We start from the raw sequence: 128,616 nt of genomic DNA on the forward strand, positions 1-128,616 counted from the left end.
CTGTCAAGAAGGACGATTTGAACTTGGGGGCTTTACTTTATAGTCCCCAGGGGCTTCCCGCCTTTCGGGGCGGACCCCGTACCTGGTTTCAAGTGATTGGACTTTGTTCCAATCGCTTGGTTCGATTTCTCCAATCCTGGAGCTGTTCCCTGATCGTTGGGCGGTCTTTAAGTGTCCGTTAACCTCTTTTGTGTTGGCTCCTGCTGGTGCCAGGAGTCTGGCTTGGCCTTGTTTACCTTAAATGTTTCGATTGTTCCCGGGGATCGCTCATTACTATGTAGATGGCTGCTACACTACTATGCAGATGGCTGCTTGTATCGATGCTGTCTGGGCTTTTGCAGAGTCTAATACACAGTAAACTTGCACCTGCTAGTTTTTGCCTGTGTTGGCTGAATTTCCCTTCAGCCTTTGCTGTTCTCCATTTTAAGTCGTGAAGTGGCCAACCCAGGTGGCTACACCACCTTAAATAGCATCCACCCTAGGTTGGCTCGCTGACCCAACTCATTCACCAGGGACACTTCACTTTTCCCTACATTTAGCTTATATCCCAAGAAAGCTCCCAACTTCCCCAACAAGCCCATGAACCTCTCCATGCTCTCTAGTGGGTCTGACACATACAATAGTAGGTCGTCCGCTTATAGCGACACCCAATGCTCCTTTCGTCCCCTCGTAAATCCTTGCCACTCTGTCGACCCTTTAAGAGCCTTTGCCAGAGGCTCTATTGCTAGCACAAACAACAGAGGTGACAGCGGGCACCGGAGCCTTCCCCGACTTCATACCCCTTATTCTGACCAATACCTCCCACAACCCCAAGGGCTTCTCTAGCGCCTGCCTCTTCTTCCAACTGTGGAAACTCCAGTTTGCCTAAAAAACACCCCATGTCCCCCTCTTCACCAACCAGGTCCGCCCTGTACAGCTCCTTATAATAATCCCTAAATGACTCATTTATCTTCCCCGGCTCTGACACTACCTCCCCTGCCCAAGTCCATATCTTCAATATTTCCATGGATGTGGCCTACCTCCATAGCTAATGCGTTAACATTCGATTTGCCTTCTCCCCATATTCGTACTGAACCCCTCTTGCCCTACACAGCTGCCCTCCGCCTTCCCCGTTGTCAACCTATCAAATTGCCCGTGCAACGTTTTCCTCTCGCCAATCCCAGCGTAGTGGGCACCCACGAGGGCTCCCTATCTACCTCAACTATCTCGTTCATTAACCGTTCATATTCCTCTCTCCTTTCCCTACCCACATGTGCCTTGAACGGGATAATCTCCCCTCGGAATTAACACTTTTAGTGTTTCCCAAAATGTGGCCGCTGACACCTCCCCATTTTGGTTCAATTCTACATAATCTTTAATCACAGCCCACACTTTATCATAAAACTTTCTACCTGCCAACAACCCCAAATCGAGCCTCCACTCCGGCCTCTGCTCCCGTCCAATCAAAGCCAAATCTCAGCCAGTGGGGCGCATTTTCCGAGATTACTATCCCCGCGTACTCTGCCCCCTTCACCCCAACCAGTACCTCCGTGCTCACCACAAAAATGTCGATTCTTGAATACACCCTATAAACATGTGAGAAAAAGGGAATACTCCCTTCCCCCTAAGTTCTTGAAACGCCACGGGTGCACCATACCCATCTTTTCCATAAATCCGCCCAGCTGCTTTGCCATTCGTATTCTACCCATTGACCTGGGGCTCAATCTATCTGCCCACGGCTCTAGGACACAAGTAAAATCTCCTCTCATAATCAACTGGTGCATGACCAAGCCCGGATTTGCTGCCAGCAACCCCCTCATAAAACCTACATCATCCCAATTTGGTGCATACCAGTCACCAATACCACTGCGTCCCCTCCAATACCCCACTCACCATCACATAACTCCCATCTGGGCCCCTCACTTCCTTCACACTCACAAATCCTGTTTTCTTGCTCATCAAAATGGTCAAGCCCCGTGACTTTAAATCAATCCCCGAGTGGAAAACCTGGCCCATCATCCCTTTTTGGCTTAACCTGGTCCTTCACGTGGAGGTGCGTCTCCTGCAGAAAGGCCACCTCTGCTTTTAAACTCCTGAGGTGCGCAAAGACCTGAGATCTTTTCACCGGTTCATTGAGCCCTCGCACGTTCCATGTTATCAGCCTTACTGGGGACTTGCTCCTCCATTTCCCTCTACCATCCGCCAACTCTACCCCTGTTAATTTTACCCCGTAACTGGCCCATCCAAGATGGCCTGTTTCTCTGCCCCTTACCATGTTCCTTCTCCAACCTCACCGCGTCGCATCTCCCCCTCCCCCGCCCACACACACAGCCACCTCTCTCGGCCTTCTCCCCCACATCACTAACATTCACCAGCATTACCTGCCAGCGTGGCAGCCCCTGCCCAAAGGCTCGTCCTGCTGACCCCACACCCCACCATCACCCTCACCTCTCTGTTCTGTGAAGAAGGCTCCCCACGGACTGCACCCTCCCCACCACAGGTCACCTCCCCCAAAGACAAGCAAAAAGAAAGAACATAGCCACAGGCAGCGGTGGTTGGGGGGAGTTCAGCCTTCTTGTTACAAACTTTTCACCCCTACTACCCTTTGTCGACACAAGAGAAAAAATAAGAAAAACCCTCCACATCGGAGGAAAAGAAAAAAGCCCCCAGCCCCCCACTCTGTCCGTATTCTCCATCACTCCAAAGTGCCAGTACCTCCGGCTCCCAAAATTGTTCGGTTCTCCCCCAGTTTATACTCTTTGATAAAGCTATTGGCCACTTCTGGGGTCTCAAAATAGTATTCCCAGCCTTGATACGTCACCCATAGCTTTGCCCAGTAGAGCACCCCAAACCTGATCTGCCGTTGATATAGCGCCGCCTTGGTCCTGTTGAATCCCATGCGCCGTTTTGTCAGTTCAGTCCAATGTCCAGGTACATTCGACCTTATTCCCCTCCCATTCTCAGTACCCGCTTCTCCCTGGCCCACTGCAGGATCTTCTCTTTCTCCACGAACTTGTGGAGTCTCACAATCACCGCCCGCAGCAGTTCCCCAGCTCTTGGCTTCTTCCTTAGAGACCTGTGCGCTCTGTCCACCTCAGGGGTCTTGTCCAGCACCCCCTCCGCCACCAGCACCACTAGCATCCTCGAAACCTACCTCGTGACACTCGCACCTTCCACTCCTTCAGGCAGGCCAACTATTTGTAGATTCTGCCTGTTTTCCTGCTCCTCCACCTTGATCTCAACGTCTTGCGAAGGTCTCCTAAGAGCTCCACCTCTGCCTCCAGTGCTACCACTCTATCGCTGTGTTCCGAGGTCATCCTACCAATCTCTCGGATCTGCGACCCCTGTACCTCCAAACATATTTCCACCCTCTCCATTCCCCCGTGGCTGCGTGAGTCTCACCCCCACAACCCAAAAGATGTGCAGGGTAGATGGATTGGCCATGCTAAATTGCCCCTATCTGGAAAAAAAATTAGATACTCTAAATTTATAGAAACAAAACTGTTGCATTTGGGGCTTTGCTACATGCACTGACCTCCACTATCTTTCCACTAGTTGCTGCGCCACAGGTCTCTTCCAACCTTTTGGCCAGATCCTTCACCTTCTTCTGCCGGGTTCGGTAACCAGCAGACATGCCACCCCTGGAAACGTCTCCTCCGACCTTCAGTTTCACTTTTTCGTTGTAATTACACCCGATTTCGGGTAAAAAAAAGCTCTTTTCTATGCCTTCCAGCAGGATCTGCCCTGTGTGCGACCACTCTCATGGTCACCACCAAACGTCAACCTGATTAATAGTTCATAAACTTACTCCATCTTAACTCAAGAAAGCCTTGGTTAACTATTATGTCTGGACAAGATATCCAAGGGAAATGGAACCTTGTTAGATTAAACCTTTGCTGCTACCAGCAGAGGGTGGGTTGAATAAAGACACTGAGCCAGTCATCTCTTCTCAGCCAGGGGTCTCCTGGCTGAGGCGTCTCACCCGGATCAACAACTTTTGGGGAACTTCTGCTGGGGCTGGTCTTAACATTGCCCCAACCTTTCATCATTTTAAAGACCTCTTTTGGACATTCCTCAGCTGCCTTTTTTTAAGAGAAAGGAGACTCAACTGGTTCACCCACTCCTGCATTTCTGGTATCATCATTGTAAATCCTTTGTTATCTCTCCATATCTGTTTTATAATTATATATCACACAGTGTGGTTTAACCCAGGTTCAGTACAAATTTAATATATTTATTCAGCCCCTTTTCAAGTCTGCCAGACATCTCCAATCACTTTGCTGCCAATTAAGCACTTTTGAAGTGTAGTGACTGTTATAAAGCAGGAAATACAGCAGCCAACTTGTGCGCAGCAAGCTCCCACAAAAGGCAATGTGATTGTCATAACCCGCAGGGAATGGGCTGGGAATAATTGTCTTCCCCATGTCCCTTGGGGAGCACAAACTCCTCGTTAAGAGGGTGGGGGAAACTCAATCTATGCCGTATATAAGGTCGGCCAGTTCGACACCGATCTGTTAAGACCCAGTTGGGACATACCGGGAGATGTGTATAAACCTACGTTTCTTTGCTGCAAGTAGGTGTGGACTCTCCGTGACATCTTAAAAGTGGTAACCACCATTTTTATGAAGTACTGAATGAATAAAGGATAAATATTTTAAAGACAGAATGCTGTACAGGCCAAATCACTGAGTGTCTTTAAGACAGAGAGAGATAGGTTCTTGATTAATAAGGGGATCGGAGGTTATGGGGAGAAGGCGGAAGAATGGGGATGAGTAAAATATCAGGCATGATTGAATGGCAGAGTAGATTCGATGGGCCGAATGGCCTCCTTCTGCACTGTAAATTCTATGATTCTATGAGTCTTGAACCACAGATTCAAATAAGATTCATTGGGTCTTGAACCACAGATTCAAAAGGGGAATAGAAAGAGCAACCAAACCACAACTGACACTTCATTTGCTTCTATCTTTCCTTCTCAATTCTATTTCGGCTTAAGTTGAAGTATCTGAAAGTTGTGTGGCGCAGGGATTCGGTGGGGGCAAAAAAAAAACATAGTTAACCACAAGAGGCAAATGAGTGGCCAAGGGGGCTGGTTTAGTGGGCTAAATAGCTGGCTTTTAAAGCAGACCAAAACTGGCCAGCAGTGCGGGTTCAATTCCCGTACCAGTCTCCCCGAACAGACAGTGGAATGTGGTGACTGGAGGCTTTTCACAATAACTTCATTTGAAGCCTACTTGTGACAATGAGCGATTTTCATTTTATTTTCAAACTCTTATTTCTTTGTCAGTCTAATAAATGAATGGGGGTCGGGTGAGGGGGCGTGGCTGTGTTGTTGAACTCGGGTTGCGATTGGCGGTTGCTGTCATTGTGGCGTCATGAGGGGGGCTCCCCCGGTGCGCGCGCTTGACGCGAGCAACAAATTGGCAACAACTGAAAGTAGCAATTTCAGGCAGAAGGTGTTAATCTTCTCTGGCAAGGTATCTCCCTCTCCCCCTTTTCTGATAAGCATTCCTCAAATAACTTTTTTAAAAAATTCTCCCATGGCGAGGAGTGAGCTGGATATATTCCCTCCTAAGCGGCAGGACAAGCTGGACTTCTTCCTCAAGAGACACTTGGAGGAGAGCGTCTTTAACAAGATCCGTATGTACGAGGCATGCATCGTGGTGTCGGAAAGGAAGCAGAAAAAAGCCTTTGAGTATGTTATTCTGACGGACGAGTGCATCTACCTGACACAGAATCCACCCAAGACCATCCACGAGGCGGTGCATCTCAATGATGTTGTTGCAATTGAGCTGGTGAGCCTGTCACTTTTGTCTCTTTACTAAGGCGGCCGCTCCCACCCAGCCACCCTCTAGTTGCGATTTCCAAACTTTATTTTGCTGCAGTTTTCCTCTCTCGTTGGAGGGAGGGAGAGGGGTGGGGATTTGTAATTGTCAGTAAATCACAGGACTTTCCGCTTACTGAATACATTGCAGATGAATGTGGCCCCTGAGGCTGCATTTTAGATTGTACTCTGGCAATGGTGTACATATAACATCAGAGCTTCCGTGATCAATTTGCTCCCTCCCTAAGTTATACTGCCTCTCTTGCCTTGCGCAGACAAAGCCATTCTGCAGACACATAAAAGTTAATAGCCTTTCGTGAGAGATTGAAATACAGAGGAGGAATTAGCATTAATCTTTAAAGGTTTTATTAAAAAAATAGACGTTAAAGCAGCCGTAAATCATGCAACCAAATTTCCTTACATAGACGATTACAACCAATTACAAATGATTACACGTGTCAGAGAAGTCGCATGTTAATGTATTTAACACGATAGCAAAACGTTGCGTATGCTGAGAATCTGAAATTTAAAAAAAACAAAATGCTGGAAAAAGGCAGCATCTGTGGAGAGAGACCGAGTTAACAAAAGGTCATCGACTTGAAACACTTAATTTCTGTTTACCTTCTGTTTCACTTCACAGATGTTGCCTGACCTGCAGAGAACTGCGTATTTCTAGCCCTTTATGTTTTTATTTTATATGTGAATATCTTTCAACGCTACATCGAATCTTACAGTAGGGGAGGCCATTCGGGCCGTTGTGTGCGTGCTGGCAAAATCTCGATCCAACGGTGAAGCCCATTGTTCCCCCTACTCAGCTTGAACTAAACCCACAGCTACAAAAATGAATCCTTTCAAATATGAATTTTGTTAAGTTGTTCTGTAAAACTTAATTGCGTTTTTTTATCCTGTCTGATGAGGTCGGGAAAGACTTAAACTGTATTTTTATTTTTCTCTGTGTACTCAATCTGCATGGTCAACATCTGCGTGTTTACTGTTAATAAACCAGGACAAGGTTCTGGGAGGCAGAAAATGTATTCGGGTTGAGATTCCGAATAAGTTCTGATTCAAAACAAAAACAGAATGAATGGAGTAAAATTAGATTTATTTATCAAGGCCATTTGTTGATAGTAAGATTATTTAAAAATCAACATGTTCAATAATTGCTTCATAGTAGGCTTCAGTTTACCTGGATTAGGAATTTTAAAAATAACATTCATTCACATGATGCATCACTGGTTAGGCCAGGCTTTCTTGCCCATCCCTAATTGCCCTTTAGAAGGTGATTGTGACCTGCCTATTTAAATTTCTGCAGCGGTTTGATACAACTGAGAGGCTTTCTTGGCCACTTCAGAGGACGTTAATTGTCAACCACATTGCTATGGGTCTGGAGTCACATGTAGGCCAGAACGGGTAAGGATGGCAGATTTCCTTCCCTGAAGAAAGGTAGCACAGTCGTTAGCACTGTTGCTACAGAGCACCAGGGACCCGGGTTCGATTCCCGGCTTGGGCACTGTATGCGGAATCTGCACGTTCCCCCCCGTGTCTGCGTGGATTACTTCCGGGTGCTCTGGTTTCCTCCCACAAGTCCCAAAAGGTGATTTGGACATTCTGAATTCTCCCTCAGTGTATTCGAACAGGCGCCGGAGTGTGGCAACTCAGAGATTTTCACAGTAACTTCATTGCAGTGTTAACGTAAGCCTACTTGTGACACTCATAAAGATTATTATTATTAGTGAACCAGATGGGTTTTTACAGCCATTGACAATGGTTTCATGGTCACCATTACTGAGACTCGCGTTTAATTCCAAATGTTTATTAATAGAATTTTAATTCTGTCAGCTGCCATGGTGGGATTTGAACCCGTGCCCCCAGAGCATTATCCTGGGCCTCTGTCCAGTGACATTACATCAGGGTAATGGAAATCGGAAACCTGCTTTGAAGAGTGCTGCATCAATTGAAATTTTCTTTTTAAAAAATAAATTGAGTACCCAATTACTTTTTTCCAATTAAGGGGCAATATAGCATGGCCACTCCACCTAGCCTGCACATCTTTGGGTTGTGGGGGCTGATGCACAATCAATGACCACTAAAACGACATTGTAGTCCAACTGAAGGCTTTAGTAAGCTAGATGTTTCCCCCAGCAGCTCAGGTACAGAATGAGGGCTGCTGGGACGGCACGGGTTCTTATACCCCGCCTATCAGGGCGGAGCTATTATACATTCTAGCCAATAGTAAGCATACAGGTTCTACCAATGGTACTTTAGCCTCTCAGGTACCGTAATACCTATAATACCACATTCACCCCCTGTTTAAAAACAAGTCCGGCGGGGGTGGTGGCCAGCAACTACAAAACGTAACAACATGGTATAATTAATTAGTAAGACCTCCGTACAGTGTTCAGTAACTATTTACAAGTCTGGTAGCTATGTACATTTGGTGTTTTATATTTACAGATTACTGTTAAAATGAAGCAATCAGTCGATCGGGGCCCCGGTCGTCCTCTGTGATCGTCGGAGCCTCGGTGGTGACCCAGTGGAGGCTCCGGCGTCTGTTACTCCGGGAGCGTGGCTTTGATCTCCATGGCAGCTTCGTCACCCCTAGACGGCGCTGGTGGGGAAAACGGCTGACCTGGGGAGGGAGCGCCTGCGGGGGGGCCTAGCAGGGCGGCGGAAGGACCGATCCTCCTGTAAGGTGCTGCGGTGGAGGGGAGGGTGGGACTGGTGGCTGGAATGTGCGTGGGGTTCTGGTGGGCGCCAGGTCCCGTAGGGAGACCGTTTCTTGTCAGCCGTTGGGTTACGCCACGTAGGCGTACTGGGGGTTAGCATGGAGCAGATGGACCCTCTCGACCAACGGGTCTGACTTGTGCGCCCGCACGTGTTTTCGGAGCAGGATTGGTCCGGGTGCTGCCAGCCAGGTCGGGTGCAAGGTCCCAGAGGAGGACTTCCTAGGGAAGACAAGGAGACGTTCGTGAGGTGTCTGGTTGGTGGTTGTACAAAGTAGTGACCGGATGGAGTGGAGGGCATCCGGGAGGACTTCTTGCCAGCGGGAGACTGGGAGGTTCTTGGACCGTAGGGCCAGTAGAACGGTCTTCCAGACCGTTCCGTTCTCTCTCTCTACCTGTCCGTTACCCTGGGGGGTTGTGACTGGTCGTCCTGCTTGAGGCGATGCCCTTGCTGAGCAGGAATTGACGCAGTTCGTCTCTCATAGAGGAGGCCCACTATCGCTGTGTATGTAAGCAGGGAACCCGAACAGTGCAACGATGCTATGGAAGGCCTTGATGACGGTGGTTGCGGTCATGTTGGGGCAGGGGATGGCGAATGGGAATCGGGAGTACTTGTCCATCACGTTCAGGAAGTACGTGTTGCAGTCGGTGGAGGGGAGGGGGCCTTTCAAGTCCATGCTGAGGCGTTCAAAGGGACGGGAAGCCTTTATCAGGTGCGCTCTCTCTGGCTGGTAGAAGTGCGGTTTGCACTCCGCGCAGATTTGGCAGTCCCTGGTGGCTGTCCTGACCTCCTCGATGGAGTAGGGCAGGTTGCGGGTCTTGACGAAATGGAAAAAGCGAGTGACCCCCGGGTGGCAGAGGTCTTCGTGGGGGGCTCGGAGACGGTCCACTTGTGCGGTGGCACATGTGCCGCGGGACAGGGCGTCAGGAGGCTCATTTAGCTTCCCAGGACAATAGAAGATCTTGTAGTTGTAGGTGGAGAGTTCGATCCTCCACCGCAAGATCTTGTTGTTTTTTATCTTGCCCCGCTGTGCATTATCGAACATGAAAGCCACCGACCGTTGGTCCGTGAGGAGAGTGAATCTCCTGCCTGCCAGGTAATGCCTCCAATGTCACACAGCTTCTACTATGGCCTGGGCCTCCTTTTCGACTGAAGAGTGGCGGATTTCAGAAGCATGGAGGGTACGGGAGAAGAAGGCCACGGGTCTGCCCGCTTGGTTGAGGGTTGCCGCCAGAGCTACGTCGGACGCATCGCTCTCCACCTGGAAAGGAAGGGACTCGTCGATGGCGTGCATTGTGGCCTTTGCAATGTCTGCTTTGATGCAGCTGAAGGCCTGGCGGGCCTCTATCGACAGGGGAAAAACTGTGGATTGGATCAGAGGACAGGCCTTGTCCGCATAGTTGGGGAGCCACTGGGTGTAGTAGCTAAAAAACCCTAGGCAGCGTTTTAGGGCCTTAGAGCAGTGAGGGAGGGGGAACTCCATGAGGGGGTGCATGCGTTCAAGGTCGGGGCCTATAACTCCATTTCGCACTACGTAGCCGAGAATGGCTAGATGGTCGGAGCTAAACACACATTTATCCTTGTTGTATGTAAGGTTAAGGATTTTAGCGGTCTGGAGAAATTTTCGGAGGTTGGTCGTGGTCCTGCTGGTCGTGGCCACAGATGGTGACATTATCGAGATACGGGAATGTTGCCCGTAAATCGTACCATTCGGTCCATCTCGTGCTGGAAGACCGAGACCCCGTTAGCGACACCAAAGGGAACCCTTAAGAAGTGATAGAGCCGCCCGTCTGCCTCGAAGGCAGTGTATTTGCGGTCACTAGTGCAGATGGGGAGCTGGTGGTAGGCGGACTTGAGATCCACCGTGGAGAAGACCTTATAATGCACGATCCTGTTTACCAGGTCGGATATGCGGGGGAGAGGGTACGTGTCCAGCTGCGTAAACCTGTTGATGGTCTGACTGTAGTTGATGACCATCCTATGCTTCTCCCCGGTCTTTACCACCACTACTTGAGCTCTCCAGGGGCTGTTACTGGTTTCAATGACCCCTTCCCTCAGTAGCCTTTGGACCTCTGACCTAATAAAGATCCGGTCCTGGGCACTGTAGCGTCTGCTCCTGGTGGCGACGGGTTTGCAATCCGGGGTGAGGTTCGCAAACAGGGAAGGTGGGTTGACCTTATGGGTCGCGAGGCCGCAGACAGTAAGGGGGGGTATAGGGCCGCTGAATTGGAAGGTCAGACTTTGAAGGTTACACTGGAAGTCTAAACCCAGGAGTGTAGCCGCGCAGAGGTGGGGAAGGACATAGAGATGGAAATTTTTGAACTCCCTTCCCTGGACTGTGAGGTTTGCTACACAAAAACCCCTTTATGTCCACTGAGTGGGAACCGGAGGCCAGTGAGATTTTTTGATTAACAGGGTGGATGAGGAGGGAACAGCGCCTTACCGTGTCAGGGTGTATGACGCTTCCGTGCTCCCAGAGTCAATTAAGCAAGACGTCTCGTGCCCGTTGATGAAAACAGCCGTCGTAGCGGTTGAGAGTATTCGAGGTCGAGACTGATCCAGACTCACCGAGGCCAATCACAGTAGTTGGGAATTCTGTTCAGGCAGTGTGTGGTCGGCCGAGCTGGGGTCCTGGGCGTTCATCCAAGATGGCGTCTCCCATTGGTCGCACATGGCCGGGGGTGCACAAAATGGCGTCGCCCATCCCTCAAGTGTGGCGTCCGTGGAAGAAGATGGCGGCGCCCGGGGTCCGCACGTGGCCCTGGGATATGGAGGTGGCGGCGACCGCTGGCCACACTGGGCCCGTGGAGGAGTTTGTGGTGGCGGTCCGGATTCGCCGCTGGAGGCCACGGCCACCGCTCGGGCCTGACATACCCCCACAAAATGGCCCTTTTTGCCGCAACCCCTGCAGGTGGATGCGCGGGCCGGGCAGCGCTGGTGGGGGTGCTTGGCCTGCCCGCAAAAGCAGCAGCGGGGCCCCTCGGTGTTGCCAGGCCGCCTTGCAGCGCAGGCCTGTGGAGAACGGGGGAAGTCTCTGGGTCGGCCGCTGCGGGGTTCCACGCTGCCCAGAGGGCTGCCGCACGGTCGGGAACGTAGGCGCGGGCGTTCCTGGAGGCCACGTCCAGGGAGCCTGCAAGGGCCCGTGCCTCCATAAGACCCAGGGTGTCCTTCTCTATCAGGCGCTGGCGGATTTGTGATGAAAGCATACCTGCCACGAAAGTGTCCTGGACTAAGTGTTCCATGTGTTCACTCGCCGAAACTTGCGGGCAGCTGCAGCTTCTGCCCAGCACCAGGAGTGCGCGGTATAATTCCTCCAACGATTCCCCAGGGGTTTGCCGTCTTGTTGCAAGCAGATGCCAGGCGTATACCTGGTTTACCGGGCGAATATAGTGTTCTTTTAGCAGCTCGATTGCTGCATCGAAGTCTTCCGCTTCCTCGATGAGGGTGTAGATCTCCGGCTCACCCTTGAGTGCAGGACGTGCAGTTTCTGCTCTCCCGTGGGTGCGTTTTCTGCCGTCTCGCGATACCCTTTAAATCACGCCAGCCAGTGCTTAATGATTGCCGCTGAGTTCGCCGCGTGGGGGCTAACTTGCAGACACTCCGCTTGATTCGGAGCTCCATCTTTCTTCTTAAAAATCTAGCTTATTAAATTGATGCACGATCAATGACCACTAAAAGGAGGTAGTAGTCCAACTGAAGGCTTTAATAAGCTAGATGTTTCCCCCAGCAGCTCGGGTGCAGAATGAGGGCTGTTGGGACGGCACGGGTTCTTATACCCCGCCTATCAAGGCGGAGCTAATATACACTCTAGCCAATAGCAAGCATACAGGTTCTACCAATGGTACTTTAGCCTCTCGGGTACCGTAATACCTATAATACCACAGGGGCGAAACCCACGCAAACACGGGGAGAATGTGCAAACTCCACATGGACAGTGACCCAGAGCTGGGATCGAACCTGGGACCTCGGCACCGTGAGGCTGCAGGGCTAATCCACTGCGCCACCGTGCTGCCCTTCAATTGAAATTTTCAAGACCGAAAGATGTAGCAAAGGTTTTTAAAAATAAATTCTGGTTGAAATGTGTATCAATGCTTGTAACTGAAATTAATCTGTTTGTTTTACAAAATGCCTAATTTTGAATTTGGCTATAAGCATGGTCATTCCAAAGCTCTTGCAGTTTATGGTGGACAATGAGAGGGATTGCTTCTTATTCATTTCAGCTCATTCATTTATTTAATTTATAAAAAAAAAAAATTGAGTACCCAATTCATTTTTTCCAAATTAAGGGGCAATTCACCTACCCTGCACATCTTTGGGTTGTGGGGGCAGAACCCAGGCAAACAAGGGGAGAATGTGCAAACTCCACATAGACAGTGACCCAGAGCCCTGATCGAACCTGGGACTTTGGCGCCTTGAGGCAGCAGTGCTAACCACCGCACCACCATACTGCCTGAGCTCATTCATTTATGTTTCATCAGTTGAATTAAGAAAGGAAAAAAAATTTTTGATTTTTGTCAACAAGTCCTTGAGGGGTTGCATTGATCGAGGCCCTCATGGTTATGAAAGAGTTTTATAGGGCAGAGAATTTCCCAAAGTTTCCCCTTGAAAGGGAAATCAGAACTGAGGGTTATGAATATGAGATGGTCACTAATAAATCCAACAGGGAAATTAAGAGAAACTTTTTTAACCAGTGAATGATTTTGTGGAGCTTTCTACCACAAGGAGTAGGGGAGGTGACCAGCAAAGATGCATTTATGGGGAAGCTAGATAAACACATGAGATAGAAGGTTAATTAAGGAATAGATTTTGAACCGAGAGTCACTCTCTTTCTCTTCCAAGTAGAACAATGGGATCTTTTACCTCTTTGAGAGGACAAACGGGTGACTCAGTTTAACGCCTCATCGGCAATGTGACATCTCTGACAGTGACAGGAACCAGGAGTTCTGTTTCTTGATGTCTGTGTGCCCTGCATAAGGTGTCTTCATACCAGAGCTTCTACCAACCTTGTGATGATTAGCATTCTTGCAAATTGGGCACCCAGAGATAGAATAAAACTACCTCTGGCAGCCTGCGGAGTTTTTGCAGCATCTTTGTTGTTTCAATACCCGCCATATTTTGCTTATTTTCGTTTTCATAGGATCTATACAATGCAGAAGGAGGTCATTCGGCCCATCAAGTCTGCACCGGCCCTCCAAAAGAGCACTCTGCCCAGGACCAATCCCCCGTCCACTCCCCCATATCCCCGTAACCTAACCTGCTCACCCCTAGACACTATGGGGCAATTTAGCATGGCCCATCCACCTAACCTACACATCTTTGGACTTTAATTCTAGGTTGTTTGTTTAAGTGATACCTTTAGCCATATCAATAGCGTACAAGGTGACAAATATCTGTACACTGAATCAACACAGGAATTGCAGGTCCATTAAAGGACATATTGTTTTTGACAGTCGAACCTTGCTATTGTAATACTATTGTGTAAACCTTAGTGAAAGAATTGTGGAAAACAAGTGTGTTTTTTATGAATTGAGGAACTCTGAAGGTTGTTTTAATAATCGAGAGCCCTTTCACTGACTTGTCCATTTTGAATAATTGATATTTGCGATCTGCATGTTTACAATTACTGTGAGTGGCAATAAAATTTTAATGCAGATCTTGAAGGTCCCAAGAAACTTAAATTACAACATTGACACTCAGAAGGAAACGTGTGAGGGTAAAAGGATAGTGGCCGAGGTTTTCTGTCCCATCGGCGGGTTTTCTGGCTGCGGAGGCAGCTCAAGGGGCTGTTCAGCACAGGGCTAAATTGCTGGCTTTGAAAGCAGACCAAGGCAGGCCAGCAGCACGGTTCGATTCCCGTAACAGCCTCCCCGAACAGGCGCTGGAATGTGGCGACTAGGGGCTTTTCACAGTAACTTAATTTGAAGCCTACTTGTGACAATAAGCATTTCATTTCATTTCATCATTGGTCGCCAGCAGGATCATTTGGCCCCATCGCCGTAAATGGCCATTTTTTGTAGCGTTGTTCACCGGTTGTTCCGCCGGGGTACCTGGCGCGGGGACTGGAAGATCCTGCTGGTGGGATTGGGCGGAAAATTCTGCCCTGTGTTTATTTTGAATCTTTCACAACCTCCATGATATCTCCGAGAGCTTCACAGCCAGTGAAGTACGTTTTTTGTTTGAAGTGTCGGAAGTTTAATGAATAGGATGGGAATAGAGGGATACGGACCCCGGAAGTGTAGAAGATTTTATTTTGGCAAGCAGCATGGTCGGCGCAGGCTTGGCGGGCCGAAGGGCCTGTTCCTGTGCTGTACTTTTCTTTGTTCTTTGTGTGGTCACTGTTGAATTCAGGAAATGCAGTATTCAGTTTGTGCACAGCAAGCTCTCACAACAAGCAATGTGATAGTGACCAGATAATCTGCTTTTATTGATGTTGATTGAGGGATAAATATTGGCCAGGACACTGAGGAGAAGTGTCCGGCCCTTCTTCAGAATAGTGCCATGGGATCTTTTACTCCCATTCGAGAGGGCAGACAGGGTCTCCGTTTAACTCAGTACTATACTGGAGTGTTAGCCTAGATTCTTCTGTTCAATCTTGTACTGCATGGGACTTGAACCCGCGACTTTCAGCTCTGAATCAAGAATGCTACACACCTGTACCAGAAGCCAGAATACAAACATGAGTAGGGCTGGAGCTGAGGGCGGGGTCATAAAGATACCATTGCTCTTGTTTGCACTTAATTTCAATAGTGTGTGAAAACCACAGCGAGATGACCTGTTGCTAAGTGTCTATGAAAGCCTCTGTGTTTATGTACAGAAAAGCGATTCTTAAATGCACTTCCAAAGTGAAATAACCGGCAAATGGCCAGCAGTCCCCAGCCTGGTCATGTATTTTAATTGTCATTTGCCGAACACAAATGCTTCCTTTTGTTAATCTAGAGCAGTCGAAATGAAGAACTGATTGTGCAGGGAGCTGTTTCTGGGCAGGCTTTCTATTTCAATCTTAATTTATTCCCACTTGCACATAATTACTTCTTTCTGTTTGGTATCATGATCTGTGATATGTTAATCAGCAGAAGAAAAGCTGGATTACTCAGTAATGTAAATGCAGTTTATATCCATTTTGTCACAATTCACCTTTTCCAGATATTTTAAGCCTTTGTCATATTTCTAACATTTCAAAGAATAAAAGATGTTGGTAACGTTAAATGTTACTTTGGATGATTTTGGCTTTATAATTGCCGTGGCAGACAAGCACTCAAACTGCTCAGTTTCTCCTTTAGAAGATCCAAGATTTGTTACAGTGCAGAAGAGGCCATTCGGCCCATCGTGTCTGCACCGGCTCTCCAATGAACAGTTTCCTCAGCGCCATTCTCCCGCCTTCTCATTCAACATCACCTCTGCACTCTTGTACTCTATATGCTCCTCTTAATAAAGCCAAGGATACTGTCTGCTTTGTTTCTTGAAAAATTTTGAATACCCAATTAATTTTTTCCAATTATGGGGCAATTTAGCGTGGCCAATTCACCTACCCTGCACATCGTTTGGGTTGTGGGGGCGAAACCCACGCAAACACGGGGAGAATGTGCAAACTCCACACGGACAATGACCCAGAATCGAACCTGGGACCTCGGCGCCATGAGGCAGCAGGGCTAACTGGTAAACCACGTTATTGTCTTATATTCACTGTGCTGTATTGTACATGCCTGGGCTTGTCCAGACTGGCTCCGCCTGTGGCTCCTCCCCTCAGGCTTCTGTATAAAAGTGGCAAGTCTCCGCCTCCGGACCCAGTTCGGGTCCAGAGGCAGGAGGCTTGCTGTTTAGTGTATTAAAGCCTCAGTTACATTTATCACTTGTCGTCTATTATTGATGGTGTATCAATTTAATCGACTAAACTTCTAAAGATGGACTCTTCACTCACGATGATCTCCTCACTCAAGCCTGATCGCTTGCAACTGGACCCACAAGCAGCTGGCGCTACAGAGACTTTTGAACACTGGCTAAGCTGCTTCGAGGCCTACCTCGCAGCTTTCAACAAAGACTTCACAGACCTCCAGAAGAAGCAGGTCCTCCACGCACGGGTGAGCCCAAGAGTCTTTAACCTCATCAGGGTCGCCCCCTCGTACGCGAAGGCAATAATACTGCTGAAGGGACATTATGTGAAATCTGTTAACCAGGTATATGCTAGGCACCTCCTCGCCACGAGATGCCAACGCCCTGGGGAATCACTCGTGGAATTCCTGTGTGCCTTGCACATCCTCTGCCGGAACTGTGACTGCCGGGCGATATCGGCTACCCAGCACGCGGAGCTGCTGATCAGGGACGCCTACGTCGCGGGCATGCACTCGAACTATATCCGCCAACGATTATTAAAAGGGGGACACTCGGCCTCTCAGAGACAGTACAACTCTCCAACTCACTGGCGGTGACCTCCCAGAACATGGGGGCCTACACCTCTGACCGCAGCGGCACCCTTGTGGGCCTTGTGGGCGCAGCCATCGCCTACCTGGGTGCGACGCAAGCCTGCGCCGCGCAGCGGCCCGCCAACGCCGGAGGCCCGAAGTGCCACTTCTGTGGCCAGAGTAATCACCCCCGACAACGCTGCCCGGCACGGAACGCGACCTGTAACGGCTGTGGGAAGAAGGGACACTTCGCGAAAGCCTGCCAGGCCCGAAACCCCCCCTAAATCTTCTAGGCCCAGCAGCGCTGCCTGCTGCCTGTCGGGGCCACCCCCAGCTGCCGCGCCACCCGCCATGTGCAACCCGTGGGCGCCGCCATCTTTAATTTCGGCTGACACGTGCGACATACGGTGGCCGCCATCTTGGACGTCATCTTACACCTCACCCGCCACGTGCGACCCACGGGGGCCGCCATCTTGGATGCCATCTTACACCCCACCCGCCAAGTGCGACCCACGGACGCCATCTTGCACCTCACCCGCCACGGGCGACTCATGGGGGCCGCCATATTGGGACTACTCCGCGGCCTCCCGGGAGCCCAGCTCTACGTCCTTTCCCATCTCTGCGCTGCTCTATTACTGGGGCTCGCCATCCAATGCCATCTCCAGAGCCTTACCCTAAAGTTAAACGGACCCCTGCCCTCCCTCACCGTCTGTAGCCTCTCGACCCTTAAGGCCGCCCCACCCTCCCTCTTCGCGAACCTCACCCCGGACTGTAAGCCCGTCGCTACCAGAAGCAGACACTACAGTGCCAGGACAGGGCCTTCATCAGGTCAAGAGGTCCAGCGACTCCTACGAGAGGGGATCATTGAGGCTAGCAACAGCCCCTGGAGAGCCCAAGTGGTGGTCGTCAAGACTGGGGAGAAGCGCCGGATGGTCATCGATTATAGCCAGACCATCAACTGGTACACACAGCTCAATGCATACCACCTCCCCCCACATATCTGACATGGTCAATCAGATTGCGCAGTATCAAGTCTTCTCTACAGTCGACTTGAAGTCTGCATACCACCAGCTCCCTATCCGCCCGGAGGGCCGCCGATACACTGCCTTCGAGGCAGATGGCCCCTCTTATCACTTCCTCCGGGCTCCCTTCGGCATCACCAACGGGGTCTCGGTCTTCCAAAGGGAAATGGACCGAATGGTTGACAAGTACGGGCTGCGAGCCACATTCCCGTACCTAGACAACGCCACCATCTGCGGCCGTGACCAGCAGGACCATGACGAGAACCTCTGGCGCTTCCTCCACACCGCGAAACTCCTGAACCTAACTTATAATAGAGAGAAATGCGTCTTTCGCACAACCTGGCCATCTTCGGCTACGTCGTGGAACACGGAGTCCTAGGGCCCGAACCCGAACACATGCGCCACCTCCTGGAACTCCCCCTCCCCCACTGCCCCAAGGCCCTGAAGAGATGCCTGGGGTCTTCTCTTACTATGCCCAGTGGGTCCCCAAATACACGGACAAGGCCCGCCCACTGATCAAGTCCACCACGTTTCCCCTGACGACTGAGGCCCGACTGGCCTTTGATCGCATCAAGGCAGATATTGCCAAAGCCGTGATGCACGCTGTGGATGGGTCCATCCCTTTCCAAGTGGAGAGCGATGCGTCGGACTTTGCTCTGGCCGCTACACTCAACCAGACGGTCAGGCCAGTTCGTCTCCCGTACCCTCCATGCCTCCGAAATTCGACACTTGTCCGTCGAAAAGGAGGCCCAAGCCATAGTAGAAGCTGTGAGACATTGGAGGCATTACCTGGCCGGCAGGCGATTCAGTCTCCTCACTGACCAACGGTCGGTTGCCTTCATGTTCAATAACACACATAGGGGCAAGATTAAGAATGACAAGATTCTGAGTTGGAGGATCGAGCTCTCCACCTACAGCTATGATATCTTGTATCGACCCGAGAAGCTCAATGAGCTCCCAGATGCCCTATCCCACGGTACATGTGCCAGCGCCACAGGTAGACCGACTCCATACCCTCCACAACAACCTTTGTCACCCGGGGGTCACCCGCTTTTTCCACTTTATCAAGGATCGTAACCTGCCCTACTCCATCGAGGAGGTCAGGTCCGTGACCAGGGACTGCCAGGTCTACACGGAGTGCAAACCACACTTCTATCGGCCAGACAGAGCACATCTGGTAAAGGCCTCCCGCCCTTTTGTGCGCCTCAGCATAAGGGCCCCTCCCCTCCACTGCCCGTAACGTGTACTTCCTCACCATTGTTGACGAATACTCCAGATTCCCCTTCGCCATCCCCTGCTCTGACATGACCTCTGCCTCCGTTACCAAGGCCCTGCACAGCCTTTTCACCCTGTTCGGGTTCCCTGCCTACATCCACAGTGATCGGGGCTCCTCCTTTATTAAAAACAAAAAAAAATTTTATTCAGATTTTCACAAAATATCAACAACAAAATACAGAAATACCCCCCCCCCCCCCCCCTTCTGCTGCTGCCACCGTTCTGCCAGGAAGTCTAGGAACGGCTGCCGCCGCCTGAAGAACCCTTGCACCGAACCCCTTAAGGCAAATTTCACCCTCTCTAATTTAATGAACCCCGCCATATCGTTGATCCAGGATTCCACGCTTGGGGGCCTCGCATCCTTCCACTGAAGAAGAATCCTTCGCCGGGCTACCAGGGACTCAAAGGCCAGAATTCCGGCCTCTTTCGCCTCCTGCACTCCCGGCTCCTCTGCCACCCCAAATATTGCGGGCCCCCAGCCCGGCCTGACTTTGGAACCTACCACCCTCGACACCGTCCTCGCTACACCCTTCCAAAAGTCCTCCCAACGCTGGGCACGTCCAGAACATGTGGGTGTGGTTTGCTGGGCTCCCTGAGCACCTAACACCTCGCACCCAAAGAACCGGCTTATCCTTGCCCCGGTCATGTGAGCTCTATGCAGCACCTTAAATTGTATGAGGCTGAGCCTCGCGCAGGAGGAGGAAGAGATCACTCTCCCCAGGGCATCCACCCACGTCCCCTCGTCAATCTCCTCACCCAACTCCACCTCCCACTTACCCTTTAGCTCCTCCATTGAGGCCTCCTCCTCCTCCTGCATCACCTGATACATTGCCGAGATCGTCCCCTCTCCAACCCACACCCCCGACAGCACCCTGTCCTGGACCCTGCGTGGCGGCAACAGTGGGAACTCCACCACCTGCCGCCGAACAAACGCCCTTACCTGCATATATCTGAAGGTGTTCCCCGGGGGGAGCCCAAACTTCTCCTCCAGTTTATCCAGGCTCGCGAACCTCCCGTCCACAAACAGGCCCTGTGCCAGCTCAAGAACCCTCCGTCCATCCTCCCCGGGAGAAACCGGTTGTTCCCCCGAATCGGGGACCAAACCGAGGCCTCCATCTCCCTCCTGCGCCGACTCTGCTGCCCCCAAAATTTGAGGGTAGCTGCCACCACCGGGCTCGTGGTGTACCTCGTTGGAGGAAGCCGCAGCGGTGCCGTCACAAGCACCTCCAGGCTCATGCCCACACAGGACGCCTCTTCCATGCCGTCTCATCCCCCTCCATCACCTTACGCACCATTGCCACGTTGGCGGCCCAATAATACCCACAGAGGTTAGGCAGCGCCAACCCCCCCCTTTCCCTGCACCGCTCCAGGAACACCCTTCTCACCCTCGGGGTCTTCTGCGCCCACACAAACCCCATAACACTCCTGTTAACCCGCCTGAAGAAGGCCCTAGGGATCAGGATGGTGAGGCACTGGAACAGGAACAAAAACCTCGGGAGCACCGTCATTTTAACTGACTGCACCCTACCCGTCAGGGAGAGTGGCAGCACGTCCCACCTCTTAAACCCCTCCTCCATCTGCTCCACCAGCCTTGTGAAGTTAAGCTTATGTAGGGCCCACCAGCTCCTAGCCACCTGGACCCCCAGATACCTGAAACTCCTCTCTGCCCTTTTTCGCGGGAGCTCACCAATCCCCCTTGCCTGCTCCCCTGGGTGCACTACGAACAACACACTCTTCCTCATATTAAGCTTGTACCTGGAGAAATCTCCAGGCTCCCTAAGGATCCTCATCACCTCCGGCATTCCCCCCACCGGGTCCGCCACATATAGCAGCAAATCACCCGCATTGAGCGACACCCGATGCTCCTCCCCACCCCGCACCAGCCCCCTCCAGTTCCTCGACTCACTCAACGCCATGGCCAGGGGTTCAATCGCCAGCGCAAAGAGCAGGGGGGACAGGGGACACCCCTGCCTCGTCCCCCGGTGTAGCCGGAAATGCTCTGACCTCCTTCTGTTCATGGTCACACTCGCCACCGGGGCCTCGTATAGCAGCCTCACCCACCTGATGAATCCCTCCCCAAACCCAAACCTTTTCAACCTCCCACAGGTACCCCCATTCCACCCTATCAAAGGCCTTCTCCGCATCCATCGCCGCCACTATCTCCGCCTCCACTTCCATCGCCTGCATCATTATAACATTCAAGATATTATACATTAGTATTCAACTGCCTCCCTTTCACGAACCCCGTCTGATCCTCGTGTATGACCTGCGGCACACAGTCCTCTATCCTCATGGCCAAAATCTTTGCCAGCAACTTTGCATCTACATTTAGGAGTGAGATCGGCCTATATGACCCACACTGTAGGGGATCCTTGTCCCGCTTCAGGATCAGGGAAATCGGCGCTCTAGACATCGTCGGGGGCAGAGCCCCCTCTTCCCTTGCCTCGTTAAAGGTCCTTACCAACAGCGGGCCCAGCAGGTCCGAATACTTCTTGTAAAATTCAACTGGGAACCCATCCGGCCCCGATGCCTTCCCCGCCTGCATGTTCCCTATCCCTTTGACCAACTCCTCCAACCCAACTGGCGCCCCCAACCCCGCCACCTGCCCCTGCTCCACCCTCGGAAACCTCAGCCGGTCCAGGAAGAGACCCATCCCTCCCTCCTCCAGTGGGGGCTCCGGCCGATACAGTTCCTCGTAGAAGTCCCTGAAGACCCCATTGATACCCATCGCACCGTGCTCCCTCCTCCATCCCTAACTCCCCCGATCTCCCTAGCTGCCTCCCGCTTCCGAAGCTGGTGCGCCAGCATACGGCTCGCCTTTTCTCCGTATTCATATACCGCCCCTTGCGCCTTCCTCCACTGCGCCTCCGCCTTCCTGTTGGTCAACAAATCGAACTCAGCCTGGAGGCTACGCCACTGCCTAAGCAATCCCTCCTCCGGGGCCTCCGCGTACCTCCTGTCCACCCGCACCATCTCCCCACCAACCTCTCCCTTTCTCTCCTCTTCCCCCCTCTCCTTGTGTGCCCTAATGGAGATCAGCTCTCCTCTGACCACCATCTTCAGCGCCTCCCAGACCACCCTACTTACACCTCCCCATTGTCATCAGCCTCCAGGTACCTCTCTATGCACCCCCGAACCCATCCGCCCACCTCCTCGTCCCCCTGCAACCCCACCTCTAGGCGCCACAGCGGACGCTGGTCCCTCTCCTCCCCAAACTTGAGGTCCACCCAGTGCGGAGCATGACCAGAAATGGCTATCGCCGAGTACTCCGTATCCTTTACCCTTGGAATCAGCGCACTGCTCATGACAAAAGAGTCTATCCGGGAGTAGGCCTTGTGGACATGGGAGAAGAATGAAAATCCCCCGGCCTCGCAAACCTCCATGGGTCCACCCCTCCCATCTGGTCCATGAACCCCCTCAGTACCTTGGCCGCCGCCGGCCTCCTGCCCGTCCTAGACCTGGAGCGATCCAGTGCCGGGTCCAGCACCGTGTTGAAATCCCCCCCCATTATCAGGCCCCCTGTCTCCAGGTCCGGGATCCGGCCCAGCATACGCCACATGAACCCCGCATCGTGCCAATTCGGGGCATATACATTGACCAACACCACCTGCTCCCCCTGCAGCTTGCCACTTACCATCACATACCTACCGCCATTGTCTGCCACAATGCTCGACGCCTTGAACGACACTCTTCCCCACCAAGATCGCCACCCCCCGATTTTTTTGCATCCAAACCCGAATGAAACACCTGCCCTACCCACCCCTTTCTCAACCTTACCTGATCCGCCACCCTCAGGTGCGTCTCCTGAAGCATGGCCACATCCGCCTTCAGCCCCTTCAGGTGCGCGAACACGCGGGCCCGCTTGAGCGGCCCATTCAGTCCCCTTACATTCCAGGTTATCAGCCGGATCAGGAGGCTACTCACCCCCCTCCCCCGCCGGCTAACCATAGCCCTTCCTAGGCCAGCCACACTCCCGCGCCCCCCGCACGACCCATTCCCCACAGCGGCAGACCCCTGCCCCGACCTCCTCTACCAACTCCAGCTCCCCCTTGGCCATTCCAGCAGCAACCCGCCCCCCCCCCCCTCCCCCAGCTAGGTCCCCCCCTAGCTGAATTGCTCCCCCTGACTCCTGACCCCGGCCACTCCCGCCGCTCCATCGACCCCCCCCCCCTGTCCACCAGCAGGCTCTCGTCCATTCCACTCCCAGCGAGGGAGAAAAGCCCGCGCTTCCCAGCTCCGGCCCCGCCCCTTCAACCCTAAGCGCGGGAAAACAGCCCGTGCTTTCCAATCGCCCGGCCCCGCCTCCTCTGGCGCAGCTCCCCCTCCAGGCCCGTTCCACCACCCCCAACCCAGGCCTCTTTGACCAAATCAAAACAATGCTCAATCAACCCCTGAAAAACAAAGAATCCCCCCAAAACACAACACAACAATCCCAAACCATCCCTCCACCGCAACCCCTCGTTCCCGACCCTTAGTCCGAGTCCAGTTTTTCGGCCTGACCAAAGGCCCACGCCTCCTCCGGGGACTCGAAATAATGGTGTCGGTCCTTATAGGTGACCCACAGACCCGCCGGCTGCAGCATACCAAACTTCACCCCCTTCCTGTGCAGCACTGCCTTTGCCCGGTTGTAACCGGCCCTCTTCTTCGCCACCTCCGCGCTCCAATCCTGGTAGATCCGGACCTCCGCGTTCTCCCACCTGCTGCTCCGCTCCTTCTTGGCCCACCTTAACACACATTCTCGATCAGCAAACCGGTGGAACCGCATCAGCACCGCCCGCGGCGGCTCGCTGGGCTTGGGCCTCCTCGCCAGCACTCGGTGGGCCTCCTCGCCAGCACTCGGTGGGCCTCCTCACCAGCACTCGGTGGGCCTCCTCGCCAGCACTCGGTGGGCCCCCTCCAGCTCCAAGGGCCCCTGAAAGGACCCCGCTCCCATCAGCGAATTGAGCATGGTGACCACGTAGGCCCCCACGTCCGATCCCTCCAGCCCCTCTGGCAGACCCAGGATCCGCAGGTTCTTCCGCCTCGACCGGTTCTCCATCTCCTCGAACCGCGCCTGCCATTTCTTGTGGAGCGCCTTGTGTGCCTCCACATTCACCGCCTGGCCCAGGATCTTGTCCTCGTTCTCCGAGACCTTCTGCCGGACCTCCCGGATCGCCGCCCCTTGGGCCGTCTGGGTCTCCAGCAGCTTATCGATTGAAGCCTTCATTGGCTCCAGCAGCTCTGCTTTCAATTCCTTAAAACAGCGCTAGAGAAGCTCCTGCTGCTCTTGCGCCCACTGCCTTCATGCTGCCTGGTCTCCGCCCGCCGCCATCTTGGTCCTCCTCCCTCGCACCTTTCTTTGCTTCAATGCCACTTTTCAAATCGCCCCACTCCTGGTCCAATCCATACACTATCGGGGGAATGTTGCTGTCCCCTTTCCACACCGGGAAACGTTGATCAAGCGCCGTTACGGGCCCTAAAAAGAGCCCAAAAGCCCATTTTTAGCAGGGGCTGCCGAACGTGCGACTTAGCTCCGCATAGCAGCAACCGGAAGTCGGCTCCTCCTTTAAGAGCGACGAGTTGTGTCAGTTCCTGCTCAGCAAAGGCACAGTACTGTGGCTGCCATTCCCCCCCCTCTCAACGCAATTGGCCCCCCCTGGGATTTTCTGGTCACCCCCGCCCCTTGGGGATGACATGACCCCCTACCCCCCCACCCCCCTCACCACCAGAGACCCACTGAATAAAGAGATGCCATAGAGAGCCCCTAAATAAAGACACCCCCCAGAAGAGAGACCCCTATCTGGAAGCCCCCTTGTCTGGAACCTAGAGAGCAATCTGAACGTGACGATGAAAAAAATCACTGCTTTAAAATTCACCTGGGCATTGCACCTGTTGGCTCAGGAAAAGGAAACCCCATCTGTCAGTTCTTGGAAAGAGAAAACCAGGAAAGAGTAAGGCAGTCAACTGAGTTTAAACATCCTCAGATCTTTGATCTGCAAGCTATTCATTCACTTCTCTTCAATATTGATTTTACTAGGCTGTGATTGACAGCTTCCACACAGTCAGCTGTCAGCATTGTTCCATTAAGGGTGGCATGTGGCGCAGTGGTTAGCACTGGAACTGCGGCGCTGAGGACCCGGGTTCAAATCCTGGCCCTGGGTCACTGTCCATGTGGAGTTTGCATATTCTCCCCATATCTGTGTGGGTTTCACCCCCACAACCCAAAGACGTGCAGGTTAGGTGGATTGGCCACGCTAAATTGCCCCTTAATTGGCAAAAGAAATAATTGGGTACTCTAAAAAAATTTTTTTTTAAAAAGCATTGTTGCATTCATCTCCCTTCAAGGTTGAATAACTTTGAAATGGTCAGCTTTGAAACTAACCATAATTTTTATAAACAGCCACTGGACCACTTCAAACAGAGATAAGTGCTTTCTGTTAGTTTTATAGCTGCTGAAAGAAAGGATGTGCATGTTTCTGAAAGCAGAGAAGATTTTAAATACGCAGAAGGTTTTTGAAAACATGCTTTGACGTCAACGTGCGGCAGATAATCTGACTTCATTTGTTTTATAATCTTTTTACTGGTTAAGAAGCCATGCTCCAAACTAGTTCCCATTCGAGATTAAAGGAGAACTTGCCGGGGAAAAAAAAATCACTCGGCAGGTCTGGCGGCATCTATGAAGAGGGAAGCAGAGTTGACATTTCAGCTCAATGGCCTTCTTGTGTCAGAACTGGAAAAGTTGTTAGATGTAAGAGAAGCAAGTACAGAGGAAGGAATGGGATGGTATGGGAGGGAATGGTGGGATGGGGAGGGGGTATGTGGTGTGGGGGGGGTGGGGGGTGGAAAGAAGTGGGCAGAAGACTGCCGTTACTAACTTTTTCAGGCTCTGAGGAAAGACCAGGAAAATGGATTCTCGTTCTGTCTCCAGCATTTCTCTCATTCCTGATTTCCAATGCTTTTATTTTTGGCCCAATTCCCAGTTTTTTCTTGGACTGATGCTGAGTTTAAAGTATCAAGTCTCAAGTGCTGAAAAACAAACCATTGCTTGATTTTTCTAAAGGTGTTTATTTTGCAATAATAATTCACAGCTCACAGTCTGATCTGGGAGATGATAATTTTACCAGAAAGCCACACTTAACTATTTGATGATAATGCCTTTCAGTCTAAGCACCTTGTTTTGAAATCTCTGTTCGATATACCACAAATGCTAACTTCGCGCTTTCTTACTTTATTTACAATTTAGCAAAATTTCAGTACTTTAATTGATGATAAGCTTTATAATTTAGACAAGCCATAATGCAATTGCAGCATTCTTTAATGTACATGTCTGCCAGCTAGTATGAATGAGCTCATTATTCTTGTGTGTGACTGATTTACATAGGGTGAGCAGGAACGAGAGGGTAACATTTCAGAGATAGCACCTCTGGGACAGTCTCGAGAGGACAGTGTGGTTCACACACCCAAATCGTGGCTCTCTCACTTTTGCGGTCATTTAAAATTCGGAATGAGCTTGTTCGCTCCATGTCTAATTATCCAATCTGTCCTCTTGACTGGACAAAACTCTTGCTACCTCTTGAGTTGAACTGAGGCTGCGTCATGTAGAACATTCCAGAAATTGTACTTTCCTAATGCTAATGCCTGACTACAAACAAGAAGAATTCAAATACTTTGCCACTGTAGGCAGAGTTTATTTTTTTGGAAATAGTTGGTAAATATGTTCAGGCAAGGTACCTCATGCCATACAGAAAGGGAGCATCTTTGAACATGCCAGATTCTGAAATGCATGTGTTTTATCCCATAGCTCACTGTTTGGCTCCTAATATTAACTTGGAATAAACGAGGAGGGTTATATGTTAGTGGGAGGGAAACCAGAAATTGTGTATTTTTAAGGAGCCACAGCTCTGATTAAGAAGGCTGTTGCCATAACAACTGCAACAGAAGGTTATGGATTGAAGCCCCATTCCAGAGAGTTGCTCATGATATCCGGTCTGACAGCCCACTGCTGCCAGGTGGAGGTGTCTTCTTTTGGATGGTCCCTCAATCTGACCTCTCGGTATAAAATCCCATTGCACTATTTTGAAGAAGAGTGGGGAAGTTCTCCTTGTGTCCTGGCCAATATTTCTTCCTCAATCCACATCCACAATACAATTAATCAGAGAATCCCTACGGTGCAGAAGGAGGGATCAAGTCTGCCATCTCGGCCCATCAAGTCTGCACCGACTCGCTGAAAGAGTACCATACCTAAGCTCACTCTGCCTTATCCCCATAACCTCACCTGCTCATTACAGCATTGCTGTTTATGGGAGCTTGCTGTGCACTAACTGGCTGCTGTGTTTCCTATATTCGTTGGCAGTGAGGTATTTTGGGACATCATGAGGATGTGAAAGGTGCCACATAAATGCAAGTTTTTATTTTGAGAATTCTGACAAAGGAAACATCTGCAATTTTAATCTGTTTTTCTCTGCAGGTGCTGAACGTTTGCAGAACTTTACATATTACATGGAAGTTATAGCACAGAAACAGGCCCAACTGGTATATGTGTTAGTGCTCCACATGTAGGGTAGCATGGTGGGGGCAGCACGGTAGCATAGCACAATTGCTTCACAGCTCCAGGGTCCCAGGTTCGATTCCGGCTTGGGTCACTGTCTGTGCGGAGTCTGCACGTTCTCCCCGTGTGTGCGTGGGTTTCCTCCGGGTGCTCCGGTTTCCTCCCACAGTCCAAAGATGTGCAGGTTAGGTGGATTGGTCATGCTAAAATTGCCCTTAATGTCCAAAATTGCCTTTAGCGTTGGGTCGGGTTGCTGTGTTGTGGGGATAGGGTGGAGGTGTGGGATTGGGTAGGGTGCTCTTTCAAAGAGCCGGTGCAGACTCGATGGGCCGAATGGCCTCCTTCAGCACTGTAAATTCTATGATCTGAATTCTATGATCTATGTTTTCTAATACATCTCACCCTATCTACATATTCTTCTGTTCCTCCCTCCCTCATGCTCATATTTAATAGGCCAGTTCCTTTTTATATAGTTTTTTATTCATTGCATGTGGCAGTCTCTGTCTGGGCCAGCATTTATTGCCCATCCCTAATTGCCCTTCAACTGAGTGGCTTGCAAGGCCATTTCAGAGGGCATTAAAGAGTCAACCAATTTGCAGGTGAGGACATTCGTAAACCAGATGGGTATTTACAACAATTGGCAATTGAGCCACGATTGGGTGTTTTATTCCAGATTATTTTAAAATTCAAAGTTCACTAGCTGCCTTGTTGGGATTCGAATCCATGTCCCCAGAGGATTATCCTGGGTCTCTGGATTATTAGTCCCTTGACGGCACCACTAGGCCACCGCCTCTCTTTGGAAAATTGTTGAAGATGCATTATTGCTTTACTAAAGAATTAAAAATAACATTGCTGCCTACGAACAGTAAAGTAGATCAGCATAATTGATTTTCTCACTTTTGTAACCTTTATTCTCAGGTGGACGATTATCCGGATTTTCTGAGCGGACAAGATCGTGAATCAGCACAGCACGTCCGCATTGTTTATATTTCAGGGACCGAGAAGAAACATCACAAAATCCAAGTTAGCCGCAATAAATATTTACCGGCCCTCATTAGCGGCAGAAGGAAATTTGACGTCCTTAGCCAGGAGGAAGGTAAATGTAATAGTCACTCACAGGTAACTGGATATTCACATGATTTGAAGAGCCATTAAACCTACTGGGCGGGATTTACTGACTGTTCACTCTGATGGATATTCCGGTCCCACACTGGCGAATGGGATTCCCGGCGACGAGGGTGCAGTCAACGGGAAATCACATTGACAACGGCGGGATCAGTACATTCCGCTGGCGGGTGGCCTCCGCTGCTGAAAATCAGGTGGCGGGTTGGTCGGTAAACCCCATCCTCTGTGTCTGGCAGAAGTGAGCACGATGGACCCTGCAGGACCCAACAGTACTGATCTCAGGAAAATTTAATTGTTAAAATTACATTTTCAAAGTGTACTTTTAAAATTGACATGATTTCATGCCTGCCTTTGTGTCTGCCTGTCTCTGCTTCAGTGAGGAAGCTGCCAGTGACATCAGGCTGTAGGGTCAAAATTCCGTATTGTGTGGGGAAATCCCTGCTCCCAGGTTTCCCTCAAGCGACCGGGAAACCCCCTTCCCTCGCTCCTGGTCGGTTAGAAAGTTAAAATCCCCGCCCCCATATCTAGACAATTTTGAGGTGCCACGGGCATTGAATCCTCCATCTTGTGTGACACTGCGCCATGTCCCATTCGTGCCCTGAAGACCTCTGGGAATAACTGCTTTCCCAGGAATTTTTTTTAAAAGCCTCGGGCACCCTGAGGCACAAGTTCATCTCTTCCTGGGAATTTTACTCCAGTTAAGACAATGGGTGGAATTTTCCAGCCCTTCCCGCTGGTGGGATCTTCCAGTCTCACAGATGGTGGCCCCACTGCGGCAGGTTCCCCGGTGGCAGAGGGCGCAGACGATGAAAAACCCGGTGGACATCGGCGGGACCAGAAAAATCCCAGCGTGGCCAATGGCGGGCTGCTTCTGCTGGGGGGAGGGTGTGTGTGTGGGTGTGTGTGTGTGGGGGGGGGGGGAAATAGTATCCCAGGAGCCTATCCGCCTGTGACAATTTACTTCAATCCAGCTATTTGAAAGCAAGCACTGAAGCATGAATTTCCAACTAGAGTATTTGCCAACTTGCATGTAGTCTTGTTAAATTCCGTGATATATTCCTCCGTAGGTCTGACCAAGCCTCCATACGCATTTAATAAATAATCATTCTCTTCAAATTTTATCCATGAACAGAATATCCAAACTTTCCTCAGTGTCCAACTGACAAATCTCTCGCTCCAACAATACAATGCACCTAATTCTCCTTTTGATAGGACAAGACAGTGACAAAGCCATACCGTGCTTTTCCTTCAGTAAGACATAACCGGTGTCCACCTTTTGACTTTCTGTTTTTCCGTTGGTCATGACATCAGTGGGAAATCATACCCTGTCACGTTACAGTTAGTTTCAGCCATCGTCCTCAAAAAGTAACTCTGGGCGGCAAGTGACGCAGTGGATAGCACTGGGACTGCGGCGCTGAGGACCCGGGTGCGAACCCTGGCCCTGGGTCACTGTCCGTGTGGAGTTTGCTCATTCTCCCCATGTCTGCGTGGGTTTCGCCCCCCACAACACAATGATATGCAGGTTAGGTGGATTGGCCACACTAAATCTCCCTTTAGTTGGGAAAAAATATACAATTGGGTACTCGAAATTTATTTTTTAAAAAGTAACTCATCACAATCTTCTGGTGTGAGTATTTCTTTCAAGTTTCCAATTTTCACCTTGAGGCAACCATCTTCTGCTACCATGTGAAATGGATCCAAGCCAGGCGGTGAAGTGTGGAACAATTTGCAGACGTTTTCCTATTATAGTAGGTTTATTCACAGGATGCAGCATTAGAGATCTCTCGCCTACGAACTACTAATCCGAAGTCTCAGCTGACTCCTTGTGGTATTATAGGTATAGATCGTGCATCACTCCTCTTATATGCGCTCTCAGGCCTGAGTCAAACAATGCCCATCACCGTAGTAACATAATCTTTTTTTTTCAAATTTAGAGTATCCAATTCATTTTTTCCAATTAAGGGGCAATTTAGCGTGGCCAATCCACCTTGCTTGCACATTTTTGGGTTGTAGGGACGAAACCCACGCAAACACGGGGAGAATGTGCAAACTCCACAAGGACAGTGACCCAGAGCCGGGATCGAATCTGGGACCTCGGCGCCGTGAGGCCGCAGTGCTGACCCACTGTGCCACCGTGCTGCCCTACCGTAGCAACATAATCAACCGCTATCACTTTGCCCGAACACAACCCCATCCATTTTTGGGGGGGGCTTAAAATGGTCCCCATTGTGTCCATGCTTCATCTTTGAAAAAGCAATCCCGTTAGTCTCACTCCCCTGCTCTTTACCCCGAGGTCTAGCAGAAAACTGAATGCCAGGATTTGATCAATTTTACCTTGGTGTACGGGCGGCATGAGACGCAGTGAATAGCACTGGGACTGTGGCGCTGAGGACCTGGGTTCGAATCCCGGCCCTGGGTCACTGTCCGTGTGGAGTTTGCAGATTCTCCCCATGTCTGCGTGGGTTTCACCCCCACAACCCAAAGATGTGCAGGTTAGGTAGATTGGCCACGCTAAATTGCCCCTTAATTGGGAAAAAAGAAATAATTGGGTACAATAACATTTTTTAAAAAACATTTTTTTTTCCTCTGTGTAAAATAAAACACAGTTTTACACAATTTAAAGCTTTGCACTGTACTTAGAATAAATAAATACCGGCTTTGTATATTTGGTCATAACAACATAGTGAAATGTGCGGGCATAAAAACACAAGTGTGTTGATCTTTAATAATCTCTTGCCACCATTAAACCAATAAAACACTGCACTTTATTGCCTACTTTCTCCTTGTCAGTGGTTTTACTTTGAAAGAAGATGGATTATTAGAGGGGATTTTCAAGAGCCTTGTGCCGGAATTGATAGTAAAGCAAGAATACTTAAAAAATACTCCACCGTTCCGATGTAAAATGGAAGGCACGTTTCCACATTCTCTCTTCACTGATTCCTTCTGATAAAAATGCCGAGTATGTCAAGAGCGCCCACAGTGGGAATTTGATTCACTACTGTCCAAGTGCATTTATCCATGGTCGATTATGATGCTTGAAGAGTGGATAGATCAGGTTTGCTGGAATGAAGGGCAACACGGTGGCACAGTGGTTAGCACTACTGCCTCACGCCGCCAAGGTCCCAGGTTCAATCCCGGCTCTGGGTCACTGTCCGTGTTGAGTTTGCACATTCTCCCCGTGTTAGCGTGTGTTTCACCCCACATTCCAAAGATGTGCAGGGTAGATGGATTGGCCGCGCTAAATTGCCCCTTAATTGGAAAAATGAATTGGGTACTCAAAATTTAAAAAAAAAAAAGGTTTGCTGGAATGTGCACTGACTGAAGGGTGTGTTTGTATGGGGGATATTGGAATCAGATGCTGTCGTGTAGGGTGCTCTGCTACACAGACGAACCAACACGGTTGCAGATGGTACAACTCCGTTTTATTACTGTCAATAACAATATCTGTAAACTTGTTACTGTGGTTCGTTCATTACCCTTTAACCTGTGGACCCAGCCCTAACACTATCTTAGAGAGGCACTCAGCACATGGTGAATGTCTGAGTGGCTTGCTGTGAACTCTGTGCCCTGAGCTGTCTCCTACTGGAATGAGCGGGAACTGTGGTGTTCCCCGTTTTATAGTGCGTGTGCCCTTGCTTGTGAGTGGCTGTGATGTTGCGTGTGATTGGTCCGTTGATCTGTCCATCAGTGTGTATGTGTGTTTGCACCATGATGTTTATCTGAATATCATGACATCCCCCCTTTTTTTACAAAAATATGTGCCTATGTGTTAATAAATATAGATGTGTACTGAGTGCAGCTGAATGTGTGTGTTCAGTATCTACAACATGTACATGAGGCTAAAATATATACATAGGAAGGTTTCAGGTGCAACATAGCAACAAGGTTGTACCATAAACAAAACAAGTGTAAACATCAAGCATCAAAACAAACTCCTGTAACGACAAAACGAGAAACCTATTAACATTGTGGCATAAAACTTTAGTGAGTCCAATGTTCAAACAGGCTCATAAGTCCAGCCTAGTAGGTGGGCGACGAATTATGGTTGACTGCCTCAAGGGTGGGTCAGGATCCACCGGCTGAGGAATGGGCCTGGCCACAGAGGAATGGGCAGAGTGGCAGGAAGCTCCACGAAGCCGACCTCAGGAACAACAGGAGGGCGTGGCACCGGTGTATGATCACGTAGCGAGCGCGGAAGCAGGCGAAGAGCCCGGCGATTGCGCCGGCGAATGGAGCCATCAGGCATGCGAACCAGGAACGAGCGGGGAGCCACGCGTCGGAGAACTTCGGCAGTTGCCGACCAGCCACCCTCTGGTAGGTGGATGCGGAAGTTATCTCCAGGCACCAAGGCAGGAAGATCTGTTGCCCAAGTGTCATGTGCCACCTTCTGCTGAGCACGCTGCTGTTGCATCCTTTGCAGTACTGGAGCATAGTCGGGTGTAGGAACAAGAATGGATAGGACAGTGGTCCTGAGGGCGCGACCCATCAACAGCTGGGCTGGTGAGAGGCCAGTGGCTAGTGGGGCCAAGTGATACGCCAGCAGGGCTAAACAGAAGTCAGATCTGGCATCAGCAGCCTTGCAGAGGAGCCGCTTGATGATATGAACGCCCTTTTCCGCCTTGCCATTGGACTGGGGATGCAGAGGGCTGGACGTCACGTGTGTGAAGCCATACGAAGCAGCAAAAGAAGACCATTCTTGGCTTGCAAAACAGGGCCCACTATCCGACATGACAGTAAGCGGAATGCCGTGGCGAGCGAAGGTCTCGTTGCATGCCCTGATGACAGCGGACAATGTCAAATCGTGCAGGCGTATGACCTCTTAATTTGAAAAGTAATCTATAATGATGACGTAGTCCCTGCCGAGCACATGAAAGAGGTCCACACCCACCTTCGCCCAGGGAGACGTTACCAACTCATGGGGCTGAAGCGTCGCAGGGGGTTGCGCCGGCTGAAACCTTTGGCAGGTGGGGCAGTTGAGCACCATGTTGGCAATGTCGTCGTTGATGCCCGGCCAGTATACAGCTTCTCGGGCCCTCCGCCTGCACTTCTCAACCCCGAGATGGCCTTCGTGTAGTTGTTCGAGGACCAGCTTGTGCATGCTGTGTGGAATCACAATCCGGTCCAACTTTAGGAGGACACCGTCAATGACGGCCAAGTCGTCCCGGACATTGTAGAATTGTGGGCACTGTCCTTTGAGCCACCCTCCCTTCATGTGGCACATCACACGTTGTAGGAGGGGATCAGCCGCAGTCTCCCGGCGAATACGGGCCAGACTTGAATCATCAGCTGGCAGATTGGCCGATGTGAAGGCCACATGCGCTTCGACCTGACAGACGAACCCCTCCGAATCGGGCGGTGTGCTCACTGCTCTGGATAGGGCATCCGCAATGATGAGGTCCTTTCCCGGGGTGTAGACCAGTTGGAAGTCGTACCTCCGGAGCTTGAGCAGAATGCGCTGGAGGCGAGGGGTCATCGCATTCAGGTCCTTTTGTATGATGCAGACCAGGTTTCCACGGTGAACTGAGGGAGACCATACACGTAGTCGTGGAACTTACCTGTGCTGGTTAACAAACTCAGGCACTCCTTCTCGATCTGCGCGTAGCGCTTTTCTGTGGGGGTCATGGCCCACGAGGCATAGGCGACCGGGGCCCATGATGAGGTGTCATCACGTTGCAGGAGTACCGCCCCAATGCAGGACTGGCTGGCATCAGTCGAGATCTTCGTATCCCGAGAGGTGCCGAAGAACGCCAATACCGGGGCTGTGGTGAGATTAATTTTGAGCTCCTCCCATTCCTTCTGATGTGTGGGCAGCCACTGGAACTCCGTGGTCTTCTTCACTAGGTGGCGAAGAGCCGTTGTGTGGGAGGCAAGGTTGGGAATGAACTTCCCCAGGAAGCTGACCATCCCGAGAAAGCGTAGCACTGCTTTCTTGTCTGCCGGCTGCGGCATGGCTGTAATGGTGCTCACCTTGTCTGCATCCGGATGCACTCCTGACCGGGATATGTGGTCCCCCAGAAACTTTAGCTCAGTTTGGCCAAAAGAACACTTGGCTCGGTTGAGGCGCAGGCCGTGTTCTTGTATCCGAGCAAAGACGCGCTGGAGACGACTGATGTGCTCCTGTGGCGTGGTGGACCAGATGATGACGTCGTCCACATAGACGCGCACCCCTTCGATGCCCTCCATCATCTGTTTCATGATTCTGTGAAATAACTCGGATGCCGAGATGATGCCAAACGGCATTCTGTTATAGCAGAACCTGCCGAAAGGAGTGTTGAAGGTGCACAGCTTCCTGCTGGACTGATCCAGTTGAATCTGCCAAAAACCCTTCGAGGCATCAACCTTTGTAAAAATTTTAGCCCGGGCCATTTAGCTCGTGATCTCTTCCCGTTTGGGTATGGGGTAGTGTTCCCTCATGATGTTGTTGTTCAGGTCTTTCGGGTCGATGCAGATCCGGAGTTCGCCAGAGGGTTTTTTAGCGCACACCATGGAGCTGACCCATGGCGTGGGCTCCTTGACCCGGGAAAGCACTCCTTGGTCCTGGAGATCCTGCAGCAGCTGCTTGAGGCGGTCTTTGAGTGGTGCTGGGACTCTACGAGGTGCGTGAATGACCGGGGTGGCGTCCGGTTTGAGCCATATTCTTTAAGTGTAGGGCAGTGTGCCCATGTCCTCGAATGCCTCCTGGTTGTGGGCTAGGAGCGAGTGGAGCTGTGCCCTAAATTCTGCATCCGGGAAGTCTGACGTGCCTTCTGGAGACAGACCGTGTACCCCCTGAATGAGGTGGAGAACCTTGCATGCCTGTGCGCCTAGCAGGGAGTCCTTTGATGATCCAATTATCTCAAAGGACAGTGTGGCCGTGTATGTGTTGTGTGTCACCTGGAGCTGGCAGGATCCCATGGCCGGGATAACGTTTCCGTTGTAGTCGACCATCTTACAACGGGATGGCCGAATCGGTGGTCTGACCTTCAAGGCGTAGAAGGCTGACCATGCAATGAGATTGGCGGAGGCACCAGTGTCCAAACGGAATGTGATTGGTGATCGGTTGACCGTTAGGGTGGCACACCATTCATCACCCGGATTGACACTGTTCACTGGCATCGGCTGGTGGGTCCTGCTTGGGCACATCCGGTTCCTGTCAATGACCGCAATGCGGAAGGCTTCCCGTTCGTCTGTATCACCGGTCTGTATATCGTCAGGGTATGACTCGGTGTATGGAGGCTGAATAGTCTGCACGTCCCGCGAGGCAGGCGGAATTGGGAAGCGTTGGCAGGTTGAGCTGCTCGACAGCAGGCAGCGTAGTGGCCCATCTTACCACAGCAGAGGCATTGTCGGTTCTTTGCTGGACATTGCCGCTTTAAATGTGCAGATCCACAGTTGCCGCACGTCGTGACGCCATGGCGTTCGTTGCGCCATCGCGCAGGCGCAGTTCGGTCCTACGTAGAGCGCGCCTGCGCATCACGTCCCTCTGCGTCGACGTCTCTTTTGGCGCGTACAAGTGCGGGAGGCCGCGGAAAGCGCGCAAAATGGCCGCCCTCGTCCGGGCCGCGGGCCGGGAGGAATTCGATCGCCTGAACCCGCACGGCCTCGTAGGACTCCTGCCTTGCCGATTCGGCCGCGTAGGACCCCTGCCGTGCCGATTCGGCCGCCTGGAATTGGGAGTAGCGGCGGGTCGCGTTTTCATGGAGGACGCAGGCTTCGATGGCGGTGGCTAGGGTGAGGCTTTTAATTTTGAGGAGCTGTTGGCGTAGGGTGCCCGAGGTGACCCCAAAAATTATCTGGTCCCGAATCATGGAATCGGAGGTGGCCTCGTAACCGCAGGACTGCGCGAGGATACGGAGGTGTGTTAGGAAAGATTGAAAAGGCTCATCCTTACCCTGCAGGCGCTGCTGGAAGAGGTACCTCTCGAAACTCTCATTTACCTTGATGCTGAAGTGTTGCTCGAGTTTAAAGAGGACCGTCTTGTACTTCGTCTTGTCCTCACCTTCTGAGAACACCAGGGAGTTGTAGATGTGGATGGCGTGTTGCCCTGCCGTGGAGAGGAGGAGGGCGATTTTCCTGGTGTCCGAAGCATTCTCCCTTTCTGTGGCTTCTAGGAAAAACTGGAGGCGCTGTTTAAACAGCTTCCAATTGACGCCGAGGTTTCCAGCGATTTGGAGCGGCTGCGGCGGGCTGATTGATGGTGTCCATGGCGCAGGATGGCGGATTCCTGAAGATGTGTAGGTAGGTCTCACAGTTGCTGGGTTCCAATCCTGGTACTGTGTCGTGTTGGGTGCTCTGCTACACAGACGAACCAACACGGTTGCAGATGGTACAACTCTGTTTTATTACTATCAATAACAACACCTGTAAACTTGTTACTGTGGTTCGTTCATTACCCTTTAACCTGTGGACCCAGCCCTAACACTATCTTGGAGAGGCACTCAGCACATGGTGAATGTCTGAGTGGCTTGCTGTAAGCTCTGTGCCCTGAGCTGTCTCCTGCTGGAATGAGCGGGAACTGTGGTGTTCCCCGTTTTATAGTGCGTGTGCCCTTGCTTGTGATTGGCTGTGATGTTGCGTATGTGTTGATTGGTCCGTTGATCTGTCCATCAGTGTGTATGTGTGTTTGCACCATGATGTTTATCTGAATATCATGACAGATACTACTGGGGGCCCATTTGAATTTTCACACAAGGAACATCCTCCAGCATTGCAACACCCAACGATTTCCACGCTCCTTCAATTCTGGCCTCGTGAATGTCCCCAATCTTTCATCACTCCACCATGCGTTCTGCTGTCTAGGCCCCAAGCTCTGGCATTCCCTCCCTAAAACTCTCCTCCTTTTAAGGTGTGTTATAATTCATTGAATAAAGGAAGAATCTGGAGCCAGTGTTTCCTTAACATGGGTTTACTCACAAAATCCAGAGAGCGCACATTAATTTTTTTCTTTCCCACCACAAAGGTGGAAACTGGTTCCTGAATATACTTAAGAATAATGCCCTGGCGTTCCTCCAGTTAGTAACAGTTGTTCTCCCTTACAGCTAGAGCATGCACCTCATTACAAATTAACATGGTAGTCCCCAAAAACCTCACCCAATCTAATATTTCTTTGTCTCAGTCAGTGCCAAATTTTAACCACATGAAAGGCACTTTATAAGTGCAAGTTGACGTTGAGGGTACTCTGGGCGACACCCAATTGATGAAAGACCCATAGCAAACAGTAAGTTCAGATTTATTGCACAGTTTTATTCCGTTTATTTTGATTTCATTATGAAACAATAATTGGGTTCAAGGCATACAGCTTTGCAATTTTTGGCTGTCTCTTGCATTTTTATCCAGATCTCATAGTGCCCTTATGTGGGTTAATCCAACAACCCAAACCTTCTGTAAGAATACCACATTTCTAATCATTTCTAACAGATGGGAATTTAGACTGAATTGGTTTCAATCGTGTTCTTGAAAAGCCCATCTTATCCCCTAAGGCGAGCCAATCACAATTTCTGCAGTTTTGAAATTGTTCTAGTTTGTGTCTCGAGCTATTGGCTAGCGAGGCTATAAGAAGCTATGTAGCATCATATTATAGCTATGAGTGAGAGTTAATTGTGAAAATCAAGAACTTGCTGTTTGGCCTGATCCACCATGTACTTTGCCCTGACAGTGTGTCACTGACAGACTCAGCGTGGCTTACATGCAATGCTGTGAAGTTGATGTACTTACCCAATAGAAAACTATTAAAACATGCCAGAAAATGTTGGGGCTTGGCCATTCAAATGTGAATGAATTTTTAATGGTGTAATAAGTCTTTCTTACTACGGAACAACATTTTTAGTACTGAACATTTTATAATTGTGGAGTCTCATTCCTACAGATTTTTGTTTTTGTTGGCGATTTCACAGTTTAAAAAAACCTTTTCCTTTCACCTCTTTCTCTCCTTGTCTTTATTGCTTTCTTTATACGATTTGCACTGAATTCAATATTTCAGTTGGCACTCCCTGGTTTAGACTCTGCATACATTAGTAAAGATTCTTCAGTTCCATTGGTTAATGGGAGACACCATTATTTGCTGTGTCCCAGGTCCCCTGCAGCGAGTGGTGGGCTGTTTTGTATTCCTCATCAATAGAAGCTGGCCTAGAATTTATACTCAGAGCTCTGGCATATCAGTGTTCTTAATTTTACAAGTGAACCATTAGTGACTATACAACATAGAACAGTACAGCACAGTACAGGCCCTTTGGTCCACGATGTTGTGCCGACCATTTATCCTAATCTAAGATCAATCTAACCTAAACCCCTTCAATTTACTACTGTCCATGTGCCTGTCCAAGAGTCACTTAGATGTCCCTAATGACTCTGACTCCACCACCTCAGCTGGCAATGCATTCCACGCACGCACCACTCTTGTAATGAACCTACCCATGACATCTCCCCTATACCTTCCTCCAATCACCTTAAAATTATGTCTCCTCGTGACAGCCATTTCTGCCCTGTGGAAAAGTCTCTGGCTATCCACTCTATCCATGCCTCTCATCACCTTGTACACCTCTATCAAGTCACCTCTCTTCCTTCGCTCCAGTGAGAAAAGCCCTAGCTCCCTCAACCTTTCTTCATAAGACATGCCCTCCAGTCCAGGCAGCATCCTGGTAAATCTCCTCTGCACCCTCTCCAAAGCATTCACAAAGTTCCTATAATGAGGCGACCAGAACTGGACACACTATTCCAAGTGTGGTCTAACCAGGGTTTTATAAAGCTGCAGCAAAACCTCGCGGCTCTTAAACTCAATCTCCCTGTTAATGAAAGCCAACACACCATACACCTTCTTAACAACCCTATCAACCTGGGAGGCAACTTTGAGGGATCTATGTACATGAACCCCAAGATACCTCTGTTCCTCCACACTTCCAAGAATCCTGCCTTTAAACCTGTATTTAGCATTCAAATTCAACCTTCCAAATGAATCACTTCACATTTATCTAGGTTGAACTCCATCTGCCACTTCTCAGCACAGCTCTGCATCCTGTCAATGTCCTGTTGTAACCTGCAATAGCCGTCAACACTATCTACAACTCCACCAACCTTCGTGTCATCGGCAAACTTACTAACCCACCCTTCCACTTCCTCATCCAAGTCATTTGTAAAAAAACACAAAGAGTAGAGGTCCCAGAACAGATCCCTGCGGGACACCACTGGTCACCGACCTCCAGGCAGAATACTTTCCATCCACTACCATTTGCTGTCTTCTTTCGGCCAGCCAATTCTGTATCCAGACAGCAAATTTCCCTGAATCTCATGCCCCCTAACTTTCTGAATGAGCCTACCATGGGGAACCTTATCAAATGCCTTACTGAAATCCATATACACCACATCTACTGCCCGACTTTCATCAATGTGTCTCGTCACATCTTCAAAGAATTCAATGAGGCTTGTGTGGCATGACCTGCCCCTCACAAAGCCATGCTGACTATCTTTAATGAAACTAGAGGGCCGCACAATGGCGCAGTGGTTAGCACAACTGCCTCACGGCGCCGAGGTCCCAGGTACAATCCCGGCTCTGGGTCACTGTCCGTGTGGAATTTGCACATTCTCCCCATGTCTGCGTGGGTGTTCTCCGGGTGCTCCGGTTTCCTCCCACAGTCCAAAGACGTGCAGGTTAGGTGGATTGGCCATGCTAAATTGCCCTTAGTGTCTAAAGGGGTTGGGTGGGGTTGCTGGGTTACGGGTATGGGGCGGAGTTCTGGGCTTAAAATGGGGGTGCTCTTTCCAAGGGCGGGTGCAGGCTCGATGGGCTGAATGGCCTCCTTCTGCACTGTAAATTCTATGTAATGTTTGTGTGGGTTTCGCCCCCACAACCCAAAGATGCGCAAGGTAGGTGAATTGGCCACGCTAAATTGGCCCTTAATTGGAAAAAATGAAATGGGTACTCTAAATTTCTTTTAAAACAAAAATATATATATTTATATGTTTTTCTAAATAATCATAAGTCCTATCTCACAGACTTTTGCTCACCAGACTCAAGACTGACTGGCCTGTAATTCCCAGGGATTTCCCTATTCCCTTTCTTGAACAGGGGAACAACATTCGCCTCCCTCCAATCATCCCTGGGGCTGTTTAGCACAGGGCTAAATCGGTGGCTTTGAAAGCAGACCAAGGCAGGTCAGCAGCACGGTTCAATTCCCGTAACAGCCTCCCCGAACAGGCGCCAGAATGTGGCGACTAGGGGCTTTTCACAGTAATTTGAAGCCTACTTGTGACAATAAGCTCATTTCATTTCATCAGGTACTACTCCATGGTGAATGGATACCATTCAATCTTAAGAGCACCCTTAAGTTTCTTAGCTTGCCTTTGATTTGAATTGGTTACTTGATAAATGTTTATGCAACGCTGATGAAACATTATAATTTCTTTTTAAAAAAACATGGATTATCATAGAATTTACAGTGCAGAAGGAGGCCATTCGGCCCATCGAGTCTGCACCAGCTCTTGGAAAGAGCACCCTACCAAGGTCAGCACCTCCACCCTATCCCCACAACCCAGTAACCCCGCCCAACACCAAGGGCAATTTTGGACACTAAGGGCAATTTATCATGGCCAATCCACCTAACCTGCACATCTTTGGACTGTGGGAGGAAACCGGAGCACCCGGAGGAAACCCACGCACACACGGGGAGGATGTGCAGACTCCGCACAGGCGGTGACCCAAGCCGGAATCGAACCTGGGACCCTGGAGCTGTGAAGCAATTGTGCTATCCACAATGCTACCGTGCTGCCCATGAAATTGAGATGGTTTGGATTTATGTCTTGTTAGGATGTGTTTCCTTTCTAGCTGTGGACCTCCATCCATTCTTGAGAGGATGGTTCGTTCCAGTCAGATTGAGAAGGACCTTTGTCCCAGAGAGGAAATAAGACAAAGAAAAGGTCTTCTCTGGGATCCGATGACAACTCGCGATGTGGCCTTGCTGCACTCACAGTTGCCCTACAGATGCTGGATGTGGGTTCTCGGCCTAGGAGGGCATGGCCTCCATTGGCTTCTGGGTTGCAGGTTTCCAGTCTAGGGTGGGTCTAAAGGAGGTGAATTGGGGGACAGAAATCCACCCACCCACCCAACCAACCAACATATGAAATTGTATCTGAACCTGCTTCCACAGGATGGGAGATGAGAAACATATGTAGGGTTGGAGTCGCCAGTTTCTAAGCCCCGTGTTTCTCGGCAACGCGCCACTTGCTGCCGTTGGAATTCTCTATCCCCGCCACTTGTCAATGGGATTTCCCATTGAAGCCACCACAAGTCATTGCGAAATCCATTGGGGGGGAGGGGGGATGCTGCTACCGGAAGGACCAGGTACTGTTTTATTCGAGTATTAAAATTAATTTTGCAAATGCTTCTTTCTCTAAGAATCAAAGATTTTTTTTTTTGATCTTTAGTTGTGGTTAGCAGCAACATTCAAGAGGGGATTAGAACATCAGATATACCGAACACAAAGCAATACAGAGCACTAAATGAATTCTCTCTCAGGTAGGAATTATTGCAATACCAAATCCTTTATAATGTGGATTAAGGAACTAATTACAGAATTAAAGATGTAGATTGTTTGAATAATATACCCTGCGGATGCCTTTACATTCAGTACATTATTCGGATCTGGAGTGGCTTTGGAATAGCCAGGCTGCCCTTAAGAATAAATAACAGAAATCGGAGCAGATGGTCCTTTGCATCTCCTCTGCTATCCAATAGAGTCCTGACTAATTTTCAGCCTCAACCTCCGTCTTCCTGCACGAACACTATATCCTTTAATTCCTTTAGTTTCCAAAAATCTTTCGACATCTGTCTGAGCATTCCCATCTCTCGGAACAGAGAATTGCAAACATTCACAACCGCCTCTTAAGAAATTTCTCCTGATCTCAGGCCGCTTACCCTGAGACCATGACAACTCTGACAGCATGACCATTCTGAGACCTTGACCACTCTGACACCGTGACCACCCTGAGACCATGACCACTCTGACACCGTGACCACTCTGACACCGTGACCACTCTGACACCGTGACCACTCTGACACCGTGACCACTCTGACACCGTGACCACTCTGACACCGTGACCACTCTGACACCGTGACCACTCTGACACCGTGACCACTCTGACACCGTGACCACCCTGAGACCGTGACCACCCCTGAGACCGTGACCACCCCTGAGACCGTGACCACCCCTGAGACCGTGACCACCCTTGAGACCGTGACCACCCCTGAGACCGTGACCACCCCTGAGACCGTGACCACCCCTGAGACCGTGACCACCCCTGAGACCGTGACCACCCCTGAGACCGTGACCACCCCTGAGACCGTGACCACCCCTGAGACCGTGACCACCCCTGAGACCGTGACCACCCCTGAGACCGTGACCACCCCTGAGACCGTGACCACCCCTGAGACCGTGACCACCCCTGAGACCGTGACCACCCCTGAGACCGTGACCACCCCTGAGACCGTGACCACCCCTGAGACCGTGACCACCCCTGAGACCGTGACCACCCCTGAGACCGTGACCACCCCTGAGACCGTGACCACCCCTGAGACCGTGACCACCCCTGAGACCGTGACCACCCCTGAGACCGTGACCACCCCTGAGACCGTGACCACCCCTGAGACCGTGTCCACCCCTGAGACCGTGTCCACCCCTGAGACCGTGTCCACCCCTGAGACCGTGTCCACCCCTGAGACCGTGTCCACCCCTGAGACCGTGTCCACCCCAGAGACCGTGTCCACCCCAGAGACCGTGTCCACCCCAGAGACCGTGTCCACCCCAGAGACCGTGTCCACCCCAGAGACCGTGTCCACCCCAGAGACCGTGTCCACCCCAGAGACCGTGTCCACCCCAGAGACCGTGTCCACCCCAGAGACCGTGTCCACCCCAGAGACCGTGTCCACCCCAGAGACCGTGTCCACCCCAGAGACCGTGTCCACCCCAGAGACCGTGTCCACCCCAGAGACCGTGTCCACCCCAGAGACCGTGTCCACCCCAGAGACCGTGTCCACCCCAGAGACCGTGTCCACCCCAGAGACCGTGTCCACCCCAGAGACCGTGTCCACCCCAGAGACCGTGTCCACCCCAGAGACCGTGTCCACCCCAGAGACCGTGTCCACCCCAGAGACCGTGTCCACCCCTGAGACCGTGTCCACCCCTGAGACCGTGTCCACCCCTGAGACCGTGTCCACCCCTGAGACCGTGTCCACCCCTGAGACCGTGACCACCCCTGAGACCGTGTCCACCCCTGAGACCGTGTCCACCCCTGAGACCGTGTCCACCCCTGAGACCGTGTCCACCCCTGAGACCGTGTCCACCCCTGAGACCGTGTCCACCCCTGAGACCGTGTCCACCCCTGAGACCGTGTCCACCCCTGAGACCGTGTCCACCCCTGAGACCGTGTCCACCCCTGAGACCGTGTCCACCCCTGAGACCGTGTCCACCCCTGAGACCGTGTCCACCCCTGAGACCGTGTCCACCCCTGAGACCGTGTCCACCCCTGAGACCGTGACCACCCCTGAGACCGTGACCACCCCTGAGACCGTGACCACGCCTGAGACCGTGACCACGCCTGAGACCGTGACCACGCCTGAGACCGTGACCACCCCTGAGACCGTGACCACCCCTGAGACCGTGACCACCCCTGAGACCGTGACCACCCCTGAGACCGTGACCACCCCTGAGACCGTGACCACCCCTGAGACCGTGACCACCCCTGAGACCGTCACCACCCCTGAGACCGTGTCCACCCCTGAGACCGTGTCCACCCCTGAGACCGTGTCCACCCCTGAGACCGTGTCCACCCCTGAGACCGTGTCCACCCCTGAGACCGTGTCCACCCCTGAGACCGTGTCCACCCCTGAGACCGTGTCCACCCCTGAGACCGTGACCACCCCTGAGACCGTGACCACCCCTGAGACCGTGACCACCCCTGAGACCGTGACCACCCCTGAGACCGTGACCACCCCTGAGACCGTGACCACCCCTGAGACCGTGACCACCCCTGAGACCGTCACCACCCCTGAGACCGTCACCACCCTGACACCGTCACCACTCTGACACCATGACCGTTCTTGCCATGCTGCTTTCTAGATATCAGTCAGCATCTTACATTTGATTTTCTGCAGGTCAGCTCTTTAACGTTTCCTGTAGTAACAAGGGGCATTCTTTTAAAAAAAAATTAAATGCCCAATTCTTTTTTTCTTCCAATTAAGGAGCAATTTAGCGTGGCCTGTTCACCTATCCTGCACATCTTTGGGTTATTTGGGGGGGTGGGGGTGTAAGACACATGCAGACGCAGGGAGAATGTGCAAACCCCACACGGGCAATGACCCTGGGCCGGGATTGAACCCGGGTCCTTGGCACCATGAGGCAGCAGGGCTAACCACTGCGCCACCGTGCTGCCCGATAAGTTGCATTCATGAATGGGAGTTTGTCTATTTATTTGAGTGTCAGTAGATTGCAGGATCACCCATTACAGTCTAGGTTAAGCTCGGACGTTCCTCTTCCTACCCTAGGAAGGTGGGGAATGGGGGATTTCTGTAACTCTAAGCTGAATTCTGAGAATATGTTTTACAATGTGATTGACAGTCTGGGGCCATGGGTTACAGCTCAATTTATTTACTACTTCATCAACTCTTTTAAAAAAAAAAAAAAAATTTAGAGTACCCTATTTTTTTTTTCCAATTAAGGGGCAATTTAGCGTGGACAATTCACCTAACCTGCGCATCTTTGGGTTGTGGGGGGTGAAATCCACGCAGACACAGGGAGAATGTGCAAACTCCACATGGATAGTGACCCAGGGCCAGGATTTGAACCCGGGTCCTCAGCGCCGCAGTCCCAGTGCTAACCACTGCGCCATATGCCACCCCTCATCAACTCTTCTTTAAATAAAACTAAAACGAGATAGCCAGGTAGAAGTAGCTGTTTTCTTTGCACAACATGATCCTGGGCTCATTGGGGGGAATCTCCTGCACATTATAGTGTCTGCAACATGGAAACAGCCCATTCACTCTAACCAGTGTTTATTCCCCACGCGAGCCTTCTCCCACCAGTTTTCATTTTGCCCTGTTGATCCATCCTTCCTCTGTTCCTCTCTCCCTCATGCACGTGTATAGTTGCTCCTCAAATGCATCTATGCCATTCCCGTCAGCTGCTCCTTGTGGTAGTGAGGTCCCACATTATAAACAAGTTCTGGGTAAAGCACTTACCCCTGAATTCCCTGTTGGATGTATTAGTGAGTATCTTGTATTTGTGGTCAGATGCTTTTCTACATCTAACCTATCAAACGTTTCCAGAATCTTAAAGATTATTATCAGGTCACCTCATCGCCTTCTCTTTTCAACCTTTCCCGATGAGTATAAACTCTTAGTTCTGGTTTGATCCTAGTAAATCTCATTTTGCACTGTCGCCAGCGCCTTTTTACAATTGAGTTTCTGCACACTTGTTTCGCAGAGCAGAGTGAAAGACACATGAGGTGAGATTTTCCGCAGTTCACTCCTGCGGGACCTTCCGATCCTTCCAACGACAGGTTTCCCGGCAGCGTGGGGTGGATCCATTGTGAAATCCCATTGACAGGGGCGGGACCAGAAGACCCCGCCCCCGACCAACAACGGGCCACTTCCTGCCACTGAGAAACACACCGCGGGGAGGCCAGAGAATCTTGTCCATAGATTTAGAGGGAGCCGCCTGCCTTATGTAGAGTCACAGGCCCATACTCCCCACCCAAACCTGACCTGATTACACTTTAATCTGAAGAACATATTGAAATATCTTGATGCGGCAAACCCTAGTTGAAACCTGAAGTACCTAATGTGCTAATCTGAAACATAAATGCTGTTATTTCTGGGAATAATAAGGCTACTAAAACATGTTGGAATTAAAGTAGAAGCTCTCTCTCTCTCTCTCTCTGGCTCTCTCTCTCTATTTCTCTCTCTCCAATTCTTTTCAAGCCAGAACATTTGTACATTTCAAAGGAAGTGAGTTCAACATTGTCACAATATATTTGATCAAAGCATCTTTGGTTTTGCCTTTTAAACCCGTTTTAAATAAATGCAAATTACTATTGTTGCAAGTTCACGTTTCAGTTCAAAATGAGATTTGTCAATGAATAAGTTTGCACACCTATTGCTGATGATCCTCTGAAGATGTTGTGATGGAAACTCTTATCTCTAACAGGCAGCACTGTCAGATGGCGACTGTTACTATAGCAGGGATATCATGGCTCTTACCCTTTGGCACCTTCTACCCTGAGACGCATGAATTATATCTCAACCCGTAATGTCAAGCTCTACATGCTGAGGCGATGTTATTCTTTCTCCTTGTCACTATGGAAACCAGGCTTAGTCTCTCTGGAAGCCCCATTGATCCTGAAAGAAAGAAAGAATCCTTAATGTGATAACGCACACATAAGCACAAATCACTGCGATTCCTAAATATCTGTAGTTGATGAAGCTTCTGGTTGCTATGCAGCGCACAGTTTAAAATGCAGAATCCTCGGGAGGTCTTTTATTTTATTAATTTTACAAAAAACTGGATAGATGGTGCTTCAAATTTTTGTCATTTAATATTTACAATATGTGCAGAACCACGAGCAATGCCGTAGTTTTTTTTTACAAAATGCTGAATGTTCAAGTAAGTAATGGTGCAGATATTTTCATGCTGGATGGTTTGCTTGGCAGTTTTTCGATAAGCATGATGTACCTACCATTGAAAGGACAAGGCTGGATCAGTGTTTCTGAGAGCTGTAACTTTCTTCTGTAGCTTCACTCTGAATACTGATTGCTCTTTTATGTTCACATTTGTTGAGGCAGAGGAGGGGCCTACATGGTGGAACAAGACAGGAAACGGGTGCAGGAGCTTAGTTTAGCACTTTGTGCATATCCCGGCCCTGGCTCACTGTCCGTGTGGAGTTTACACATTCTCCTTGTGTATGCGTGGATGTCACCCCCACAACCCAAAGATGTGCAGGTTAGGTGGATTGGCCACGCTAAATTGGCCCTTAATTGGAAAACTGGGTTATGGGAACGGGATGGGGGCGTGGACCTGGATGGCTCTTTCGGAGGGTCGGTGCAGACTCGGAATGCCGAACGGCATCCTTCTGCACTGTAGGGATTCTATGATTAAAAGATGACCTCAGCAGCAGCCCAGGTCCACCAGGTGGAGGGAATCCTCTCTACAGGGCAGCCTGTGTATGCAGCTGAGACCGCAAAGTGGGCCTGGAATGCTGGACCCCACAATCTGCGGCCTAGAACCCAACACCCTGGGGGAGACCATTGTGCCCAATGGAAAATTCCAGTATCCTCAATTGACTACCTTGGTGCTTCTGGGCAGGCACATACTGTGGCTGCCAATCTTACCTCCGGCAAATTTATCCAGATACAGTAAATTGGCACGCCAGCAGTGTGAATTTTCACGTAAACCCGCCTCTGGACTCACTCCCTATGGGGGTGCAGAACCTTCCCTGTAATGGGGAAAAAAAGATTTTCTCTTCGCAATAGTGAGAAACCATTAGTAGGATACAAATACAATACAAAAGCTCAAGTTTACAAGGTTATCAAAAAAAAAAATAATCCTGTCAGTCTCACCACCCAAAGACGATTTAACTCTGGTACAGCATCAAACTCAGAGTAACAAGAGAAAGAAAGTGTGCAGTGAATATTACAATTGTTGTGACCAATAATCAAGTTTCAATTACTCTTCCTCGACCAGTTCACAGTCGCTTCCATGTTGTATGCAATGGATAACAAGCTTGCATTTAATGCCTCTGACCTTTTTGTAGAATTAGCTTCTGTGCTCAGTAGCTTGGCTGGTTTCACATGACTTTATATCGCTGTTAGAAGAGCCAATTTAATCTGAAAAGTGGCCATGTGCCTGTATAGTAATCCAGAATGAGAGTACTTGGGTTTCTTTGGATGCCGTAATACCAATCATTGACTTACCTTTCAGATACTGAGGGGAGGAAAGTATTTGTCAGCTTAATTTGGATTCGGGTTACTGGCTACTATGATCTCTGTTTCCCTAATTTAAAAAGGTCTTTCTAAAACTAATTAGCGAAAACCTTACCTTGCTTCTTTGCTGTTTTACACGTAAATTCCTTTTTGAATGGGGCGGCATGGTGGCACAGTGGTTAGCACTGCTGCCTCACGGCTCTGCGTACCCGGGTTTGATCCTGACCTTTGGCCATTGTCCGTGTGGAGTTTGCACATTCTCCCCTGTTTGTATGGGTTTCACCCCCACAACCCAAAGATGTACAGAGTAGGTGGATTGGCCACACTAAATTGCCCTTAGTTTGAAAAAAATAATTGGGTACTCAAAATTTTTTTTAAAAATCGGGCAACACGGTGGCGTAGTGGCTAGCACTGCTGCCTCACAGCGCTGGGGACCTGGTTTCGATCCTGGCTCCGGGTCACTGTCCATGTGGAGTTTGCACATTCTCCCATGTTTGCCTGGGTCTCATCCCCACAACCCAAAGATGTGTAGCGTAGGTGGATTGGCCACGCTAAATTGCCCCTCAATTGGAAAAGAAAAGAATTGGGTACTCTAAATTTTAAAAATAATAGATCAAGGTGGAATATCCTTAAGTTTCGAGATAGGCCATCCAGAAAGCACTGCTTCGCTTGCTCAATAATTAAAATCCTTTCCCAAAAAGTTGTTGGGCTCAATCGAAAATGTCAAAATTGAGAATGTTAGATTTCTGTTAGCTGAAGGTATTAATGGACATGGAACAAAAGCAAATAAAGGGAGTTAAGGTACAGATCAGCCATGAGTGACATATAGGCTCAAGAGGCTGAATGGCCTTCTCCTGTTTCCTGTGCTTCTTCCTGTTCAAATTCATCTTTGTGTTTTCTCCATTCAGGGAACTTGCAGCAGAGTCGGGGGAGCCACATTCCACACTGGAGCAATCCGCTACCATCCCTACCTCCGCCTTGAAGAATTTGAAACTGTCTGATCAGCTTAATGCGGAGTGTTCTCTATCTACACCTCCAAACGCCCGACCACTGCCAGTCCCTCCGAAAGAAACTACAACAACTATACCTGCACTGAGAACATCCTCTTATAGCTCAGTATCAATGGAACAATTGGCACCCAGTCCTTACATCTGGCACAGAAACAGTAAGGAACACCGATCTGATTCAAGCAATGCCGCCCCAGAATCAGACAAGAGGATAACAGGACAATTCAAGCAACAAGAGTCTGAACTTCACCTCTACATTATTTCTATGTCCTCTCTAATATTTCTCCATTTAAAAAGTGCGTGGAACAATTATATGATTGTAAGTACAAGCGGGGGTCCAGTGTTTGATGCCTGTGCTTCACGTTCAGCTTTGTTAATGTTTGGTTTTCCTTTAACATTCTTTGCAGCAGTCGACACTAATGCAGGACCCAGCGTATGCGAGAGTAAGTGCACCTCTATCTCCTGCTCGAGGTCCAAAGTCACACAGGTAACTTCTGTCCCACGCCTCCTCTCTGATTTCTGGAGTTTGGAAAAGACAAAATAATAAAACCTGAATTGATCTGAAATAAATGCCCAAAGGTGCTTGCAATGTGCGGCCATGTTGGTCAGATTCTGAAAGGCTGGGATCTTTTGGCTGGGATATTTCATCAACACTTTTTGTTTTTGTCTGGTCTTGCGACGGGGGCATCGCTGGCTAGGCCAGCATTTATTGCCCCTCCCTAATTACCCCCGAGGTGCCGGTGGTGCGCTGCCTTTGCGAGTCACTGCAGTCCATGTGGGTACAGCAGTTTGATGCAACTAAGTGATTTGTGAGGCCATTTGAGAGGGGTGAATAAGAGTCAACCACTTTGCTGTGGGTCTGAAATCACAAACCGGATTTTCTCCCCTGAAGGACATTCGTGAACTAGAAGCGTTTTTGCAACAATCTGGTAGTTCATGATCATTATTAATGAGACAACCATTTTATTTGAGATTTATTGAGTTTACATTGCCCCAGCTGTCATGGTGGAATTTGAACTTGTATTTGTGGAGCATTAGTCGAAGACTCTTGGTTACTAGTCCAGTAACATGATGCTGCCCTCCATTCCTGTATTGTGGAAGCATGGAAGAACTCATTATCAAATTAACTGTTGTGCATTAAAGACCTGGAATAGTGTGAAAAGTTTTGGTCCCCTTATCTAAGGAAGGATATGCTGGCATTGGAGGCAGTCTAGAGAAGGTTCACGAACTTGATCCTAGGCATGGAGGGACTTGTTCCTGAGGAGAGAGAAGTTCAGTCGGCTGGGCCTGTACTCATTGGGTTTAGAAGAATGAGAAGCGACCTTATTGATCCATATAGGATTCTCAGGGGATTTGACTGGGTTGAGAGGTTGTTTCCCCTTGAGAGGTTGGAGAGTCTAGGACCAGAGGGCATGACCTTAGAGTAAAGGGTCGCCCATTTAAGACCAAGATGATGAGGTATTTCTTTTCTGAGGGTAAGTGTATTTGTGGAATTCTTTACCGCAGAGGGTTGTGGAGACTGGGCCGTCAAGTATGTTCAAAGCTGAGATACATAGATTTTTAATCAGTAAGGGTAGCAGGGATTATGGGGATAAGGCAGGAAAGTGGAGTTGAGGATTATTATATCAAAAATGGCGGAGCAGACACGATGGGCTGAATGGCCTGTTTCTCCTGGGGCTTATGGTCTAACACCGGCGTGGTTGTGAAAAACACATCCATCTGATGTAATATGATATAGTGGCATTGACTTTGTGGTATTCCCTAATCATTTCTGTCACCATAACTTAAAATACAAATTAAGGTTTGAAATTTGAATTTAAAATTGTGTACTAAAATGGACTGCTGTTGGCACGACACCACCTACAGAAACATACACATATCACACCATTGGGTTTATCAAGACAGATGTTTGAAGAGTGGAAAGCCTTAGGAGGTGGTGGTGGTGGTGAGGAGTTGAACACAGCCATTAGATCACAAATCACATTGGGGAGAGATCGAGCTAAATGGTTTATTTATAGGTTTTTAGATTCCAACACTCCAGGGATTCGCAAGGGATCTTTAGCCTTCAATTATTCGTCTAACCAGAACTGTGTATTTTTGGAGAAACAGGAACATTCAGACATATAAATTAGGAGCAGGAGTAGGCCACTTGGCCCCTCGAGCCCGCCCTTCCATTCAATAAGATCATGGCTGATCTGACTGTGGCCTCAACTTCACATTCCTGCCTGACCCCGATAATCTTTGACTCCCTTGTTCGTCGAGAACGCAGTGGTTAGCACTTTTCCCTCACGGCACTGAGGACCCAGGTTCGATCCCGGCCCCGGGTCACTGTCCGTGTGGAGTTTGCACATCACCCCCACAACCCAATAAGATGTGCAGGGTAGGTGAATTGGCCCTGTTAAATTTCCCCTTAATTGGAAAAAATTGAATTGGGTACTCTAAATTTAAAAAAAAAGAAAATTCATCTGCCGCTGCCTTAAAAATACTCAATATCCTTGCCTCCGCCACCCTCCGGGAAGAGAGTTCCATAGATTCACAATCCTCTGAGAGAACTGTAATTCTCCTCCGAATCTCCATCTGAAATGGGAAACCTCTTTTCTTTTTTAAAAATATATTTATTAAAGTTTTTTAACACAATTTCTCACCCTTACAAACAATAACCCCCCCCCCCCCCCGGTAACAAAATAACACGAAATCGCACAGAGCAAGATATATACATGGTAAAATGATATGTTTACAGAGTTTTGTACACTGGCTCTCTCCCGCACGTGCCAGTTTCCCCAATCCTTCATGTTACCTCTTGCTCATCCACCCTCCCAGGCAAGCCCCCCCCCCCCCCCCCCCCCCCCTCCCTCAGGTTGCTGCTGCTGCTGACCGGCCTTCCTCTAACGCTCCGCAAGATAGTCTAGGAACGGCTGCCACCGCCTGTAGAACCCCTGCACAGACCCTCTCAAGGCAAACTTAATCCTCTCCAGCTTTATGAACCCAGCCATGTCGTTTATCCAGGCCTCCAGGCTGGGGGGCTTCACCTCCTTCCACATTAGCAAGATCCTTCGCCGGGCTACTAGGGACGCAAAGGCCAGAATGCCGGCCTCTTTCGCCTCCTGCACTCCCGGCTCGTCCACTACTCCAAGTATTGCTAGCCCCCAGCTTGGCTTGACCCGGACTTTCACCACCTGAGATATTGTTCTCGCCACTCCTCTCCAGAACCCCTCCAGTGCCGGGTATGACCAAGACATATGAAGATGGTTCGCCGGGCTCCATGAGCACCTTCCACATCTGTCCTCTACCCCAAAGAACCTACTCAACCTCTCCCCTGTCAAGTGCGCTCTGTGAACCACCTTAAATTGTATCAGGCTGAGCCTGGCACACGAGGAGGAGGAATTAACCCTACCTAGGGCATCAGCCCACAGACCTTCCTCAATCTCCTCCCCCAGCTCCTCCTCCCATTTAAACTTCAGCTCCTCTACCAGCGCTTCCCCCTCTTCTTTCATCTCCTGGCATATTGCCAACACCTTGCCCTCCCCGACCCATACACCCGAGATCACCCTGTCTTGAATTTCTTGTGCCGGGAGCAACGGGAATTCCTTCACCTGTCGCCTCACAAACGCCCTCACCTGCATATATCTAAAAGCATTTCCCGGGGGTATCTCAAACTTCTCCTCCAGTGCCCCTAGGCTCGCAAACGTCCCGTCAATGAACAGGTCCCCCATTCTTCTAATCCCCGCCCGATGCCAACTCTGAAACCTCCCGTCCATCCTCCCCGGGACAAACCGGTGGTGACCCCTGATCGGGGACCACACCGAGGCTCCCATTGCACCCCTGTGCCGTTTCCACTGGCCCCAGATCCTTAGCGTTGCCACCACCACCAGGCTCGTGGTGTACCTTGTCGGCGAAAGCGGCAGCGGTGCCGTCACCAACGCCCCCAGGCTCGTTCCTTTACAGGACGCCATCTCCATCCTCTTCCATGCCGCCCCCTCTCCCTCCATCGCCCACTTGCGGATCATCGCCACATTTGCTGCCCAGTAGTAGCTCCCTAGGTTTGGCAGCGCCAACCCTCCTCGGTCCCTACTGCGTTCCAGGAACCCTCTCCTTACCCTCGGGGTCCTATTCGCCCACACAAACCCCATAATACTCCTACCTACTCTCTTAAAAAAGGCCTTGGTGATCACGATGGGAAGGCACTGAAACACAAACAGAAACCTCGGAAGGACCACCATTTTGACCGACTGCACTCTACCCGCTAGCGAGAGCGGTAACATGTCCCATCTTTTGAAGTCCTCCTCCATTTGCTCCACCAACCTCGTCAGATTCAGTTTATGTAGGGCCCCCCAACTCCTGACTATCTGGATCCCCAGGTACCGAAAGCTCCCCTCCGCCCTCCTCAGCGATAGATCCCCTATCCCTCTTTCTTGGTCCCCTGCCTGTAGTACAAAGAGCTCACTCTTCCCTACATTGAGCTTATAGCCTGAAAACTCCCCAAACTCCCTTAGAGTCTGCATGACCTCCACCATCCCCTCCATTGGATCCGCCACATACAGCAACAGGTCATCCGCATAAAGTGACACCCGATGCTCTTCTCCCCCTCGGACCACCCCCCTCCATTTCCTAGACTCCCTCAATGACATGGCCAAGGGTTCGATCGCCAATGCAAACAACAGGGGGGACAGGGGGCACCTCTGCCTCGTCCCTCGGTACAGCCGAAAGTACTCCGACCTCCGGCGGTTCGTCACTACACTCGCCACCGGGGCTCGGTAAAGGAGCTTAACCCAACTGATAAACCCTCCCCCGAACCCAAACCTACGCAGCACCTCCCAGAGGTACTCACACTCTACTCGGTCAAAGGCCTTCTCCGCGTCCATATCTGCCACTATCTCCGCCTCTCCCTCCTCTGATGGCATCATTATCACGTTTAAGAGCCGCCGCACATTGGTGTTTAATTGCCTGCCCTTTACGAATCCCGTCTGGTCCTCGTGGATCACCCCCGGGACACAGTCCTCAATCCTCGTGGCCAGCACTTTTGCCAGCAACTTAGCATCCACATTGAGGAGCGAGATCGGCCTGTACGATCCACATTGCAGTGGGTCCTTGTCCCGCTTTAGGATCAAAGAAATCGTCGCTTCCGACATTGTCGGGGGCAGGGTCCCCTGCTCTCTTGCCTCATTAAAGGTCCTCACTAGTAGTGGGGCCAACAAGTCTACGTACTTCCTGTAGAACCCCACCGGGAACCCATCCGGTCCCAGGGCCTTCCCCGCCTGCATGCTCCCCAAACCCTTGCTCAGCTCCTCCAACCCAATTGGTGCCCCCAAACCAGCCACCTCTTGCTCCTCCACCCTCGCGAATCTCAGTTGGTCTAGGAATCGTCTCATCCCCTCTTCCCCCGCTGGGGGCTGGGACCTGTACAGCTCTTCATAGAAGGCCTTGAATACCTCGTTTATTTTCGTCGCACTCCGCACCGTGGCTCCCCTTCCATCTTTGACTTCCCCTATTTCCCTCGCTGCCATCCTCTTACGGAACTGGTATGCCAGCATCCGACTAGCCTTTTCCCCATACTCGTAGGTCACCCCCTGCGCCTTCCTCCACTGTGCCTCTGCCTTCCCTGTGGTCAACACGTCAAACTCCGTCTGGAGCCGTCTTTCCCCAAGTAATCTTTCCTCCGGGGCCTCTGCGTATCTCCTGTCCACTCTCAAAATCTCCCCCACTAACCTCTCCCTTTCCATGCCCTCTGCCTTCTCCCTAATGAGCCCTGATGGAGATTAGCTCTCCCCTGATCACCGCCTTCAACGCCTCCCATACCACCCCCACCCGCACCTCCCCGTTGTCGTTGGCCTCCAAGTACCTTTCGATGCACCCCCTCACCTTCCCACACACCACCTCATCTGCCAGCAGTCCCACATCCAGCCGCCACAATGGGCGTTGGTCCCTCTCCTCTCCCAGCTCCAGTTCCACCCAGTGCGGGGCGTGATCCGAAACGGCTATGGCCGAATACTCCGTCCCCTCCACCCTCTGGATGAGCGCCCTGCCCACAACAAAGAAATCTATCCGGGAGTAGGCTTTGTGCACGTGGGAGAAAAAAGAAAATTCCCTGGCCTGCGGCCTAGCAAACCTCCATGGGTCCACTCCCCCCATCTGACCCATAAACCCCCTAAGCACCTTGGCCGCCGCCGGCCTCTTTCCAGTCCTTGATGTGGAGCGGTCCAGTGCTGGGTCCAACACTGTATTGAAGTCCCCACCCATTATCAGGCCTCCTATCTCCAGGTCCGGAATGCGCCCCAACATGCGCTTCATGAATCCAGCATCTTCCCAGTTCGGGGCGTATACGTTTACCAACACCACCCACGTCCCCTGCAACCTACCGCTCACCATCACATATCGCCCTCCGTTATCCACTACGATAGTCTTGGCCTCAAATGACACCCGCTTCCCCACCAATATTGCCACCCTTATATTCTTTGCGTCCAGTCCACGCCACCCTCACCCTCCAGTCCCCCAGCCGGGGGACCCCCGCCCCGACCACCTCTTCTGTGTCCCATTCCCTTTCAGCCAGTGCAGCAGCAACCTTTTTCGCCCCTCCCGCCAGATCCCTGTCTAGCTTTTTTGCTCCCCCATATCACTCCCGTAGGTCAGCTGACCCCGGCTTCTCCTGCCGTCCAGTCCACGCCACCCCGTGTGGGAGTGTACCAATCAGTATGCGTTCCTCCATTCCCCTTCCCGCCTTTCTTCCCTCGCGCGGGAAAAACCCCGCGCTTTCCGAAGCCTACCCCGCCCCCTCTGGCGCAGCTCCTGTCGCGGCCTTGTCGTCTCTCTCCCCCAGCCCATGTAACATTTCCTGCGCGTGATTGACCCCCTATATACAACAACCATCACACATCAAACCTCAAACATCCCCCCCCCCCACCCTCACAAACCCTCAGTTTGAGTCCAACTTTTCGGTTTGTATGAAGGTCCACGCTTCAGGCGTTTCAAAATAATAGTGTTGGTCCTTGTGTGTGAGCCACAGTCGCGCTGGCTGCAGCATTCCGAATCTCACTCCTTTCCGGTGCAACACCGCCTTGGCCCGGTTGAAACCCGCTCTCCGCTTTGCAACCTCCGTGCTCCAGTCCGGGTATATTCGGATCTCTGCATTGTCCCACTTGCTGCTCCGCTCCTTCTTGGCCCATTTCAGGACCCTCTCTCTGTCCGTGAACCGGTGAAATCTCACCACCATCGCCCTTGGCGGCTCATTTGCCTTGGGCCTCCTCGCCAGCACGCGGTGTGCCCCATCCAGCTCCAGCAACCTCGAAGGCGCCTCCGCGCCCATCATCGTCCGAGCATCGTGCTCGCGTATGCCCCGGCATCGGCCCCCTCCACTCCTTCAGGGAGACCCAGGATCCGCAGGTTCTTTCTCCTCGACCTGTTCTCCAGGTCTTCGAGTCTTCCCGCCCACCTCTTGTGTAGCGCCTCGTGCTGCTCCACTCTCACCGCCAGGCCCAAGATCTCGTCCTCATTCTCACTCACTCTTTTCTGTACCTCCTGGATCTTTACCTCGTGGGCCTTCTGGGTCATCCCTAGTCCTTCAATTGCCGACAGCATAGGCGCTAGCATCTCCTTCCGCAGCTCCTCGAAGCAGCGCTTGATGAACTCCTGCAGCTCCGGCCCGCACTCCGCTTTGTCCCCGGCCGTCGCCATTTTGCTTTTCCCGCTGCTCCAATGCCGCTTTTTTGGCCGTTTCACTTCTGGTCCGGTCCATAAAAGTTGAAGGGGGACCTCTCTCTTCCCTTCCCCACGGGTTGTCTTAGAAAAAAATTCCGTTGGGGTTCCTCTAACGAGCCCAAAAGTCTGTGATCGCGGGAGCTGCCGAATCGTGCGGCTTAGCTCCGCATAGCCGCAACTGCAAGTCGGGGAAACCTCTTTTAAGTGTCCCCTAGTTCTAGTCTCTCCCACAAGGGGAAACATCTTTACAGCATTCACTCTGTCAAGCCCCCTCAGGATCTTATGTTTCAATAAGAGCACCTCTCATTCTTCTAAACTCCAATGGACACAGGCCTAACCTGTCCAACCTTTCCTCATAAGACAATCCCTTCATCCCAGGAATCAGTCGAGTGAACAGTACAATTATTCATAAGGTTACATAATATAACCTTTATAGATAAAATACAACAAAGTGCCTGACATTTTCAATTGAATTCCTTGTTGCAAGATTATATCTGTGTCTCCCCTTAAGATAACGCATTACCTTTGCTAGATGTTAAATTGACTGGATTTATATATATATTGAGAGCTTTCTGTGCACTCTATGATGAACCCGACCTGTGTTGTGCCAGTTCAGAGGAAATAAATAAGCTGTTCAGTCAACTGAGCGTAGAGCTACTGCACGGCAATAATCTACTGGAGCGGAGCTTCTCCCTGGTACAGGAGCTGAAAACAGCAGCTCGCAGGAACTTCACCATTAAAAAGCTCTTCTGGAAGGTAAGCCTCTCCTGTCGCCTCCCACCTTCTGTTCGGTTTGTAAAGCCAATGGTCCCATATGTCTTTTTTTTAAACAGTCCTCTCAATTTACCCTGCCCCCTTCAGCGGCTCATGAGACTAACCTCCACCCCCTGCCCAGGACTCGCTGTTTTTGCACCCCCTTTAAATTTCCACTATTTAATTTACTTTGCTTCTCCTCCCCCCACTTCACCACACCCATATTCTTCCGACTGAATTGTCGTCCCAATTATCAGCACCAAACTTCATTTGCCAGGTGTCTGCCCATGAAACCCGTTAGTCCATGTCCTCCGAAGGATGAAAGATTTCTATTACATGGGAAGACTAGAGATACTAGTTATGGGACGATTTAACAGAAGTGCTTAAAGTCTTGAAGGGTTTTGATGGCATAAATAAGGAAAAATCTGTTTCTAGTGGCAAAAGGGTTGGTAACCAGAGGGGACAGGCAGAACATGACTGGCAAGGGGCAGCATGAGGAATTATGGGGGCGATTCTCCGATATGGAGGCCAAGTGTTCGCGGCGTCGTGAACGCCGTCGCGTTTCACAATGGCGCGAACAGGGCCAGGGCACGACCTATTCTGGCCCCCACAGGAGGCCAAATGGGCGCCGCGCCAACCTGCGCATGCGCGGGGAACGTCTTACTGTTGCTCGTTTTAGCCTTAGTTTAATTGCTCTTGTTCTATCACCTTTGCTCTTGAGTCGCCAGGTATCTTTCTGATACCGCCATGTGATTCAAGTCCGAGTAATGATCAGTAATCCAACACACCACTTAGTAAGAGTTAATCAACGCACATTTATTACAGTAATCAATACTTATACATTAATTCTACTTCTAAGCTACTTCCTACAACTAACAGGCCAATATTTAACTTTGTAAATGGCCCACCAGGTCAGGGAAACGAATGGCCTTTCGTATGGGTTCTGAGCCTGCGGGATTCAAAGCGGGTACAGGTCGATAGTCAGGAGTGCCTATCTCGTAGCGAGCGTTGGAGTAAGACTTACGGTTCTCGCGGCTGTTGTAGAAGGTCAGCAGATTTTAAATGGGGGTTTGGCCATTCTAATCGGGAGTTAGCCATTTTAACTGGCTACATTACGCACGCCGGCCCCATACCAACATGGGGCCAGTGTTCTGGGGCCGCGTGCGGAAGGAGATAGGCCCGGGGGGCGGGGGGAGAGGCCGGCCCGCCAATCGGTGGGGCCCGATCGCAGGCCAGACCCCATCGGAGGCCACCCCGGTGAAGGAGCCCCCCGCGTTCCCGCAGAGTTCTCGCCGGCAGCGACCAGGGGTGGACGGCACCGGCGGGAACCTGTCGTGTCGTAGCGGCCGCTCGGCCCATCCGGGCCGGAGAATCACCGCCGCTGGTTTCCGGGGGGTGGGAGAATCGCGTGCGGGGGTCGGGGCAGCGTGGTGCGATTTGCGCGGCGCACCGGCGATTCTCCCACCCGGCGTGGGGGGGGGGGGGGGGGGGGGAGATAGCGCCCTATATTTTTACACAACGATTCGTTACAATCTAGAACTCAATGACAGAAAAGGTGGTGGAAGCAGATTCAATAATATTTTAAGAGAGCTGGCACGTGCAGGAGGGATCGAATGGCCAACTCCAGTGCTTTATCATTCTATAATTCTGGGGCGTTAATTTTAAAAACATTTTAGAGTACCCAATTATTTCTTTTTCCAATTAAGGGGCAATTTAGTGTGGCCAACCCACCTAACCTGCACATCTTTGGGTTGTGGGGGTGAAACCCACGCAGATACGGGGAGAATGCTGGAGCGTTCATATATTAATGAACCAGTTTCTTCTTTAAAGTCCTAAACATCGATTTTCACATCTGGGAGTCACTAGCTGACAATGGGGAAATGGCAGCATCGGCTGTGGGCTGGCTTGCGTCACCATGACAATCGGTGGCTACAGCGGATTGGTGACAGGTGCCAACACTGAAAACAACAACCCAGTGTCATACCTAGTAACCACCTCGTATGCAGAACTTGTGACAGAACCAGACTATCACGATTTGGCCACTTTAGCTGTCAGCAAAAGTACCTCATATGAACCCCCCCCCCCCCTTGCCTCCCCGCCCCAATTTGGTTAAACATCATCTTCTGTAGATGAAAGAAAACCAACAATGATTCATAAAAATACATTCTTATTATGCATTCTGTCTTTCAAATCCTCAGGATTTCCTACTGCATTTCAGAACCAACAGATTATCTGGTGCAGTCACCACTGCCTTTTAGAGAAAGAACGTGGGTCTATTTAATGTCTTCTGTGACCTGAGGATGAGCCAAAGCACTTTACAACCAATGGGTAGTATTACGATCCCAGACCAGACCCCAACAGTGGACAGGATACTGGACCGAAACCCCAATATTTTAGTTAACTTTGTAAGACTGTGCAGAAAGAATGATTCACTTCAGGAGTGATTGCATGAAGAAATGGGATTTGGTATTTTTAAAAACAAAGCTTTATTATGAATATCAAGCTCTAACTTCACACCTGAAAATAACATTACCCTTCGACCCTACTACTCAATTCACCATTAAATAACAAGAAAATACACTACAGCTCTCAATCCATCTTAAAATCAGCACGGCATAGAGTAATACTTGCTTCACAGAACAGATTTGGCTCCTGTTAGATCCCCTTCAGACTCTGGCTGAATATCTTCAAAAAGCTGGTTCACCGGCGTGTTTTGAGCTTTTCCCTTTTCCTCAGACAAGACTGCTATGCTTTAAATGTTATTACGCTTTTTTGGGCGGGACGGTGGCGCAGTGGTTAGCCCTGCTGCCTCACGCCGCTGAGGACCCGGGATTGATCCCGGCCCCGTTTGGATCTCATCCCCACAACCCAAATGATACGCAGTGTAGGTGGCTTGGCCACACTAAATTGTTCCTAAATGGATCCTCTAAACTTATTTTTTTAAATTACTCTTTTTAAAATATCTTTTTCTACTGTGAGAGAATTGTGGACTCCATGTCAGACATCAATTCTTTTCCAAAGCTTTCTCAAAATCTCTCTCTGAATTCCTTAGTTCTACCCAGCAATGACATAATCGCCCCAAGCTGAAAAACAAATGAACCAATAACTCCCCAGGTACTTCCCCCAGTCGAGTCACAGTGCATGAACCCAGACTGAGAAACACATTCCTCCAGTAAATTTAACCTACTGGCTCCTAAAATCCCCCAGGCCCTGCAAAACAAAATCATTTTTTGAATACCGAACACTGCAGTCAAACACACTATAACCCCAAACTTTAAACCCTTAAATTTATCAATGCTTAAAATCCAATATTCCTAAAACCCTCCATTCTTCACAGTAGTCATTGGAAATAGCAGTAGGAAATGACCACAGTTAATTTGCACACAGCAAGATCCCACGAACACCAATACGAGGATGAAGAGATAATCCTTTTTTATTAAGTGATATTGACTGAGGAATAAATGCATTTTATTCAAACTTGTATCAAAGTAGGTTACAGCAAATAAACACCCCGGGAAACATTCTTCCCAACAATCAACTATACAGTTTATACAGATTTTTCTCCTTTTTCACCCCCCCCCCCCCCCAATCTCTGAAACCCCAAATATCGCCACCAAAGGGTCCCCCTATTTTTCACAACCCTAAAACATGTGCGCATGATTCGCTGGCCCCCGCCCACACCTCTCACATTCATCTGCTACCCCCTGAAAGAACCCACTCATTCTCGCCCGAGTCATATGCACTCTGTGCACCACCTTAAACTGTATCAGGCTCATCCTTGCACAAGAGGAGGTCCCGTTTACCCTTCGCATACTCCATACTCCCCAATTGTGCAGTGCCTCACTCCATACTTCCCAATTGTTGACTGAGGACTAAACATTGGTCAGGATACAAGGGATAACTCCCCTACTCAAGATCGCTCCATGAGATCTTTTATATCCACGTGGGGGAGCAGATTTGGACACGACTTTAATTTTCAGGATAGCGAGCACTCAGCACCTGTCATCATGAGAGTCAATGGAGAGCTCTGCAGTCCTCCAGACACGGTGCTCCAGTGGTCGGTAGAGGCACTGCAGCATTGCACCTCCCTGTACCGCACTTCATATAAGGGGGGGTAAGAGATACCCGAGAGTTGGGGGGCGCCGAGCTCCCAGGTCCCTGACGGAAGAGCGCTCACAATCTGTAGGGGCCTTGAAGTTGAGATGCCCACGCCCCCTTCTTTCCCGCCTAAGATCGAAGGTGAGAACCTTTTCAGTTTCCCACCCTCGGTCATATGGCATTCGCCAGCTTAAAAATTGCGGATGTTTGGGAAAAGGCCCTTAAGTGGCCACGTGAGGGCTTTATTAAGCGCAAGGACGGGCGATGCCCTGGCTCCCCCACCATAAAATATTGTCTAGGTCGAGGCAGGCGGGATCCCGGAGGGAATCGTGTCCATGTTATTTTACACTCTTCCCACCCCCTGCCTCAGAACCCACTGGGTGGAGGAGCTTAAAATTCTGGCCAATGTCTAAGCCAAAAGACAGCATCGTCGACAGTGCAGCACTCCCTCCGTACAGCACTGAAGTGTCTGGTTTGATTTTCGTTTGGAAATCTCTGGACTTAGTCTTGAATCCATCACTTTCTGTAGACAAATGCAGCAGCTAATTTTGCACAACCAGCAATTTAACTACATTACCAGACAATCTATTATGGTGAGAGGTCAGTAGAGAATTCATGCAGCAAAAACCCTAGGAGAATTCAGGGCATCCTTTCTATGATCGCTTGAACAGGTGCACAGTGTTATGGTCTCCACGGAGACTGATAAACCTTTTTTATAAAATCACATTCGAACAGTGACAGACTGAAAGATCACCCAACAAGGTTTCAACTTTTAAGATGTTTATTGTGACAAACAAATTAAAAGTAACATGAAAACACTATTTTTGGTGGCAACTTATACTTTAGACTTTGCCCTTTTACTCTTAATGTACCGAAAATCCCACGCTATTGCAGCCACAGGCCACAGTTGTCCCAGCTTCCAACCGATTCACGTTTTGCCAAGTAATAACTTTGAGAGACCATCTCCAGGCAGTTTTTACAGAGTTCCCCAAATCCACTTCCAGCAGTAAAGCCTCTTACAATGAGTCCTGTCCATCCCCAGCGGCCAGCCAAACCAGGACAAACCCCCCGGGTTCTTTGCACGGCTACGGAATGCTTCTCTTCGATTAGAGACCATCTCCCTCCAGCATCCCAGTCACGGAGAATCCCAGCTTCTTCTCTCTGCTGACCACACCCACTGCCGTTCTTTTCCATTTTATTTTTTTTCACTTCTGCCCAAACGCTGGGAGACGAAAAGTCTATTCACTGTCAACAGCTGCCCTTGCCTTTGTACCCAGGTGTGAGAATTCTGCACCTTGCTCAACAAAAGAAAAGTGTGTTTTCAAAGTAACTGAAAACCTTGCATTTACATAGCACCGTTTACAACTTCATGATATCCAAAAGCACTTTCAGCCAAGAAAGTACATTTGAATTGTAGGAAATGTGCCAGCTAATTTAGGCACAGCCAAGCTCTCACAAAAATAAATATGTTAAGACACAGGAAGTGGAGTGGCCATTTGGTCTTGGATTCTACTCCACCTTTCAGCAAGTTCATGACTGATCCTCAACTTCATCTTCCGGTTTGGTCCCATATCTCTCAGTTATCTTGGACCCAAAATCTATTGACCTCTGTCTTGAATACGCTAAATGAGTGAACATCCACAGCTCTATAGGGTAGAGAATTCCAAAGATTCATAACCCTTTGAGTGAATAAATTTCTCCTGATCCTAGCCCTTAATCACCCAGATTTCCAAGCCCGGGGTGCTTTCACTAATTGCCTGTTTAATTGTAGTAAGATTTTGTTTTACTCTTGTACTCCATCCCTTGGGAAGAAGAGCTCATTTGCCTCCCTCGTTGCTTCCTGCACCGATGTGTTAACTTCCGTCGTTCATTGTCAAAGGCACCCCTTTCCCAGCCTTTCACCATTGGAAAAAAAGTTGTACTCATGCCGCTGAGGTCCCAGGTTCGATCCCGGCTCTGGGTCACTGTCTGTGTGGAGTTTGTACATTCTCCCCGTGTTTGCGCGGGTCTCGCCCCCACAACCCAAATATGTGCAGGGTGGGGGAATTGGCCACGCTAGATTGCCCCTTAATTGGAAAAAAAAGAATTGGGTACTCTCAATTTCTAAAAGAAAAGAAAAAAAATTGTGGCTCTTGTTTTAAAAAAAAAAAAAACATTCCCTACAAAATTGCTTAACTTTACACCTTGCCATGTTCTTACCCAACATGGCTATACCCCTCCACACTGTCAGTTACAGGCAAAATACTAGCATCTATTATTAGGAACAGCATAACAGAACTCTTAGCTTACCTTATTGAAACATTTACAATCTGCTTTTTTGTCTCTTGCCAGCTGACTCCGATATTCACTTTTCTCTTTTCTTATCAGCTTCTTGGATATCTATTGCTGAATGTTAAAATCCTCCCAATCCTCAGACTTTCTAATCTTTTTGGCCTCTACCTTTGCATCCAGAGGTCTTGCTGTGCAGTGAATAGTGTATCTGTCTCTGAGTTGGCGGTTCTGTGTTCAGGTCCCACCCCAGGACTAGATGGCCAAGAAAAATGTACTCCTAAGGAGAGTATCAACCTGCAAATTCTTCCAACATACGCCAATGGCAGGTGGTAAGAGCGGGAGAGATTCACAGTCAACCATATGATGGAGAGAAACTCGAGCTTCACTATCCATAGCTCCGGACTACAACATGAATGTAAAAATGCATGTTGCCACAACAACTCGGAGTCCCTGGGTGGGGAAACCTGCAGAGGGGGAGGGGGGTCACCTTCAGCAGAAGATCCCACCGCTGGAAACGGCTGCAAAATCTTGGCCCCTGAGTGAACTGTAACGCACTGCCAGCTTTGATCTAATACTATCTTTAAATCTTCTCAGTAACCACATTGGGCTACTTTTTCCTGTGGGGTGTTCATGCCTTAAAGGATTTAAATTTGTTGCAAATTAGGTAATAATGTTTGAATTGTTTGTCTATTGTCATGTCTTTTAATGGGACTTTTAAATCTACCTGAGCCAACGTCCCCTCAGGCCGACTGATGATCTGTTTTTTTTCAGTGATGTTGGATCAAGAACTTAGAACATAGAAAATACAGCACAGAACAGGCCCTTCGGCCCACGATGTTGTGCCGAACCTTTGTCCTAGATTAATCATAGATTATCATTGAATTTACAGTGCAGAAGGAGGCCATTCGGCCCTTTGAGTCTGCACCGGCTCTTGGAAAGAGCACCCTACCCAAACTCAACACCTCCACCCAACACCAAGGGCAATTTGGACATTAAGGGCAATTTATCATTGGCCAATTCACCTAACCCGCACATCTTTGGACTGTGGGAGGAAACCAGAGCACCCGGAGGAAACCCACGCAGACACTGGGAGGACGTGCAGACTCCGCACAGACAGTGACCCAAGCCGGAATCGAACCTGGGACCCTGGAGCTGTGAAGCAATTGTGCTATCCACAATGCTACCGTGCTGCCCTTAAGAACAAATAAATCTACACTATATCATTTTACCGTAATCCATGTACCTATCCAATAGCTGCTTGAAAGTCCCTAATGTTTCCGACTCAACTACTTCCACAGGCAGTGCATTCCATGCCCCCACTACTCTCTGGGTAAAGAACCTACCTCTGATATCCCTCCTATATCTTCCACCTTTCACCTTAAATTTATGTCCCTTGTAATGGTTTGTTCCACCCGGGGGAAATTTCTCTGACTGTCTACTCTATCTATTCCCCTGATCATCTTATAAACCTCTATCAAGCCGCCCCTCATCCTTCTCCGTTCTAATGAGAAAAGGCCTAGCACCCTCAACCTTTCCTCGTAAGACCTACTCTCCATTCCAGGCAACATCCTGGTAAATCTTCTTTGCACCTTTTCCAAAGCTTCCACATCCTTCCTAAAAAGAGATAAATATTGTTCAGGATATCAGGGATAGCTGTACTACTCTTCTTCAAAATAGTGTCTTGCAATCTTGTATATCCGTTTGAGAGAGCAGACGGAGCCTTGGTTTAACACTGGATCTGTAAGCTGGTACCTCTGCACTACCTCAATACTCCACTGAAGTGTCAGCCTTGATTTTGAACTCTTTTGTGTTTCCCCTTGATGGAGAGTCTAGGACCAGAGGGCATAACCTCAGATAAAGGGGTCACGCATTCGAGACAGAGATGAGAAGGAATTTCTTCTCAGAGGGTAGTGAATCTGTGGAATTCCTTACCGCAGAGGGCTGTAGACATTGGGCCGTTAAGGGTGCGCAAGGCTGAAGCAGCACGGTGCCGCAGTGGTTATCACTGCTGTCTCAAGGTACCGAGGACCCGAGTTCGATCCTGGCCCCGGGCCACTGTCAGTGTGGAGTTTGCACATTCTCCCCATGTCTGCTTGGGTCTCACCCCCACAACCCAAAGATGTGCAGGGGAGGTGGATTGGCCACGCTAAATTGCCCCTCAATTGGAAATTGGAAAAAAAAATAATTGGGTACTCTAAATTTTTTATCTTTAAAAAGTATGTTCAAGCTGAGATAGACTGATTCTATGATTTCTAATCAGTAAGGGAATTGAGGATTATGGGGATAAGGCGGGAAAGTGGTGTTGAGGATTATCATTTCAGATCAGTCATGATCTCATTGAATGGCGGAGCAGACTCAATGGGCCGAATAGCCCACTTCTGGTCCCATATCTCATGGTCTTGTTCCTGTGGTCTCTTTTTAAAAGAATTTAGAGTACCCAATTCATTTTTTCCAATTAAGGGACAATTTAGTGTGGCCAATCCACCTAGCCTACACACCTTTGGGTTGCGGGGGCGAAACCCGCGCAAACACGTAGAGATTCTCCACACAGACAGTGACCCAGAATCGAACCTGGGACCTCGGCGTCGTGAAGCAGCAGTGGTGAATCACTGCGCCACCGTGCTTGCCCCTTCTTGTGGTCTCTTAAGACCCTGGAGCAGGGCTTGAACCTGTTACCTTCTGACTCTTTGAGACGATTGTGCGACCAATTGAGCCATAGCTGGTTCTTGGATGTATAAAAGAGCATATTAGTTTTGGAATATTTTGCATATTACTTTTTGTTTGAACACTAGATTTTCACAATGTTGTGTTATGCTTCTTTGTGTAGCATAAGCTGCTTCCTTGATGTATGCTTTGACAAAGGAAGGTCCAGACTTTGTAATGAGTTCAATATGTTTATTGAACTATTAACACAGTTCTTAAATGAGTTCGACTCTCTGCTAATCTAACTCTAGTAACTCAGTCTAACTAAACCAGTCTGCTCTAAGCCACGTGCTGGGTGTGATGTTTCTGATAACCCTGATGTACTCTCTAGTTGTGGGTCTGTGGAAAGAGACAGAGCATATGTGCCCTGTCCTTTTATATGGGTTGTGTAATGCCCCCTTGTGGTAATGCCATCTCTGGGTGTCCTGATTACCCATTGGTTGTGTCCTGTTGTAATGACCCATTGGTTGTATGTCTGTGTGTCATGACATCTCTGGTGCTCCCTCTAGTGTTTACTTAGACATAGAATAGACATAGAATTTACAGTGCAGAAGGAGGCCATTCAGCCCATCGAGTCTGCACCAGCTCTTGGAAAGAGCACCCGACCCAAGGTCAACACCTCCACCCTATCCCCATAACCCATTAACCCCACCCAACACTAAGAGCAATTTTGGACACTAAGGGCAATTTGTCATGGCCAATCCACCTAACCTGCACATCTTTGGACTGTGGGAGGAAACCGGAGCACCCGGAGGTAACCCACGCACACACGGGGAGGATGTGCAGACTCCGCACAGACAGTGACCCAAGCCGGAATCGAACCTGGGACCCTGGAGCTGTGAAGCAATTGTGCTATCCACAATGCTACCGTGCTGCCCACTAGTTGTAGTGTATTTACATTAACCCCTTGTGTATATACAGAGATGCATATCACCACAGATTTTCACTAAAGACTTGATGTTTTGATTTGTCCACAGTCAAACGACTTGTATCCTTTTCTTATCAGCAAACTTCAGGAGCACTTGCCAAAGTTTGAGAATCCCAGCACCCAGCAAGATGAGCGCAAAATGGCAGACGACCTGCAGTAAGTAACATGTTTCTCTGGATTTAAGCTCCAGTACAAAAGCTTTTTGAAGCCAATCCATATTTGCAACAAATTCCCATTACTCTTATTTGCAAATCAAAGCTCACAATAGAGGGAACATGTAAAGCAACAGGATAACAAAGTCCTGCTGCAAGGCTCTGGTGAGAGCGAACCCGGAGCACGGTGTCCCGTTTTGTGTACAGCAGTGGGCTTAAAGGGATAGGCCAAGCTCAGCGCAGCTGCAGATCTCAGAGTGCCTGTGAATAATGTCTTGGGAAAGAATTGGAAATCTGAAATAAAAGTAGAAAACGCTGAAAATACTCGGTAGGTTATGGGAGCACCCGTAGAGAGAGAGAGACAGTTAACATTTCAGGTCAGTGATCTCTCAACAGAACCGGAAAAAAGTTAGAGATGTATCAGGTTTTAAGAAGTACAGAGGCATCAAAAGTGAGGGAGAGGAAAAAAACAAAAGGGACAATGGCGCAAGGCAAAAGAAGGTGTTAGTGAGCTAAGTAACAAAATGAAAGATGGGTCTAAAGAAGGTGCGAATGGGAATGGAACAATTATTACCAACATCGGGCTGACAAAATGCAGCTTGGGCTTATGATCTGAAATTGTTGAACTCCGTGTTGTGGCCGGAAGACTGTAAAGTGCCTAGCGGAAAGATAAGGTGCTGCGACTGGAGCTTTGTGTTGAGCTTAATTGGAACAGTGCACATGGGCGAGGACAGAGAGGTCAGAGTGGGAGTGGAGCGAAGAATTAGAATGACGGGCAAAGTCGAAGTTGAGGGTCACGCTTACAGACTGTATGGAGGTGTTCCACCAGGGGAAGATGTCAATATTAACTGAAATATGATTTCTTTTGTCTGCTTAGGTTTTGTATTTTGATCGTAGAGACGTTAGGCGTCATGTTCAGGGAGACGGAAACAGAACCAAAACGTCTGACTCTTCTGAACACTAAACGGTACGTGTGGTACCAGTGGTTCTCACCCAATGAGAAGAAAGCTTGATTGGCAAAAGCACCTGTTCAAACAGAGTTTCCTATTTGAAATTTACATCACCTACAAGTCAGAAATGTGATGGAAGGCTTCACACGCCCCTAAATGAACGAGGTTGTGGTGCAGTGGTCATGTCATTGGACTAGCTATCCTGAGGCCCTGGCTAATGTTCTGGCAACACAAGTTCAATCCCACCACAGCAGCTGAATTTGAAATCAACTAATCAAAATCTAGAATGAAAAGAAATAGTCGGGTTAGCCCTCCAGCCTCACGGCGCCGAGGTCCCAGGTTCGGTCCCGGCTCTGGCTCACTGTCCGTGTGGAGTTTGCACATTCTCCCCGTGTTTGCGTGGGTTTCGTCCCTACAACCCAAAAATGTGCAAGCAAGGTGGATTGGCCACACTAAATTGCCCCTTAATTGGAAAAAATGAATTGGGTACTCTAAATTTATTTTACAACATGAAAAGAAATAGTCTTGGTAATAGTGTCCATGGAAGCGATTGTCATAAAAACCCATCTGGTTCACTAATGCCATTTTGGAAGGAAATCTGTGATACTTACCTGGTCTGGCCTACATATGATTTCAGCAATGTGATTGAATCTTAACTGCCCTCTGAAATGGCCTTCTAAACACTCATTGTATCATACTGCTGCAGAGTCTAAAAAGGCATGAAACCAGGTGGACCACCTGACATTGACCTAGACACTGGAAATGACAACAGCACACCCAGTTCTGTTAATCATGTAAAGTCCTTCCTGCTAACATCTGGGGGCTTGTGCCAAAATTGAGAGAGCTGTCACACAGACCTGACTAGTCATACTCATGGACAATGACCCAGATATCACCATCCTTAGTTATGTCCTGTCCCACCAACAGGACAGACCCACAAGAGGTGGCAGCACAGTGCTTATACAGCCAGGGGAGGGAGTTGCCATGGGAATCCCCAACATTGATTTTGGACCCCATAAAGTCTCATGGCATCAGGCCAAATATGGGCAAAGAAACCTCCTGCTGATTACCAACCACTGTCCCACCCCTCAGCTCATGCCTCCTCCATGTTGAATACCACTTGGAAGAAGCTCTGAGATGGCAAGGGCACAGAATGTAGTCTGGGTGGGAGATTTCAATGTCCCATTATCTAGAGTGGCTCGGTAGCACCACCACAAACCGAGCTAGCTGGGTCCTAGCTGCTAGACTAGGACTGGGGAAGGTGGCGAGGGGACCAACCAGAGGGAAAAACGTACTTGACCTCAACCTCACCAAAATACCTGTCATAGGTGTATCTCCCCCTGACAGTATCGGTAGGAGTAAGCATCGCACAGTCCTTGTGGAGACAAAGTCTAGTCTTCACATTGAGGATACCCTCCATCGTATTGTGTGGCACTACCACCGTGTTAAATGGGATAGACTTCAAACAGATCTAGCAACTCAAGAAAGGGCATCCATGAAGCACTGTGGGCCATCAGCAGCAGAATTTTACTCGACCACTATCTGTAACCTCATGGCCCAGCATCTCCCCCGCTCTACCATTAGCACCAGGCCAGGGGATCAACCCCGATCAGCGAAGAATGCAGGAGGGCATGCTAGGAGCATCACCAGGCATATCTAAAAATCAGGTGTCAACCTGGCCCAACTACAACACAGTACCAATTCCGTGCGAAATAGAGGAAGCAGCACAGCTAGGCCATCCCACAACCAACGGATCAAATTCAAGCTCTACAGTCCTGCTACATCCGGCTGGAATGGTGGTGGACAATTAAACAACTCGCGAGAGGAGGAGATTCCACAAATAACTCCATCCTCGATGATTGGAGAGCCCAGCACAGCTGTGCAAAAGCCAACACTGAAACATTCGTAACGAACTTCAGCCAGAAGTGCCGAGTGGATGATCCATGTTGGCCTCGTCCTCCTGAAGACCCCAGGTGTCAGTTTTTGGCCAATTTAATTCACTCACATGATATCAAGAAACGGCTGAATGAACTGGATGCTGCAAAGGCTATGGGCCTTGACAGTATTCTGGCAATATACTGAAGTCTTGTGCACCAGAACTTGATGCACCCTCGGCCAAGCTGTTCCAGTACTGTAACAACACTGGCATCTACCAACAATGTGGAACGTTGTCCAGGCAGTACTGTCCACAAAAAGTAGGACAAATCCAACCCAGCAAATTACCGCCCCATCAGTCTACTCTTGGGCATGAGTAAAGTGATAGAAAGGGTTATTGACAGTGCTGTCAAGCGGCACTTACTAGAAACAACATGCTTATGACACAGTTTGGGTTCTGCCATTGCCACTCAGCCCGTGACCTCATTATAGCCTTGGTCCAAACATGGACCAAAGAGCTGAACTCCTGAGGTGAGAGTGACTGCCTTTGACATCAATGCCACTTTTGACTGTGGCATCAAGAAACCCTAGCAAGACTGGTGTCAATGGGAACCAGGTGGTTGGAGTCATAGCGAGATGGTTGTGTTTGTTGGAGGTCAACCATCTGAGTCTCAGGACATCACTGCAGGAGTGGTGCTGCACCGGCTCTTGGAAAGAGCACCCTACCCAAGGTCAACACCTCCACCCTATCCCCATAATCCAGTAACCACACTCAACACTAAGGGCAATTTTGGACACTAAGGGCAATTTATCATGGCCAATCCACCTAACCTGCACATCTTTGGACTGTGGGAGGAAACCGGAGCACCCGGAGGAAACCCACGCACATACGGGGAGGATGTGCAGACTCCGCACAGACAGTGACCCAAGCCGGAATCGAACCTGGGACCCTGGAGCTGTGAAGCAATTGTGCTATCCACAATGCTACCGTGCTGCCCATAATTGTCTGGGTGAGTGCAGCTCCAGCTCTCAAGATGCTCGACACCACCCAGTACAAAGCAGCCGACGAGTGATACCCCTTCCACCACCTTAAACACGCATTCCCTCCACCATTGACACGTAGTAGAAGCAGTGTGTACCATCTGCAAGATGCGCTGTAGCAATTCGCCAATGCTTCTTCGACAGCTCCTTTCAAATCCACCATCGCTACCATCTAGAAGGGCAAGGACAGCAGATTTTAAAAATCAGGCAGTCTAGTAGCTCATATATAACTGTACCCAGTCATAAATGTTGACGCCCACCCCATGGTCAAGGAGTAGCAGGACAATGTCGGTGTATCCCTGGATGCTAGCCAGTGATAGTGTGCTCTCCTGCTCCTGCGCCAGAGTGAGTGGATCAGCACCCTGTGACAACAGTAAGTTGAGCTTATGTCAAAGTTTCACGTAAATCATTTCATTCAAGACATTCTGCTTATTCATATGGAATAGTTCTGTTCCGATTCTAATTTTTCTTTCCTTGATGTACAGTTTCATTAGACACTGGCAGGGTCCTGGTTTCTCACCCAATTGGCTATTCTTTGTCTGTCTGTGTGTCAGCCTAAATGGTTATTCAACCGTGCAGTGCTTCACAATCAAACATGGTTAAACAGTGATTAGCACTGTTGCTTCACAGCGCCAGGGACCTGTGTTTGATTCCCAGCTTGTGTCACTGTGCAGAGTCAGCACGTTCGCCCCATGTCTGCATGGGTTTCTTCCGGGAGCTCCTGTTTCCTCCCACAAGTACTGAAAGACATGCTGTTAGGTGAATTGGATATTCTGAATTCTTCCTCAGTGTACCCGAACAGGCACCGCCGGGATTTTCACAGTAACTTCATTGCAGTGTAAATGTAAGCCTACTTGTGACAATAATAAAGATTATTATTATGATCCTCGCCAAGACTTAGAGTCTTGCAGTTATATCGGCTGCTCTTTCATGGCCGCTAGGTCAAAATACTGGATCTCCCTCCCTAACTCTTGATCCTTGACTCTTAAATGCCCTCGGGGATGGGCAATAAATGCAGGCCCAGCCAGCAATGGCCACATCCCATGAATGAATAAACTGCACTGCGGGTGTGCCTACACCACAAGACAAATTGGGCAATATGTTCTTGATGATGGGAGATTAAACGTGACCTGAAGGAAGCTTCTAGCATCCTGCATGACAATGGGTATTTAGGAAAAGACTTTATAATGAGTGTTTTTTTGTTTCCACCTACTAGAGATATGTCTGTCATGAACTTACTGAAGATTTTATTAAATGGACCACAGATTCTCAATCCATCACATGCAGTTGGTATCAATATGCCAGCCGCATATGAAATTTCAGCCAGCTTTCAAGATGTTGAGGTAAGCCTCTATAGTCTCCAGCCGTATCAGAACTCTGCACTCCTACAATTCTGGCCTCTTGTGCATCTCCGATTTTAAAAAATTGTTCCACCATTGGCTTCACTTTCAGCTACCTAAACCCTCTGAAATGCAATCTTTAAACCTCTCCCAATCCACCTTTGAAATGCTCCTGAAAACCTTACCTCGGAGTTCTTGTGGTGCAGTGGATAGTGTCCCTGACTCTGAGCCAGAAGCTCTGTGCCAAAGTCTCACGCCAGGAACTGATGTCAGAGGAAGGTGCATCCATAATGCAGCCAAACAGCCGGGCATCAGCTTGCAAATCCTTCCAACACACACCAATGGTACTGGTAAGAGTAGGAAAGATTCCCCTTTCGAAATGTAATGGAAAGGAATTGGAGCCTCTGTACCGGACAAGAACCTAGAAGCACTTTTAAATTGTAAAACTGTGAGGAAAGGATACTTCTCTTCAGGAGTCTTTCCACTGCCCATTATCTTTTATAATAAAACAAACTTTATTCTTAACAAAGGATTAAACGCATTAACATCACAGAAAATAGCTTAATGGTTAAACAATTCTTAACAACCAAAGAAAACACTTTAAATTCTAAAACTGCTCCCAGTAAATCCATTGGAATCGGCTGACCCAGCGTAACAGACCAGGGAATCTTAAACCTCTGGTGAGTTACGTCCCAAACTATACATGTGAGAGTTTCCTCTATCACATAAACGCTGGAACAGTTCAATAATATCAGGCCCCATTACTCATTACGAGATTCCATCCATTGTAAAGTAAAGTCGCCTTAGTCCCAGATGATCATAGGCTGCTTTCCCCTTTGAGGGTGGTGGTTTAACCTGAGGATCACCACACCTCAGGAGAGGGGCAAGGTTGAGAAGACAGGGTCTTCACGAATAACCTCAGCTGGTACGGGAATTGAACCCACGCTGCTGGCCTCGCTCTGCGTCACGAGCCAGCTGTTCAGCCAACTGAGCTAGACCGGTTTCCATCCCTTGTGCTGGTTTGAAGGCTCCTCACACTGAGCTCATTTTCTTAGGACAACGGACACTCTTTGGCATGTTCCTGAAGTTTCTTCAGATCAACAATATTCAATTTACTAAGAAACTTACTGGTGTACACAGATGAAAGTTGGAAACGGCTCAGTATGGTTGTCTTTTGACATATTTTGAGTGAGTTCCAAGACCAAAGTGACTTGAGGATGGGAGCAGTAATAGGTGTGATTGCGTCCATGCAGGCAGGAGGTATGGCCCCTGAATGCAGTGATGCTGTACGGTCAGTTTGTGAAGCTGCTAAACAGTGGAATTTAATTAATAGTGCTTTCGGCCTTTGCAGTTACAGAAACTACAGCTGGAGTACGGTGTCGCAGTGACAGCGGTTGTGTATGAAATTTTCCTCATAACTCACCAGGTGAGTGCATAACATCAGCTAGCTTCTCACTTTATTACCTGCATTAAGCAAGCTATAATATAAATGCACAGGGTTGGTTAGCTCAGTTGGCTGCATGGCTGTTTCTTGATGCAGAGTGGACCTCGTACCTCTATGTGAAGACAAACGTGTGCGTGTGTATTTATTTATCTGGAACCCCTTTTTGTTAACAACTCATTTACTTTTTTTTCCCATTAAGGGGAAATTTAGCGCGGCCAATCCACCTACACTGCACATCTTTGGGTTGTGGGGGTGAGACCCATGCAGACACGGGAGAATATGCAAACTCCACATGGACAGTGACCCCGGGCCGGAATCGAACCCGGGTCCTCAGTGCCGTGAGGCAGCAGTGCTAACCACTGCACCATCCTGCAGTGTAGGTGGATTGGCCGCTCTAAATTTCCCCTTAATGGGGAAAAAAAAGTACCTAATTTAGTTTAACAAAAATTCCCTTCTCTACTTTTAGACGAACAGCTCACTATTTAATCCAATCCTGACCCCCTTAAAGTCAACAGCTTTTTAACATAGTAGCATTATTGACTTAACGATACCAGACCTGGCCCAGCAAACATTGTTCAGTTGTTTGACTGAGAATTACATCCTGGCTCCTGTCTTACCTCCGAGTGTCCCAGGGCTTGCTGGCTTGTAGGAAGCTGGCTTCCTTGAGACTCTTTCTTGCAGATTCTGTTTTATTGCACCTTCCCACTGCAGGCAAATCACACTGAAACACCAAGCTGCCTGGTCAGTTTCAAATCATTTCAAAGGAAGCTGCTTAGAATCAGAAAATGGAGGCATTTAGTCCGTGCCAGTTCTTCTCTGCAAATGCAAATCAGCGAGCCCCTCTTTTTTCCCCCCGCCCCCCTCCCCGAGCCCTGCAAATTGTTTCTCTCTAGCTGCATAACCCACTCCGCTTGCAAAGCCATGATTGAATCCATACTCCCCAAATCCTAACATCCCAGATCCTAACCACTCGCTGCATTTAAAAAAAACTTTTCCTCTTTGCCTTCGAGTCTTTTGCCAATCACTTTTTAAATTCCTGTCTTTTGATTCTTGTTAATAATATTGGAACAATCCCCGAATGTATGTGAGTATATATAATGTGTGTGTATGGCTGTCTATATATATTTTATATATATATATATATATATATATATATACACATGCAGATATATGTATATACAAACATACATATCTATTATATGTATACACACGTGTCTATTTTTTCCAGCTCCTGTTGATTTTTTTCTATTCTCTTACAGTTCTGCACAAATGTACTTTTAACTTCAATCCTTCTCAATATTCAGAAAGAAAACTAATTCCAAATCTAGATTCTTGGCTTAAGTTGTAAGGGCATAAAGCCAGAATATGCAAGTCAGTTGCTATGGCAACCTAAGCAATAATATTAGTACTAAGAGAAATGTAATAGACCCTATACTCTTGTATAGTCTTTATCCCTTGGACAGTTATTTGATCTGTCACAGTTAGAAATAATTACAATCCGAAAATAATCGTCCATTGTTGTTAATATTGGCTTAAAGACTCAAAGTAATAATTGTGTCATCCATCCACTTCGTGATGAAGGATTTTGTTTCAAACTTATTCATGATTTGTTGTAATTCAAAGTTGAAGAACAACAAGTGACTTTTATTAATATTTAGAAATGTTACACACAGCAGTTCAACTTCAGACTTTCATCTTCAGTTCTTTGACTGGATCCGCCTGGTTCAAACCAGCTGTCTGATTGAAACAGGGTGTCTGTTAGTGGAAAGACAATTTATGATGTTTTACGTTACATGCCAAGGCCTAGTCCAATCTGATTGCCCAGTGGAATGCGACTCCTTGCTCCTCTATTCCAGTGTCAGCTCGGGTAACCAACTTGGGTTGAATTAATTTTTGGAGGTTTTATCATTTTTCCAACACCCTGAATCCTTTGCCCCTCCCCACGAACCTTGGCATTGGCTGCCCAACATGTCAATCATCATGACGGTCCACCTTCTCACAGCCAATTTTGAAAATGAACAGGCACTGGTGGCAGAATTTCCAATGACCTGTGGGAGTGTCTCCCCCCCCCCCCCCCCCCCCCCCCTCCCTCCCTCCCCCCCACGCCCGGGAGAGCAGAAAACAGGATGGATATCCGGTTGGGCCGGCTTCAAGACATGCTCCCACCTCCATAGGATTTTGCAGGAAGCAAGATGATGGCAGGATCCGTTACCCAAACAGCCACAACAAAGTAGCCAAGAATTCTGCTGACAGTGTGGCATTCTCAGCTGGCTTACTTGGCATCCTTCGAACAAGGAGAGTGTCTACGAAATAGTGGTGGCCATCCTGTGGTAGGACGAGGGGCCCATTGGATCTGGAGGTTCCATTCAATGGGGAAGGAGCTGCACTAATAAATGCCACGACCGGGTCAGTACCCGCTTACAATGGACCACTTTCCCTCTCCTGTCCAATGCTCCCAACCCCTTTGGCCCTTCTTATAACCCTTTCTTATGGAAAGCCATAATGCGATCTCACTGAAGAAAGGGGGCTCAGGCATTGCTCAGGCATTGAACATATTCAACTGTCGATAGATTTTCGGATACTAAGGGAATTAAATATTCTTGGGATAGTGTGTGAAGATGAAATTCAGGTGGCAAATCAGGTGTGATCTTACTGAATGGTGGGGAAGGCTCTAAGGGCCGAATGGCCTACACCAGCTCCTATTTTCCATGTTCTAACATGGCATTGAAACATACTAATATAAAGACTATTTAGTAGTGATCACAGTTTATCATTAAAGGTGGTGCAAGGTTTTGTGCAAAGACCTAGAAAAGAGGCCTGGCTTTAGTCTGAAATTGTTGCAGAGCACAGACTATTCTCAGGATGGCGAAGAAGATTAATTATAAGGGACTATCTTGCTTACAGAGACTTCACATGGAAGAAAGGTCACACAAATTATAATCTTTTTCAGAGCGTGTTTACCTTGGCAAAGGGGGTAAAAATGCTTCAAAGGGATATCAAACTTATCATTCAGATTAATGAGTTCAATTAAGTTTGAATAAGGTGAGACAGGGCTCACAAATCTGAATATTTTAATGATGCTCAGTTATAAATGTTAGACATAACTGAATTTCACTGATTCTAACTGGCTCTCAGCAGCTGGACTGTTTCAGGAGTAATTCTGGATTAGGATCTAGTATTAACTTGGACCTAACTAAATTCCTAAATTAATGATTGAATAGTACTTAATGGACATGTACTGTGTTTCATGTTCCCGAATTGTTGCAGGGGTTCAGAACTGTGAAAAATTAACACATTCGAACGTGCAGTAAAAATACACCATGGGCCAGGTTTTCAAAATTCCTGGCTTAGACCCTGCATCACCAATGCATTGCTCACATGACACTACTTTGATATGGTAATGTCATAATTGGGCAGGAAGTGAGCTCAGTGTCCAGTTAGTCGCCCTGAGTGTTGCCAGGAGATGGGAGCTGCCTGTAGAGTGCCAGGAAAGAAGTCTGATTGCAGGCATGATGGGGTCTGCTGCTGCCTTAACGAAGACAGCAGGTAGAACATGGGAGGACCAGCAGTTAACATAAAGAAAGTGGCCATGCTACCCAAAAAAATGTAATGCACATGATCCAGTGCAAGATCCCCCAGGTTTTAAAGGGAGATAGTGGTACTGTGACATCTGATTAGTAACACAGGCAAATATTCTGGCAATATAGGTTCAAATCTGCTCACAGCAGCTGGTGGAATTTCCAATTAAAAATTTTTTTTTGAATGCCCAATTATTTATTTTCCAATTAAGGGGCAATTTAGCCTGGCCAATCCACCTCCCTACACATCTTTGGGTTTTTGGGGGTGAAACCCATGCAGGCACAGGGAGAATGTGCAAACTCCACACAGACAGTGACCCAGGGCCGGGATTTGAACCTGCGTCCTCAGCGCCTTAGGCAGCTGTGCCACGTGCCGCCCGATGTGGAATTTAGAATTTGATTGTCTAGTCTCTGCAATGGTGAGCATGAAACTATCAACGACTGTCATAAAAACCCATCTCATTCACTCATGTCCTTTAGAGAAGGAAATCTGCCATTCACTCCTGGCCTGGCTGACGTGACTCCAGATTCTCGGCAATGCAGTTGACTCTTAACTGACCTCTGAAATAGTCTAAAAACACTCAGTTAAAGGGCAGTTAGGGATGGGGAACAAATCGCCTCGCCAGCAATGCGTACATCCTATGAGAGAATACAATTTTTTTTAAATGCCATTGTTTAAAAGCAAACGTTCAATTCTTGCCTTGAAGCAGACAGCAATCAGCACCAGATTGTATGCGCTCACCAAATTCGGCATTGAAAATTAACAAACATCTCAGGAACTTAATGGACCATTAATTGGAAGAGTGCGGGTTGCCTATTTTACGCCCCTCCCTCCCCGGCGCTCTCCCTCCCCGGCGCTCTCCCTCCCCGGCGCTCTCTTTGGGAAAACGTGAGGTGGGTCCCAGAGGGGACAAGGTCCAAACATTCCTCGGGGAATGTGATTTATAAATTATGCTCACAACGGATCATGACCCTACTTGCTATTGAAAATCCAGTCTCCAAAAGTGACCGCTGCAGTTTAACCCTCATTAATGTGTTAATGCAGAGTTAATTCAGATTCAGTGTCAATGAATTGGTACTATTAGATGTAAAGTACAGATCACTGAGGGATTAAAGGATGGACAAGGGTTATGGGGGGCAAACAGGAAAGCGGAGTGGAGATTGCAGGTAAATAAGCCGTGATCTTATTGAATCATAGAGCAGGCTCGAAGGGCCGAATGGTCTACTCCTACTCCTGTGTTCCTATTATTCGACAAAGAAACTTTATCATCATCAATTAAATTGTTGTGTTTCTGAGAAAAAAGAAAAATTTCTTCAATATCTACAGGAAATGCTGGAAAGTGTTAGCCTGTTCTTGATGTCTAACAATTGTCACAGTGTGAAGACATATTTTGTGGAGCTGATTATGGGGTTAGACTGATTTTTGTATAAATTGACTTCTCTACACAAGTGGCCATGAGACCTTTAATTTCCAAATAGTTGCTGGTTATCTTTAAGCCACCTGATGAATGAGATGCTTGATTGCTGGCTGAACAGTGGTCGAGCAGAGGACACCGATTTAAGGTGCTTGGCAAAAGTGCAAGAGGTGACTCAAGGAAAAACTATCTTTACTGAGCGAGGGAGTAGAAATTGGAATGCACTGCCTCATAGGGTGGCGTAATGGGATTCAGCGGAAGCTTTCAAAATGAGAGTAGGATAAATTCTTCAAGGAGAAAATAAAATGCAGGGATATGGGGAAAGAGAGGGGCAGTGACATTAAATGGATTGGCCTTCCAGAGAGCCGTCGCAGTTTCAACGGGCGGAATGGCTTCCTGTGTGTTTAACGATTCTATAAAAGCACAGTGAAGCCCCATTGATGGGTAGATTCCCGGTTGGTCTGTTCCCTTGGTTTGAGTGGGCTATCTATCATGGCAACAGCTGGCACCACAGTTGGGTTTGGGCTGGCAATGAGAACACCGGTACAGTTCCCTCTTTGTACACCGTCCCGTAACTTGTGCTGATACAGATCAGACACAAAAAGTAATCACTTGGATCAGATACTGAACAGGAATCAACACTCTAGGGGAAGGAGGAAAGAAAATGGGCAAGATCATAACTTTTATATCTCAATCTCAAAAGTAATGCATTTAGGAACAGGATTAGCTCCATTCTTTTAATTTTCCCTTTGCAGGGAAACTGGGGATCAGCATCCGGAAACTTGATGACAGTTGGACAGTTGATGGCTGCGCTACAAAAACTTCCTTCCATGGTAAGCATTGTTGGGTGTTGGGCAGCGTGGTAGCACAGTTGCTTCACAGCTCCAGGGCCCCAGGTTCGATTCCCGGTTTGGATCATTTCTGTGCGGAGTCTGTATGTATTCCCTGTGTGTGTGTGTGTGTGGATTTCCTCCGGGTGCTCCGGTTTCCTCCCACAGTCCAAAGATGTGTGGGTTAGTGGATTGGCCACGGGGAAAAAAAGGCATTGCTGGGTGTTTACCTTAACCTTCAGTGACACTAATCCCTCCAGGGTGGTTTGAGTTGAATGAGCAACCGACACCACATTAGCAATGAATGTGCCAAGCAGGTATGATTCAAATAAAATGCTTGAGCCTCGTGGATTAGAAAGGGAGTTTATAGGAACTCCAACATGTCTGATTTATGGAGGAGCTTCTGGTCTGTTTTCTAAATTATGTCTGCGTAATACGCAAAAATAATAAAGTTCAGGAAATTAAATCTGGGGATCTTATCTTGAGGCTGTTATTTTATGAGAGTAGATGTGGATCCATCACAGTAAGACATAGTCAGAGAGATACTTTGATATAAGCAAACTACCTTTATTTCCCAAAGTTTCTCTACTACTATGTTGTACACCCAGGTCTTCACTCCCATATCCTCCCTCGCACACACTCATTCGCTCCCCATGCACTCATAAGCTCCTCATTCACGTTCTTCCCCACAGCCTCCCTCTGAAAAGAGGTTCAAAGAGCTTTTCGGTCCAAGTACATTAAAGTGCCATCAACATTAACATTCAGGTGCAGATAATAATCAAAAAGGCTAATGGAATGCTGGCCCTTGGAGACTGGAATACAAAGGGATAGAAGTCATGCTTGAGCCCTACAAAGCCGATGGGGTACTGTGTGCAGTTCTGAGCACCACACCCGAGTTGGGATATATTGACCTTGATGGAAATGCAGATAGATTTACCAGATTGGTAGCTGGAGGCTGAGGATTAAATTATGCGGCGAGATTACACAAACAAGGGCTGTATCCCTGGAATAAAAGATTGAGGAATGATTTGATCGACAGTTTCAAGATGTTAAGGGAAACTGACAGGGTGAAGAAGGAAACTATTTCGGCTGGTTGGGAAGTATAGACTTAGGGGGCATAGTGTAAAAAGGAGAGCCATAATTTTCAGGAGTGAATTTGAGAAACATGTCTACAGAAAGGATGGTAGAGGTTTGGAACTCTGCCACAATTGATGCGAGATCAGTTGCAATTTTTAAACTGGAGGTTGATAGATTTTTGTTATCCATAGAATAATAATAACCTTTATTAGTGTCACAAGTAGGCTTACATTAACACTGCGATGAAGTTACTGCGAAAATTCCCTCGTCGCCACAGTCAACATACTGTTAGGGTACACGGAGGGAGAATTCAGAATGTCCAATTCACCTAACAAGCACGTCTTTCGGGACTTGTGGGAGGAAAGCTGAGCACCCGGAGGAAATCCACGCAGACACGGGGAGAATGTGCAGACTCCACACAGACAGTGACCCGATGAATCAGTACACCTCCATGTTGAATACCACTTGGAAGAAGCACTGAGGGTGGCAAAGGTGCAGAATATGCTCTCAGTGGGGGACTTCAATATCCATCACCAAGAGTGGCTCACCACAGACCGAGTTGGCCGGGTCTTAAAAGACATAGCTACTAGTCTGGGACTGCAGCAGGTGGAGGGAACCAACAAGAAGAAAAAACGTACTTGACCTCATCCTCAACAATCTGCCTGCTGCAGATGCACCTATCCATGATAGTATCGGTAGAAGTGACCACCGCACAGTCCTTGTGATGACAAAGTCCCATCTTGACATTCAGGATACCCTCCATTTAGTTGTGTGGCACTACCACCAGGCTAAATGGGATAGAATTTGAACATATCTAGCAACTCAAAACTGGGCATCCGTGACGCACTGTGGGCCATCAGCAGCAGCAGAGTTGTATTCAACTGCAATCTGCAACCTCATGCCCGGCATAACTCCCACTTTACCATTATCGCCAAGCCAGGGGATCAACCCTGGTTCAGTGAAGAGTGCAGGAGAGCATGCCAGGAGCAACATCAGGCATACCGAAAAATGTGGTGTGTGGTGATATGCATCACTGTAAATACACAAGGGGTTAATGTAAATACACTAAGACTAAATAAACACTAGAGGGAGCACCAGAGACATCATGACATGCAGACATACAGCTAATGAACACATAGAATAGGACACGACCAATGGGCAGTCAAGACACCCAGAGGTGACACTGCCATTACGGGGGCAACCCATATAAAAGGACAGGGCACACATGCTCTTTCTCTTTCCACAGGCGACACTTGGAGAGAAGCACAGGGGCAGATCAGAGCATCACACACACCGCATGGATTAGAGCAGACTGGTCAGTTAGACTGAGTTACTATAGTAAGATGAGCAGGAGAGTCGAACTCAAGTAGGAGAATTGTTAACTGTTCAATAAATGTGTTAAACTTATCTCCAAGTCTGAACCTTCCTTTGTCAGAGCATACATCAAGGAAGCAGCTTATGCTACATGAAGAAGCATAACACAACATGGTTCCAGGAGTGCCTGTTGAATCTATATAGTTAAACTCAACATATCCGTGACAACCAGCAACAGCACCCAGGCAAGATGATCGAGATTCTGGTTCCACAGCAGCTCCGGTACCACGGCAATCTCAGTGCAAACTGGCGTGCATTCAGGCAGAGATTTGAGATTTACCTGGTAGCGTCCGACCTAGATGGCGTTGCGGATGCAGAGAAAATAAAGCTTCTGCTCGCCATTGCGGGTGCAAGTGCAGCAGAAATCTTCAAGACCTTCAAGTACTCAAAAGGGCAAGACAAGAGAGACTTCCAGACTGTCCTGGACAAGTTTGAAAAGTACTGCGAGGAAACCAAAAAGAGATCGTAAAAGAGGCGGCAATACTCCCCACGAGGCGAAGGTCGGCCTGCAACAGCAGCAAACTGCGATTTTGATTGGTGGCCATCTTGCGAAAGGAGCCTCACATGCGCAGTTCCCCAAAAGACGCGAATGGGCAGAACGGTGTTTTGCGCATGCGCAAAAAGCCCCGCATGCGCAGTTGCAAAAAGGGCGCACAGTACAGGAAAAGCGATCTGCGCATGCGCAATCCATTCCTACGCTCTACGTCACGCGCGTCATGACGTCAGAGGCCCCCGGACTACGAACAGTCCCCGACTCCACACAGAGAGTGGTCCACGCACCACAAAGCGTCCCCGACTCCACACAGTGAGTGGTCCACGCACCATGAAGAGTCCCCGACTCCACACAGAGCGTGGTCCACGCACCACGAACAGTCCCCGACTCCACACAGAGAGTGGTCCACGCACCACAAAGAGTCCCCGACTCCACACAGTGAGTGGTCCACGCACCATGAAGAGTCCCCGACTCCACACAGAGCGTGGTCCACGCACCACGAACAGTCCCCGACTCCACACAGAGAGTGGTCCACGCACCATGAACAGTGCACCACGAAGAGTCCCCGACTCCACACAGAGAGTGGTCCACGCACCATGAAGAGTCCCCGACTCCACACGAGAGTGGTCCACGCACCACGAACAGTCCCCGACTCCGCACAGAAAGCGATGACAGACTCCACAGCGAGACCACTGCACGTCTCCACACACAGAACACAGAAAGACTCCACAGCGAGACCACTGCATGACTCCGTTGAGAGCGCAAAGATCGACTCCACAGCGAGACCACTGCATGACTCCACGCAGGGAACGATGCCAGACTCCACAGAGAGAGCGATACAAGCCTCCACAGCGAACTCGTTGACAGACTCCACGATGGAAGCAACGCAAGACTCCAGAGCGCAGTCCTTGCATGAACAAGACCGTGAGGGTCTAGCAACCTTATCTGAGCAACCAGCAGCAGACGATGCAAGTCTGCCACGCTCAAGTGCACAGCAAGACGACCATGACAGTTTACCACGCTCACGTGAACAACAAAAAGACTATGACAGTCTACCCAGATTATTTGAGCCACCAGAAGAAGACTCTTGACAGTCTACCCAGCTCATCTAACCGACAAGAAGACACTGAAGGTCTACCCACTGTATGTGCGACAAATGACAAAGGCTTCACAATTCCCATACAAGATGTGCGACATCTCAGTGAGACTGACAGATCTCAGCTAGTATGTACAGAGACACTCGACAATCAAAGTGAGGTTACTAGTGACTCCAGTGAGACCACGTTAATTCAAACCTCATCCACTCGAGCCTCTCCACAAGAAAATGCATTCGTGAACATTTTGACTCCGGACGGAGAGCATCAAGAACCTCAGATGATTCAAGTGACCCTGACATGACTCCGGACAGGGAGTGTCAAGAAACCAAAGCTGATTCAGGTGAACCAGAAAGAACTCCAGACGGGGAGCACCGACAAGCCAAAGATGATTCTAGTGAACCGGGCATGACTCCAGACGGGGAGCGCCGAGGAATCAGAGACGGCACGCTCAGTGAAACAGCAGATGCCACAAAGGACACTGACACAAGTAACTTTGTGAAGGACTCGAATTCTCCACTCGGTGTGGTAATTGAGAGCAACAAACACAACAACAAAACCTACAAAGACAACAACAAGAAGTGTACCAAAGGCACCAACGTCAACAACAAGCATGACAAAAACAACAACACTGGAGCAACGACTGGTACGACATGGTACGACTCTGCAAATTCACGACAATGTAACTGCACAGCTCCTAACACTGGCAAGAGTACAGCCATACCATGGCATGACAGCAAATCTCACCGATTCAAGTTTTCTCCACTACAAACAAGCAGACCAGCTTTCAAGGCAGATGACATACTGCATCGCTACCACAAGCATAGAAAAAAGGAGTCCAAATCAGACAACAAAGTGATTTGACCATTTGCACACCTCCTGATGACTTCCTTAAGCACAGGGACACTGACAGCGTTCACAAGGGAATGACAACATCAACATCGACACTTCCATAACAGCACAAGAAAGCCACTCGACCGTATTAATTCATGAACTTTGGACTCCTACATATTATTTGGTATTGTATAATCATCACTGTCATCATGATTTGTACATATCACTTATCTACCTTTTTGTTCAATTTTCTTTAACATTGTACAGAAAATATGTAACACGAAAAAAAGGGGGGGATGTGGTGATATGCATCACTGTAAATACACAAGGGGTTAATGTAAATACACTAAGGCTAAGTAAACACTAGAGGGAGCACCAGAGACATCATGACATGCAGACATACAGCTAATGAAACATAGAATAGGACACAACCAATGGGCAGTCAAGACACCCAGAGGTGACACTACCACAACGGGGCAACCCATATAAAAGGACAGGGCACACATGCTCTTTCTCTTTCCACAGGCGACACTTGGAGAGAAGCACAGGGGCAGATCAGAAGCATCACACCCACCGCATGGCTTAGAGCAGACTGGTTAGTTAGACTGAGTCACTATAGCAAGATTAGCAGGAGAGTCGAACTCAAGTAGGAGAATTGTTAACTGTTCAATAAATGTGTTAAACCTATCTCCAAGTCTGAACCTTTGTCAGAGCATACATCAAGGAAGCAGCTTATGCTATATAAAGAAGCATAACGCAACAGGGTGTCATCTGGTGAAGCTACAACACAGGACTACTTGTGTGCCATAGAGTCGTAGATGTTGACAGCATGGAAACAGGCCCATTCGGCCCAACTTGTCCATGCCACCCAGTTTCTATTGCTAAGCTAGTCCCACTTGCCTGCATTTGGCCATATCGCTCTACACCCACCCTGCCCATTTAGCTGTCTAACTGCTCTTTAAAGGAAAAAATTGTACCCGCCTCTACCACTGCCTCTGGCAACCCATTCCAGATGTTCAGCAGCCTCTGTGAAAATATTTCCCCTCTGTTCTCTTTTGTATCTCTCCCCTCTCATCTTAAACCTATGCCCTCCAGTTCGAGATTCCTTTACCTTTGGGATTTTTTTTAATAGACCTCTATAAGATCACCCCTAAGCCTCCTACGCTCCAGGGAAAAAATCCCAGCCTATCCAGCCTCTCCTTACAACTCAGACCATCAAGTCCTGGTAGCATCCACGTAAATCTCTTCTGAACTCTTTCTAGTTTAACAATATCCTTCCTACAATAGGGTGACCAGAACTGTATGGTCTTACCAATGTCTTGTACAACTTCAACAAGACGTCCCAACCCCTGTATTCAGTATTCTGACCAATAAAACCTAGCATGCTGAATGCCTTCTTCACCACCCTGTCCACCTGTGACTCCACCTTCATGTAGCTATGTACCCCTAGATCTCTTTGTTCTGTAGCTCCCCCCAACTCCCTACCATTAACTGTGTAGGTCCTGCCCAGATTTGATCTACCAAAATGCATTACCTCACATTTATCCAAATTAAACTCCATCTGCCATTCATCGGCCCACTGGCTCAATTGGCCAAGATCCTGTTGCAATCTTAAATAACCTTCTTCACTATCCACTATACCACCAATCCTGGTGTCATCTGCAAACTTTCTAACCATGCCTCCTACATTCTCATCCAAACAGCATAAGCAGCAAGTAATAGACAGAGCTAAGCGATTCCACAACAGACTCATCAGATCAAAGCTCTGCAGTCCCGCCACATCCAACCGTGAATGGTGGTGGACAATTAAACAACTCACTGGAGGAGGTGGCTCCACATATATCCCATCTTTAACGATGGAGGAGCCCAGCACATTTGTGCAAAAAATAAGGCTGAGGCATCTGCAACAATCTTCAGCCAGAAGTGCCGAGTGGATGATCCCTCTCGGTCTCCTCCGGAGGTCCCCAGCATCACAGATTTCAGTCCTCAACCAATACCATTCACTCCACGTGATATCAAGAAACAGCTGAATGCACTGGATACTGTAAAGGCTGTGGGCCCTGACAATATCCTGGCAATAGCACTGAAGACTTGTTCTCCAAAACTGGCCGCACCCCTAACCAAGCTGTTCCAAGTACAGCTACAACATTGGCATCTACCCGGCAAGATGGAAAATTGCCCAGGTGTTCATGTACACAAGAAACGAGACAAATCCAACCCAGCCAATTACTGCCCTCTCTGTTTACTCTCCATCGTCAGCAAAGTGATGGAAGGAGTCATCAACAGTGCTATTAAGCGGCACTTACTCAGCAATAACCTGTTCACGGATGTTCATTTTCTGCCGGGGTCACTCTGCTCCTGGCCTCATTACAGCCTTGGTTCAAACATGGACAAAAGAGCTGAATGCCACAGGTGAGGTGAAAGTGACTGCCCTTGACATCAAGTTATCGAACCATCGCCTCTTGACATTCAATGGCATTACCATCGCTGAGTCCTCCACAATCAACATCCTGAGGGGTTATCATTGATCAGAAACTGAACTGGAATAGCCATATTATTACTGTGGCTGCCAGCCCAGGTCAAAGGCTAGGAATCCAATAGCGAGTAACTCACCACCTGACCCCCCCCCCAAAGCCTGTCCACAAGGCACAAGTCAGCAGTGTAATGGAATACTCTCCACTTGCCTACACTAAAGCTCGACACCATCCAGGACAAAGCAGCCCGCTTGGTTGCTCTCCATTCCACAAACGTTCAAATCCTCCACTGCCAATGAACATTGGGCAGCCGTATGTACCATCTACAAAATTACTAAGACAGCACCTTCCAAACCCACGATCACTACCACCTAGAAGAACAAGGGTAGCAGATACCTGGGAACCCCACCACCTGGAGGTTCCCCTCCAAGTCACTCACCAGCCTGACTTGGAAAGGAAGCCTTCCTTCACTGTCGCTGGGTCACCATCCTGGAACTCCCTCCCTAACAGCACAGTGGGTGTACCTACACCTCAAGGACTGCAGCGGTTTAAGAAGGCAACTCACTACCACCTTCTGAAGGGCAACTAGGGGTGGGAAATAAATGCTGGCTTAACCAGAGACGCACACATCCCATAAATTAATAAAAAAGAATATGGGGCATAGTAGGGTGTGTGGAATTAAGATAACAGATCAGCAACCGTCTCATTGAATGGTGGAACTGGCTCCAGGGGCTCAATATCCTCCTCCTGCTTCTATTTTATCCCCCCACTCCCACATTCTCTCCTATTTCCTCTCCCTTGTCAATCCCAAGCCAATTGGTGAAGTATGAAACCAGACACTAATACCTTCACAGAATACAGCTTACACTTATCTGCTTCCTCCCTCCCAACCCAGTGGCCCATCAGTCTCTCTTTAAACTCTTTTTGAATACCAGTGACAACAAAAAATAACTGACCAATAAAGAAAAGCCAATTAATTGATAGACCTTTAAAGGGCACTATAATTGAAAGAAAATTTAAAGGAACTTTGCAAAATTAAATGAGAATGTTACTTTGGTGTTGATGACACATTCCAGCCCCCCACAGTGCTCTAAATATAAGCCCAGGCTCACCTCTCGCATTAAAGGCAAGAGAAAATGGTGGGTCACGAATGCCGGCCGGCGTGGGTCGCGAATGCCGGCCGGCGTGTGTCGCGAATGCCGGCCGGCGTGGGTCGCGAATGCCGGCCGGCGTGGGTCGCGAATGCCGGCAGGCGTGGGTCGCGAATGCCGGCCGGCGTGGGTCCTGAAGGATGGCAGGTTGGTAAAAATGGGTCTCGGGCAAAAACGTTTGAAAAACGCTGCTCTAAGCACTTCATTAAACAGTGCCCGTCACGTGTATCTTCACAATATCGTTAACATGCCATTAACAACCCACTCCCTCCTGTTCTAGAAAGAATCTGCTGAAATGTAAATTGTTCTTCACTTCTGCCCAGCCCTGGGGGCGAAACGGGGAGAATGTGTAAACTCCACACGTACAGTGAACCAGGGCCGGGATCGAACCTGAGACCTCGGCGCCTTGAGGCAGCAGTAGTATCCACTGTGCCACTATGCTGCCCAATGTATTTCTGTTATAATGCATTTATTTCTGTTGTGCTGCGTATATATTTTCATTATATATTTCTTGTTATAATAAATATATTTCTATAATGTGTATATTTCTGTTTCAGTTGACTTTCATTGATCATATGATGAAACACATCATTAAGATGGTGCTACCTCCAGTGCATATCATGAGCCCCACTCAGGCATTGCTTCTTTTCCAACAATTCTACATCCTGAATACCTGCATCCAATATGGCAGTAACTTGGCGGAACACATCAGGAATAAATACAGTGAAGAGTTCAGGTAAGGAAAGGACGTAATTTGACTCCCTATTCAGCATGTTGACTATGAGGTTGAAATTCCTCGTTGGAGGAAAATTACTATTCACGATCACCAACAAAATCTTGTGTTGTACGTTTCAAAACCTCACCGTCTTATTAATGAGCCTTTCGTTCAAAACAGTCTTCCATTTGACCGTTGGAAATAAGAAGTTAATTTCCACTCTATTACATTAACAGCCTGTCAGCGGCTAGTATTGTAGAGTCTTACACCACAGAAGGAAGCCATTTGGCCATTGCTTTCGAAAAAGCTGTCCAGTTAGTAAGTTCCATCCCCCTGTTCTTTCCATGTTCACCTGCCAGTGATTCCTTTTCATGTGTTTCTCCAATTTCCTTTGGAAGTCATGATTGAATTTTTTTCATCACTCACGAGATGTGGGCATTTGTTGCCCATCCCTAATGATACTTGGCTACGGTGGCTTGCTAGGCCATTTCAGAGTCAGCCATTTTGCTGTGGATCTGGACTCACATATAGGCCAGATATAGTTGGAAGACTTCCTTCTCCCCTCGCCTCCTCACTCACTCAAAGAACGTCATCAACAATAACAACTTACATTTCCATCACGCCTTTAATGTCACAAAATGTCCGAAGGTGCTTACAGGAGCATTCTAAAGTAAAATATGATACCGAGCCACATGAGGATATATTAGGATATATCAGTTGACAAAAAGTGTTCTAAAGGAGGAGCGCAAGGTAGAGAGATGGATAGGTTTAGGGAGAGAAATTCCAGAGCTTACGGCCTAGTAACTGAAGACAGACCCACCAATCGTGGAGCAATTAAAATTGGACATTCACACAAAGCCACAATTAGTGGAGCGCAGACTCCTTGGAGGGATGCGGGGATGAAGGAGATTACAGAGATAGGGAGGGGTGGGGCCTTGTAGGGATTTGAAAATATGGATGTGAACTTCAAATTCTCGGGACGGGATTTCCGCCCCCAGCGTTCTTAGATACCTCACTCTGGCTAGTTAAAGAGACACCCTGTTGCTTGCCCAATTCACACACACACACACACACACCACAGATCCCTGGTAGTGGGACGGTGCTAGATCTAGACCCCTCTTTCATTTCTTTATTATCCTGTAACCATCCCCTTTTTCTCCATCATCCCTTTTGTCATTTAATCTCTCCTGCCTTCCTTATGAGCACAGGCCTTCCCTTTTGTCCATCCCTTCCTCTCTCTGGCTCTTGTTTGCTTAAAACTGGTAATGTCTGTAGCTTTTTCCCATTCTGACAAAAGGTCTTCTTCTGAAAATATTACGTGGGACTTTCCAGTCCTTCCACTGGCGGGATCGTCTAGTCCCGCTGAAGGGCTTTTCCAGCAGCTTGGCTGGGGAGCAACACAAATGGCCATTGGGTGGGGTGACATGGTGGCACAGTGGTTAGCACTGCTGTCTGAGGCGCTGAGGAACCGGGTTCGGTCCCAGCCCTGGGTCACTGTCCGTGTGGAGTTTGCGCATTCTCCCCATGTCTGCGTGAGTTTCACCCCCACAACCCAAAGATGTGCAGAGTAGTTGAATTGGCCACGTTAAATTGCCCCTTAATTGGAAAAAAAATAATTGGGTGCTCTTAATTTACATTTAAAGAAAAATGGCCACTGACTGTGACAGGGCCAGCAGATCCCACCGGACCAATTATGAGCCCCCTCCACTGCAGGAAAACCTTTTTTTCCCTTAAAAAAAAAATTTAGAGTACCAAATTCATTTTTTCCAATTAAGGGGCAATTTAGCATGGCCAATCCACCTAGCTTGCACATTTTTGGGTTGTGGGGGCGAAACCCACGCAAACACGGGTAGAATGTGCAAACTCCACACGGACAGTGACCCAGAGCCGGGATCGAACCTGGGACCTCAGCGCCGGGGGCAGCCGGACAGTCCCGGCCATTAACTGGTGTTTTTCTCTCTCCAAAGATGCTGCTGATTAATTCCAACGTCTGCCATGTTGCCTTTGTATTATTTTCTGGGGCGCGATTCAGCAGTCTCATCGTGTTGGGACGAGGTCATCGATTCTCACGAGGCCTGGATCGAGATTTGCGACTCTCATCTCATGAGATTCAACAGAATCTCCATTAGGCTCATTTAAATCTGCACTGTTCCAAATTACCCGGGGCCTGGGATTTGCCACTCTCGCCGAGAGGCCTCAACCGGGTGCCGTTTGGTACTGGTTCACAAAAGCCGTGAAACAGTCATAATGGCACCTCGGGGCATCTCGCTGGGGAGTTGAGGCCTCTGGGTGGTCGGGCACTGAGCAGGGTAACACCTTGGCACAGCCAAGGTGCTCTGGTGCCAGACTACCCATGCCAGGAGTCGTACTTGGGAGGGCCTTGCGCATAAGAGATGGGGTGCGGAGGAGCTCAAGGACCCCAGAAGGGGTAGGTTGGATGGGGTCCTGTGGCCACAGTGGGAGACACAGAGGGCGGTCAAAAGATCAGGGCTGCCTTTAAAAATGCCGCCTCGATCCAGGAGTGGGCTTTCCTGCACTGGCGGAGCAAGGCTCGCCAGTGCAAGAAAGGACTTAAAAGGGCGGCCTCGACATGGAATTCCTTGCCAAGGCCAGAAATAGGCAAAGTGCGGTTGAATAGCGGGGTGTTTCTTAGCGCCTGCACTTAACGTGCCGTTCAGCGGACTTTAACTTGAGTCTGCTGAATCGTGCCCCAGTATCTTGCTGACATCCTAGAGAAAGTCACAAACTTGGACATCACTGTATCCTTGTGTCATCCTAGAAGATTATGTGAGTTGCTCTCGGTTTAAGAATCATATTAATTAACTGGAATGTCATGGGTTTGCTGATCAAAGCAGTAATATCAGTTTGAGGATTGTATCCCTACCATTTGCAGTGTGATTGCGTTTGGATGTTTTAATTGTGCTGATCACAAACATTCCACACGGTGGTGCAGGGCCAATTATTGTTCATTACAGATCGTAAAGTCCGTTTAGAAATGCCGTAGCCATTAGCTGCATCAAAATCAATATTTGTTGGAGAATAAATCTATTGGCAAGAACCCAAAAGAATTTGGTATTTATAAGCATTAGTCGTCATGACAGAATGGAAAGCAAGCAGTAAAAACAAATGTCATGGTAATTTGTACTACAGATGCATTTAAGGAGAAGCTGGGCAAGCATATGAGGGAGAAGTGGGTAACAATGATAGATTTAGATTAGGAAAGATGGGAGGAGGCTCAAGTGGAGCATAATGCCAGCATGGACGGGTGGGCCGAATGACCTGTTTCTATGCTGTATAATCCCGTGTAAAACTGTTACATAAAGTGTCTTTCTGTCAAACTGGAAGATTAGTTTATTGATTTTTGAATTTGTTACTTGACTATGAATTATTGCCACTTATTGAAGAAAATAAACTATTTTGCAGGAAATTAAAATTTTTGTTGAAGGTGTATTTATTTAAAAAAAAATCCAATTTTCTGCCCCTGATCTTTTTTGGAAACAGTAATTGATGCTGGAGTTTGGTTTGTTGGATACCGGCAGCTCTCCAACCTCCCACCCGATTGTATCTGGACAGGCCTTTGGCGCAGGATATCACAGCCAGCGCTCTTGTCGGCCTTATCCGATATCCAGACAGACAAACTTTCTGGCTGATTTTCTTTTCCCACACTCTGCCTCCCACCCAATTCCCTGGTCCAGGAATACTGCTGCCGGTCGTAAAGTCTGGTTTCTCTGAAAAAATATATACTTGGGATAAGGAGTGTTGTTGGCAGAGCAGCATTTATTACGCATCCTTATCTGCCCTCAAGTAGGTTCTTTTTTTAAATATAAATTTAGAGTATCCAATTCATTTTTTCCAATTAAGGGGCAATTTAGCGTGGCCAATCCACCTACCCTGCACATCTTTGGGTTGTGGGGGCGAAACCCACGCAGACATGGGGAGAATGTGCAAACTCCACACGGACAGTGACGCAGGGCCGGGATTCGAACCCGGGTCCTCAGCGCCGTAGTCCCAGTGCTAACCACTGCGCCACCGTGCTGCCCCTCAAGTAGGTTCATAACTGCTGCAGGACACATGGTGAAGGTGCTCCTGAGGAGTTTCAGAATTTTGATGCAGCAGTGATCAAAAGAATGATGGTTCAATGAAAGAAGACCAACACCAAGCTGCATTTTTATAACATCGTAAAACATTTCATGGCATGCTATCAGATAGAACTTGACACTGAGCCAAATAAAGAGATAATCGGATAGGTGACCAGACTCATGTGCCAGGATATTCCACTCCCATTTACGTTGGGCGGGCTTGGCGACGGGGAGGAATCCCTCAAGATGTCCAAATAGCGTTTCACGCTGATGGAAATACATGATGTGATTGTCCCCTCCCATGGACGTAGCGATTTCCCAACGTTGATACATTTGGATATAATTATCAGGCCACTATACCTGAATCATTCTCCCCGTCCTTTAAAGTCCATTTCCGATGGCATGAGGGCAGACCGGTGTGAATCCCAACCAGTTCCCCCAGGCCAGGCACCTGGTGAGCAGACATCCCAGACCTCCCAGCTCAGCGCATCTCTCAGTGGGGAGAGGGTCATGCCTGGGCACTGCCTCCTGGCAGTAACTGGGCACTGTCTGGACAATGGGGTGGGGGGGGGGGCTTGTTGAATTGTGGTTGCATGGGGGGGGGTTCCTGATGAACTATTGTGCACAGGGAAAGCCTTTAAAAACGATGCCCCAATCTTCGAATAACTACGCTGTTGGTGGGAAGGGGGGGGAGCTCAAACCTTGCCTGCCCGCCAGGGAATCATGTTGCGGTTGGAATGTTTTATTGATTGCTTCTTTCCCTTTGCACACTTGTCGTAGGTATTACATCCAAAGTGCCACAGTGGAAGCTATGCTTCCAGACCATTATGCTGTTGCCCAGCCTGCTATTCGGCTCCTCCGCCAAGTGCTCAACTTCATCCTCCAAAAGCTGGTCTGAGCATCCGAGAGGATTAACGTGGTGTTATTAATGAGCATCAAATCCTAATGGAGCAGCTGTCAGTGTAAAAGCAGATATATTTTCACAGGTACTTACCTACTGGATTCATTGAAACCAGTAAAGGTTTGAAATCCTTTCTGTAGATGAGAGTTCTATGTAAAACCGTTACTTGAAACATTGAATTATAAAGAAGAATGATCCATAAAATGATAAATCAGTGATATTTGTGCTGTTGGGAGGGGGGGGGGGGGCGGTGGTAGTTGCAAAACTCAAATGTCATCTAATAGGGCACATCACAAAGTGCTACATATTTTTACACTGAACTTGATTTACAGACGTATTTTTAAAAACATTTTGGATATCTTGCTAGATTAAGCATGAACTAAGAGGCTTATTTTTGTGGACTTTTTTGATAAACATTTATAAATCAACGATTGGATGCAAGATGGTTTGCCACAATAGAAGCTCTCTGAATGTGAGAATGTCTAAATATTAACCAGGCCACTGAGGAGGAGGAAATAGCAGCAGGATTTGGCCCGTTTGGGCACGCTGCACCGTTCAACCAGATTAAGGCTGATCCTCTCTCCACATTCCTTGGGCGTCATACTGGTTAGCACTGCTGCCTCACAGTGTTGAGGACCTAGGTTCGATCCCGGCCCCGGGTCACTGTCCGTGTGGGGTTTGCACATTCTCCCCGTGTTTGCGTGGGTCTGACCCCCACAACCCAAAGATGTGCAGGGTAGGTGGATTGGTCACGCTAAATTGCCCCTTAATTGGGAAAAAAAAGAATTGAGCACTTTACATTTTTTTTTAAACTCTACATCCCACCCTCGATTTTTTTAATGTCCAAAAGTCTATCAATTTCTGTCTCGAATGTATGCAGTGACTGAGCTCCCACCGCCCTCTGGGGTAGAGAATAGGAAAGATCCGCAACCCACCAAGTGAAGACATTTCTTCACCCTAATCAGTTCAAAATAGCCAATCCCCTATCCTGAGTCTATGCCTCCAGCTCAAAACAGCTGGGTGGGTGTAGGGGAAACAGCCTCTCAGCATCTGCCCTGTCCAGCCCTCTCAGAACTTTATGGGGGATAAGTTGGTTCGAGCAATTTCACTTAAAGCGGTGCTAATTTCCCCGCCTACATGTTTCAGTGAAATCACCATCCACCCTTCTAAACTAGGCCCCGATAGGAAACAGAACCTGGTGGTTCTGACAAGGAAAGTAGGAGTAACGGTGAGGCAATCCAAGTTACTTTAGTGGTGATCTCACAATTGGTCAATAAGTCTGCCATTCGGGGCAGCATGGTAGCACAGTTGCTTCACAGCTCCAGGGTCCCAGGTTCGATTCCCAGCTTGGGTCACTGTCTGTGCAGAGACTGCATGTTCTCCCCGTGTCTGTGTGGGTTTCCTCCGGGTGCTCCGGTTTCCTCCCACAGTCCAAAGATGTGTGGATTAGGTGGATTGGCCATGATAAATTGCCCTTAGTGTCCAATAAGGTTAAGTGGCGATAGGGTGGAGGTGTGCTCTTTCCAAGGGCCGGTGCAGACTCGATGGGCCGAATGGCCTCCTTCAGCGTTGTAAATTCTATGATTCAACCCCATGTTCCGCAATTCAAATAGATCATGGCTGCTCCGTATCTTAACTCCATCCACCCGCCTTGATTGCATTTCTTGATACATTTGCCAAACAAGAATCCATTAATTCCAGTTGAGAAATTTTTAGTTGGTGGAGGGGCGGGGGGTGGAGTTCCAGACTTCCACCGGCCTTGGTGTGAAGATGGGCATCCTGATATCACCCTGAATAACCTTGCTCTAACTTTAAAGCCATCATTCCTTTGTTCTGGAATCCCCCATCGGAGGACTCCATCAACCCCATCAAATCTTTAATCAGTCAGACCTGGGATTTCCTGACCGTGAAGGAAGCAAGAGAAATGAAAGAATCACTGTGTGAGCAGGCAAGACATTCACATCGTCACTTTTAGGAAAACTTGTAACTTTGCTCACTGATAGTATGAAGCATTGCGACGAGGTGTATTGGTGAGCAAGTGCAGGAAGGTAGGTGTCTCAACCCTGGGGGCTCTTGGGAGCAAAGAATAACATGGAGACATTGCCTAAAAGGTCCCGGGAAAAGAGAAAGATTTGCTTTAACTGACTGCATAACTTAGCCCAGGGAGTGATGTGTATGTTGAGTCCACACTAGAAATATGCCACGTACCATTTGGTTAAGCTCTCTATAGTTGCTTGGGATGTCCACTTGAAGCTGTTGTTCCATTGATAGAAATAAGATAACGAGATAAAACGGCGCTAAGCCGAAGACCAGGAAGATCTTGGGCCTCTGCTCATTTAGCTTATCTTAATTGGGGGTGGGAATTGTAATTCATCTCAACAAGTATGGAGTCTATCAAGAACAGGATTTTCTTGATCCCTGATTAAATACCCTGCTAACCCCCACTGTCCAAGCCCACGAGTAAGTGGTTATCATATGGATGGGAGCTGTCACTGCCTGTGGGGCCTATAACCCAATATAAATCACTGCCTCAGGTTAGAGATAAGCAAAACATACAAGGTTTACAAAGATTGTGGTGTGTCCTTTACTGAATATATAATGACTTTATGTATCTTTTTATATCACTAAACTAATTGTATTTTTGTTTGTACTCTTGTTATGTATTGCGCTTAGTTGAAGTAAATCTTTTTTATGAAAACATGAAACTTGCTGTTAAACATTATTCTGTTGCAACAAATGTAGCACGGAGACTGGTCCACTTGTCTTTAATGCAGCTGTTGTGTATTTGTGTAGGATTCTTAAATTTGTCTTTAGCCATGTGACAAGTGATCTTGTGCCACATTACGGCCTATTCCTGAGAATTCAGTCACCTTGCACTAAAAATGGAATTATCCAGTAATTCTGCAACGTGAAGACCCTCATCGGATCAGAGGTAGACCATACAGCCCCTCGAATCTGTTCCGCTGTTCTCTACATTCACAGCTGATCCTAAACCTCCACTTTCCTGCCCCGTATATCCCTTGATTTCCTTAAGAGTCAAAAGATCTAGTGATTTCAACCTTCCGTAGACTGCACAAGTGGGATTTTCCAGTCCTGCCTGCCACGGGAATTGTAGCAGGTGGGATGGAAAATTTGACGGACCAGCAAAAGGTCCACTGACTTTGTGCAGGAATTTCCAGTCCATGGTGGGCGGGGCCAGAAATTCCCAGACGATGGAGCTTCATTAACCTTCTGGGGTGCAGAATTCCAAAGTCATACAAAGCTACATGGCCAAGTGCTTGATGGCTGGCGCAGACACGATGGGCCGAAGGGCCTCTTTCTGTGCTGTAAATCTCTGTGAAGACATTCACTGCATCTCAGCCCAAAATGCCTGGCCCCTTATCCTGAAACTACACCTCTAGTTCTAAACTCTCCAATCAGGGGAACTACCTCTTAGCATCTATCCCGTCAAGCCCTCTCAGAATCCTGTATGCTTCAGAGGTCAACTTATGTCCATCTTAACTCGATCCAGAGAGTATAAAAAGCCCACTTTACTCCAACTCTTCTCATAGGATAACTCTCTCAACCCAGCGTAAAGATTTTTGTGCTAAATGATTGAATTGTCAGAGGATTTGAATTGGACTCCGTTTTGTTTACAGATTACTATGTTACCTACATTTTTATACTGTTTACGTAGTTTGGAACGACTCTGAGAGAAGATGATCTGGTTATATTTCCAGTGATTCACTAACGTCTCTTTGCAGTGTTTGGCGGGAAAGGAGATAACTTATTTTTAATAATTGAGCTGCATCAAACACTGAATTGTAAGAGTTTGGAAACGATATTAACCCATTGTGTACTGTGCCAACTTCAGTGCTCGTTAATAAAAGCCAAAGATTTATGAAACATTACTGGTCTCTGCCTCTGACTGACTGCTGCTAGGGTGCCATGGTTACACTGAAAAAGGAATTAGACTGGGGCAAATCACTTGCTTGTGTTCAATATCAATTTTCCACTGCCTAATTCAGTTGCTAGAATTGAAAGGGGATTACAGTGAAGGGGTGAGTGCTTGGAATTGTGGATAAGTTGTAGCCATCTGGGATGGCCACTTACAAAGAAACATGGACATTTGCAAAGACTCAAGGGAAATATGGCCAATACAAGATTCAGGCAGGTTCAGAGCCTAAATGTTGTAAGCAGAGAACCAGACAGTATCGAAACCCCCAGCCGATTTGCATTCTAATGACCCATTTCCCTAAGACAAAGGACTGGTACTGAGGTATCCGATACAATTCCAGACACATCGGCGCCACTCCCTTTACTCAGGAAGCATAAACAGCAAGGTCAATGTCCGCTTAGGACATGCCCAGCCATCAAGGCACCCGCCCCTTCATTGGCTCAGATCGAAGGCAGTGATCAAAGTCTGCCGAATTATTGGGTCCAAGCCTAAGGACCGCCCAAAAGAGCGCAAAACCCACCAAGGATAAAGAGAGACACTGCCATGTGTTCGATCTCTTTTGGACCTGGCGCTCCGGCAACGTCCATCTCCAACTGCAGCACCACGACCAGAAGCAAGTCCAAGTTTAACGCTCGCTACCAGACGGATGAGCCTAGCTGAACCGCAGTTACTCCTCCAGACCCAGCAAATCCAGATTCGAACAAAGGCCACTGTTCCTCTGACCTAAGCCAGGTGCCTGAAGTTAAGTACAGGTTGTCATAGTGTTAGGCATAATGTAGCTCGTAGTGTTTATGTTGCATGTATAAGTATCTTGTGTGTAAATAAAGTATTATTGAACTTGAACTAACTAATTGGTTGTTGGGTCTTTGATCGATATCCGGTTGAACCTTGTGGTGGTATCATTTGATACCTGGCGACTCTGAAAGCAATATAATAGCTATCTAGACAAAAGAAGGGCAATCTTCTTGACTGCCATACTTATAGCGAGTAAATATAGCAACATTATTGGGGATCCCGGTGGGACTCGACCCAGAAGTGATTTTGTCACTCCGAGAGAACCCACAAAACGTTTGCATTAGAAACCCAATTGGCATAGTGAAAGAAACCACAAGTGTAAGACCAGTATCGATCAAACCTCCAAGATTCAGAAGTGTGTAGTAATCTGCATGCGTACTAACAGATATAAGGTAAACTCGTTAGATTTTGTTGCGTAAAATGTTCGGGAGTTGTGTGAAGCGGAAAATAGCTTAAGCCATACCCGCTGTTTGCATCACCGCTTTATTTCCCCCCCTGTCCCAAATTCACTTAGAGATACAGAGATTAGGGGTAGAGATACAGAGATTACGGCAGGAAAAGACATAATCGTAGAAATGGCAATGAAGGCCTTATGTACCCACAGGAACCAGAGGTCACAGCGACCAATAGAGCAGAGCAGTGCCCCATATGGGAAGAGGAAATTAGGAATTACCTAAAGGGGAAAGGATGGCCCCTATGGTCTGAGTTTTGTGCAAATGAAGAGACTGGTCCTGGTAATATAGGACAAACTTGGTGGGATAATCTGACCAAGATCCATAAAAAGAGTATAGGTAAAGTTTGTAAGCCGATTGCAATCGTGTCCTGTTTGGCACAATTGCGAGGCACAGAGGAGGCCGTGAGGATGCTCCGCAGACAGCTTGTAGAGAAAGAGAAGAGTAGTGAGGGAAACGTTAGTGAATGCGAAAAAGTAAATGAGCAACTCCGAGAGCAGCTAGCAGCGAAGGTCAAGGAGATGGCTGATGTCAAACGGGCACACCAATCCTATCTAGCTCACCTAAGCAGCTTTCAGACACAATATGATAAGGCCTACCAAGCCACGCAACGTGCAGTTTTGGTAAGGGAAGAAACGGAACACCAAGTAGAGCAATTAAAGAAGCAATTCGAGGACTTAAAGGCAGCCCTACGAGCACTCCACACTTCCACACCTGAACAAAGGCAGAGTTCGGTAGACCACGCCAAATGCAGGCAGTAAATTTCACGGTTACAGTCACTGCTCTCAGTGCAAAATGGTTTTAGAGACACCTTTGGACGAAATTTAGACCAGGAAGATGGCCCCGATTGGCAGGAACTTAATGAAACTGCCCATTGAAAGGTAAACGGAACAGAGATTCAGAATAGAGCTCCCCAGGACCCAGAAAGGAAAGCACCCGCACCACCGATTGCACAGGCAGCACACAACCCTATGAATCCAGTCACCACGCAGCGCAGAGTACCGACAGAAGACCAACCCGATTTCGTGTACACCACCCCACTAACCATCACCCAGTTAAAGGATGCCCGTGATAAAATAGAAACCTTTCAACCCACACCATTTCTTTGAGCGAGTTAGACAACAGACAGTCGTACAATCTGGACGAACAGGAACAAGTGAAACTCATAGTAATGAGCCTTGAGCCGTCCGTTAGTTCAGCCCTTCCCGACCCACAAAATGTAGGAGGAGGCAGCCTCCAGGATATGAAGACAGCTATCCTAGATGCAATTTGCTATAATAGAGGAGATCCCGTAGAAGGACTCAACCAATGTAGGCAGAAGAAAGGAGAGCATCCAACAGCATTTGCTGGAGGCCTCTGGATACACTTCACAGCAGTATTTGGAGATTTAGCCCGCGCCCATTTAACTGCAGACAATACGGCCAAATGGACCCGTATTTTAGCCTCCCACGCCACAGATGCAGGACAAAAAGCATGTGCAAATTATGACCCCTCAGACGCCACACACAATGAAGTGTGGGTTCTGAAGAGACTCTCTAGAGCTTGGGAACAACCCCCACATAAAAAGTAAGCAAACATGAATCCAGTAAGGACACATCAAGACCCCGCATGGGTAAATGAAGGTAGAAATGACACACCACCATAAAGCACAGGGATGCTATAATTGTGGACAGAAGGGACATTACGCCCGAGAATGCAATGTCCCCCCGAACCAACAACGGAATCAGCAAATGTCCCACGTAGGAACAATGCCAGGTCTATCCACCGCGTTAGCGCCCGTTCAGATAATCTGGCCATAAATGGAACCGATTGATGGCGTTCGGACTCCCCAACTTGGGTCTGGGACAAGTCCGGAAGACCGGTAGTCGCAGGCACAGTCCGGGGATACCCCGTAGAATTCCTTTGGGACACAAGAGGGTCCCGAACCACGTTTAACTCCTCCACGACGTACCAGCGAGATATATGGCCCACGACAGACACTATCACTCTTCGTGGATTTATAGGACACCTCCAGCAGGGACACATTACGGCCCCTGTGGATATTCAGATCGGTAACATTAGAACCAAGCACTCAGTCATTTTAGTAGATTTATCCCAGACAGCACAGCACATCTTGGGGATAGATTTCATGAGCTCACACAATCTTTCTATTGACCCCGTGAATAGGTGTGTGTGGAAAATGGCTAGAGCAGCTGAGCCCCCGCAACGCTCACAGTAGGAGACTACAAACACAGGATTAGCTCAGTGGGAGATTACTGGTTTGATCCACTAACCATTACCACGGATAAAACAATTAGGGAAGTCTTAAAGAAACACAAAGCATCTTTTGCCCAGCACAAGCACGATTGCGGTAAAATTCCAGGAATGGTCACCATTACAGGTCCCGATCCTAAGCCCCAGAAACAATACGGGTTTCCACAGCAAGCCGAGGAAGAAATAGCTAAGGTAATTCAAAGTTTATTGGATAAAGGTGTAATTCGGCCCGTAGCCTCAACAAACAATGCCCCGATTTGGCCCGTAAGAAAACCAGATGGTTCATGGAGACTGACCATCGACTATAGAGAACTCAATAAAGTAACTCCATTAGCAGCCCCCCACCGTTGCCACGACTCCCAAGACAATGTTAAAGCAGGGACTTCAGTCAAAATAGACATTAGCACTTTTGGTCCATTCCATTGGATTAAAATTGCCAGTATAAATTTGCGTTCACCTTCCAGGGATCAGCAATACACGTAGACATGCCTTCCACAAGGTTTCCACAACTCCCCCTCCATTTTTCACAGACAATTGGCGAATAGATTATCGAAATTTTCCCGACCCGAATGCCTCATTCAGTATGTGGACGACTTGCTCCTACAGACTGACACCAAGGAAGAGCACATTTCGCTTTTTTCCAAACTATTAGGTCTCCTAAAAGAAATTGGATGTAAAGTCAACCCCAAAAAAGCCCAAATTGTCCAAGAAAAGGTCACTTATTTAGGAACAGCTATAATGCATGGTAAACGTGAGATAGAGCAAAAACGTTTTGATTCAATTGTTAAATTGCCCTTGCCCCATAATGTTACAGCACTCCGGTCATTTTTAGGACTGGTTGGTTATTGCAGGAACCATATCGACGGTTTCGCCACAAAGGCAGCCCCACTTTCCAAGCTCCTTAAGAAACAGGCCCCGTGGAAATGGCTTCCACAGCACACGGATGCCATCGATGCACTAAAACGCGCCCTAGGTACAGCTCCCGCTTTGCAGGCACCAGACCCACACTCCCCATATGCAATAGAGGTAGCGACCGCCGACCGAACCCTTTCGGCTGAACTTCTCCAGGAAAGGCACGATCGTTTAGGACCCGTAGCCTATGCCTCACGAGTTTCAGATCCAGTAGAGCAAGAATTTTCAGCCTGCGAAAGGCACTTGCTCGCAGTTTTTTGGGCTGTTCAGTACTTCGCGTACATAACAGGACTCAACCCCGTAACCATTTTGACTGAGCACACCCCAACACAGCTACTGTTAGTCGGTAGGCTGAAGGACGGTACAGTTAGCCAAATTAGAGCAGCGCACTGGACCCTACTCCTACAAGGATGCAACATCACAGTGAAAAGGACAAAGACACATGTTTTGGCAGATAATTTACAGTATGCAGGAACCCCACATGAGTGTGAAATCATTGCAGCCAGGCAGAACACAGGACCCTTTATTTGTAAATCGTTACCGACAAAAGCAGGCATCAGACCACAGAGAACCCAGCCCACAGATAAATCTCTAAAAATTTATGTAGGTGGCTCCTCCACCATTGATAATGGGAAAAGGATTACATTAAAGTTACCAGGACATTTAGGTTCGCAGGCAGCCGAGTTAGCAGCCATCGCATACATTGTGCAGTATCCAAATTTGTTCCCGAGCCCCGCAGATATATATTCGGACAGTCTATATGTCTGCAATAGTTTGACGGAATTCCTGCCCCTGTGGGAATCTAGAGGATTTATATCCGCCGACGGTAAACCTCTACCCTCAATGTCATTACTAAAGCACATTCTCGAAGAAGCTAAAGACAGCAAATATGGCATCATAAAGATTAGAAGCCATCATCGTTCCTCCCCACCCGGTAACGTAAAAGCAGACGCCATAGCAAAAGCTGGATCACGACATGGTCACTTTTGGCAACCCCCCGAGAGTGCCCCAGTACACGCAGTCCAGGTCTCACAGACTAATATTCAAGATTTAGCACAGGCGCAAAAAGCAGACGACATGCTTAAGGAAATTTTAAAAGGTGATTACCCAGCACCCTCCTTGATTCATAGATACTTTAACGATTCAGGACGGAATTATATTAAAGAATGGTATTTATGTGGTCCCCACCCAGCACAGGAACCAGATTATTTGTCAGTTTCATGACGGACAGGGACATCTTGCCCACCTCAGACCTCTCTGCTGGTGGCCCGATTTAAAAACAGATGTCACCCATTGCATTGAAAACTGTTTAATTTGCGCTCAGAACAACCCAGACAGATACGCAAAGAAAGGTCAGCGAAGCCACACCCGCCCTGCTAATGGCCCATGGACGAACTTACAACTAGATTACATTGGTCCCCTTCACCCCTGCCGAAATGGTTTTAAATATGTGTTGGTAGTGATCGACGCCTTCACAAAATGGGTGGAAGCATTTCCTTCCAGGACAAACACAGCTAAAGCGACAGCAAAAATTCTAACTCAACAAACATTTACAAGATGGGGACTCCCACGTAGTATTGAAACGGACCAAGGTTCGTATTTTACAGGAAGAGTGATGACAATTGTTCTAACAATTTTCGGCATTAAACAAAAGTTTCATATTGCCTATCACCCACAATCCAGAGGCATTGTAGAACGCATGAACCGAAGCCTAAAAGCAACAATTAGGAAAATGGTGCAAAGGCACAACACGGCATGGGACACAGTTCTCCCATTTGCACTGATGTTTATTAGAAACACGGTGTTGAGTTCAACAGGCTGCACCCCCACAGACCTTCATGATCAGGCGACCCATGAAGGGTACCGAGTATTTATTTGGACTTGAGTTGGCCAGCCCCACAGTCACCGCCCTTACCCACGAAAAAGCAGTCCAACAAGTAATGGAAAATATTAAAGCAGCCCAGCTCGCTGCAGCTGTTCGACTAGGCGCTCGGAAAAAGCAGAGTAAGGCCTGCTTTGATAAAACAGTACACCCGGTAGAATATACAATCAGACAGCAGGTGATGGACTCCCTATACAATCCGAGTTCTTTCCTCTCTCCCAAATTTGCAGGACCCTACTCGATTTCTGATAAAGTAAGCCCCTCAATATATAAAATTACATATCCAAACGGAAAATCAGGATGGTTTCATACAAACCAACTTAAGGTTTATGGAACTCAATGCAGCCACTCACACCACATTTCACTGGCAATAGCAGACAACCACGACCCGCCCACTGTCAACCTAATCCAACCCTCCCCCAGCCAGGACAGCACGTCCACAGACACGACTTTGACTCCACCCCCAGGGACGAGTTTCCACCTCGGACTTGATTTGGCCGATAGCGACAGCGACAGCACAAAGGACTTACTTGAGATCCCCGACCAATGGCAAAACAGACCAGGCCCCAGTCACTAAATGTCGAATGTTTGTCTTTTGTATGACTATTTGTGTCAACCTCTCACTAAACTTTTTGATACCATTTCTTCTTTCGGTCTCATGCTAAATTTCTTGATGCAGTCATAACTACTCTTTTGACGCCAAAATGGTAGTTAAAGGACCAAGTTTGTCAGAAGTCTATAGATATTCAAATTCTTTCCGTTCTTGTAAGGTCACCCAGGCAGTGGAGTAATGGCATTAATCCCTGCCCTGCCTGAGGACCCCCCTATGTATTTGGTCAGCCTAGCTCGGGTAATGGAGCAACGGCACTGATCACCGCCCTACCCAGGGATTCCACCCATTCTTGCCCTGCCGCGGCTCATATGCATCCCATGTCCCACTGATTTGGAAAGTTCTTTTCAAAACTCGTTTAACGTTCTTTTAGATGTGGTTTAAAGAATGCACTGTGCCACAGTTTTTCTTGCTTTCCAACGATCCTTCGGTCGCTACCTCCAACTGCTATTTACATATTCAACACACTTGGTTGAAACAAAATCTGCTGCTATGGAAAACTACCTCAATACTGGAGGGAGAAATGTTCTGCCCACTCAACGCATCGACCGCAGGCTGCGAGATTGCTCGCACTGTGACATCATTTTTTTTCTCGGATGTTTTAACTCCAAAACGGTTGTTTTTTTTTTAAATGAGGGAGTCACTTATGGTGACAATTCTAATGGGAAATTGATATTAAAGGAGAAACAGACAGACAAATGAGATAGTAAACAACAAGGTAATAACAGATATTATGCTTGTACCGCCAGGAATATACGAATATACGAAGACACAGAGAAAACAAGACAAGATGAAGACAGACCTGATGACCTACATCATGATCATCGTTGGATCACTATAGTTGCGCGCATTAACAGCCCCTGTAACCCGCACCACATTGGTCCCATACACAACCATACCACACGATACCCCTAGCCTGGACACCACACCTCACATGGAAATAAACATTGATACCCCCACATGGTGCGATAACATCATAAAATGGTATTCCCTCTCATACGCGGTAGATGCCCTATTAGTAATTGCAATATTCTACAGTGCCGTTCAGACACTTAGACTTCGGAAATGGTGAAGGAGAGCCTCCCACTCCCCAATATATACACTCAGAGCCCCTTTGCCAGGACCTCAACAGACCCCACACTCTTTTTGAACCCTTTTTCTGACGAATAAATTCCGTAGTTTTCAATCAAAGTTGCATTTTCTGTAAATGTGATAAGTTTAAGTAGAAATGTGATGCTGCTATTGTTTACATTTTTGTACTGTAATATATATTAAAGTTCTTTTGGCTATTAGCTAGCACCATATGTGTAGTTTAGGTAAGGACAGTTAGAGGTTCCCCTTTGTGTAAAGAAGTTAAATGAATGATTGAATGTTATAGTGCCCCCTTAAAAACTTATTAAAAACTTCGGTAAATGTTCCAATCCATAGGACAGAGTAGTATAGAACCTGCCTTGATTAAGGGTATCCGGCACACCAAAGAACAGATGAAGATTCAGTAGTGTGATCCACACACTTCGCGTTTAGGATCAAGAGGACGGACTGTGGCCATCTGAGATGGCCACTTACAAAGAAACATGGACTTTTGCAAAGACTCAAGGGAAATATGGCCAATACAAGATTCAGACAGGCTCGGAGCCTAAATGTATACTTGTAAGCAGAGAACCAGACAGTATCGAAACCCCCAGCCGATTTGCATTCCAATGACCCATTTCCCTAAGACTGATACTCAGGTATCTGATACGATTCCAGACATGGGTGCCACTCCCTTTACTCAGGAAGCATAAACAGCAAGGTCAATGACTGCTTAGGACACACCCAGCCATCAAGGCACCCGTCCCTTTATTGGCTCAGATCGAAGGCAGTGATCGAAGTTTGCCGAATTATTGGGTCCAAACCTAAGGACCGCCCAAAAAAACGCGAACCCCCCCCCCCCCCAAGGATAAAGAGAGACACTGTCATGTGTTCGATATCTTTTGGACCTGGCGCTCCGGCAACGTCCATCTCCAACTGCAGCACCACGACCAGAAGCAAGTCCAAGTTTAACGCTCGCTACCAGACGGATGAGCCTAGCTGAACCGCAGTTACTCCTCCAGACCCAGCAAATCCAGATTCGAACAAAGGCCACTGTTCCTCTGACCTAAGCCAGGTGCCTGAAGTTAAGTACAGGTTGTCATAGTGTTAGGTGCAATTTAGCTCGTAGTGTTTATGTTGCATGTATAAGTTAATCTTGTGTGTAAATAAAGTATTATTGAACTTGAACTAACTAACTGGTTGTTGGGTCTTTGACCGATATCCGGTTGAACCTTGTGGTGGTCCCATTTGATACTTGGCGACTCTGAAAGCAATATAATATCAATATCTAGACAAAAGAAGGACAACCTTATTGACTGCCATATTTATAGCGAGTAAATATAGCAACAAAGTGTTGGATTCCTCCCCTCCCACATATTCTTGCCTATCAATGTGCACAGAACCCTAGTTACAAGGCTTCACTAATGGAGGCATAATCATTTCAGCAGAACAAAGATGTTAGGATAAGTAATGCATTGGTGTATATTTTAGCCTGTTCAGAGCCTGTGGATGTTTCAAAACAATGTTGAGTAATTATTTGTTAAAATAAAATGCTGATAAAGACCTGTAAAATGTAGGCCGGGGCGGGGGGGGGGGGGGGGGGGGGGGCGGCACGGTGGTGCAGTGGTTATCACTGCTGCATCACGGCGCCGAGGACCTGGGTTCGATCCCGGCACTGTGTGGAGTTTGCACATTCTCCCCGTGTCTGCGTGGGTCTCACCCCCACAGCGCAAAGATGTGCAGAAGAGGTGGATTGGCCACGCTAAATTGCCCCTTATTTGGAAAAAAAAAATTAATTGGGCATTTTACATTTTTTTAAAAATTTAAATAAAATATATATATATATATATATATAAATATAAAATAAAATAAAAATAATATATATATATATTTGTATACATTGGTGGAACCAGAAGATTCCACCACCAACCAATGGCTGGCCACCTCCATCGCAAGAAAATCTCATCCTTTAGTTCTCACTGGTTTCTGAACAGACCAATTTGATGGATATCAGCATTATGGAACAGTCACAAGCGGCAATGATGATTCCTTATTATACTGATTCCAGGGCTTAAGAGGGTTAAATTCAGGTTGAATAAACATGGCATAGACTCACTTGAGGATCGAAACTAGAGAGATGATCTGATCGAGGTTTTAAAACGTTAAAAAATATATTTTTAACTGAAAACCTGTTTGAACAAAATATAATAAAATATATAACTGGTGCTTCAGGTTTATAAAAGAGCACAATCAACAAACAAGAACACATCTAATCTTAAATCCTACCCCTCTAACAATAAAACCTAAAAACCCTCTTAACAACTGACAGTGACTAACTCTTTAAAAAAGGAACTGCGTGGCTGCCATCTTTGGTAGGACCCTTCTATCGACCCCTCAATGGTGTACTTGACCATCTCAGAATAAAGGAATGCCGTGAGGTCACCCAACCAAGCTGAGGCACTGGGAGAGGTAGAAGACCTCCACCCAAGCAAGCTTAGGGCTATTAAGAAGGCAAAGACAGGGCAGCACGGTGGCGCAGTGGGTTAGCCCTGTTGCCTCACGGCGCTGAGGTCCCAGGTTCGATCCCGGCTCTGGGTCACTGTCCGTGTGGAGTTTGCACATTCTCCCCGTGTTTGCGTGGGTTTCGCCCCCACAACCCAAAGATGTGCAAGCTAGGTGGATTGGCCACGCTAAATTGCCCCTTAATTGAAAAAAATGAATTGGGTACACTAAATTTTACAAAAAGGCAAAGACGAGGACATCCACCTTCACCCCTGTCTGCAGCACCGGCGGACCGATGCCCAAAAAATAGCCACCAATGGACAAGGCTCCAGCTCGCCATTAAGAATTTCTGACATGGTGTTGAAGAAAAAGATCCAAACACTCAACAACCTGGGACAAGACTAGAACATATGGGTATGGTTAGCCAACCCCAGAAAACACCGCTCACCTCTTGTCCACCCCTTAAAAGAAACACTCATTCTCTCCTTGGTTAGGTGAGCCCTATGGCCCACCTTGAACTGACGCAAACCAAACCGGCACAGGACGTAGAGTTGACCCTGCGAAGAGTCTCACTCCACACATCATCCAGAATAGGACTCAATTCACCCTGTCATTTAAACAAAAAATTTAGTGTACCCAATTATTTTTTTTCCAATTAAGGGGCAATTTAGCGTGGCCAATCCACCTACCCTGCACATCTTTGGGTTGTGGAGGTGAAACCCACATAGACACGGGGAGAATGTGCAAACTCCATACAGACAGTGACCCAGAGCCAAGATTCAAACCCGGGTCCTCAGCGCCGTAGGCAGCAGTGCTAACCACTGCGCCGCCGTGCTGCCCCCCCCCCACCCTGTCATTTACCTTAATCTCATTCATCAGAGCCGACTTCACTAACAAGATTTGGCCATGAGGTTTTAAAAGGTTAAATGGGTAGGAAGAATAAAGAGAAACTAGTCCCTCTGGTGGGGAAGCCAAGAATGTTAAAAGTTGTGAGCGAGCTATTTAACAAAATGTTACAAATCTGGAATTTTCACCCACAACCCTAAAGCCCTGTGGATGTTGAGTTAAGCGAGGCTTGCAGAACTGGGTTTGATAGATTTTCATCAAAGGAAAGGTGGGTAGTTCAGGTACGGATCAGCCCTGATCTAAGTGACTACAAGAGCAGACTCCAATGGATGAATGGCTTATTCTTTAATGCTCCTAAGGTTCCTATGTCAGTACAAAACTATAATGCAGGTCTCCATATATCAATTGGATAGTGTACACAACTTTGGAGCAACCTTTTATTTTTCCCGTTCTTTTCCCACCGAGCAGAGGGAAGGTCAAAACTGCTTTCTGAAATCATTTAGCCCGTGTCAGCCATCCAGGCCTTTACACAGGTGGCCATTCTTCATGTTACAAGTTTAGAGAGCCAGGTGGCGGAAGCATCAGAATCAAGTCTATCTTTAAAAGAAAAAAAATTAAGTATTTCTTTTTTATGGTGCAGATATTTTACAGCCAATGCAGTACCTTTTGAAATGTAGTCACGAATGTTCCCTCTAACTTTTCTTTTGCTGTATGGTGTTAATAAAGTAAAGTTGCCATCGTCCCCGATGACCAGAGGCTGCTTTCCCCTTTGAGGGGGAGAGCTGACTGGCGGTGATTTAACCTGAGGATCAGCACACCTCAGGCGAGGGGCAAGGTTGAGAAGGCGGGTCCTTCACGAATAACCTCAGTCGTTGCAGGGTTAATATCGAGCGTGGCCGGGGGGTGGGGGTGGGGCGTTGTTATTAAGAAGCAGGAGTAGACCATGCAGCTCATCGAGCCTGCTCCGCCATTCAATAAAATCACTGCTGATCTTGGGCTTCAACTCCACTTTCCTGCCCAATCCTCATAATCTTTGATTCTCTGAGACTAAAAATCTGTCTATCCCAGTCATAAATGGAGTATTCCCAACCCTCTGAGCTGGAGAATTCCACACATTCTACTCCACTGAATGAAGAATTTTCTCTTCATCTCAGTCCTAAATGATTGTTCCTTTATCCTGAGACTGTTCCCCCCCGTGTTCTAGATTCCTCAGCCATGCTTTAACTCTCGAGTTTGATTAGCTGGGCAGCATGGAGAAGGTTGAAGATGGAGTCTGTTTATACATATGTATAAAATTGGGTATGTATACTATAACTCTACAGGTAGATTTTCTCAGCCAGCAGAAATAATGGGTGGAATTTTCCCTCTCTGCCTAAGGTGAGGTGCAGCTTTGGATCTCAAAAAATTTGGAAAGAGTCTAAAAACCAGATACCCACTGTCAGGAAGACAGTTTAGAATTTTCCCCTCCGCATTTTCATGGCAGCTCAGTATTCCCGGTGATCCATGACGGGAACGCCATTTGTCTGCATTACCATGTCATGAATGCTCATCAAAAAGGCTACTCGCTGGAATCACATAGCCCATCCCAGTCAGCGGGATATTAGACTGGTCTGAAACGCGTTTGGAAATAATGGTGCGCAGCTGTCGCTGTCAGTCCTCACTTAACTCTTGAATTTGAGGTGAGTGCAACACAAAGTCTACCTGCAAGTGTCCCCCCGGGTTCTCACTAATGCCAGTGAGTCATTACATTGCTGGAGGTGTAGGGTTGCTCTGCTTACCAGCTTGCACCTTTCTCCAGGATGGTGTCTTCTCTGGGGCTCAGGCAGGACTGCAGATGAGACTGAGACCAGCATTGCGACCGGGAGGGAATGAAGATGGCAATGGTAAGGTTGGACAGAGGGTTGGAATGGAGGAAGGAACCATGGAGGACAATGGGGGGGGGGGGGGGGGGGGGAGGAGACAAAGAAATGAGGCACAATGGGCAATGGTGGGGTTGGAGATGGGGAGAGGGGTGGGATGGAGGAAGGAGGCATGGGGAACAATGCAATCGTGGGGTTGGAGAGTGGGGTAAGGTGATGATGTAAGGCAGAGGGAAGACCAAGGGTGGGAAAGTTGGAGCTTGACATGGAAAACTAGAATGCAGACACAGAAGGGTGTGGGTGGGAATTGAACTGTATGAATGGGAGTGGGTGCACGCATACTCTGGAATATGGAGGGGGGGGGGTTGTGTTAGTGTGGCACAAATGGAATGGGTTGCACAGAGATTCATGGAAGTGAGAGTGGGGAAAGGCTTGTACAGAGTCTCATGGGGGGAAGGAGTTTGTTGTCACTAGTAAAGAAGGAACGGGAGAGCTCATAGAGAGACAATCATAGTCCATAGTCTGGGGCCAAAAGGTCAGGATGAGAGATTAAAGGCAGTTCTGGAGCTTAGTGCATCTCATAGACATAGTGTGAGATTAAAGACAGTCCTGGGGATTTGCGAACCATGTAACAGGGCTATGTATAGCACACGCATCGTAGTCCTGCTCCAGGGAGGGGCAACTCCTGCGTGCTCAATTAGGAGAAGTCACAGCTTGGGTGTGGTCATGGTCTTACTGTTGTTGGGCTGCAGGTGGGATGGTCAGGGTTAAGGAGGCATCTGCAGCCTGTAAAGGGAACTACATAGCACAGAGGGGGTTTTCAAAACCTTTCTGGGGGAGGTCTCTGTAGCACAATCAATCACTCACGAGGCGAGAAGAGATAAAGTCAATCAATGGCTTTATTACGCAGACTTGTTCCCCAGCAGCTTGGTTACAGAATGCGGCTGCTGGGAGAACCCGGGTTCTTATACTCCGCCTTACTGGGTGGAGCCAGCAGGCGGCAGATCCAATCCTGATCCAGAGTCTGTCAACCAATAGCCTCTCGGCATCACTGGGTACCGTACTATCCCTAATACATACCACCACATTCACCCCTTGTTAAAAAAGAACCCGGCGGGGTGGTGGGTCGCCTGGTGGGAGGGGTTTACAAGGTCGGTACCGGAATTTCCTTAACACAGTGGCTATGCATCGATATCAACTGTTAACTATTTACAGATCTTGCTTTTTCATGCAGATTCGATGAGTCGAGTGGGTGCCTTGGTCGTCCTTTCCGATCGTCTCAGCCCCGGTGGTGGTGCAGGCGCTGGCTCGGGCACTGTCGTCTCTGGGAGCGTCGCGATGTTTGTTCCTGTTTCACTACTCCTGGGCGAGCACGGGAGGAGGACCGATCCACCCGGGAAGGGGGCGGCTGTGGGGTGCGCCGGCGGGAGGGAGGGGGTGATTGGTGTTGGGGGGGTGTGGGGAGCTCCGGCGGGCGGCAGGTCTCTCAGGGAGACCGTGTCCTGTCGGCCGTCGGGGTACACCATGTAGGCGTATTGAGGGTTTGCATGGAGAAGATGAACCCTCTCGACCAATGGATCCGATTTGTGCGACCGCACATGCTTTCGGAGCAAGATGGGTCCTGGGCTGCCAGCCAGCCAGGTCGGAAGTGATGTTCCAGAGGAGGACTTCCTAGGGAAGACGAGGCGCTCGTGAGGCGTTTGATTAGTTGTGGTACACAGCAGCGACCGGATGGAGTGGAGGGCATCCGGGAGGACTTCCTGGGATATTCCTGGACCGTAGGGCCAGTAGGACGGTCTTCCAGACCGTTCTGTTCAACCTCTCTACCTGACCGTTCCCCCGAGGGTTGTAACTGGTCGTCCTGCTCGAGCCGATGCCCTTGCTGAGCAGGAATTGACACAGTTCGTCGCTCATGAAGGAGGACCCCCATATCGCTATGGACGTAGGCGGGGAAACCGAACAGTGTAAAGATGGTGCAGAGGGCTTTAATGACCGTGGCCGTGATCATGTCGGGGCAGGGGATGGCGAAAGGGAAACGGGAGTATTCGTCCACCACGTTTAGGAAGTACGTGTTGCGATCGGTGAAGGGGAGGGGGCCTTTGAAGTCCAGACTGGGGCGTTCAAAGGGACGGGGGAAGCCTTTATCAGGTGCGCTTTATCTGGCCTGAAAAACTGCGGCTTGCACTCTGCGCAGATTTGGCAGTTCCTGGTGGCTGTTCTGACCTCCTCGACAGAGTAGGGGAGGTTGCGGGACTTCACAAAGTGGTAGAACCGAGTGACCCCCGGGTGGCAGAGGTCCTCGTGGAGGGCGTGGAGACGGTCCACTTGTGCATTGGCACATGTGCCGCGGGATAGGGCATCGGACGGCTCGTTAAGCTTTCCGTGACAATACAAGATCTCATAATTATATGCGGTGAGTTTGATCCTCCACCGCAAGATCTTGTCGTTCTTGATCTTGCCCCGCTGTGCATTATCGAACATAAAGGCTACCGACCGTTGGTCAGTGAGGAGAGTGAATCTCCTACCTGGCCAGGTAATGCCTCCAATGCCGCACAGCTTCTACTATGGCCTGGGCTTCCTTTTCCACTGAGGAGTGGCGGATCTCTGAAGTGTGGAGGGTACGGGAGAAAAAGGCCACGGGTCTGCCCGCTTGGTTGAGGGTGGCCACCAGAGCTACGTCGGATGCGTCGCTCTCGACTTGGAAGGGGAGGGACTCGTCGATTGCGTGCATCGTGGCCTTTGCGATATCCGCTTTGGTGCGGCTGAAGGCCTGGCGGGCCTCTGTCGACAGGGGGAAGGTAGTGGACTGAATTAGCTGGCGGGCCTTGTCCGCATAGTTGGGGACCCACTGGGCGTAATAAGACAAAAGCCCAGGTAGCGTTGAAGGGCTTTGGAACCGTGAGGGAGGGGCAACTCCATAAGGGGGCGCATGCGTTCAGGGTCGGTAGCCAAGGATGGCTAGACGGTCGGTGCTAAACACGCATTTTTCCCTGATGTAGGTGAGGTTCGCGGAGGTTGGCGTCTTGGTCCTGCTGGTCGTGGCCGCAGATGGTGACATTGTCGAGATACGGGAACGTGGCCTGCAGACTGTACCGGTCAACCATTCGGTCCATCTCCCGTTGGAAGACCGAGACTCCGTTAGTGATGCCAAATGGAACCCTTAAAAGGTGGTAGAGCCGCCCGTCTGCTTCAAAAGCAGTGTACTTGCGGTCGCTCGGGCGGATGGGGAGCTGGTGCTCTGCGGACTTAAGGTCCACGGTGGAAAAGACCTTGTACTGTGCAATCCGATTGACCATGTCGGATATGCAGGGGCGAGGGTATGCATCCAGCTGCGTGTACCTATTGATGGTTTGACGATAGTCTACAACCATCCTCTGCTCCTCCCCGGTCTTTACGACGACCACCTGAGCTCTCCAGGGGCTATTGCTGGCCTGGATTATGACTTCCTTCAGCAGACTTCTGACCGGATAAATGTTCGGTCCTGGGCGCTGTACCGTCTGCTCCTAGTGGCGACGGGTTTGCAATCCGGGGTGAGGTTCGCAAACAAGGAAGGCGGTTCAACCTTGAGGGTCGCGAGGCTGCAGATAGTAAGTGGGGGTATAGGGCCGCCGAACTGGAACGTCAAACTCTGAAGGTTACATTGAAAATCTAACCCTAGGAGAGTGGGAGCGCAGAGGTGGGGAAGGACATACAGTCGGTAATTCTTAAACTCTCTCCCCTGGACCGTTAGGTTCGCGATGCAGAACCCTTTGATTTCTACGGAATGGGATCCCACTGCCAGAAAAATCTTTTGGGTACTCGGGTGAATTGAAAGAAAACAGCGTCTTACCGTATCCGGATGGATAAAACTTTCCGTGCTTCCAGAGTCGATCAGGCATGGCGTTTCATACCCGTTAACCAGCACCGTTGTCATTGCCGTTTGGTGCGCCCAGGGTCGCGACAGGTCCAGGGTCACCAAAGCCAAATCACGGTTGCTGCATCAGGGCGTTTTCTTCAGGCCCCGTGGGGCCGTCCATGCTGGGGTCCTTGGCTGTCAGCCAAGATGGCGGCGTCCATGGATCGCACGCGGTCGGGGGCGGACAAAATGGCCATGCCCATGGGTCGCACGTGGCTGGGCGGGTCACAAGATGGCGGCGCCCATCCCCCCGCATGGAGTCCGTGACCCAAAATGGCGGCGCCCGTTGGCCGCACATGGATCGTTGGGGAGGTTGAGTCTGTGGTCCCAGTTCTCCCCGGAGATTGCGGCGACCCCCAGGGACTGGCACACCGCTGAATAGTGCCCCTTTTTACCGCAACATTTACAGATGGCCGAGCGGGCCGGGCAGCGCTACCGGGGGTGTTTCGACTGCCCGCAAAAATAGCAGCGGGGCTCCCCCGGGTGGTCTGGTGCTCTGGCCGCGCAGGCTTGCGGGGGGATGAGGGGTGCCGGCGGGGGTCCACGGAGCCCAAGGGGCTGCTGCGCGGTCGGGGGCGTAAGCGCGGGCATTCTGCGAGGCCACATTGAGGGTGGCTGCAAGGGCCCGTGCCTCTGTGAGCCCCAGTGTGTCTCTCTCTAGCAGTCGCTGGCGAATTTGGGATGAGGTCATACCTGCTACGAAAGCATCCCTGATTAGGAGTTCCGTATGTTCGAATGCCGTCACTGGTGGGCAGTTGCAGCTCCTTCCCAATATTAGCAGCGTGCTGTAGAATTCGTCCAGCGATTCTCCAGGGATTTGCCGTCTCATCGCGAGTTGGTGGCCGCTGAGTTTGCTGCGTGGGGGCTGATTCGCAGACACTCTGGGGCGATCCGGAGCTCCATAGTCCTTTAAAGTGTGCGTAATAAATTGTAGCACAATCAATCACTCACGAGGCGAGAAGAGATAAAGTCAATCGATGGCTTTATTACATAGACTTCTTCCCCAGCAGCTCGGTTACAGAATGCGGCTGCTGGGAGAACCCGGGTTCTTATACTCCGCCTTACTGGGTGGAGCCAGCAGGCGGCAGATCCAATCCTGATCCAGAGTCTGTCAACCAATAGCCTCTCGGCATCACTGGGTACCGTACTACCCCTAATACATACGACCACATTCTCCCCTGACCACAGAAGGTGGTGTTAACTCCTGATCAAAACAAATACCAGAGGGAAACATGACTTACAGGCCAGTAAGGGGCCCCCAGACAAGTTTTGAATACCTTTTTTTTGTATTCTGAAAACGAAAAGAAAAGTACTGATCTCAGCAGAAAGAAGTACAGTAATGCATTTGGGTTTACAAAATTAAAAGTTAAAGGCTTGTTAACAAGAATAAAACAAAACTTAAGCACACAAGATTACAGTTACACAGTTAAAATTAGTTTTACAAAGCATTTCCCCCAAATGACTCCCTACTTCTCAGAACCACAAGTAATCACCTCCCAGGCAACACTCCTTTATAGATGATGTGGAGATGCCGTCATTGGACTGGGGTGAGCACAGTAAGAAGTCTCAGTAAGAAGACAGTAAGAAGTCTTACAACACCAGATTAAAGTCCTACAGGTTTGTTTCGAATCACTAGCTTGCATTTTTGACTTTGTCTGTACATATGTTTCTGGAACCTACCTCTTCATTCACCTGAGGAAGGAGCAGTGCTCTGAAAGCTAGTGATTCAAAACACACCTGTTGGACTTTAACCTGTGTTGTACGACTTCTTACTGTCCTTTTATAGATGTTTAACTTCAAGAATCCATGGTGTGGAGATGCCGGCATTGGACAGGGGTGAGCACAGTAAGACGGCTTACAACACCAGGTTAAAGTCCAACAGGTTTGTTTTGCATCACTAGCTTTCGGAGCACTGCTCCTTCCTCAGGTGAATGAAGAGGTGGGTTCCAGAAACATATATATAGATAAAGTCAAAGATGCAAGACGATACCTTTAATGCGAGTCTTTGCATGTAATTAAGTCTTTACAGGTCCAGATGGAGTACCTGGAGAGAGGAATAATCACAGGTTAAAAGGGTGTGAATTGTCTCAAGCCAGGACAGTTGGTAGTATTTTGCAAGCCCAGGCCAGATGTGGGGGGTGAATGTAATGCGACATGAATCCAAGGTCCCGGTTGAGGCCATAAATGTGTGCAGAACTTGACTATAAGTTTCTGCTCGCCGATTCTGCGTTGTCGCTCGTCCGGAAGACCGCCTTGGAGAACGCTTACCCGAAGATCAGAAGCTGAATGCCTTTGACTGCTCAAGTTTTCCCTGACTGGAAGAGAACATTCCTGCCTGGCGATTGTCGCGCGATGTCCGTTCATCTGTTGTCGCAGCGTCTGCATGGTCTTGCCAATGTCCCACACTTCAGGATACCTTTCCTGCAGCGTATGAGGTAGACAATGTTGGCCGAGTCGCACGGGTATGTACCACGTACCTGATAAGTGGTGTTCTCATGTGTAATGGCGGTACCCATGTCGATGATCTGGCACGTCATGCAGAGATTGCCATGGTGGTGTCGTGGTCACTGTTCTGAAGGCTGGGTAGTTTGCTGCAAACAATGGTTTGTTTGAGTTTGTGCGGTTGTTTGAAGGCAAGTAGTGGGGGTGTGGGGATGACCTTGGCAAGATGTTCGTCTTCATCGATGACGTGTTGAAGGCTGCAAAAAAAGATGTGGTTTCTCCGCTCCGGGGAAGTACTGGACGACGAAGGGTACTCTGTTGGTTGTGTCCCATGTTTGTCTTCTGAGGAGGTCAGGGCGTTTTTTTGCTGTGGCGTGTTGGAACTGTTGATTCAAGAATCCAGTACTACCCAAGACAAACTGCGAAAGCTTTAATAAATGCATACCACACGACCTCTCAAACTTACTTCCATGACTTCAGATCGCATTTTGCAGTCCCAAGCCTTTTCTGGCTTGAATGAATGGCTGATTCACACTTCACCTTCTCCCAGCCCAGAGTAATCTCTAGATCTTCCTCACACAGCCAACACCTAATTAACTCACATCTCTCCTTAAATATCCTTTTCCCCTTTTATCTTTGATTCCATTGTCCTCAGTATTTCTTTCAACTTAGCATTTCCAAAATATAGAAATCTTTAATTTTTGCTCCGGTCCCCACATTCAGGTCAAATAAAATCTAATAAACTTCCCTTATTTACTTATGAAACATTTGCAAGTGGGCAGCACGGTGGCGCAGTGGGTAGCACTGCTGCCTCACAGCACCGAGGCCCCAATTTGATTCCGGGTCACTGTCCGTGTGGAGTTTGCACATTCTCCCCGTGTCTGCGTGGGTTTCACCCCCACAACCCAAAGATGTGCAGGTTAGGTGGATTGGCCACGCTAAATTGCCCTTAATTGGAAAATTGAATTGGGTGCTCTAAATTTTTTTTTTAAATGAAACCGTTGCAAGTTGTAAATGTTCCTTCATCCCCTTAACATTGAACAGCTAAAAAAAAGTCCCTATGTATCTCCTAAAACAAATCTCTAAACATAGCCTACTTTGTGATAAAACTCTCCACCAGGCGGGCAGCATGTGGTGCAGTAGTTAGCACTGGGACTGTGGCGCTGAGGACATGGGTTCGAAACCCGGCCCTGGGCCACATTCTCCCCGTGTCTGCGTGGGTTTCACCCCCACAACCCAAAGATGTACAGGTTAGGTGGATTGGCCATGCTAAATTGCCCCTTTTTTGGAAAAAAAAATAATTGGGTACTCTGAATTTATTTTAAAAAACACTCCACCAGGAAAGTCGCATTACAAACACAGGCAGCTAGCACCTTTACTCTTTCATGCCTTAGCTCACACAGACAAACTTTCTCTATTAACCTTACCCCAGCTTAATTAAATCATTAACACACACAGTTCTTTTCAAAAATAACACATTCCCTCAAAATATTTTTAAAAAATATTTTTTAAAAATAACACTCATTCTCACAACGGTTACAGGGGGAGGTTAGAGAGTAATGGGAGGGATCTTGAACTGCACACCATGGGATTATAGGAAGATTGGAGGTATCGAAATAGAATTGCAGCGTCATCATCTTGTAATCACAAACTTGTGTCCTAGTTAGGAATTAATACTGGGGGCAGCTCGGTGGCGCAGTGGTTAGCACTGCTGCCTCACGGGGCTGAGCTCCTAGGTACGTTCCCGGCTCTGGGTTACTGTCCGTGTGGAGTTTGCACATTCTCCCCGTGTTTGCGTGGGTTTCGCTCCCACAACACAAAGATGTGCAAGGTAGGTGGACTGAACATGCTAAATTACCCCTTAATTGGGAAAAATGAATTGGGTACTCTAAAAATTAAAACAAAAAGAAATTAAAATTGAAAACAAATCTGAACGAGAGAAATCTGAGTCGGTGTGGGAGGAGGCTTCACCAAGGCCCCATTTCAGGGGGCACACTCAGACTGATCGGACTCTAAACATTGAAATGCAGTCAAAGCTGAGAGAAAAGAGCAAGACTTTGTTGAGAAGGTGCATTTGGAGCCTTTGCTTCTTGTTTCACATTAATGAGAGAGTGCAGGAGTCATTGCCTTTACAATGCAATCATTTGAGCTTTAACAGCGAGATATGTGAGAAAGGAAATGTAGACAGCCATTAATAAAACACTGCTGCTGCCTATCTGCCAAATCATCAATGAAAGCCTCTGATGCTTTCTCTAATTGGCATGGGTAAAGGGCACCCATTCATGATGTTATTGGGCAGTTCAACTGAATAGATTAATTATCAAAGGGACAAATTAAAGTAGGAGCACAGCCCAAAAATAACAAAAGTGAAACGGAAACTTAAAAACATCAAATCAACGTGTGCAAAGAAGGGTCGATAAAACAATCCAACCCCTGCGGTGCCCACCGAGCACGGAAGGCCTTGAGTGTGCCCGTGGACACCGCATGCTCCCTCTCCAGGGACTCCCCGCCACGAATGAAGCCGCAGAAGAGGGGCAGACAGTCTGGTCGGATGACGCTCTCGATCGCCCGCTGCCTGGACCTGTTAATGGCAAGTTTTGCCAGGCCCAGGAGCAGGTTCACGAGGAGCTCCTTCGCTTTCCCCGCCCCTCCCCGCACCGGATACTCGTAGATCAGGAGCTTGGGGCTGAAGTGTAAACAACAACGTTGTTAAGAAACTGAAAAGGGAGTGCAGCCTTGGACACTGAACGTAGACATGGCTCATGGACTCCACAAGACCGGAATAAAGGCAGAATTCTTGAGTGTCTGTGCGCCGGTACTGCTGCATGCAGCACCCTCCACCCCAGGTCCCCAAGTTTTAGGGGGAAGACCCCTCCGTAGAGGGACCTCCACCGTCAGACGGCAATGAGGCATGACTAGGCGTGTCCGGACGGCGGGCGAGCGCAAGGAGGTGAAAGGTGTGCAGCAGCAGACAGTACAGGAAACCCCTCCAAGCGGTGCGAAAGGTCACGGAGGGTATTTCCACGAGGCGGCTAGGGTCGTGGGGCACCTGCGCCCAGGGGAGGTTCCGGGGCTTGGCGCCAATGTGGAATTCCGTCCGAGCAGGGGTTCACGTAGACAGGATGCCACCGCACACCTGCGCCATCCCGAGACCAAGAGTGCCCTCGGGTCCGAGCATGACCATTTTGAGGCCTTGAATACCTTCGGCTGCGAACTGGATGGGCACTGCTGCGCGCTCAGCGTGGGCAGCCATTCATTGCTGAAGTCCAAGTTGTGCTTGATTGGTGGCAGATTTAATTTTTATAAAATAAATTTTATACCCAATTCTTTCCTTTTTTTCCAATTGAGGGGCAATTTAGTGTAGCCAATCCACCCAGCTTGCACATCTTTTTCGGTTGTGGGGGTGAGACCCACGCAAACATGGGGAGAATGTGTAAACTCCACATGGACAGTGACCCTGAGCCGGGATCGGGTTCTCAGCGCCCTGAGGCACTGTGCGGTAGCAAATTTCAAGAATTGTCCAAAACCTCTGCCACCTTCAGTAGGATAGAGATGTCAACTATCAGGTTTGGCATCACCATCACCTAGATATGTGGGTGTGCACCTCAAGTAGCACAGACACAGCTCAAGGCTATGACATTGGCTTTCTGTCTGTGACTGGAAGGCCTAGTATATGTTCATTAATCTCTTGCATCTCACTGACCCCAAAGAGAAGGGGGATTGACGACTAGAGTTCGTGCTCAATGCTGCTTTCTTGATTGCAGTGATTTGATTGAGGGGGAGAGGGCTAGCCCAGCTTCAAGAGGAAGCCCGGCTCAGGTCCATGGTTCAGGGGAGACTTAGCAACACCTAGAAATGAGGTTAGGCCCATCCCACAGATGTGATTCGCACAACCAAAGGTCCACTGAAGAAGACTTTCCTATCTGGAGATGAATGAAAGAGAATACTGCGCACAACAGGGATGATCAAAGGATGTGGTGCATCATATCTGCCACAGGCCATGGGAAGATCTAACACCTCAGTGACTGGGCAGGCACCCCATGCCAGAGACCATGAAGGCCACCGCTGTGCTTTATTTATTTGCCTGCGGAGTGTTCCAGCGATCCTGTTGTTATGAACAGCCCAGGTGAGAATCCCCAAAGGTTGTTCATCCGGGCGAGGCCCCATGATTTGTAACCATCCGGCCGGGACACCCACAAATTGCACAAACCCGGGTGAGGAGGGGTGACTGGCTCCATGTCTTTATTCAATCCACCCTCTGCTGGTAGCATCAAGGTTTAATCTAGCAAGGTTCCCTTTCCCTTCGATACCTTGCACTGACCCAATAGTTGTGTTTAAAAAGGAGCCAATTAACCAGGCTTTCTTGAGTTAAGATAGAGTGAGTTTTAATTAGAGTGAGTAACTATTAATACATTCAGGAGAAATGGTAAAATACATGCATCAACATTCAGATGAATTATAAGTCATAAATTGAGTCCATAGTAATTAAATATATTAAAAAAGGTGATATGAAACAGTCATTGAGTTGGAGTAGATGTTGAAGCGCTGGGCTGTTACAGGTACATTCCAGTAGTTGACTTCTGCTGGCAAGTATTGATTCTTTGGTTCAGGTGTTCAGTGGTTTGCTGGAGGGATTTCCATTCTTTTTGCAGCCGTGATCTTTCTGCTGGCTGTTCAAATTCCATCGTCAGAGAGGGATAGAGTTTTAGATGTTCCTGCAAAAGAATGGCTGTTTTGCAGTGGCCCTGCCTCAGTTTCAGCATCACCTTCAGTGTGACAAACTTCCAGCTGCTGTTTCTCACAGCACACACACAGACTGACAGACAAACACCCACAGGCCAGAAGCAGGTTTTTAACCCTGTTCTCTGTATATTCGAAGAGGAAATTGGAATTTTTTTAAAAATTCATTTACGGGATGTGGGCGTCACTGGCAAGGCCAGCATTTGTTGTCCAACTCTACTTGCCGTTCAGGAGGTGATGGTAAGCTGCCTTCTTGAACCGCTGTGGTCCCTGAGATGTAGGTACACCCACAGTGCTGTTAGGGAAGGAATTCCAAGATTTTGACCCAGCAAAAGTGAACGAATGATGATATATTTCCAAGTCAGGATGATGAATGACTTGGAGGAACTTCCAGGTGGTGGCCCCAGGTATCTACTGCTCTTGTCCCTCTAATGGTCGTGGGTTTGGAAGGTGTTGTCTAAGGAATCTTGGTGAGGTACAGCAGTGCATCTTGTAGCTGGTACACACGGCTGCCACTGTTCATTGGTGGTGGAGGGTTTGAATGTTTACGGAATCAAGCGGGCTGCTTTGTCCTGGATGGTGTCGAGCTTCTTGAGTGTTGTTTGTGCTGCACTCATCCAGACAAGTGCAAAGTATTCCATTACACTCCTGACTTGTGCCTTGTAGACAGTGGTTTGGGAGTCAGAAGGTGAGTTACTCGCCACTGAAATCGTAGCCGTTGACCTGTTCTGGTAACCACAGCATTTATATGGCTGGTCCAGATCAGTTTCTGATCAATGGTAATCCCCAGGATGCTGATGGTGGGGGATTCAGCCATTGGTAATGCTATTGAATGCCAAGGGGCAATGGCTAGATTCTCTCTTGTTGGAGATGGTCTTTGCCTGGCACTTGTGTGGCGCGAATGTAACTTGCCACTCATCATCCAAGTCTGAATATTGTCCATGTCTTGCTGCATTTGGACATGGACTGCTTCAGGAGTCACGAATGGTGCTGAACATTGTACAGTCATCCGCAAACATCCCCACTTCTGACCTTATGGTGGAAAGAAGGCCATTGATAAAGCAGCTGAAGATGGGCCTGGGACACTATCCTGAGGAACTCCTGCAGTGATGTGCTAGAGTTGAGATGATTAACCTCCAACCAGACCAACCATTTTTCTCTGTGCTAGTTATGACCCCAACCAGTGGAGATTTTCCCCTCATTCCCTTTGACTTCAGCTTTGCTGGGAATCCTTGATGCCTCCCCTTCTTTACTCCAGCCCCACACCTTCTCTGCATTCGCCGCCCAATAATAGTACAGTATGTTTGGGGGTACTATTACCCCTCCCCCCCCCCCCCCCACCTGTCGGCCTCTCTGCAGGACCACCCTCCTGGCCACCTTTCCCCCCCCCCCCCCCTCCTCAGATAAACGAGGAGATCAATGTGTCCACTCCCTTGAAGAAGGACTTTGATAAAAAAGACCGGCGGGCACTGGAATAAAATCAAGAATCGCAGCAACACATTCATTTTAATTGCCCGCACCCAGCCCGCCAAGACAGAGGGAGGTTGTCCCACCTTGACTAATGGGCCTTCACCCTCCCCGTCAAACTAGTAAAATTGTATTTTCGGAGCCCTTGCCACTTCCAGACCACTTGCACCCCCAAATAACTAAAGTGGGTTGCCGCTAAATGGAATGGCAGACCCCCCACCCCCGCCCCAACTCCCGCTGGGAGACTATGAAATACTCGCTCTTGCTTAAATTCAATTTATACCCCAAGAACGTCCCAAATCTTTGAAGCAACTCCATTATACTCCCCACTGACGCGCTCGGTTCCGAGATATACAATAGTAGATGATTAGCATATAAGGACACCCTGTGCTCCACCCTCACTATCTCCTTCCACAGTCCCAAGCTCCTTAGTGCGATGGCCAAGGGCTGTATAGCCAACGCAAACATCAGGGGGGACATACGGCACCTCTGCCTCAAACCCCGGTGAAGTGCAAAGTACCCCGAGTTCATACTATTAGTGTGAACACTTGCCATCGGCTCCTTGTACAACAGCCGCACCCATGCCACAAACCTCGGCCCAATTCCAAATCTCTCCAATACCGCCATCAAGTAATCCCACTCTACACAATCAAACGCCTTCTCTTGAGTCCAGTGCCACCACCATCTCCGTCTACTTTCCATCCGCCAGAGACAGGACCACATTCAGCAACCTCCCCACATTTGAGAACAGCTGCAGTTCCTTCACGAACCCCGTCTGGTCCTCCCTAATCACCTTCAGAAGACATCCCTCCAGCCTTGACGCCAGAACATTTGCCAATATCTTGGCATCTACATTCAGTAGGGCTATGGGCCCATACGACCCACAATCCACTGGATCGTTATCCTTCTTTAGAAGCAGCGAAACAAAACCTGCCCATCGTCTGTGGCAGTACATCCCTACCTGTCGCATCTTCAAATTTACCCACCATCAGCTGCACCAACTTATCCTTTCATTTCTTGTAGAATTCAACTGGGAACCCGTCAGGCTCCGCTGCCTTCCCAATCGGCAGATGCTGGGTATGTTAAAGTGCCCGAGAGACAATCAGTGGTGATGTTCCCTCTGCTAAGATTGAGATAGGTCCCTAAGCAGTGTAACCCTTTGAATGCATGATGCCATTTAGGAGAGTGTGAGATTGGAGTGAACCGGACTCACCCTGGCAGAGTGAATGAGATCATTCATAATCTTCCGACTGTTATGGGCCAGGGTTTAGAATCTCCAAAGTAAATCAGGGAGTTCACCTAGCTTCCAACTGTTTATTGATTTTGGTTACGATGAGCACAAGAGCCTGTCTTTCAGGTGTTATTCAACAGAGTTTTTGGATGCTTTTAATCAAAAACAAGCTTTATTCTACAAATTTAGTTAACATTTGTATAAACACACACAGTAAGAATTATTCTCAACTACAAACATAAAGACCCTACACAGCGCCAGTAATCTATGTATAACCCTCAATAGATTCCCCCTTAACTGTTCCAATTCAATAACAAAATCCAAGTAAAACCAGAAACCCCTTTTCAAAGGTGTGGCGCAGCACACGGCATTATTACTGGTCTAAGACTTGTTATTGATGCTCTTGTTTCCCCTTCTCAAACAGCAGGTTTGTATTCCTTCCAGAAAGCAATTATCTATTTTAAGCTATCAAGCAGTCTGGAAACGGCTTTTAAAATGAAGGTAGAGCAACACTTCTTTCAACCTGTGCAGTTCAAAACCAGTCCAAACTCAAAATGAAAGTAAAAACTCACAGTGCCACAGCCCAGCTCCACCCACACAATGACATCACTGAAGCCATGTGATAAGACAAAAACATTTCTTAAAGGGACACTCCCGTGACACTACATTGGATGGCACCCTGTCGAACGCCTTTTGGAAATCTACTGATTTCCTTTTTTCTACCTTACCGGTTATGTGCTCAGAATTCTCTAACAAATTTGTAAATGTGATTGGGCATTGCTGCCCCACGGCGCCTAGGACCCGGGTTCAATCCCGGCCCTGGGTCACTGTCCGTGTGGAGTTTGCACATTCTCCCAGGGTCAGCGTGGGTCTCACCCCCACAACCCAAAGATGTGCAGGGTAGGTGGATTGGCCATGCTGAATTGCCCCTTAATTGGAAAATGGAAAAAAAAATGTAACCACGATTGCCCTTTCGTAAACCACGTTGACTCTGTCACAGCATTTTTATGATTTTCTTAATGCATTGTTAAGAGTTCCTTTATAATAAATCCCAGCATTTTGCTGATGATTAATGTCAGTCTAACTGGCCTATTGTTCTCTGTGTTTTCTCTCCCTCCCTTTTTGAAGAGCGGAGTTTCATTTGCTGACTTCCAATCTGTTGGGATCATTCTAGAATCTAGAGATTTTGGAAGATCATAAGCAAGACGTCTACTAACTCTGCAGCAATCACTTTTAGAACTCTAGGATGGAGGCCATCAGTTCCTTAGGATTTAACAGATTTTAATCATAGAATCATATTGCAGGAGGCCATTTGGCCCATCGAGTCTGCACCGGCCCTTGGAAAGAGCACCCCACCCCCAGTAACTCCACCTATCCTTTTGTTTTGGACACTAAGGGCAATTGATCATGGCCAATACACCTAACCTGCACATCTTTGGACTGTGGGAGGAAACCGGAGCACCCGGAGGAAATCCACGCAGACACAGGGAGAACGTGCAAACTCCACACAGACAGTGACCCAAGCCTGGAATTGAACCTGGGACCATGTATCTGTGAAGCAAGTGTGCTAACCACTTTGCTACCATGCTGCCCTTTCGGTTTCTCCAGGACTTTTTCCCCTGCTGAGATTAATCACCTTAAGTTCCTCACTCTCAGTTGTCCCGAGGTTACGCTCTATTTCTGGTCAGTAAATTGCGTCTTCCACTGTGAAGGCAGACAAAATATTTGTACAATATCTCTGCCATTTCCTCATTCTCCTTGATAATTTCTCCTTTCTCTGCCTCTAAGGGACCGATATATTTTCTTTTGCCACTCTCCCTTTTATGCTCTTGGAAAAGCTCTTACAATTTTTTAATATTCCTGGCTAGTTTACTCTTTTTATTTCTCCTCTTTTTATCAAATTTTTTGGTGTCCTTTCATGGTTTCTAAATTACTCCCATTCATATTTAGCACTATTCTTTATCAAATTATAAGCCTCTCCTTTTAATCTAATAGTCCTTGATGTCCTTAGTAAGCCACGGATGGATATTTCTTGCTTATTTTATTTTAAGTGGGATGTATTTTTGTTGAACATTTTGAATTGTTCCTTTAAATGTTTCCCGCTATTTACCTCCATACCATTTAGCTCTCCCCTCATACCTTTGAGGCTGGCTTTGTTTAAGTTTCTTGCTTTTAATTGGAGTATGTCGCTTTCACATTTAACACAGAAACGTAGAGAATAGGAGCAGGAGGAGGCCATTTGGCCCTTCGAGTCTGCTCTGCTTTTCATTCAGATCATGGCTGATCATCCAATTCAATAACCTGTTCCGCTTTTCCCCCATATCCATTGATCCCTTTAGCCCCAGGAGCTGTATCTAACTCTTTCTTGAAAACATACAGGGTGGGATTCTCTGGTCCACCAGCAGCGTTTTCCGGTGCGGCGCGCCCCCGCTGAAGCCACCCTGGCCAGCAGCTTGGCTCCTGCCCGACTGTGGCGGTGTTGGACATGTGTTCCCGACTGTGCCGGGTACATGTAGTCTCAGCGGTCGGGAATCCGGCCTCGCGGCTGCGGACTGTGTCTTCAGGACGTCACCAGAAGTCCCTCTCCAGATGCTCCGTCTCCAAAGGACCGAGTTACCGACCGCGCTGAGGTCACG

General features: G+C 48.5%; 1 protein-coding gene across 4 annotated transcripts; it reads left to right on the top strand.

Moving 5' to 3' along the window:
• The first annotated feature begins 5,347 nt into the window (after window positions 1–5,347).
• On the top strand, window positions 5,348–108,170 carry c19h12orf56 (chromosome 19 C12orf56 homolog). Of its 4 annotated transcripts, none has more exons than XM_072485004.1 (13): window positions 5,348–5,774; window positions 28,669–28,846; window positions 42,271–42,361; window positions 49,726–50,143; window positions 50,232–50,311; window positions 58,128–58,272; window positions 68,319–68,425; window positions 69,299–69,388; window positions 73,504–73,630; window positions 74,979–75,053; window positions 80,820–80,897; window positions 89,949–90,127; window positions 106,677–108,169. In XM_072485004.1, the coding sequence occupies exons 1-13, from the start codon at window positions 5,355–5,357 to the stop codon at window positions 106,840–106,842; spliced, it is 2,154 nt and encodes a 717-aa protein (XP_072341105.1). In that variant the 5' UTR covers window positions 5,348–5,354; the 3' UTR covers window positions 106,843–108,169. The 4 variants fall into 4 exon arrangements, with proteins under 4 accessions (XP_072341105.1, XP_072341108.1, XP_072341106.1 ...); XM_072485005.1 differs by lacking the exon at window positions 106,677–108,169 and adding an exon at window positions 94,966–98,973 and having other exon boundaries at window positions 5,349–5,774; XM_072485006.1 differs by lacking the exon at window positions 106,677–108,169 and adding an exon at window positions 92,074–92,133 and having other exon boundaries at window positions 5,349–5,774.
• Window positions 108,171–128,616: the final 20,446 nt, after the last annotated feature.

Source organism: Scyliorhinus torazame, chromosome 19 (genome assembly GCF_047496885.1).
Source record: "Scyliorhinus torazame isolate Kashiwa2021f chromosome 19, sScyTor2.1, whole genome shotgun sequence".
Classification (NCBI taxonomy): Eukaryota; Metazoa; Chordata; class Chondrichthyes; order Carcharhiniformes; family Scyliorhinidae; genus Scyliorhinus; species Scyliorhinus torazame.

Bases quoted from the DNA above. Each gene is read 5' to 3' on its own strand.
- c19h12orf56 (XM_072485004.1), top strand. From the start codon at position 5,355: ATGAGGGGGGCTCCCCCGGTGCGCGCGCTTGACGCGAGCAACAAATTG. The intron at 42,362-49,725 runs GTAGGAATTATT...TTCTCCATTCAG, and splicing joins CTAAATGAATTCTCTCTCAG to GGAACTTGCAGCAGAGTCGG. The intron at 58,273-68,318 runs GTAAGCCTCTCC...ATTTGTCCACAG, and splicing joins TTAAAAAGCTCTTCTGGAAG to TCAAACGACTTGTATCCTTT.